Source organism: Diplotaxodon limnothrissa, linkage group LG14 (genome assembly GCF_057381915.1).
Source record: "Diplotaxodon limnothrissa isolate DT_005_m linkage group LG14, D_limnothrissa_male_GT1.1, whole genome shotgun sequence".
NCBI lineage: Eukaryota > Metazoa > Chordata > Actinopteri > Cichliformes > Cichlidae > Diplotaxodon > Diplotaxodon limnothrissa.
This window is the reverse complement of record NC_140609.1, coordinates 27,160,238-27,303,396: the sequence shown is the minus strand read 5'-3', so window position 1 is coordinate 27,303,396 and position 143,159 is coordinate 27,160,238. Positions and strand designations below refer to the sequence as shown.

The following is a 143,159-nucleotide window of genomic DNA, read 5'->3' as shown; positions in this document are numbered from 1 at the left end:
CCAGACGTTTTTAAAGGTTTAGGCATGCTGAGGGAGCCTTATCATATTGAGATAGAGCAAGGAGCTGTACCAATAGCCCTATCTGCCCCAAGACGCGTTCCTCTTCCCCTCAGAGATGCAGTGAGAAATGAGCTGCACAGAATGGAAGAAATGGGTGTTATCTCCAAAGTCACTGAGCCTACAGAGTGGTGTTCTGGCATGGTAGTGGTCCCCAGACCAGCAGGAAAGCCCCCCAGAATATGTGTGGACCTCACACCCTGAACACAGTAGTCAAAAGAGAAAGACACATCCTCCCAGCAGTAGATCAAACACTAGCGATGATGAAAGATGCTAAAGTGTTCACAAAGCTGGTGCCAAAGTGGCCTGACCTACAGGCTTTTCGCAAAAAGGATGAGGAGGGGAGGCGTGAGCAGGCAAAACACTACAACCGCAGACATAGAGTCAGACCACTTCCGGAACTATCGTCAGGACAGAAAGTGTGGATTACCACTGAAGGAACTACCGGAGCAGTAGTTGGACCTGCCAGTGCTCCCAGATCCTATGTGGTAGAGACAGACAGGGGTTTTCTGAGGAGAAATAGGAGCCACCTCAGACCAACAGGGACTATTACCAGATCTGGTCGAGTGGTGAGACCTCCTGAAAGACTGGATGTGTAATTCTCTGAAGTTATCCATTCATGCCCTATTCAAAGATGGGTTAAGCTGTTAGAGATGTTTACAATGTGTTTTGTTTAAATGTAAGTGAACAAATGAGGGATGTGTATAATTTTCACGTTTCATGATGTTCCCCATTTCTGTTCTAGTGAGCTGTTTGAGACGTTATGAAGTATGTCTTTAGCTAAAAGGATGAGGTGTAGCGGTAGACTACTGTTCCCATAAGGCTGTGTGTGGGGGGAGCTTCCGGGTTACGAGTAAAGTTGGAACACATCACCCGAACACGCTGCGTCCAGTGTCATCATTTATACGATACCTGTTATTAACCTCTGTCTCTCTTCCACAGCATGTCTTTTATCCTTTCTTCCTTCTCTCACCCCAACCGGTCGCAGCAGATGGCTGCCCCTCCCTGAGCCTGGTTCTGCTGGAGGTTTATTCCTGTTAAAAGGGAGTTTTTCCTTCCCACTGTCGCCAAAGAGCTTGCTCATAGGGGGTCATATGATTGTTGGGTTGTTCTCTGTATCTATGAAGCGCCTTGAGGCGACTTTTGTTTTGATTTGGCGCTATATAAATAAAATTGAATTGAAATTGAATTGGCTGCACGGAGGCAGACAGGAAGAGACTGCAGAGGGTGGTAAACACAGCACAAAAACTCATCAGCTGCCCCCTGCCCTCCTTGTCTGTCGTCTACAACTCCCATTGTCTTAGTAGGGCCAGAAACATTTTAAAGGACACTACCCACCTCGGCTACCATCTTTTCAACCTAATGCCCTCTGGCAGGTGCTATAGATCCATAACGGCCAGAACAAACAGACTCAGGGATAGCTTCTTCCTCAAAGCCATTACCATATTCAACTCAAACTTGAACAAAAGCAATCTGCACTGAAATATCATCAATTCTCTGCCTGTCTGTCTCTGTGTCAGCACTGTACTGTGTATTTATATTTATAGTAAGTGTATAGTTAAATTATTGTATAGTTTTTATAATGTGCTATAAGCACGTGTGCACTTGTATAGAGCTGTTTCCAATTTCGTTATACCATGTATAATGACAATAAAGGCTTTCAATTCAATTCAATTTAAGTCCCAACTCAAAACTCACTTGTTCAAAATAGCTTATCCCACATAACCTCTCCACTCTGCTATTTTAAATTTGTTTTATGTCTTATGCTTTTATGATTGTGTAAACTGCTTGCTTTTATGTTGCTTTTATTATTCTACCATGTACAGTGTTCTTGAATGTTCTGAAAGGCGCTTTCAAATAAAATGTATTATTATTATTATTATTATTATTATTATTAAATCACAGTAGATGTCTTTCTCAAAGTGCTGTAACTAAGTTTCAGAATTTAATCCACCCACTGTTATCATCTTCAATGCCCTGTACCAACACAGAGAAGAGCAGCTACCTGAATGCTACGCCAACAGAGGCCGATTATCTTGTTAATAATTTTACCTCCTCACTATGTAAAACAGCCTTATTTTTCACTGTAGTTCCTGAATCAGAAGTACTTGACTCCCTGGTATAATTCTCAAACACATAGCTTAAAGCAGTAAGCTGAAGAGGAAATGGCATTTCACAAATTTAGAAGATCAAGAGAAACCTGAAGATTCGATAGACTTTGCAGAACATTTGTGCACAAAGAGAGGATTAAGCCATTATGCTTGTTGTCTTTCAGAAAAAAATCCTGTAAGGGAACAAGGATGTCTACTGGTCTGTGATATCACGTAGTAGGGATAGTTGGAGGATGAGCCACCAGGTAAGTTATAGAGGTGAGTATCTAATGAATATTAAGGGAGACGACCAGCTATTGCAAGGAACAAGAATCCAATTCTTGCAGCCAAAGGAGGAATGAGCACTGGGAAAATGGGTAGAGAGGACATTAGTAGACATGGAAGCAGGAGAAAAAGAAACAACTAAACTGAGCCTGTTTACCACTCTTGAGAGGAAGATAATCTGAAAGAGACTGGATGGAACAGCTATTCCCTTTATATTGGAGATGATGAAGTTGAGGAGACACAGGTGATCCAGTCAGAGAGTGGAAAAGCTCCGAGCTCAACCCAAAGGGGTTGGAAAGACCTGCTCAACATTTCCTGGCTCAGAGAGCTAGAATTACAAATAGAAATAAGTCCAAATATCAGGCCTCTTCATTCACCTCTTCTTCCGAGCCTTGCCAACTCCCCGATGCTGGCCACGAAGAAGTACAACTTACTGGAAGAATAAGCAGATTACATTCTCCTGGTTGCTAGGAGCTTCAGCATCCAGACGATAGTTCCTGACTCACCGGCGGCATCTCCCTTGCCCCCATCGATTCTTCTGGGGGCCTCTGACTCATCGATGGTGTCTGGGATTGCTGCATGGCGGCACCGCAGAAAAGGGTAGTTTTATGCCATCAGTTTTTTCTGTTTTCATGACATCCGGTGGAACTATGTAGTTGCCGTTAGCTCCGTGACTATAATAGGGGAAGATTTTCTTTGTGCTCCCCTACTACTGGTTGATGTTGCTAACAGATATTTGATTGATGCTGAGTCATTTTCTTCACTACCCTGTTTTACGTGGGGTACCAAGCCCATAGTACATGCTAATTTTGTTGCTTTGGGAAACGTTTTTAATGTTTGCTTTCTGAGTTTCCCTCACTAACTGTCCCTACTTTCTCAAACACTGTGATTCAGTAATTGCACATGTACGCGCCACCTTGACCCCACTAAACTGTCTGTCGCTCGGGAGGAGTTTGCGACTATGGAGCACCTGGTCATTGTGGAGCATTTGAATAGTCCCTGGACTTCCCCATTACACAAGGTACACAAATCTGATGGTTTGGGCACCACGGAAAAGATCTAAATAACGTCACGGAAAACAATCGTTATCCCATTTCCCACATTCAGGATTATTCCACCCATCTCGCGGTGACCCTGATTTTTTTCTATGATTGATTTAGTACAGGGATATCAGGTATCAGGATCTTGTGCACGTTGAGGATTTTGGCCTTTTTGAGTTTCTGCGCATGCCCTTCGGCATGAAGGGTGCAGCCCAAACCTTCCAGCGTTTGATTGACTTGGTATTGCGCGGGCTGTCCTTCATTTTGAATATCTAGATTATATCCTGGTGGCCAGTAGCTTGGAGAAATAGTACATGTCCCACCTGCTTCAGGTTTTTCAGTGTTTGGCAGCACATGGCCTGATCATTAACCCGTCTAAACCCGTTTGGTTTACCAGTTCCACCGAGACTAAAGTTGGAGTCATAGCTGGACTGGCCATCGGGCAAACCGGGCCGCTGGTAATTTTTTGTTTATATGGGCCGATGGATTTTATTTTTTTTTTTAGGAAGGGTATATATAATGAAAGGTGTTGTATTGGCCAGTTGGTCATGATCGACTCTGGGCTGGACCAATTACAGCCGAGGAGGCCGGATGCACCCTCCCCCTTGTTTAGCAATCACGTGATTTTCGCGCATTGCATGCCGGGAACTCGTGGCAAAACAATCCATGTACCGCATCAAATGCAAGCATTTGCAGCAACGCAAAACGTTCATTCTCCAGTTCCAATACCTTCTTGTTTTTTCTTTGCCGCACAAAAAAGTAATGTACAAAACAAAAGGAGAACAATGCCGGTCCGTACAAAGACAGACTCGACGAAAAGACAAAGAAAAGATACGAGGAAAAAATCAAAGGAGTGAAAGGGTCAGATCCTTACGAGCACACATGTGTGCTCGTAAGGATCTGCAGAGGGACAAAAGACGTTAGCGTGCTGCCCAACTTTCACCACGCTCAGATTTATAATTATACGGTTCTTGGAGTGAGTGCATACACTCGTGAAGTTTAGTAACTTCAGGTCACTGCAACAAGCCCAGGTACAGTTTACCGACGGATGGGTGCAGGACCTTGAAATGCACCGTGTAGAATGAAAGACCATCGTACGAACAAAGGTAAGTTTACCAGTCTCACAAATCGTCGTCATAAATACACATTCGTTAACAGTTTATTAATATAACCTTTGAGCTCAACGGTAATTAATTAGTAGTGGAAATAATTTCTGGTAGCATTACAGAAATGTAGCAGTGACAATAATATTGTATGTTGTAATCGCACTGGACAATTAGTGATACAAAACAACTGTTTTATCCTGTGAGTAAAAGTATATGTTTTTGTCAATGTACCATAATAACAGAAGCGAAACGCAATATTGTGTCAGGGCAATTCACTATTTATGCACAATAAACAAAGGAGCATAGCGCGACAATTTCTGTTCAGCGCCAGACTTGCTTGTAACCTAGATCACCAATTATGTTAAGAAAAATGACGTATTAACTACTACAAAACTCTGACCTTTGTGGGAATGCTTGGAGCAGACTAACCTGTGAGCTGGAGTGTTCTGAGACGTTATATTTGGTATATCCAGACCATCCGTCGGCTCTTACTTCGGAAACATGGCTTAAAAAATTTCTCTTCAACGACGTAATCCGATTAAAAAAACGATCACTTTACCCGTCGGCTTCCCGTGGCTGTCATGCGACCGGCTATTAAAGTTAATAATACAGCAGCTTCTTGCCATTTTTTTGTGTTTCTTTTTATCGCTGTGTAACTGAGTTCAATTGAAAGCCTGCGTGCGCTAGTACCTCTTGCCACAAGTTCCCAGAATCCTTTGCGGTTTTACCCCTGAATGACGTCACATTTATCCTGGTGGGCCGGTCTCTAGTCAAAATGCCCAGGCCGATTTTTTGTCCCAGTCCAGCCTTGGTTGGAGTAAAATATTGGGATCTCTTGTGTCATCCTTACATACCTCCACAACATGAACATTTCAGATGATTTTATTTAAAATTACTATGACATTTATATAAAGAAATTATTTGCACAACATTTATTTATGTGTTCTTTTCAACATTCCTGAAATTATTCATAATTTACTATATAGGTATTAAATCTAGATGGTACAAAGCACTATGCCATTGCCAGTAATGGGCCACTACATTACATATAAATGCAAACACACTGCCAAACAGCAGTTATCTTTAAAGTTATTTGCAACTACACATGTGGTGAAAAGTGGAGAGAAAGAAAAAAAACTTAGGAAACCCCCCCCCCCCCCCCCCCCCCCCCCAAAAAAAAAAATAATAATAATTTACTGTCTAGTCACCTGCAGATTTTTAAAAAAAGAAGATAGAGAAGTGAACTCCCATCCTCACTTCCTAATTACCTGGAGGCACCCTAAAGACCGGCCCCTCTCAAAAGTTAGGACAAATCAGTTGGTAACTAGATAAGACAAGGAGACCAAACATTGAGGGACAAATTATCATTTTCTCCTAAGATAGCAGCAACTCTTTCATGAGAAATAACTTTAGACAATTCCCCTTACCACAAATTAACAGTGGGACGTTTATCCTTGACCCAGTTAATTAGAATACATTTCCAAGCCAGCAACAATATTTTATCTAATACTTTGCGCTGCAAATAAGTTCATAAAGATTCTTTTGAAAGTAAACCAAGAAGAAAATATCCAGAGTCCCTTTAGATCTAATTCTTAAAAATATTGCTCAATTCTTGAGATATGGAACTCAAAAATCTTTTGATTAGTTTACATTTCCAGAAGTAATGAAAGAGGGTACCAGTTTGTTTTGGACATTTGGTACAAAAAGGGGAAACATGAGGTGTAATCTTATGCAAAACATTAGGAGCTATATATAGGTAGGGTTAAATTTTGTATTGGGTTTCACAAATGGTTGCAAGAAAAAGTAGATCTAGCTATCTTAATGGCTCCTTTCCAATCCTCCTCAGAGGATTATTAACATGATTATTAAAATCTCTCTCCCATTTATGAATAGCACTCAGTGTACTGCATGGAAAAGATGATTCAAAGGAATTTACTGTCTCTTACCTATGATGTTGTTATAGAGTGAAAAGGAGGCAAGAGTTGTTTTTTTTTCTTAAATTGTTTTGCATGTGTGTGCGTGTCAATGATTAGATAGACAAAATTTTAATATATTTACTCACATACATCCATTTCTTTCAGCAGCATAGAACATATCTTGCAGTGTACTGTAATCCATGCATCCATTTGCTTCCGCTTATCCTTTTCAGGGTCGCGGAGGGTGCTGGAGCCTATCACAGCTGTAATAGGGCAAGAGGCGGGGTACACCCTGGACAGGTCGCCAGTCTGTCGCAGGGCTAACACACAGAGACAGACAACCGTTTGTGCTCACATTCACTCGCGCATTCACAACTATGGGCAATTTGGATTAATCAATTAACTTATCCCTACAAGCTGCATGTCTTTGGACAGTGGGAGGAAGCCGGAGTACCCAGAGGGAACCCATGCAAACAAGGGGAGAACATACAAACCCCACACAGAAAGACCCCGGTCTGATGGAGGACCTTCTTGCTATGCGGCATCAGTACTAACCAACATGCCACCGTGCTGCACAAGTTAATTATAAATCCCTTATCAGTCAAAAATTAGATATAAGTATGTATTTTTCCAAAACTCTGTTATTTAATGTGTCACAGAATTTTAACTCATTCACTGCCATTGACGTCTATAGCCGTCAATTGCAGTGAATGAGTCAATGGGTTTAACTCATTCACTGCCAATGGCTGGCAGTGAATGAGTTAAGTGACTCGTAATGTCTACTAATGTAATAATACATGGTGTAAACACAAAAATAGCAAAATAATTTAATTGGTTAATGTTTTTGGTTTTTTTTTTTGTTTTTTTTAGTTTATAATTTTTCCCATAACATGTTTCTTGGTATTTTTTTCTGGCTTAAGAAATATTATGTAACACTTGGGTGCAAAAATGCTACTTAATAAGCCAAAAGCTGAAGACAAAATTGCAAATATTTCTACAGCTACAGTGAACTTTCCAGGAGAGCTGATGTATGCTGGGATGAAGGTAATCCACACAGCACAGAATATCAGCAGGCTGAATGTGATCAATTTGGCTTCATTGAAATTATCAGGAAGTTTTCTTGCCATAAATGCAAGGATCAAACAAATGATTGCAAGGACACCTATGTATCCCAAAACTGCATAAAAAGAAGCCTGAGAACCTGTATTACATTCAAGAACAATAATCTTATTGCTGTATGTGAACAACATATGTGGGTAAGGTGGGTTTAAACTCAGCCACAACACACATATTACTATTTGAATCAAAGTGCAGGAGCAAATGATGATTCTTTGTTGTGTGTGACCAAACTTTCCAGCAATGTTGTTACCAGGAAATGTGGCTTTGAAGGCTGTGACAACAACAATGGTTTTTCCCAAGACACAGGAAATGCAAAGGGCAAATGTCACACCAAAAGCGGTGTGGCGCAGCATGCATGTCCAGACTGTTGGCCGACCAAGGAAAGTGAGAGGACAGAGAAAACACAGAAAAAGAGAGAATAATAAGAGAGAGCTCAGCTCAAAGTTGCTGGCTTTTATCACAGGAGTTTCTCTGTAGTTGATAAAAACCACCATTGTGGCCAAGGAGAGAGAGGCCCCTAACAGGGATACAAGTGTTAGAGCTATTCCCATGGGCTCATGATATTTCAGAAACTCAATAGTTCTAGGAATGCAATCATCTTTTCTCTCATTGGACCAGTATTCCTTTGGACAAGGTGTGCAGTCTGCTGCACCTGTTGAGGATAAACAGAAAGGGTAAGTGATGTATGTAGATAACATTTTAATAGAATATACAATTGTACTTGGAATAGTAATAAATTAAAATTACTTTTAATAAAATCATATCATGCAGTAAGTCAATATTTTAAATATTAGTTATATGTAGACACTAAACAAGCATGTTAAATTGTACACTTTTAACTTAATATGGGACATGCACTCTTGTTATTGATCCCTTGTCTACCTGTTGAGTTGGCTATAGTTCCATCAGCACAGGGTACACAGTCAAAACAACATATAGGTTTTCCCCGAATTTGAGCTTTTCTGGTTCCAACTGGGCAAACATTAGAACACACCGATGTGGGGACCTGTGACAAAAGAAATATTTAAATATTGTAGCTGTAAATGATTATGTGTTAACAAGAGAATACTAAAGGATGAGATACTAAAAGTGTACTGCATGTAAAATAGAGAGACATCATGATTACTGTTTTCCCTGTCCTCCACACTATCTTTTCCTCCTCGATGCTGAGCTTGTAATCACCATTTGCAGCAAATGTCAAATGACCAAGTGTCACATGTTGCACTTTTCCATTTATCAACTGCCAGTTAATGACATCATAAGAAGCAGGAGGATCGCCATTCTCATCAAAAAACACCTCATCACCAAACTGATTTGTGAAATTCACCCTTTGTAATTTTTTACTGACCTAGAGAGGAAAAGATAATGCATTAGATACATATAAATATTCAATTATTGGTTTTGTTTAAACAATTTCAACGATTGTAGCTTTCAGGTGCACTATTTCTCACCTCCTTGGGTTGAATATCTGTCAGGTTTAAACATCGCTTTACTGTTTGTGCTCCAACTGGTTGGCAAAATACCAGCTGATGCAGAGCATGTGCAATAGCATAAACCGCTTTATAGACATTATAGGTCACTCTGAGCTCTGTGACATTGAAGAAATCATTCTCGGAATTCATTAATGTTTCATTGCCTGTACATCTTTTCGTTGTGTCCTCAGTAGCTGCATGTACCCCTGGCAAAACAGGTGTGCAGCCCACGATAATCTCCCAGAAATCCTTCACGAAAGGTGCATTTGGATCTGTATAAGGACTAATACTTGTAAGAAAGTGATTAAGCTTAGGAATAGCCATCTTCTGCATTACAAATCCCACTGTTCCACCAAAGGATCTATACATTTCAGGCGTGGATGGTCGAGATGATGTTATCCAAGCCACACAAGAAATCCATTGAATTCCTGTAATGTTCTGGTTCACAATCTCTTGCATCAAAGGATAAAAATCACCATCAACAGAAAAAGCTAAAATTACTTTGACAGACGACTGTTTAATTATTTCCACAACTTCTAGAAATTCATCTCTTGTGTACGTGCGTAGAACTGATGCAACAAAAGCAACACAAACCCCAAACTTTTCAACCTCCTCCTTAAAAGCAAGAATTCCATTACGTCCATAATCATTGTCTGACTGTATGGCTCCAATCCACTGCCATCCAAAATGTTTGACCAGTGCAGCCAAAGCTTTTGCCTGGAAATAGTCGCTGGGGATTGTTCTAAAAAATGTAGGATATTTAGTTCTGTCACTCAGACAAGCACACGTTGAGAAGTAGCTGATCTATAAAAGAGAATAGAACACAGAAAGAGTGTACATGCAATGTTACATCATACAATGCCATAAAACCAATATCACTTAGCATCATAAAATAAAAAACTTTATCTCTTACTATTGGCATATGAAAGGGTCCAAGAATTCCAGCCACAGCTATTGACTGAGATGACCCAGACTCTGCAATAAGGGCAGATATAGCTGGAGGGCAATGAGAAGATACATCTACCTCCTCTGCTCCACTAGCCAGTGTTAGTGCAGCACGTAGAGCATTTGTAGGAGATGCGCATGAGTTAAGGATCCTATAGCCAAGAGATATGTTTGGAAGGAGAGCAGGATCATTGTTGATTTCTTCAATGGCAAATAACATTGCCTGTGTCCATCGATAAATTCGCAGGTCAAATCTAAGGACATTTTAGTGATTGATCAAAGTAACCCAGCTATTGCTTCACATGTATATAAAGTACAATGTCAAGAATTAAAACACAAATAAACATACATGCATGACATATGAAAAAGCCATTTGTGTTAAATCATACCCTTCACACTGCACTTTAGGCGGCTCCTTATCAAATGTAGAGGTGCTGAGTATCTGTTTGATCAAGATTGGGAAGATTCCTCCGATCATTATGTCACCTTCCTTAAACAAACTTGGCATATCAAACCTGCCAAAAAGTTCACAGCCAGATACTGTGTTCGTGCTGAGAACACACAGAAATAGGAGGATACCTCTTTGCATGTTTGCACTGCATTGCCATATAGGCATGAGAGCACAGTTCTTATAACAACAGTATTACATGTAGCCAATGTGCTATAATTTCCCAAAGGGCTCAGTGATCTTAGATTGGCAAACTTGGAATCAGGAAATTAATGCTCTACACGTATTGTTAAATGTCAGTAAACTATCTTGTATCGAAAAGTGTCTAAAACTACTTTTGCAATGCACATTAATCATAAAGAAATTTGAAAGAGACTTTAGAAAACTCTTTAGCTAGATAATGTATAAGTTATCCATAGTCTTTCAGTTTTGAAGATCACAGACAGGGTAAATACAATTATTGCCCCTATAAGTACACTGTAAGAAATGTACATAAAAATTACAGTTAATAACTGTAAAATAGCAATGGTAAATTACCATTAAATCAAAAAGAGTAATTGACTGTAATATGGAAATTACATTTCTGTAAATTGAAAAATTGTGATTTGCTTTTATTTTTACACTGCTGATATGTTGAAAATATATTAATGTACTGTAATATGGCACATTGTCTTTGAAAACAACAGGGAAAATCTGTAACATTATTTACAATTAATCACCCTACAATTTACATAATAAGATTGAATGACAATCTTTCCTGATTTTTTCATTTGAATTTACGATTTACAACTGTATATTAATTACCTAAAACATACCGTACTTTTAATTTTAACAAAATGTCAAAACATTGCTTGAATTATTGTGAAAATTACAGTGAAATGTTTTTAATATTAACAAGCTCAGGCTCAGTATATGTTAACAGTACATACAAAAAATTACTAATAATAAAAAAATATGTATTTTTTTTTAAGTTCTAGAGTCTCACCAAGTATAACACAGCTATTTATAATGAAACATAAATATTTTGTGGTATAGGGAGGTTTAAATCATGGATTTACCACTGTTCAGTCTGTGTTCAATCTGTTTGAGTGTGATACCACCTGCTGAAATTAAAATTAATTGATCAAAATGAAATTCAAAAAATAATGAAATAATGTTACTAAATTGGTGTAGTTTGCAAGGTCAAGAGCAGTCAACGAATGTATTATAAAAGCTGTAACAATCAGTTTCCTTAAAGTCCATGCACGTTTGGGAGACAATGCATCACGTGTCTAAACCGTCACCTATACACACACATATATATATATATACGTCCACGGCCGGCACCTGCTAAGCCATCAGCTGGACTTCATTGTCAGGAGCCTCGCAGAGTAATCTGGGTCCAAAACTCCATTTACTTTAGGTCCCAAAGTCAAACAAGCACTGCATCATCACTGAGAGTTAAAAACAGTCTAAATTCGTTCATCTGTAATAAAATGATCAGCGTTGCTGCTTTACCAGGTGTAACAATTAAGTTTAACGTCCAGGCATCCAAGAAAACAGAATTTATTAAATTTAACGGAGTTAAAGTTAGCAGGAAGTTAGCTCGCTAGTTTCCACCTAAACATGATAAACCATCTTCTGACTGAGAGATTTCTGAAAAAATTTAAACGCACAGCTCTGCTATCACTTCCAACATAAATGAAGACAGAAAACTAAACAGCAGTGACGTTTGTAGGGTTACTGAAGTGGGACTAGCTGGTATAGAATGAGCACTCCTTCAGTGGGAGACTGTGGCACCCACGGTGTGGGACGGAGAGATTTCGCAGGTCTTTCCTCCCCACTGCTGTCAGACTCCACAATAAAGACTTTAACTGATCAAACACACACATCCACACATGTGCAATAACACTAAGTGCAATACTTTTCTGGCATCGTTGTATTTTTACTCAGCTGTATATTGCATTTGTATTCTATTTTTATCTTATTGTATATTTTATTCTATTTTATTCTAATGTATATAGTATTTTATTTTATTCTATTCTGTACAGTTGTGTACTGTATTTATCCTTATTGTATTCTAATTTTTGCTTCATAACTTTTGTACTGTCCACTTCCTGCTGTGACAAAACAAATTTCCCACGTGTGGGACTAATAAAGGTTATCTTTTCTTATCTTATCTTATTATCGCTAGTGACACAGCTATATTAGCAAAACATAAACACAGTGAAGCTGTAGGATGAATGCTAACTTTTTTCCACTCGATAAAAGTTAATGTGAGGGTTCCCCATGGTTAGGGACTAATGCTATCGCATGGCAGGATGCTGTAAACAGACCAAACTTCAGTCAGGTGAACAACTGAGATAATCCATCCACAATATGAGGTTGGCTAAAGTTTGACTTATCTAACTGTTTTGTTTCGCTTAATGCGCCTTATAATCCAGTGCGCCTTATGTATGAAAACAGACCCGTTCATCGACAGTGCGTCTTAGATAAGATAACCTTTATTAGTTCCACATGTGGGAAATTTGTTTTGTTACAGCAGAAATTGGACAGTGCGAAGTTATATAGCAAAAATTAGAGAACACTCGAATACAGAATAAGAATAAGATACTGTACACAACTGTACAGAATAGAATAGAATAAAATAAAATACTATATGCAATAAAATAAAATAATACATACAATAGGATAAAAATAGAATACAAACGCTATATTGTTGAAATCTCCCAATTCTTTGAATCTTTGGGCTGAAGGAGGGACAATACTCGGTGTATAAATGCTCAATCAACAATCATTTATTTCCATACAATTCAACAATAAGAGCATTACAACGTCCGGACGGGAGAGATGCTACCAGAGGGTCAGGCACATGTCTCAAAATGGTGACGGGTTGCTCAGCTTTTTATAGTCTCTAGTGGCCCCCAGCTAGTCGTAAAAGCCAAAACATCACATTTTTTCTCTGTTACAGCGCCTAAGTTATGACCTCGGCAGTTGTTTCTCTGCTTTCTGTAAGGTGGGGGTGTGGAATGTGGTCTATCTATCTCCCCTGTCAAGTCAAGTCAAGTCAAGTCAACTTTATTTGTCAATTCTGCCACATGTACAGGACATACACAGAATAGAAATTGCGTTACTCTCAAACCCTAGTGATTAGAAAAATGCAAATAAAATAATTAAAAAGTAAAAATTTAAATAAATTTAAATAAATACAATACAATTTTACGTATAACAAAAAAAAGCTATGCAATATACATATACAATATTCAAGTAAGAAGGCATAGTGGTGCAAAATAGGCAAATAGTGCAAATGGGGATTTAGTAGTGTACGGTAAGAGATAGTGTAACAACAAAGGCTTATGAGGTCCAATGCTTAAGCAGTCCAATGCTCCACAAAGTGACTGGAGCAGGCCAGTGAGTGCGTCAGAGAGTGAGTGTGTGTGTGTGTGTGACAGAGTTCAGTGAGACCGTGGTGGAGAAGAGGGGAGAGGGGGGCAGAATCGGGAGGGAGTTTAGCTTCCTGACAGCCTGATGGATGAAGCTGTCCTTCAGTCTGCTGGTCCTGGCCTGGAGACTCCGCAGTCTCCTCCCTGACGGCAGCAGCTTGAAGAAGCTTTGCATTGGGTGCGTGGGATCAGCCGCTATGCAAAGGGCTTTTTTAGTGAGACGGGTGCTGTAAATGTCCTGGAGGGAGGGGAGAGAGACACCAATGATCCTCTCTGCAGCTCTCACTATGCGTTGGAGGGTTCTATGGCAGGACGCATTGCAGGCTCCAAACCACACAGTGATGCAGCTCGACAGGATGCTCTCGATGGTGCCTCTGTAGAAAGTGTACATGATGGGGGCTGGTGCTCCTGCTCTTCTTAGTTTGCGGAGAAAGAAGAGACGCTGCTGTGATTTCTTGGCCAGTGCTGTGGTGTTGTACGTCCAGGAGAGATCCTCTGTGATGTGCACACCCAAGAACTTGGTGCTGCTCACTCTCTCCACAGACGCTCCGTCAATGGTCAGAGGAGCATGTCTTTAGACACAGAGTCTCCTGCTTACAACCTTCTCTTCATGATTCAACACTTAAGCATGTCAAGAAAACAGTGTAACACATTCCCAGCAGATCAAGGATACAGAGTGATGCACATTTATCTAATGAACTAATATGTGAATATGTTCTGTTAACTCAAAAGTATAATGAGAACTAAACTACATACAGCTCACACACTCTATATTAAAGGGTATAATGTGATCTACAGCAGTATTCTAATTCAACTACTTTGATTACATATATAAGGTAACATATAATAACAGAATAATCTAATAATTCCCCCTTTTGATCTCTGAAAGAGATCACTTACAACATGCACTCCAGGGTCGCAAGGTCCAAGTTTTCTTGATCCTGAGGCCCTCTGTCCCCCTTTAACGGGTGGACCATATGTGGGATGACCTCTGTGTTCACGCAGTTCAGATGCAAGCAAAGTTAGATTTACAACCATAACAGCAGTTACAGATGACTCTCCCATCACTCCCCAGTTCTCCCACAGCTTTATTTTGGTGCTCCAGTTTTCCACTCCCATTTTAATGCCCCCTTATACCTTTCAAATGTACTTAGACTAGAACCTCTGTCTAAGGAGCTTTTAACCTTTATTTTTATTGCTGCAGCTACCAGTGTCTTCCAGTTTGGGTGATTCTCAGCTTCTTTCTTCGACCTCCGGGGTTAGACCACCCTTTAGTCATTGCACAGTTCTGGGGATTATTCTGCCCCGATTTCAAACAAGGATCTGTGTGTTTTGGGTTCACCGGCGTGTCCCCCTTTTTGCCAAGAGCCTCTCGAACCTCGTTGGTCTGGTGTTCCTGGTTTTCGCCAACCCCTTCATGGTTATTGCTGTGTTTGTGGGATCCATCTTCTCCAGGAGCCCAAACGTCATGACACTTGACCCCAGTTGCTGTCTCGGCAGTCCCTACATCTGTCCCTGCTGTGAAGGGTCCTCACATCTCCGGGTCCCCGTCTGGTGTCTGTTCCTTTCTCTGCAAGAGACAGAAAACCAAAACACCTCTCTCCCTAGCCTTGATAATCTAATATTGTTATCCATTGTTCTTTTAATGATTCAAATTTGGTTTAAAATATTATGTTCAGGACCTATTCTAATCATAATCTATGTGTGTGTAAAAGAAATCAAAAATTAGTGAACCCTTTCTAAGTCTAACACATTATAAGCTTAAGTTTTACCATAGCTAATTTATTAAACACAAAAATAAACTCATAGAAATTTTCATATCACCATTGTTTGATGTTCAAACTCAACTCCCCCTTTTTGACACACTCCCATGTGTCAATTCATTGGAGCTAGACAATTAAAAGAGAAGGTTGGTGACATCATATCTCAGAAAGTATCAGAAATTCTTCTCTCGAGTACCGTTGCTCCAGCCTTGTCATCCCTGAGGATCTTCGATCCCGAAAATGTCCCTTCTCCTCATGTAATAAAGTCTGTCATCCTTCCATGCCCTGGTAACTGGTCCATCCAGAGCTGTAACATTTTGAAATGTACATACAACAAGCCAAACCACACCTTGGTCACACCAACCCTTTTCTGCCCTGAAGATGTCCAACACCATCTTAGTCTGGACCAGGGTTGTAATAGTTTTGCAATTTTCATCAGTTTTAATCAGTTTTTTACCAATTGTTTGCTAGTTTAGTTTAGTTTTTATTTTCTGAAAATCCTTAGTTTCAATTTAGTTTTATTTGTGTTTTGCAAAAATTAAGTGTAACAAAATCCCAGTTCCATCATATCAGTCATGCTCTTCTGGTTATCCTTGGGTGTTGAGACTAATAACTATTAACTCTTGCCGCACCGTGTGGTCCTAATTTTGGTTCAAGTGAATTGATAACCTTTTGAAGGCGATTGTTTCACACCTTTATTTAGATGTCCCAGTCCTGTTATCTCGGGATACAGCACGCTGCCTTATCTGGGGTTAGCTGTTTTCTGGGGATGCGGGTTGAGTGGGTGAGCTCTTCAAGGAGGGGGAGTGTGCTCCCCCTGATGAGGTCTTCTAGGTAAGCTAGGTTAGCCTTCTTGTGTGAGCTTTTCAAGTGCACTTTAAGGTTAGTGGGACTTTTAGTTTTATAAATGTCCCTCATGTCCCCCTGATGACCCAGTATTTCATTTTTGCACACTGTAGTACACATTTTAGTTTTTGCTTGTAGCTCGCATACTCTACTTGCCACTCCTCTAATTCCTGATGTTTCTTAGAGAGGGCAACAGTACCTTTAAAATTATATCACATGTGTGGGGGTGTGGCCTTGCCAATTGTTTTGCCCACCTTTTCAAAATGGCTGGCGTGCCCACAAGCACATTTCATGGAAAAAGAAAGGTAAGCTTGATATTTACATTTGAAATGTTTTGTTAAACTCAGATTTTTATTTTATTCTTTTTGCAAGTACCCCTCCTCGGTGGCGAGAAACTGTTGGTGTGGTCAAGTGGGTGCTCTAGAAACAAACGCTCAGGACAGAACAGTTATCAGTCATGTACTTCCTACAAATTTTGCATATGTTTTATTCCATATTGATCCTCTGAGTGTAATGGTACATTTTAATTTGAATTTATCCAAACTAAACACAATATTTTCTTTATTTACTTTGCTCTTGTTCTTTTTCAGTACCACATCCTATCAAATGTCCCTGTCAATTATATTCTACATCTAATAACTTACTATTTCAAGTGAGAACCTAACTCATGTGGACCAATGTTTATTATTGCATATCTCTATTCTGAATGTGGCCAGTCATTCATAGGTATTGTTCAATTTTGGCGATTTTCCTCTATAAAATTTAATTGACTTTTTACAGTGGCCTGCTGTGGTTAATAGTAACATATTCCAGTCATGAGTGGTATCAAAAGTCTTCTCCACTGTAGCATTTGGCATTCCCAATAATATAACATGATACCTTAATCAAAACACAGTTAATATAGCACAGTTTTCTTGATGCAAACATCAGTAACTCAAAATCAGCAACCACAGTGTTAAGTCTGCAGTTCATACTTATGTGAAGCTAGAGTCTCCTCCTCCAGTCTCTCTTATCCTCCTGCTCCTGAAAAAACAAAACAAAACAAAGCGAAGCATCCACCCTTCTCTTGTCGGCTGGGTGAATTGTTTATGAATTGTTTATTGGCATTTACTAATCCTAAAGTGGGTGCAGTCATTGTCTCAGTATCAAGTCAGTCAAAACTTTTAGTCGTCAGTCCATCACAGTCCATTCGCATGCATACCTCCATACACATTCATACCAGATGTTGCTGATAATGGAGTCTCCCGCGCAACCTATTCGAGCCTCCATCACCAGCAAGATGACGTCATCATTTTAAAGGAAAACAATTCCTTGTTGTTTTTTGGGCCGGATTGACTCGGTGCAATCCTTTTAGATCAGTGTTCCCTATAAGTGAATTTCTCCCAAGCCAGTTACAATCATGGAGAAGCACACTTTGCAACTGTTTACAGTAATAATATTTTATAGCGCTTTAAATTTCAATCTTTCAGGCCTTGTTTAAAGAGCTGATTGTTAAATCATGAACTCACAAAATATCAACATATCACCACCGGTGGATCACACCTCTCAGATGTTTTTTCTCCAGTGCACTGTAACAAAAACGAAAACAGACATAACCAACAAAATACTACTAAAATAACACAAACTAGGGCCCGTTGCAGACATGTCCAAGCATAAAACTATCCCTCTCTCGCTTACGAGAAAGAACACAAGCCAAAGCTCACTGATAAAATCAAGCTAGCGCTAAACAAAACCAAACAATCAACCAGAAATTCACAGGAACATTTTGCTTCCTGCCGGGACAATATTGTGTGGGAATGAGAACCTCAGGTGCCGTAACACCTTTTGTTCCTCCTTGAATTAAAACTCAATCACAGAAAATGCCGTACTCCGACCTAAAACTTACACTATTAATTCATCATTTTCACTCTGTGCCACTGTTCCTCATCAGGGCTGTGTGAAGCACAGCAAAGAATTCAGTCAAGGCCTTGAGCCATAAACAGACATCACGCACAGACATTGTTTTCATAACCAAACCGTTTTAGAGCTTATTCCTAAAATCTACATAAATGCCCTCTGGGTGACATATAACACATTCTAAGTATTTAATGGTAATCAATGGCTCCTCATAAAAATTATGCATTGGGATGTTTGTGTGCAGCATTTTGCATATCAGCATAAGCAAAGCATTCTTCATTGCATCAGCGTGTATGTGTGTGTGCGTGTGGATCACTCTTCATTGCACAAGCGTGTGCATGTGTATGTGTGTGCATCACTTCTCAGTGAATCAACATTCCCGTGTGTGTGTGTGTGTGTGTGTGTGTGTGTGTGTGTGTGTGTGTGTGTGTGTGTGTGTGTGTGTGTGTCATTTCTCACTCACTCAACGAGTGCACGTGTTCATGTGTGTATTTCACTTCATTCTGAATCTGTGTGTTTGGAGACGTGTGTGTGTGTGTGTGTGTGTGTGTGTGTGTGTGTGTGTGTGTGTGTGTGTGTGTGTGTGTGTGTGTGTTCATCACTTTCCTGTTCTGGTGTTCTGGGTAAACCACGGCCTGAAGCATGCCCTGGGGTCCTGCCCCCCCTCCTTTTCAGTTTGTTTGCGACCATTGCTGCTGCTGCTGCTCAAAATTCAGTCCGTCCTGGTTCTGACCCCAATTGGGGCAGTCCTTTCTCCAGGGTCGATGTTCACCACAGGTGAAACCTGCATCTTCTTCTGTGTTTTTGTCCATTCTGAGGTGCCTTCTGACCTCAGTTACTCCTCCTGTCTCGGTCACGCCCTTTTTCGCCACCCGATCATCCGTGTTGGTCCATCACTGTCCTGCACAGTGTGAATGCAAAGTTATCAAGGTCAGCATTCTTTCGCTCGGCCTTACTTTTCATTCGGGCTTGGCGGGCGTCTCGTCACAGCTCTGTCAGCTGACGCAGTCTGGGAATTTTTCCCCCGTGTAGTGAAACGGGCCTTAGGTTTAGTGCTCTCCGTCTCGGCTGCATGAGATCACATTCCTGCAGGTCTGTTGACATTCTCAGGTCGTTGTTGTGGGTCCAGCTGTTGCAGCATTTGGTCAGTGTCACGTATGGGGGAGAGCAGGAGTCCAGTCAGCCTCGGCTTTCAGGGCCGGCAAAGCAGCCTGTAATTAAATATGTATAGAAAAAACAAAAACAAAACAAAACAAAAACAAACAAAAAACAAAAACAAACGAACAGGAAAATGTTGTTGTGTTGGCTGTGTTATTCAGAGGGGAGACAATGGGGCCAGGCCCTGTGTCAGCCTTCTCTCCCCCTTTTTTTGTTTTTTGTCTCCCGATATAATCAACTCCTAACCCACCAAGTTGACAGGACAACACCGGTATATGTTAAAATTCTTAAGATCATGTTTAAAAACCCAAAAAAGGAATTTTCTTTCATTCAGTAATCACTTTTATTAATCAATCAACAGAAAACATGTCACAATTTGACTCTTTTTACCACTAAATTTGTTGCGTCTTGCCTGGTTGGTTAGACCAGTGTTCCTTTTTTTTTTTTTAGTTAAATTGTTGTCCTGCAACCCAGAGGGTTTCTTTGTCAGTAATGTATAGACTTCATCATTTAAGTATGTTAATTTTTCTTTAACCTTGCTGGAAAATCTTCACGTGTTCATGAGTGTAAGCTGTTTCTTCATTGCGTGTATGTGCATTTGTATAAAAGCAGGTTAATTTTATCTTTTCTCAAACTAGGCGTTACCTTAAAAGGAGCCTTTCTCTCAGATTTCTCTGCTTGTGTGTGTTTTTGTTTCACCTTTTTGTTGTGATGCTCCGGACGCCTTCCCAACCTCCACAAGTCCGTTGGCCCCAATTTTATGTGTTAAAACTTCTCTTAATTTCTCCTCTAATTCTCTCCTCGCTGCTGTCTTTTTCACAGCTGCTGATTCGTGCTGGGTGTGGTTCCCATTACCTATAATTTTGCTTCGGCCGCTGTGCTTGTGGGGGCAGTTGGTCCAGGTCCGCAGCTTCCTGTATTAACACACTAAGAGATTTATTTAATTTCATTTTCATCACTGTTAAACAGATAAGCAGGCAACCCGCCTACCTTGACAGCGTAAACTGTACGCCAGTCTCCCAACACATTCCTCTCTGTACTCCTCCATAATTCTCCACTGCACACCTCTTACTATCTCTCCTTTTTATTTTTATTACACCACAGAGTAATACACCCAATTATGCCCGTCTATCTCCATGTGGCTCCAAATTCCCTCTTTATTTTAATTTCACACTCGTCAGGGGACAGGCACACAACAATTTCAACCACTGAAACGAGGAATTCAACCTTTTTATATTTCTTTACTAATCTAGACTCAACGTTTGTTCGCAAAATGTGTCTTGTTCTAGTCCGGAAATAAATGTGAACCCGTGATTACACGGCCGTTCCAGTGTTATTTCCGTGGCTATGCGGGGGCCCTCACCTCCCCAAGTCACCACCTCGGCACCCGGACGACGCCGGTCCTGGCCACGCGTCCACGGACAGGAGGGTCGCCACTCCTAGGGCAAATGTTCCACAGGTACACTAGGCATCAACCTTTGATCCTAAAATGTGTATTTGCTCTAATGTCCTCCTAATCAAACACATCAACCGTCACTGTCACTGTGTTCACGCTTCACACTTCACACAAAAAACACACTCAGAGCGCGCCTCACTCACACTCTCACTCAGTGCGCGCTTTACCCACAAGACAGCACCCAGAGCGCGCTTCGCAGCTTCACACACACACTCTCACCCACAGCGCGCCTTCACACTCACACACAACACTTTTCCTCAGCGGGAATTTTACACAGAAACCTCTGAGCTCAACTATTAGATCTTCTTAAAGCACACTGCACCATAGACCAAAATACCCCTTTCTCTGCGCTTATGACCGCCACCACGGGGCAAATTCGCATCATAAAAGTGATGCTTGCATCCCCGAAGTTATACCTGACATCATAAACCAGGTGTTGCTATGTACTTAAATTTTACTTTGTATTATGACCGCAGCCCTTTATACTCGACTGACGCCACAAACCACCGTCAAAACCTCTATCCAATGTACTAAAACTAGCACCAACCACTACTGCACTTCACGGCCGCACCACCGGAACACGCCGTATCATAAACCAAACCTACGGACGTGTTTCGCTCTCGCGTTGCCAGCGTCCAACTGCACCGTGAAGCCAGCATCTGCTTTTCCTTAAATCAACTTCTATTTCATAGCCGGCAAAAGCCAGGACGTCACTGACACCATAAACAAAATAAACAAACCTCGACTTCAATGTACTGGACTAATGGCCGCGTCTTCAGAATAAATTCTAATGTATTATTGCTACAGAAGCCAGTATTAGACAAAATTAAATGTGGAAGGTAAAGTGGCTGCAACTAGTCCAACGTAGTATGTTATTAGTATCTCGGTAGAAGCAGATTACTGCAACTAGTCCAACGTAGTATGTTATTAGTATCTCGGTAGAAGCAGATTACTGCAACTAGTCCAACGTAGTATGTTATTAGTATCTCGGTAGAAGCAGTTTACTGCAACTAGTCCAACGTAGTATGTTATTAGTATCTCGGTAGAAGCAGTTTATTTAACACACTGGAATTCAGCCTCAACTTATGTTGTTAGTATCTTGCGCCAAAAACCAGACACCGACAAATTTACTGTGAAAATACATGTGACTCAGCGAACAGATTAATTTGGAAAGCCCAATATGCACATTTGGTATTTATAATACAACAGGCTGTGCTTACCTTTTTATTTTTGGACCGGTCCTCTGTTCACCTCGCCTCACGATCTCACCAAAGGTCAAATCTGCACCTCCTCAGCACACCAAAGATCTGGGTCACACGGCACCAAGTTGTTGAAATCTCCCAATTCTTTGAATCTTTGGGCTGAAGGAGGGACAATACTCGGTGTATAAATGCTCAATCAACAATCATTTATTTCCATACAATTCAACAATAAGAGCATTACAACGTCCGGACGGGAGAGATGCTACCAGAGGGTCAGGCACATGTCTCAAAATGGTGACGGGTTGCTCAGCTTTTTATAGTCTCTAGTGGCCCCCAGCTAGTCGTAAAAGCCAAAACATCACATTTTTTCTCTGTTACAGCGCCTAAGTTATGACCTCGGCAGTTGTTTCTCTGCTTTCTGTAAGGTGGGGGTGTGGAATGTGGTCTATCTATCTCCCCTGTCTTTAGACACAGAGTCTCCTGCTTACAACCTTCTCTTCATGATTCAACACTTAAGCATGTCAAGAAAACAGTGTAACACATTCCCAGCAGATCAAGGATACAGAGTGATGCACATTTATCTAATGAACTAATATGTGAATATGTTCTGTTAACTCAAAAGTATAATGAGAACTAAACTACATACAGCTCACACACTCTATATTAAAGGGTATAATGTGATCTACAGCAGTATTCTAATTCAACTACTTTGATTACATATATAAGGTAACATATAATAACAGAATAATCTAATAATATATAACTGAGTAAAAAATACAACTTATAAAAAGATTGTTGTTACGGTTTGGAAGAGAACTCAAGCGCAGGACTCCGGTTCTGATGCTCACAAGAAGGGTTTATTTACAAGTCACCAGGTGTATATACAAGAATGTGCGGGGGGTGTTATATACAGCTGAGTGGGGGGAGAAGGGGTCTCCAGGGAAGTCCAAGGGAAAGCACGCGTTCTTCAGAATATCCACTCACACAATCACAGGCTCACACTCCAACACTGCCACACGGGAATCACACGGGGAAAAATCCAGGAAGCTCTGTAGACAGGGAGACAGGGTTAAGAACGACGCACAGAGGAAAACACTCTTAACTAAACTTGCTGTAGCTTGACTTCACTAACGCGTGGTAGACAACGATCCAGCGACGAACAGCAGGTGGGCGGTAGAATGGGAGAGTCCCGAGTTGCGTCTTCGGAGGCGGCAAATTGGCGTGAGAGGGCGTCTGGCTTGACATTACGGGAACCGGGTCTGTAAGTGATCGTAAACTGGAATCTAGTAAAAAACAGGGCCCACCTGGCTTGCCTGGCGTTGAGGCGTTTTGCCGATCGAATGTACTCCAGGTTCATGTGATTGGTCCAGACCACAAATGGCTGGGCAGTGCCCTCTAGCCAATGGCGCCACTCCTCCAGGGCTAGCTTGATGGCTAGTAGCTCTCGATCTCCCACATCATAGTTGCTCTCTGCAGAGGTGAGACGGCGTGAAAAGTAGGCACAGGGATGCAGCTTACCTCCTTGCTGCTGGGAAAGCACCGCCCCCACTCCAGCGTCCGAGGCGTCCACCTCCACAATGTCGAGATCGGGTTGGACGAGAATGGGCGCCGAGGCAAAGCGGTCCTTCAGATGGGCAAATGCTCATTGAGCCAGCTCATCCCAGCAGAAGGGAACCTTGGGAGAAGTAAGATGGGTCAGAGGCAGGGCCAGTTTACTGTAGTTGCGAACGAAGCGCCGATAAAAGTTTGCGAACCCCAGAAAGCTTTGAAGCTGTCTACGGTCGGAAGGGGTCGGCCAGGCGACAACGGCTTGAACCTTTGCAGGATCAGTCTTGAGGTTACCCCGATCGATGACGTGGCCCAGGAAGGAAACAGTTGAGACATGAAACTCACACTTCTCCCCTTTAACAAAGAGACGATTTTCGAGGAGACGCTGAAGGACTTGCCTGACATGGCGTTTGTGGTCGGCGACAGATCGGGAGAAGATGAGGATGTCATCCAAGTAAATGAAAACGAAATGGTCGATGAAATCTCGGAGCACGTCATTCACGAGAGCCTGAAACACAGCTGGAGCATTGGTGAGACGGCATCACAAGATATTCGAAATGGCCCAGGTGAGTATTGAAAGCCGTCTTCCACTCGTCTCCCTCCCTAATCCTCACCAGATGGTAGGCGTTGCGCAGGTCCAACTTTGTGAAGATGGTGGCACCCTGGAGAAGCTTGAACGCGGAACTCTGCTGAGTTCCGCGTTCTTGGTGACAAAAGAGAAACCAGTGGCAACAGGTGAGGACGAGGGGCGAATGAGACCAGCGGCAAGTGACTCATTGATGTAGTTTTCCATGCTTTCCCACTCCGGTCGAGACAGGCTATACAACCTACTGGTCGGGAGCGGCGCGCCTGGGAGGAGGCCAATCCCACAATCGTACGGCCGGTGAGGGGGAAGGGAGCGTGCCTTATCTTTACAAAACACTTGCGCCAGGTCGTGATAAACAGACGGTATGGAGGACAGATCAGGCGGTTCTGAAATAGTTTTATTGGGTGGTAGGCTCATGGCGGGGGTGGCGGCCTTTAAACAGGACATGTGACACTCCTCCCCCCACCCCGAAATACTTTCTTTCCTCCAATTAATCACAGGGTTATGTTGACATAGCCAGGGATAGCCCAAGACTAGTGGTGTGAGTGGGGCTTTAAAGACGTACAACTGTATGGTTTCAACATGATTGCCAGAAAGAGACAGGGAAATCGGTTCTGTGACATGAGTAATGTCTGGAAGACACTGGCCACTAAGGGCTGTGACTTGGAGTGAATGAAACAGAGGCTCCGTGCTAAGACCTAATTTTAGCGCCAGCGAGGCATCAATAAAATTCTGTTCTGCCCCGGAATCGATCAGAGCGTCGAGAGAATGAGTCTTGAGACGAACCGTTAGCTTAGCCGCAATCATGAGACGAGGAGGAGACTGAGAACAGGTGACCTCGCCCACCCGTACACTCCTCGCTACTGGCGGGCGCTGTCTTTTGGCCGCGCCTGGCAATCCATGGCAATATGGCCCTTGCGGCCACAATAAAAGCACTCACCGGCTCTCCCGCGACGATACCGCTCCTCGGGCGACAGTCTGGAGCGGCCCAGTTGCATGGGCTGTTCACTTTCTTCCATGCTGTCCGACGAGTGACTGCCGCTAGATGCGCCCCCACCTGACGTCTCCATGCGCCCCGGGGGCCTCTGGGAAATGTAGTTTCCGGTTCCCCGACGCGCCCGTAGGTGCTCATCCAGCTTCACACATAGTGTAATCACATCAGACAGGGTCTTAGGAACATCTCTCATCATCAGCTCTCTCTTTAACTCATCACAAATATTATTCAAGAGAGTACTTATCAATGCCGACTGCCCCCAGCCAGTTTCTTCGGCCAAGGTCCAGATTTCGACCGAAAAATCCGCCATACTCTGCCTCCCCTGCTTCAAATTTAACAGTCTGTGGGCAGCCGCCTCCGCTCCGGTGCCTCTTTCAAAAACACTTTTAAATTTGGTGAGGAAGTCCTCGTAAGAAATGTCTGGGGCTGTTCTTAAAACAGCTTGCACCCAGTTTAATGCCGGCCCACGTAACAATTGAACCATAAAGGCGATTTTGGCCCCATCTGTCTCATATGTTCTTCGTAACTGATGGAATTGTAGGGTGATCTGAGTCAAAAATCCACCACATTTATCGAACTCACCCGAGAAAGGCTCCGGCGCTGGTAACGATCGCTCTGGAGGTTCAGTGGAAGCCGGCGTGGGGGAGACAGGCAGAGCGGCTGCAGATGGATTTGGAGCCGATAGCTGAGGAGGAACAGACGGAGGGGGTGAGGTTGGGCTTACTGACGGTAGACGTTGAGCGAGGGCTTGAGTGAGTGCGGCCAGTTGTTGATTTATGTGCTGAAGCATGTGTTCGTGGCGTTCCAGAATTGCCTCCGGGGTGAGGACGGGTTGCTGGGTGGGATTTGAGTCCGCTGAGTCCATGATGGCTGGATCGTTATTGTTACGGTTTGGAGGAGGACTCAAGCGCAGGACTCCGGTTCTGATGCTCACAAGAAGGGTTTATTTACAAGTCACCAGGTGTATATACAAGAATGTGCGGGGGGTGTTATATACAGCTGAGTGGGGGGAGAAGGGGTCTCCAGGGAAGTCCAAGGGAAAGCACGCGTTCTTCAGAATATCCACTCACACGATCACAGGCTCACACTCCGACACTGCCACACGGGAATCACACGGGGAAAAATCCAGGAAGCTCTGTAGACAGGGAGACAGGGTTAAGAACGACGCACAGAGGAAAACACTCTTAACTAAACTTGCTGTAGCTTGACTTCACTAACGCGTGGTAGACAACGATCCAGCGACGAACAGCAGTCACCTCCTGGCTTAAATGCTGCTCCCCTTAATGAGACCCAGGTGTCTCATCTCCCGAGGGGCGTGGGCCGAGGGCGTGAACCCACAGTGAGTTCCGCCCCGGCGAGAGAGAAGAGGAAGAGAGGGAGAGAAACAGAGGGCTGATCAGCGTGCAGCTGATCCGCCTGGCCGTGACAATTGTTGCACTTCGTCTTATTGCACATGTGTGGATGTGTGTGTTTGATCAGTTGAAGTCTTTGTTGTGAAGTCTGTCAACAGTGGGGAGGAAAGACCTGCGAAATCTCTCCATCCCACATCGTGGGTGCCACAGCCTGCCACTGAAGGAGCTGCTCAGTGGTGTCAGAGTCTCCTGCATGGGGTGGGAGATGTTGTCCAACAGGGATGACAGCTTAGCCACCATTCTCCTGTCACTCACCACCTCCACTGAGTCCAAAGGGCATCCCAGAACAGAGCTGTTCAGTCTCTACCTGTCCCCGGCAGAGATGTTGCCACCCCAGCAGACCACACCATAAAAGATGGCTGAGACCACCACAGAGTCATAGACGGTCTTCAGAATTGGGCCCTAAACTTCAAAAGACCTGAGTCTCCACAGCAGGTACCAGCTCCTTGGTTTTATTAGTGTTGATCTTGAGGTAGTTCTGCTGGCACCCGTCCACAAAGCCTTGGGGTCAGTTCTCTGTACTCCTTGTCGTCCCCATCAGTGATGAGGCCGACTATTGCAGATTCATCAGAGAACTTCTGCAGGAAGCACTGGGTGGAGTTGTGGGAGAAACGGAGCTAGAACCGTTCCCTGTGGGAGCCCCGTACTGCAGACGACCCTGTCCGACACACAGCCCTGAGTTCTCACATACTGTGGTCGGTTGGTGAGGTAGTCCAAAATCCAGGTAGTGAGGTAGTGGTCCACTCCTGTGTTTTCCAGCTTGTCCTTCAGGACCGTGGGCAGAATGGTGTTGAAGGCACTGGAGAAATCAAAGAACATGATTCTCACAGTGCTTCCAGCGGTCTCCAGGTGAGAGGGAGAACAATGTAGAAGGTGAATGACGGCGTCATCCGCTCCGATGCCAGGCTGGTAGGCAAACTGAAGTGGGTCCAGTGATGAGCTCACCAGGCGCCAAAGCTGAGCCAGGACCAGCCGCTCCAGGGTCTTCATCAGGTGGGATGTCAGAGCCACCGACCTATAGCTGTTGAGGTCCTTGGGGCGTGAAGTCTTTGGCCCTGGTACAACACAGGAGGTTTTCCAGAGCTGTGGGACTCTCCCCAGCCTCAGGCTCAGATTGAAGATGTGCTCCATCACTCCACACACTTGGTCTGCGCAGGAGCTGACAACCCTTGAGCTGATGCCATCTGGACCCGCTGCCTTCTTGCCTTTAATCCTCCTCAGTTCCCTCCTAACCTGTGTGGTTGAGAGGACAGGCTGTAGCCTTGTGTTGAGTGTGTATTGGATGCTGTTGTTGGGGGTGGGGAGGAGTGAGCAGGGTGAGTAGAGGAGGTGTGAAGTGTCTGAGGTGTCAGAGGTGAAATAGCAGCAGTGGGTGTGGGTGAGTCTGCAGCCGATGTTGAAGACTGCCTCATGGATGAATCAAATCTGTTGAAGAAATGATTCAGTTCATTTGCCCACCTCACATCCCTCCCAGGCAGAGAGTTCTGAAGTTTGTGGCCCGAGATGGTTCTGAGGCCTCTCCAGATTTCGCCAATGTTGTTTTGCTGAAGCTGGTTCTCCATCTTCTGCCTGTAGCTGTCCTTCCCATTCTTTATACAGTGGGGCAAAAAAGTATTTAGTCAGCCACCGATTGTGCAAGTTCCCCCACTTAAAATGATGACAGAGGTCAGTAATTTGCACCAGAGGTACACTTCAACTGTGAGAGACAGAATGTGAAAAAAAATCCATGAATTCACATGGTAGGATTTGTAAAGAATTTATTCGTAAATTAGGGTGGAAAATAAGTATTTGGTCACCTCAAACAAGGAAAGTCTCTGGCTCTCACAGACCTGTAACGTCTTCTGTAAGAAGCTTTTCTGTCCCCCACTCGTTACCTGTATGAATGGCACCTGTTTGAACTCATCATCTGTATAAAAGACACCTGTCCACAGCCTCAAACAGTCAGACTCCAAACTCCGCCATGGCCAAGACCAAAGAGCTTTCGAAGGACACCAGGAAAAGTATTGTAGACCTGCACCAGACTGGGAAGAGTGAATCTACAATAGGCAAGCAGCTTGGTGTGAAAAAATCAACTGTGGGAGCAATCATCAGAAAATGGAAGACATGCAAGACCACTGATAATCTCCCTCGATCTGGGGCTCCACGCAAGATCTCATCCCGTGGGGTCAAAATGATCATGAGAACGGTGAGCAAAGATCCCAGAACCACACGGGGGGACCTGGTGAATGACCTGCAGAGAGCTGGGACCAAAGTAACAAAGGTCACCATCAGTAACACACTACAACGGCAGGGAATCAAATCCCGCAGTGCCAGACGTGTTCTGCTGCTTAAGCCAGTGCATGTCCAGGCCCGTCTGAAGTTTGCCAGAGAGCACATGGATGATACAGCAGAGGATTGGGAGAATGTCATGTGGTCAGATGAAACCAAAGTAGAACTTTTTGGTATAAACTCAACTCGTCGTGTTTGGAGGAAGAAGAATACTGAGTTGCATCCCAAGAACACCATACCTACTGTGAAGCATGGGGGTGGAAACATCATGCTATGGGGCTGTTTTTCTGCCAAGGGGACAGGACAGAATGAATGGGGCCATGTATCGTGAGATTTTGAGCCAAAACCACCTTCCATCAGTGAGAACTTTGAAGATGAAACGAGGCTGGGTCTTCCAACATGACAATGATCCAAAACACACCGCCCGGGCAACAAAGGAGTGGCTCCGTAAGACGCATTTGAAAGTCCTGAAGTGGCCTAGCCAGTCTCCAGACCTCAACCCCATAGAAAATCTGTGGCGGGAGTTGAAAGTCCGTGTTGCTCGGTGACAGCCCCAAAACATCACTGCTCTCGAGAAGATCTGCATGGAGGAATGGGCCAAAATACCAGCTACTGTGTGTGCAAACCTGGTAAAGACCTATAGTAAACGTTTGACCTCTGTTATTGCCAACAAAGGTTATGTTACAAAGTATTGAGTTGTATTTTTGTTATTGACCAAATACTTATTTTCCACCCTACTTTACGAATGACTTTACAAATCCTACCATGCGGATTCATGGATTTATTTTTCACATTCTGTCTCTCACAGTTGAAGTGTACCTCTGGTGCAAATTACTGACCTCTGTCATCATTTTAGGTGGGGGAACTTGCACAATCGGTGGCTGGCTAAATACTTTTTTGCCCCACTGTAAGTACTCTCAGCTCTCTCTGCACCCTTTTCAACTGCTCTTTGTCTCTGGATTTGAAGGCCCTCTTCTTCTGCTTGAGGACGACTTTAATTTCTGTGGTAATCCATGATTTGTTATTAGAGAAACACCGCACAGTCCTGGTAGGTATGGTATTATCCACACAGAAGTTAATATAGTCCGTAATGCATGTCACAAGGCTGTCGATGTCCTCTCCGTGGTCGTCACAGTTCACCTCCCACACAGTAGACTCAAAACAATCTTTAAGAGCCTCCTCGCTCTCCTCCGACCATCTCTGCACTGTGCGCATGGCTGGTGGCTCCCTGCGCACTAAGGGCTCATACACATGGACAAGGTGCACCAGGGTGTGATCAGATCTGCCCAGGGGAGGTAGAGGTGGAGTAGTCGAACGCAGATTCACTGAGCGCTTAACACAGACAGCATCGTCAGAAGGAAAGTTGATAAAATAAAAATTTTGTATTGTTCATACATATGCGCACCGAACCGAAAGCACTGTATCGAACGGTTCAATATCGATACGAATATCGTTGCACCCCTAATATATATATATATATATATATATATATATATATATATATATATATATATATATATATATATATATGTGTGTGTGGCTGGACAAAGCTGGACTGAAAGACAGCACAGAGGCACTAATCATGGCAGCACAAGAACAAGCTCTGAGCACAAGATCCATAGAGGCTGGGGTCTATCACACCAGACAAGACCCCAGGTGCAGGCTGTGTAAAGATGCCCCAGAGACAATCCAGGACATAACAGCAGGGTGCAAGATGCTAGCAGGCAAGGCATACATGGAACGCCATAACCAAGTGGCCGGCATAGTGTACAGGAACATCTGTGCCGAGTATAACCTGGAAGTCCCGAGGTCAAAATGGGAGATGCCCCCAAGGGTGGTGGAGAATGACCGAGCTAAGATCCTGTGGGACTTCCAGATACAGACGGACAAAATGGTGGTGGCTAACCAACCGGACATAGTGGTGGAAGACAAACAGAAGAAGACGGCCGTAGTGATCGATGTAGCGGTTCCGAATGACAGCAATATCAGGAAGAAGGAACACGAGAAGCTGGAGAAATACCAAGGGCTCAGAGAAGAGCTCGAGAGGATGTGGAGGGTGAAGGTAACGGTGGTCCCCGTGGTAATCGGAGCACTAGGTGCGGTGACCCGCAAGCTAGGCGAGTGGCTCCAGCAGATCCCGGGAACAACATCGGAGATCTCTGTCCAGAAGAGCGCAGTCCTGGGAACAGCTAAGATACTGCGCAGGACCCTCAAGCTCCCAGGCCTCTGGTAGAGGACCCGAGCTTGAGGGATAAACCGCCCGCAGGGGCGTGCTGGGTGTTTTTTTTTTTTTTGTGTATATATATATATATATGTATGTATATATATGTATAGGGAACTGTGAAATTACATAAAAGATGAACAAATACAAAAGAGTCGAATGGGTTGTGGATGGGATCTTTAAATGGGGCAGATTATGTTACAGCTGAGGAGCTGAAAGAGTTAAATCCCATCAAATGTTTAAAACCACTTGAAAAATGGCAAAAACTCATGCAATTTCTTGAAAACAACACTTAAACTGAAACATGTTGTTTTACAGCTTATTAAAAGCTTAGGACCATACCTCCAAAAAAAACCACACCCACCCCCCCAAAACAGAAAGTTCCAAACAAGAACTCAGTAATGAGTAACTCCACTGTTATTGTTTTCACTTAATAAAATGTGTTGCAGCATGCTTGATGCAAGCATTTTCATGAGGTGAGTGGGAACATTTCTCCAAGTGGTGAAGACGGCCGCACGGCGGGCATCTACTGTCTGGAACGGTTGTCCATTTTAGAGAACTTCCCTTGCCATCCATCCCCAAAGGGTCTCAAATGGATTTAGATTAGGGAACACGCAGGATGGTCCTAAAGAGTGATGGTATTCTCCTGGATGAAGTCCCTTGTCCTGCGGGCATTGTGTACTGTAGCGTTGTCCTGTTGAAAAAGCCTGTCGTTCCTACACAGACAAGGGCCCTCAGTCATGAGGGATGCTCTCTGCACCATCTGGACATAGACAGTGGCTTTTTGATGCCCCTGCACCTCCTGAAGCTCCATTGTTCCACTGAAGGAAAAATCACCCCAGACCATTATTGTACCGCGACCACTGTGCCGTGTCAAAAACATGTCAGGTGGGATCTGCTTGGCATGCCAGTAATATTGGGAACCATCACGACCATGAAGGTTACATTTTTTCTCATCAGAGAATAAAACTTTCTTCCACCCTTTAAGGTCCTATGTTTGATGCTGTCTTGTAAAGCTCAAATGGTCAGTTCTGTGGTGTTTAAGGAGACTAGGCCTTTGAAGACATTTCTTGTTTTTGAAGCCCTTCAGTCTCAGATACCAGCTGATGTTTATGGGGCTCCAATCGGCACCCCTTTTGATCAGGACTGTATAATAACTAAGAATTCAATTGCACAATTTTTATGGATCAATTTACAACAATCCTACAAATTATTCATAGTTCACCATGTGGGCTACTTTATCATGATATCCAGATGACACATTACTAAAGTCACTTCATCCTTTCCAAAAATGGCCCACATTTACAATTTTACATGGACCAGTTGATGGTCAAAGTAAATTTTTGAGCAAATAAATAACATAGAGAGAGTTTTTGAGGTTTTCTTTTACTTATATTTCAGTTTCTGCCTAAACCTATTTTGCTGTTCAGAAGCTCAAAGAGCATCCACTTGGGTTTATTTATTTAGGAAAAAAAGAGGAAGGTGTGTAATTAGGGAAATTTTATTCAACCGCCAACTAGAAGTCGCACAATATTTGCAGCAGGGCTTTAATGAATATTTACTTATACAAAAGTAAATGTAATTTCATTTCATTTCAGGGAAAAACAACCTCTAAAAACAACAACAACAAAAAAAAAAAAAAAACGCTTTAGCTCCATGGTGTTTAAATTACCACAGTTTTTCACTTTTCAAGGTCACAGACAGGGGATATACAATTATTGATAGTATAAGTGGAGTAATCTTGCTTTAAATTATGATTTATTCTTTTTCCATCTGATTTTTCAAAGTTACATTGCATTACATTTTTAATGTTGTACACAAAAGCCTATTTCTCTCCATCACAAGCTATCTATTTATCTATCTATTTATATACATCCATACATGTGTTTGTGGAGGGGGGTGTATGTCTATATTACATGAAAAACAGCACGATAAGATAAGATGAGACTTTATTGATCCGATGGCGGGGAAATTTGTGCGTTATGGTGGGGACTATGAAGAATGCATTGCAATGTCTGAGCTCTCAATCAATCTTTCTTCTCTTTAAAACTGGCCATGATCTAGATGTGTCTAAAATATCCCCAATGTATATATTTAACGAAAGGCCGTATATACAACATATATGTTACATATATTGCTACATTGATAGTGTTACTAAGTTACAGGACATTGAAATACTTATAGCTGTACTAGTGAAATATAGCTTATGTAAATCAAAACATAAATGGCAACATCACTGACCCTTTTTTCACCACTGACCCAGCTGTGGTTCCATTTTTTTTAGAGGTGCTTTTAAATGAAGTAACTTTGCTACTGTTTGTGCTAGAGACAAAATTGAAATGATTTCATTAAAAAAAGAAAACAAGCTTTTTAATAAAAAACATATGTGGTGTTTCGTGTTAGTACAAAGCATACACAAGGTATTGTTGTCCAAACACAGACAACAAAATTAGCTCTGCCTAGATTTTACCATGTGTGCTTTACATTAAAATGACTTGTTAACCACTTATGCTATCAAGTCATCCATCCACTCGCTTCCACTTATCCTTTTCAGGGTCGCGGGGGGTGCTGGAGCCTATCCCAGCTGTCATAGGGCGAGAGGCAAGGTACACTCCTGCATTCACAACTAGTGGCTATTTAGATTTTCCAATTAACCTATCCCCACAAAGTGCATGTCTTTGGACTGTGGGAGGAAGCCGGTGCACCTGGGGAGAACCCACGGGGAGAACATGCAACTCCACACAGAAACACCCTGTCCTGATGGTAGAATTGAAGGATCATCTTGCTATGAGGCAACAATGATAAACACAATGCCACCGTGCTCTGAATTATTTTGTAATTTTACACCCAAAATTAGAAGACAACTCCAGGCGGCCTGTAGGATACTTGGTTTATAAAGGTTTAACATAGAACAATATCATGTTTCTTTACTTTATAATTTTTCCCATAAGCCATTTCTTGGTATTTTTTTCTGGCTTAAGAAATATTATGTAACACTTGGGTGCAAAAATACAAATTAATAAGCCAAATGCTGAAGACAAAATTGCAAATATTTCCACAGCTACAGTGAACTTTCCAGGTGAACTGGTGTATGCTGGGATGAAGGTAATCCACACAGCACAGAATATCAGCAGGCTGAATGTGATCAATTTGGCTTCATTGAAATTATCAGGAAGTTTTCTTGCCATAAATGCCAGGATCAAACAAATGATTGCAAGGATCCCTATGTATCCCAACACTGCATAAAAAGCAAACTCAGAGCCTGTGTTACATTCCAGAACAATCATCCTATTGCTGTATGTGAACAACGTATGTGGGTAAGGTGGGCTTAAAGTCAGCCACAACACACATGTTATTAGTTGAATCAAAGTGCAGGAGCAAACAATGATTCTTTGTTGTGCGTGACCAAACTGTCCAGTAATTTTATTGCCAGGAAATGTGGCTTTGAAGGCTGTGACAACAACAATGGTTTTTCCCAAGACACAGGAAATGCAAAGGGCAAATGTCACACCAAAAGTGGTGTGGCGCAGCATGCATGTCCAGACTGTTGGCATACCAATGAAAGTGAGAGGACAGAGAAAACACAGAAAAAGAGAAAACAATAAGAAAGAGCTCAGCTCAAAGTTGCTGGCTTTTATCACAGGAGTTTCTCTGTAGTTAATAAAAACCACCATTGTCGCCAAGGAGAGAGAGGCCCCTAACAGGGATACAAGTGTTAGAGCTATTCCCATGGGCTCATGATATTTCAGGAACTCAATAGTTCTAGGAATGCAATCATCTTTTCTCTCATTGGACCAGTATTCCTTTGGACAAGGTGTGCAGTCTGCTGCACCTGTTGATGATAAACAGAAAGGGTGAATAATGAATTGAGAGACCGTGTTAGTCAAAGATTTAACTTCCTTGACAGAAAAAGCAGTGAAATTAATTAGAAATCAAGATGATGCCCTACCACATTAATATTTTAAATATTACTTATTTGTATACACTAAATATGTGATATTATACTGAGTATGCTCGATTTGATAAGACATATACACTTCATATATTGGTCTACTTGTCTACCTGTTGAGTTGGCTATAGTTCCATCAGCACAGGATACACAGTGAAAACAACAAATTGGTTTTCCATTAATCTGAGCTTTTCTGGTACCAGATGGGCAAATATTAGAACACAGTGATGTGGGGACCTGTGGCAAAAGAAATGTTTAAGTATTGTAGCAATGATAAATAAGTGTTGAAATGATCTTACTGCCACAATTCAAATAAAGTTGAGATACTAAAAGTGTACTGCATGGGAAAAAAAGAGACATCAGAATTACTGTTTTTCCTGTCCTCCACACGATCTTCTCCTCCTGGACATTGAGTTTGTAATTGCCGTTTGCAGCAGATGCAAAATGACCAAGTGTCACATGTTGCACTTTTCCATTTATCAACTGCCAGTTAATGATATCATAAGAAGCAGGAGGATCGCCATTCTCATCAAAAAACACCTCATCCCCAAACTGATTTGTGAAATTCACCCTTTGTAAGCTTTTACTGACCTAGAAAGGAAAGGATTATTTATCAGCTTTTTATGAGCTTCTTCTTCAGTCAGAAGAATTGTAACTTTCAATTGCACCATTTCTCACATCCTTGGGCTGAATTTCTGAAAGATTCAAACATCGCTTTATTGTTTGTGCTCCAACTGGTTGGCAAAATACCAGCTGATGCAGAGCATGTGCAATAGCATAAACTGCTTTATAGACATTATAGGTCACTCTGAGCTCTGTGACATTGAAGAAAACATGCTCGGAATTCATTAATGTTTCATTGCCTGTACATCTTTTGGTTGTGTCATCAGTACTTGTGCGTGCTCCTGGTAAAACGGGCATGCAACCCACGATAATCTCCCAGAAATCCTTCACGAAAGGTGCATGTGGATCTGTATAAGGACTAATACTTGTAAGAAAGTGTTTGAAATTTGGAATAGCCATCTTCTGCACAACAAATCCGAGGGCGCCACCAAAAGCTGTGTATATTTCAGGTGTGGATGGTCGAGATGCTGTTATCCAGGCCTCACTTGCGATCCACTGAATTCCTGTAATGTTCTGGTTCACAATTTCTTTCATCAAAGGATAAAAGTCACCTTCAGGTACAAAAGCCAAAATTACTTTGACAGTTGACTGTTTTATTATTTCCACAACTTTCAAAAATCTGTCTTTAGTGTATGTACGTAGAATTGTACCCACAAAAGCAATGCAAATCCCAAATTTTTCAACCTCCTCTTTAAAAGCAAGAATTCCATTACGTCCATAATCATTGTCTGACTGTATGGCTCCAATCCACTGCCATCCAAAATGTTTGACCAGTGCAGCCAAAGCTTTTGCCTGGAAATAGTCGCTGGGGATTGTTCTAAAAAATGTAGGATATTTAGTTCTGTCACTCAGACAAGCACACGTTGAGAAGTAGCTGATCTATAAAAGAGAAAAGAACACTGAAACAGTGTGCATGCAACAATACATCATACAATGCCAAAATATCACATATATCACATGGCAGAAAACATACAGTTTTATCTCTTTTACTATTTGCACGCAGCATCATAAAACATATAATTGTATCTTATTGTCTAGTTATCTCTTACTATTGGCATATGAAATGGTCCAAGAATTCCAGCCACAGCTATTGACTGAGATGACCCAGATTCTGCTATGAGAGCAGATATAGCTGGAGGGCAATGAGAAGATACATCTACCTCCTCTACTCCACTAGCCAGTGTTAGTGCAGCACGTAAAGCATTTGTTGGAGATGCACAAGAGTTAAGGATCCTATAGCCAAGAGATATGTTTGGAAGCAGAGCAGGATCGTTGTTGATTTCTTCAATGGCAAATATCATTGCCTGTGTCCATCGAAAAACTCTCAGGTCAAACCTAAAGACATTTCAGTGATTGATACAAGTCATAAAGTAACCAAGCTTTTGCTTTACATGTATGTACACTACAATCTCAAGAATTAAAACACAAATAAACATACATGCATGACAAATGAACAAAAAAGTTTGTGTTAAATCATACCCTTCACACTGCACTTTAGGCAGCTCCTTATCAAATGTAGAAGTGCTGAGTATTTCTTTGATCAAAATTGGGAAGATTCCTCCGATCATTATGTCACCTTCCTTAAAAAAACTTGGCACATCAAACCTGCCAAACGGTTCACAGCCAGATACTGTGTTCATGGTGAGGATACAGAGGAATAAGATGATACCTGTTTTCATGTTTGTGCTCTATTATCATATATGCATGAGAGCACAGTTCTTATAACGACAGTATTAGATATAGTCAGACATTCTCTCATTTCCCAAAGGGCACAGTGATTTCAGATTGGTAAGCTTGAAACAACAAGGAAAATAATTGCTCTACTCATTATATATTTTCAAATGTCAGTAATCTATTTTGTCTGTTGTCAGTAAAAATTCACATTTCTTCTATACAGACTTCCACATATAACCTGTAGATGACCAAGAGTTTGATGTCAAGAGTTTTGTGTTTAGGACTACAGTATACATTTGAGGTTGGTGAGAATAATATATGTTGTGTCTCCTCAAGAAAGTGACAGTCATTTCTTCCACAACAGTTTATTGTGGAAGCTATTGATGTGAAATGCCTGCAAAGCACAGCACTGGCTTTTCAGTAATTAAGATATTAATTGCTGCATAACACTGCATGCATGATTAAACTAATTATGCATATTCATTACTTTAAAAACAGGCCTGCTAAAATTATTATATAGTATCCTGAATTTTTTTAACAAGATGATCATGTTGATGACTGTAGCCACGCATGTCATTCCATTGCAAGAATGTCTGCATTTGTTTATATTCTTGACTGTGTGATACAACACTTTTCATTTCTACACTCTTGTTGTTTGTGTTGGGTGCTGAAAAAACTTTGAAAAAACTCATTTCTAATTTTAATTTTTACAGTACGACACATGGCTGTGTTGTGCGGCCTTACTTGTTCGTTAGATCTACCCTTCTTTAGAAAATTTTGACCACTTTTAGAGACATTTCTCATCACGATACATTAATAGGGATGGGAATTGATTAGAATTTAATGATTCTGATTACATTATTGATATAATTTGTCGGCTGGATTCCTTACCAATTCTCTTATTGATTCTCATTGGCTTTGCTTTGAGACTCAATTAAAAGGGTTTTTAATGACATCCTTCTGGCATGTGATTCTGGTAACCATGTTGTTCTTGTCTTGCTTGACCTAACTGCTGCCTTTGACACCGTAGACCACAATATTCTAATTTCTCGATTACATGATGTAGTGGGTATTGGTGGCACTGCACTTAATTGGTTTAGGTCTTATTTGTCAGATAGAACTTTCTCTGTCAGCCTTCTCGGTTACGAATCGTCTTCTGCTCCTCTGTCATGCGGCGTCCCACAGGGCTCAATTTTAGGGCCACTGCTCTTTTCACTGTATCTACTGCCTCTGGGTTCTATCCTTAGAAGGCATGGGATCTCATTTCATTGTTATGCCAATGACTGCCAAATTTATTTGCCACTAAAACACAAGGATGGCATCTCCATAAAACCTCTCTTGACATGTCTAGATGACATTAAAGCTTGGTTGGCTTTAAACTTTTTAAATTTTAATGAAAAGAAAACAGACGTGTTGGTGTCTGGACCCAGTGGTCCCTGTGAGTCCTCCTCTGTTGTTTTAGGATCCCTGGAATTCTATTTTAAATCTGTTGTTACTGACCTTGGTTTTAAGTTGGACAGTGATTTTAAATTGGTGAAGTCCAGAGCAGTGGTGAAGTCCAGTTTTTATCATTTAAGGCGACTGGCAAGAGTAAAATCTTTTCTTTTGAGGCAGCACCTTGAAACACTGATCCATGCTTTTATTTCTTCCCGCCTGGACTACTGTAACTCACTTTATGTGGGGGTCAGTCAGTCATTGCTCTCACGTCTGCAGCTGGTTCAAAATGCAGCTGCACGACTCCTAACAGGAACTCGAAAAAGAGAGCATATAACCCACGTGCTAGCCTCTCTGCACTGGCTGCCTGTGTCTTTTAGAGTCAATTTTAAAATTCTTATGTTTGTTTTTAAATGCCTTCACAGTCTTGCCCCGCCTTACCTCTCTGAGCTTCTTCATCCCCACATACCCTGTCGGTCTCTCAGGTCAGCTGACCAGCTGCTCCTGGAGGTACCGAGATCCAGGAGGAAGCTCAGAGGGGACAGGGCCTTCTCTATTGTGGCTCCAAAATTATGGAATAATTTGCCCATGCATGTTAGAGAGGCCCCTTCACTGTCCACTTTTAAATCACGTCTTAAAACCCACTTTTATTCCTTGGCTTTTAACCTCAGTGAGAGTTAGTTTTCTCTTTTAATTGAAGTAGTTATTTAATTAATGATTTCACTCTTCTTTTATTTGTTTTTTATTTATATCTCATGTAATTTTATTTTACAGTTCCAATGTACAGCATTTTGTGTCAGCTGTGGTTGTTTTAAAGTGCTTTATAAATAAAGTTGATGATGATGATGATGATGATTGTTGTTAATAATAAATTAATTAAAGCAACAAAACAACCTGAAGAGCCGGTTGGGAGCCGAAAGAGCCGGCTCTTTTTAGTGAGCCGAGCTGAAAGAGCCGGTTCTCTAAAAAGAGCCGGAAATCCCATCACTACAGTGGATGCATATGTTTGAGTGTAACCCCCATTTGGAACATGCTTTGTCCTGTATAGTGTTTATAGAGAGTTTTGTATTATATACGTTGTAAGTTGGGGCCTTTAGTCTTTTTGCAGGTCCCATCAAGAAGATGGCTAATGAAGAAGAATCTAATATGATGGCATGGCCATGTCAGTGCTCTGTCATTCTCCTTTTCAGACTCTCATTCGTGCAACCCACCCCCTTCCCATCTCCACCTCAACTGAGTCATTCAGAGCTCCATCAAGTCTACATCTTTACCATCACCAGTGTTCAAACTCCAGAAGATCATGCCCTATATCCTATTGCTGCTAGGATTCTGTTCTGTTAAACCCCAAGATGTGTCAAAGCTGCAGATTCTAAATGAGTGCTTAGAATCCATCAAAGGTTGGATGGCTGACAACTTCCTCCAACTTAATGAAGAAAAGACTGAAGTCCTTGTATGTGGTCCTGACAGACATGTACCTATGATAATGAATGCTCTTGGTCCTCTTTCAACATTTGTGAAATCATCTATCGGGAACCTAGGGGTAATTTGTGACTCTGCTCTTACTTTGGATGTTCACTCAAATCTCTGGTTTGGTCTTGCTTCTATCATTTAAGAAACATTTCTAAATTAAGTCCTATTGTATGGACATTGTTATTGCATATTCATTCATTTCAGTTTGTACTAGTTTGGACTACTGTAACTCATTGTTCACTTGTCTAAGCAAGGGCTCCCTGGAGCGTCTGCAAAGTGTCCAAAATGCTGCAGAAAGGCTTCTGACCAAAACATCTAAGTACTCTCATGTGACACTGTTGCTACTACAGCTCCATTGGCTCCCCGTTGAATTCAGAGTGCATTTTAAGATTCTGGTTCTGAGCTTTAAAGCTCTTCATGGACAATCACCAGCCTACATTACTAAACTTTTACAGCCCTATGTCCCTAGGAGGTCCCTGAGATCATGTGATCAGTGCCTACTTGTTATTCAGCATACAAGGCTGAGAACCAAGGGAGATAGAGCTATTGCCACTGTAGCCTCCAGACTGTGGAACTCTCTTCGTCTGAGTTTAAGATCTGTGGACTCATTTAAAAACAACTAAAAACGCATCTTTTTAGAATTGCATTTTGTTAACTTTTGTCTATTTCTGTTTTATACTCTGTCATCCCGTTGTGGAGCACTTTGTGATCGTTTTATCTAGAAAGGTGCTTTAAAAATAACATTTTACTTTACTTACTTTAATTTACTTCTACCACGATGGGTCATCTGAGTCTAATCACCCAATTCAATTAATTTCAATAAACTTCAATTCAGTTCAATTTTATTTACTGTATTTTCCGCACTATAAGGCGCACTTAAAATCCTTTAATTTTTTTCAAAAATTGACAGTGCGCCTTATAATCCGGTGCGCCTTATGTATGAATTCTGGTTGTGCTTACTGATCTCGAACTGATTTTTTGTGGTACATGGCGCTCAAAAATATGTCAAAAAATGTTTTAGTACGACTTTGGTAAGCTACGAACCACACCGCTTGATGGATTGTCGGAGCATTACGTCTACCGTAGTCAAGAGCCTCGCGGAGTAATCTGGGTCCAAAACTCCATCCACTTCAGGCCCAAAGTCAAACGTACACTGCAGTATCACTGAGAGTTAAAAACTCTAAATTCTTTCATCTTTGATAAAATGATGAACGTTGCTGCTTTGCCAGGTGTAACAATTGAGTTTAACATCCAGGCATCAATGAAAACAGAATTTATTAAATTTCAGTTAGAAGTTAGCTCGCTAGCTTCAACCTAAACATGATATACTATGTTCACATTTCTTCTATACAGACTTCCACATATAACCTGTAGATGACCAAGAGTTTGATGTCAAGAGTTTTGTGTTTAGGACTACAGTATACATTTGAGGTTGGTGAGAATAATATATGTTGTGTCTCCTCAAGAAAGTGACAGTCATTTCTTCCACAACAGTTTATTGTGGAAGCTATTGATGTGAAATGCCTGCAAAGCACAGCACTGGCTTTTCAGTAATTAAGATATTAATTGCTGCATAACACTGCATGCATGATTAAACTAATTATGCATATTCATTACTTTAAAAACAGGCCTGCTAAAATTATTATATAGTATCCTGAATTTTTTTAACAAGATGATCATGTTGATGACTGTAGCCACGCATGTCATTCCATTGCAAGAATGTCTGCATTTGTTTATATTCTTGACTGTGTGATACAACACTTTTCATTTCTACACTCTTGTTGTTTGTGTTGGGTGCTGAAAAAACTTTGAAAAAACTCATTTCTAATTTTAATTTTTACAGTACGACACATGGCTGTGTTGTGCGGCCTTACTTGTTCGTTAGATCTACCCTTCTTTAGAAAATTTTGACCACTTTTAGAGACATTTCTCATCACGATACATTAATAGGGATGGGAATTGATTAGAATTTAATGATTCTGATTACATTATTGATATAATTTGTCGGCTGGATTCCTTACCAATTCTCTTATTGATTCTCATTGGCTTTGCTTTGAGACTCAATTAAAAGGGTTTTTAATGACATCCTTCTGGCATGTGATTCTGGTAACCATGTTGTTCTTGTCTTGCTTGACCTAACTGCTGCCTTTGACACCGTAGACCACAATATTCTAATTTCTCGATTACATGATGTAGTGGGTATTGGTGGCACTGCACTTAATTGGTTTAGGTCTTATTTGTCAGATAGAACTTTCTCTGTCAGCCTTCTCGGTTACGAATCGTCTTCTGCTCCTCTGTCATGCGGCGTCCCACAGGGCTCAATTTTAGGGCCACTGCTCTTTTCACTGTATCTACTGCCTCTGGGTTCTATCCTTAGAAGGCATGGGATCTCATTTCATTGTTATGCCAATGACTGCCAAATTTATTTGCCACTAAAACACAAGGATGGCATCTCCATAAAACCTCTCTTGACATGTCTAGATGACATTAAAGCTTGGTTGGCTTTAAACTTTTTAAATTTTAATGAAAAGAAAACAGACGTGTTGGTGTCTGGACCCAGTGGTCCCTGTGAGTCCTCCTCTGTTGTTTTAGGATCCCTGGAATTCTATTTTAAATCTGTTGTTACTGACCTTGGTTTTAAGTTGGACAGTGATTTTAAATTGGTGAAGTCCAGAGCAGTGGTGAAGTCCAGTTTTTATCATTTAAGGCGACTGGCAAGAGTAAAATCTTTTCTTTTGAGGCAGCACCTTGAAACACTGATCCATGCTTTTATTTCTTCCCGCCTGGACTACTGTAACTCACTTTATGTGGGGGTCAGTCAGTCATTGCTCTCACGTCTGCAGCTGGTTCAAAATGCAGCTGCACGACTCCTAACAGGAACTCGAAAAAGAGAGCATATAACCCACGTGCTAGCCTCTCTGCACTGGCTGCCTGTGTCTTTTAGAGTCAATTTTAAAATTCTTATGTTTGTTTTTAAATGCCTTCACAGTCTTGCCCCGCCTTACCTCTCTGAGCTTCTTCATCCCCACATACCCTGTCGGTCTCTCAGGTCAGCTGACCAGCTGCTCCTGGAGGTACCGAGATCCAGGAGGAAGCTCAGAGGGGACAGGGCCTTCTCTATTGTGGCTCCAAAATTATGGAATAATTTGCCCATGCATGTTAGAGAGGCCCCTTCACTGTCCACTTTTAAATCACGTCTTAAAACCCACTTTTATTCCTTGGCTTTTAACCTCAGTGAGAGTTAGTTTTCTCTTTTAATTGAAGTAGTTATTTAATTAATGATTTCACTCTTCTTTTATTTGTTTTTTATTTATATCTCATGTAATTTTATTTTACAGTTCCAATGTACAGCATTTTGTGTCAGCTGTGGTTGTTTTAAAGTGCTTTATAAATAAAGTTGATGATGATGATGATGATTGTTGTTAATAATAAATTAATTAAAGCAACAAAACAACCTGAAGAGCCGGTTGGGAGCCGAAAGAGCCGGCTCTTTTTAGTGAGCCGAGCTGAAAGAGCCGGTTCTCTAAAAAGAGCCGGAAATCCCATCACTACAGTGGATGCATATGTTTGAGTGTAACCCCCATTTGGAACATGCTTTGTCCTGTATAGTGTTTATAGAGAGTTTTGTATTATATACGTTGTAAGTTGGGGCCTTTAGTCTTTTTGCAGGTCCCATCAAGAAGATGGCTAATGAAGAAGAATCTAATATGATGGCATGGCCATGTCAGTGCTCTGTCATTCTCCTTTTCAGACTCTCATTCGTGCAACCCACCCCCTTCCCATCTCCACCTCAACTGAGTCATTCAGAGCTCCATCAAGTCTACATCTTTACCATCACCAGTGTTCAAACTCCAGAAGATCATGCCCTATATCCTATTGCTGCTAGGATTCTGTTCTGTTAAACCCCAAGATGTGTCAAAGCTGCAGATTCTAAATGAGTGCTTAGAATCCATCAAAGGTTGGATGGCTGACAACTTCCTCCAACTTAATGAAGAAAAGACTGAAGTCCTTGTATGTGGTCCTGACAGACATGTACCTATGATAATGAATGCTCTTGGTCCTCTTTCAACATTTGTGAAATCATCTATCGGGAACCTAGGGGTAATTTGTGACTCTGCTCTTACTTTGGATGTTCACTCAAATCTCTGGTTTGGTCTTGCTTCTATCATTTAAGAAACATTTCTAAATTAAGTCCTATTGTATGGACATTGTTATTGCATATTCATTCATTTCAGTTTGTACTAGTTTGGACTACTGTAACTCATTGTTCACTTGTCTAAGCAAGGGCTCCCTGGAGCGTCTGCAAAGTGTCCAAAATGCTGCAGAAAGGCTTCTGACCAAAACATCTAAGTACTCTCATGTGACACTGTTGCTACTACAGCTCCATTGGCTCCCCGTTGAATTCAGAGTGCATTTTAAGATTCTGGTTCTGAGCTTTAAAGCTCTTCATGGACAATCACCAGCCTACATTACTAAACTTTTACAGCCCTATGTCCCTAGGAGGTCCCTGAGATCATGTGATCAGTGCCTACTTGTTATTCAGCATACAAGGCTGAGAACCAAGGGAGATAGAGCTATTGCCACTGTAGCCTCCAGACTGTGGAACTCTCTTCGTCTGAGTTTAAGATCTGTGGACTCATTTAAAAACAACTAAAAACGCATCTTTTTAGAATTGCATTTTGTTAACTTTTGTCTATTTCTGTTTTATACTCTGTCATCCCGTTGTGGAGCACTTTGTGATCGTTTTATCTAGAAAGGTGCTTTAAAAATAACATTTTACTTTACTTACTTTAATTTACTTCTACCACGATGGGTCATCTGAGTCTAATCACCCAATTCAATTAATTTCAATAAACTTCAATTCAGTTCAATTTTATTTACTGTATTTTCCGCACTATAAGGCGCACTTAAAATCCTTTAATTTTTTTCAAAAATTGACAGTGCGCCTTATAATCCGGTGCGCCTTATGTATGAATTCTGGTTGTGCTTACTGATCTCGAACTGATTTTTTGTGGTACATGGCGCTCAAAAATATGTCAAAAAATGTTTTAGTACGACTTTGGTAAGCTACGAACCACACCGCTTGATGGATTGTCGGAGCATTACGTCTACCGTAGTCAAGAGCCTCGCGGAGTAATCTGGGTCCAAAACTCCATCCACTTCAGGCCCAAAGTCAAACGTACACTGCAGTATCACTGAGAGTTAAAAACTCTAAATTCTTTCATCTTTGATAAAATGATGAACGTTGCTGCTTTGCCAGGTGTAACAATTGAGTTTAACATCCAGGCATCAATGAAAACAGAATTTATTAAATTTCAGTTAGAAGTTAGCTCGCTAGCTTCAACCTAAACATGATATACTATGTTCTGACTGAGAGATTAGAAGGTACAGCTCTGCTATCACTTCCAACATAAATGAAGACAGAAAACTAAACAGCAATGACATTTGTAGGGTTACTGAAGTTGGACTAGCTGGTATATAATGATGTGCTATGTGATCGCTTGCGACACAGCTATGTTAGCATAACATAAACACAGTGAAGCTGGAGGATGAATGCTAGCTTTTTTTCCACTTGATAAAAGTTAATGTGAGTGTTCCAGATGGTGAGGGACAAATGCAATCGCATGGCAGGATGATGTAAACGGACCAAACTTCAGTCACGAGAACAACTGTGATAATCCATCCACAATATGAGGTTAGTCATTAATATACTGCAAAAACATGGGAATACAGCAGCTGCGAGAGAATTCAAATCAATGGTACAGAAGTGGAGGAAGCAATAAGAATGAGTCAAGTAAAATTTGATTGAGCTGACTGTTTTGTTTTGCTTAATGCGCCTTATAATCCGTGCACGTTATGTATGAAAACAGACCCGTTCATCGACAGTGCACCTTATGGTCCGAAAAATACGTTTTACAGTACCAAATCATAACAACACCTCAAGGTAGACCCTACAATAATACATGTTCAGTTCTTCCAAATGATCTCTGCCTGTTAAAATAGTTAGATCTGCCTGTAATTGCACTGAACCTCAAACAAATTCTATGAATCTAATTGAATAAAGCTTTTTCCTATTCTTTCTGTCATTCTGAATTTAGCTGTAGGTCCTCCATTAATAGTAGCTCTATAGGCAGCTGGAAAATTTTTAAATGGGCATTTTCTAAGTAAAAATGAGAACAGCCACTGGAAGAGTAAAACAGAAAAGTCATTAAAGTTCCTTCTGCCAGCCATCATTATTTAAACTGTGTAAACATCCAACTGAAGCTCCCTAAATGTTGTGTGAAAATAAAATGTAAATAGATTGACACTGTATACAGGTATGCAAATAATTACTCACATCCATTTCTTTCTGCAGCATATTTAATGTTTTGCAGTGTACTGTAATTTTGTACATAAAGTATTTACAATATTAAGTGGCTCAATATCTATTATTGAAATATACATATATTTCAAAGGCAGCATGATGGCATGGTGGTTAGCACTGTTTGACACCAATGTCTGGCTGGGACCTTTCTGTGTGGAGTTCGCATGTTCTCCCCGTGTTTACATGGGTTCTGTCCACGTACTTTGGCTTCTGCCCACAGTCCAAAGACCACATGCAGCCACGTGCCTATGTGTTAGCCTTCCAAAAGACTGGCAGTCTGTCCAGGGTGTACCCCTCCTCTTGCCCCATTGGCATAATTTTGTGCTGAACATTGGGGAGGTCAAGATCTCTGTCTGAATAAATAAATAAATAAATCTGGGTAAATTCCCAGATGATTCAACATGCAACTATTTTGCTGGTGATACCTGAAATGAGTAAAGAAAATCAACAGCCTATTTATGCAAAACGATACATAACTTTATTGGGGGGGGGTTACATTGGTTGGGTCCGATTATTGGGGGGGGGTCGTAACCCCCTAACCCACCTGGAAATTATCCCCCTGGCTTGCCCTATGATGGCTGGGATAAGCTCCAGCGCCCATACAACTTGCATTTAGAAACATAAAACTGGTGTTTTAAAATTGAGGAATTATATATTTTTTTACTTAATACTTTTTCCTATAACATGTTTCTTGGTATTTTTTTCTGGCTTAAGAATTATTATGTAACACTTGGGTGCAAAAGTACAAATTAATAAGCCAAAAGCTGAAGACAAAATTGCAAATATTTCTACAGCTACAGTGAACTTTCCAGGAGAGCTGATGTATGCTGGGATGAAGGTAATCCACACAGCACAGAATATCAGCAGGCTGAATGTGATCAATTTGGCTTCATTGAAATTATCAGGAAGTTTTCTTGCCATAAATGCCAGGATCAAACAAATGATTGCAAGGATCCCTATGTATCCCAACACTGCATAAAAAGCAAACTCAGAGCCTGTGTTACATTCCAGAGCAATCATTCTATTGCTGTATGTAAACAACTTATGTGGGTAAGGTGGGCTTAAAGTCAGCCACAACACACATATTACTATTTGAATCAAAGTGCAGGAGCAAACAATAATTCTTTGTTGTGCGTGACCAAACTTTCCAGCAACTTTGTTGCCAGGAAATGTGGCTTTGAAGGCTGTGACAACAACAATGGTTTTTCCCAAGACACAGGAAATGCAAAGAGCAAATGTCACACCAAAAGCGGTGTGACGCAGCATGCATGTCCAGACTGTTGGTTGACCAAGAAAAGTGAGAGGACAGAGAAAACACAGAAAAAGAGAAAACAATAAGAAAGAGCTCAGCTCAAAGTTGCTGGCTTTTATCACAGGAGTTTCTCTGTAGTTGATAAAAACCACCATTGTCGCCAAGGAGAGAGAGGCCCCTAACAGGGATACAAGTGTTAGAGCTATTCCCATAGGCTCATGATATTTCAGGAACTCAATTGTTCTAGGAATGCAATCATCTTTTCTCTCATTGGACCAGTATTCCTTTGGACAAGGTGTGCAGTCTGCTGCACCTGTTGAGAATAAATAGAAAGGCTGTGTTGTGTATCTAGATGTGCATATATTTTTTTAAACCTGAAACATAAACAAACACTGAGTACATCACACTATGTCTTTTGTTTCCTTCTTTTTGGCAGGATGAGTGGGACTGGGGGGCGGTATAGTATACCTGTTGAGTTGGCTATAGTTCCCTCAGCACAGGGAACACAGTCAAAACAACATATAGGTTTTCCCTTAATTTGAGCTTTCCTGGTTCCTGCTGGACAACCATTAGAACACACCGATGTGGGGACCTGTGGCAAAAGACATGTCACATTAACATTCAGGAGAACATACAGTTGTCAAATTCAATACTGCAATGGAAAATTACAGTATAATTACCATTTTTCCTGTCCTCCACACTACTTTCTCCTCTTCAATGCTGAGCTTGTAATCACCATTTGCAGCAGATGTAAAATTACCAAGTGTCACATGTTGCACTTTTCCATTTGTCAACTGCCAGTTAATAATTTCATAAGAAGCAGGAGGATCGCCATTCTCATCAAAAAACACCTTATCTCCAAACTGATTTATGAAATTCACTTTTTGCAAGCTATTACTGACCTGAAAAAACAGAGTGATTATTCATTAGATTTTTATAAGTTTATAAATGACTAATTATTATTATTATTATTATTAATTATTATTATAATTTATCTAATAATTCAGAAAAATTTCAGTTGATTATTTCTCACCTCCTTGGGCTGAATTTCTGAAAGATTCAAACATGGATTTACTGTTTTTGCTCCAACTGGTTGGCAAAATACCAGCTGATGCAGAGCATGTGCAATAGCATAAACTGCTTTATAGACATTATAGGTCACTCTGAGCTCTGTGACATTGAAGAAAACATGCTCAGAATTCATTAATGTTTCATTGCCTGTACATCTTTTGGTTGTGTCCTCAGTATCTGCATGTACCCCTGGCAAAACAGGTGTGCAGCCCACCATTATCTGCCAGAACTCCTTCACGAAAGGTGCATGTGGATCTTTATAAGGACTATTACTTGTAAGAAAGTGTTTAAGTTTAGGAATAGCCATCTTCTGCATTACAAATCCCAGGGCGCCACCAAAAGCTGTGTATATTTCAGGTGTGGAGGGCTGAGGTGCTGTTATCCAAGCCTCACTACCAAGCCACTGGATCCCTGTAATGTTTTGTTTTACTACTTCCTTCATCAAAGGAGAAAAGTCACCCTCAGGAGCAAAAGCTAGAATTACTTTGACAGTTGACTGTTTAATCATTTCTACAGCGTCTAGAATTTTATCCCTTGTATATGTACGTAGAACTGACCCAACAAAAGCAATGCAAACCCCAAGCTTTTCAACCTCCTGCTTAAAAGCAAGAATTGCATTACGTCCATAATCATTATCTGACTGTATGGCTCCAATCCACTGCCATCCAAAATGTTTGACCAGTGCAGCCAATGCCTTTGCCTGGAAGTAGTCGCTGGGGATTGTTCTAAAAAATGTAGGATATTTAGTTCTGTCACTCAGACAAGCACACGTTGAGAAGTAACTTATCTGTAGTGGAAGAAAAAAGCAACACCAACAAAATGTGATGAAAATATTCTAAGAAATTGCCTAATAAAGCATAACAAAGCCTTAACATCGCTTAATAAACAACTTTATCTCTTACTATTGGCACTTGAAATGGTCCAAGAGTTCCAGCGACAGCTAAGGACTGAGATGATCCTGCCTCTGCTATGACTGAAGATATTGTTGGAGAACAAGCAGTAGCTTTTATCCCCTGTGGTCTGCTAACTAGTGTTAGTGCAGCACGTAAAGTGTTAGTAGGAGATGAGCATGAGTTAAGGATCCTATAACCAAGAGATATATTTGGAAGGAAAGCAGGATCATTGTTTATTTCTGCAACAGCAAACATCATCGCCTGTGTCCATCGAAAAGCTCGTAGGTCAAACCTAAAATGTGTCATTACAAAAAATCACAATTATAGAATTGCTGCTGAACAATTCTATGTAACATAACATTAAAGATGCAAGCGTAAAGAAGCATGTATGGAGAAGTCTAATGTATCAAGACTTACACTGCACAATTCACTCCAGGAGGCTCACTCTCAAAAGTATAAGTGCTGCTGACCTCTTTGTTAAAAACTGGAAAAATCCCACCGATCATTATGTCACCCTGCTCAAACAAACTTGGCATGTTAAATTTGCCAAGCAGCTCACAGCCAGAAACTATGCTCAAGTACTGTATGGAAAGAAAAACAAAAACAGTTCTCTGCATGTTTACACTGCACTTCTAAAATCAAATGAGGATAGAGCTTTTATAATGAGCTGGACAAAGGCAAATATCCCAAGGCAGCAATCTGAGCACAACAAGAAAAGGTGACTGCTCAAAAGAAGGTTCACATATCCAGTGCTGCATGTAACGTAACAGACATGTCCACATGTAATCAATTCCCTACAGATAAAGCAGTTTATTCAACACACTGATAATTCAAAGAGTGTCAAATGCAAATAATGTACTGAATAGTAACTAAGTATCTATTCAATTTTATTCAGTTTCATTTATACAGTGCTAAATCACAACAACAGTCACCTCATGGCACTTTGTATTATAAGGTAGACCCTACAATAATAATTGTAGGGTCTATTGTAGGGATATCTGCAATGTCTTAAACTGAAGCAATTTCCCCACGGGGATTAATAAAGTATACATTATATTACCTGAACATCTCAGATCATCATTTTACATGAAACTGGGATTATCTGAGGTTAAAGTTATTAATAATTGTTTCAATTTTGCAGGTTGTGCTTAACAAAGGATAGACTATGTCTTCACCAATGTTCCCTCTAAGCTGTGCGCGTGCGCAATTGCGCACTGCTGGCATGGTCTCTGCTCACAGAAAATCTGTGTTGCGCACAGAAAAAAATCTAACCTGAATTGAAATTAAAATTAATACTTTAACAATTCTGTTTTGCAGTGTTAGTCAGTGAGTGACTGGCTGCTCCCGTATGGGATTAGAACGATGCCCCCCAATCCCATAGTCCAGCCAATAATGCGATTCACATTCGTATATACGCAGCTAATCAATGTCGTTGACAGGCTATGACAGCGCCCTTACGTGCCGACACCAGTGTTTTAGCTAGCAAACTGTCGTGGCTGATGTGGAGTGAAGCCACGTTAATGACAACGTGTACAACCATTGGAGATGTGAGCAGGACAGACGGAACAATTGACGGAAAAAGTGTGGACTTTGTACCAGTTTTTAAATTGTGTTGATAGGCCACGTAAAACCAGAGTTGTGATAAAAATATATGCAATGTTTGGTTTTCTTCCTGAATACTATCATTGTTTATATTTACTGCGGGAAGAAATGGTAAAAACTGCGTTTTATAAGGAAAACGCTCAAAAGCACTCTCTGCCTGTGAGCAAAGACAAAACTAAAAACCCCACCCATTCCTATTCGTCGAAAAAAGTACCATGTCGACCAATCAAAAAATGATATGGCAACATGGCATTTAGTTGTTTAGGAAGGGGGGAAGTTTTAGGAGTGACGGCGGTGTTTTGAGATGTGAGAGATTTTCGACGTTTAGCGTAAATCTTGTGTAGTTAGTGTGTAGTGTAGTCAATAGTTTTGCTGTGTGTGTCAGAACAATGAGGCCATTGCTGAATGTTACAGGTTTTACAGGAGTGATACATCTCCTGTTGTCAGGCCTGCAGGTATCAGGCTGTTGTTCTCCTTTATCTCATAGTGGACAGAAATTATTTTTTGGAGTGGCACAAATAATTTATGTGGCATCAAATTTAATGCAGAACAGCTGATTGTTCTGTAAATAGTTTGAAATGTTTATTTAAAAAAACGCCTTGGCTGCATTTTTAGGTAAACAGCTGCAAAAAACTTTGTTGTTTGCATAACTCAGTTACTCTTTTAAAGAAGTAACCATATAATTAATTGCCCAGCACTGGTCATTATATACTGTATTTTGCAGACAGAGAGTTACAGGACTCTCTCCCAGACCACAGACTCATACTCATAATACAAGTCAGAGCTTTATTAAAAAAGAAAGAAAGAAAGAAAGAAAGAAAGAAATTTGTGTTTTCAAAATTGGAGTTCAAGTTGTTTTTACTTCCAATAGTGTTAACATACTACACAGGTCATGAACAAGATTTTCTTTTTTAATTTTCATTGTAAGTGGGATAAAGCAGTTAATTAAAAGTAGTCTAACATAAATGTAAATGCTGTAATTTGATTATCTTAATAAACCATGGATGGAGTCGATGCTGGCGTGACCACAGTGCTCTCGTCTAATGTTGCTCACAGTGGTCCAAGGGACCGCTTAGGGAGTTTGTGTGTTCGCTCCGACACATGAAAAATTAGACGGAACATTGGTCTTTACTAAAACAAAGTAAAGTTTTTAGGAATTTAACTATTTTTATTGCTTTGAAAATATAGCCAAATTATTTATATAGCCAAATCGCAACAACAATTCTACTAAATACATACAAAAAGCATGTCACGCCTTCAATATGAAATGCAATTCAAAATCTCACTAAGCAGTGCTAGCTCTATTTGCCTGAAAATGTGAAGGGAGCAGTTAAAATCCCAACCTGATTTAGATGTAGCTAATTTTAGTAACATAGTATAAGACGTCTGTGCTGAGTATGGCCTAGAGTCCCGAGGTCAGAATGGGAGACAATCCCAAGGGTGGTTGAGAATGACCGAACTAAGTTCGTGTGGGACTTCCAGATACAGACAGATAAGATGGTGGTGACTAACCAACCGGATGTTGTAGTGGTAGACAAGCAGAAGAAGACGGCCGTAGTGCTAGACATAGCGATACCGAACAACATCCGAGATCTCTGTCCAGAAGAGTTCAGTCCTAGGAACAGCTAAGATACTGTGCAGGACCCTCAAGCTCCCAGGCCTCTGGCAGAGGACCTGAGCTTAAAGGAGAGACTGCCCACAGGGGCGAGAGTGGAATATGTATAATATATATATTATGATACTTCATAACTTCGTAAAGTAATATATATAATATAATTAATTACTTTTCAAGTAACACTAGTACGCCCCAGAACTGCACAAGGGGGTAATTCTGCCCTGCAATAATGGCATTTTTAAGTAAGATTTGACAAAACAAGTAGAATTTTTAGGCAGTTTATTTGTTTTTAAAGATGATTTAGATATTTTCTTTGCAGGCTGTAAAGTTAAAATACAGAAGAATGTGCCAATAAACAAAGGGTAACAAATAGCTAAAGAAAACAAACCGCTAAACCATCTAAATTATTACATTCTCACTGAAAAAGAACATAATGAAAAAAAAGAAAGAACATTGGAAAAAGCTTCTCTGGTAAATGGTAAATGGCCTGTATTTGTATAGTGCTTTAGTTATTCCCTAAGGACCCCAAAGCGCTTTACACTATATTCAGTCATTCACCCATTCACACACACATTCACACACTCTGTGTGAAAATGTATCAAAGAAGGTTTGAAACATATTACAAATGAAGCTTGTGTCAAATATATGTAGTAGTTAAGTTCAAATTTTATATTCCTTTACTCAACAGCCTCCCGGATAAACAGAAAAGAGGAAAAAAACCTTTAATCTATGTTTTCAGTTTATTCAGCATCTCACAGCTAAAAAAATTAAAACAGACTACACAGATACAGTAAAATTATTTCTATGATTCATACACCAGGACCAAATAAATTACAAATTACATCGTTCTTAGTGGTATTTTTCCCATCAAATGCTTTTTAGAATTTTGTTCTGGCCTAAATATGATTATATAACATTTTGGAACAAAAATGCACACCAACAAACCAAAACTTGATGCCAGAATGGCAAATATTTCCACAGCTACAGTGAATTTCCCTGGAGAGCTGACATATGCAGGGATAAATGTGATCCATACTGCACAGAATATCAGCATACTGAAAGTGATCAGTTTGGCCTCATTAAAGCTATCTGGCAGTTTTCTAGCAAGAAAAGCAAGTATAAAACACAAGATAGCAAGAAGTCCAATATAACCCAGGACAGCCCAGAATCCAACAGCTGAACCCAGAGCACACTCTAAGATGATCTTTTCTTTATAGTAGTCAATGTTCATGTTTGGGAATGGGGGGTTTATTGTTAGCCAAAGTATACATATCATAACCTGAATCAGAGTAAATATCAGAACAGTGAGCCTCTGTTGTACAGGCCCAAACCACTTCATGACATTACTGCTTGGAAGTGTAGCTCTGAAGGCCATTAAAACCACTATTGTTTTCCCCAGAACGCAAGAGATACAGAGAACGAAGGTAATGCCAAATGCTGTGTGTCGTAGCATGCAGGACCACTCGGAGGGACGCCCGATGAACGTCAGAGAACACAGGAAACACAGTTTCAGTGAGAATAACAGCAGGAAGCTCAGCTCAGAGTTGTTTGCTCTTACAACAGGAGTCTCTTTATGAGTCAAAAATATTACTGATATCATTAGTGCTAAAAACACACCAATACAACTAAATGCAGTTAAAAGTGCCCCCATGATCTCTTTGTAGGAAAGGTATTCAGTAGGTTTTGGAAGACACTTGTCTCTGTTTTCATTTGGCCAAAATTCAGGTGGACAGAGCAAACAGTCAGGAGAATCTGTGACAGATGTAAATGACAGAAAATATAAGTATAGTATATCCAAGATATATAATCAATTGAAACATTCGGTGGTTCAAATATTTAAATGTTTTTGATATATATTCATTCAGGACACTAGAACTGATTTTAAATAGGTATCCTTACTCACTTGTCTGATTACTAATTGTTCCCTCGGGGCATTTAAAGCAGTCAAAGCAGCAAACAGGCTTATTCTTGTTTATAGCCTTTCGAGTCCCTGGCAGACATGGTTCTCTGCAGACAGACCTGGGAACCTGATTCGGCAAAATTCAACATGTTAAAACTCAATACTGAAACACAAAATATGTTTTCTTAATAACATTAAAATGTTTCTAAAACTGCTGTGAAGAAAAGATTATTTTTAAATCTATGAAATGTCCATAGTGTTGAGGGAAATTACCTCACTACTGTTTCCTCCCCAAACTATGATGACATCTTCTTTTAGTCTGAATCTTTCCTCCTTTGGAAAAGAGGCATCATATTGACCAATAATACTAATTTCAGCAGAGCCGTCCTCTTTCATCTGCCAGTTTACTAAGTCATAGAGGGCAACTGATTGCCCATATTCATCAAATAAAACCCTGACCCCATTCTTAGTTGTGAAGTTCACATACTTAATGTGTTCGAGCACCTACAGAAAGACAATTAGCACATTTTGTCATATATAAAATCATTAAATAGTCAGAATTTAACAGAAAACAAACAGAAAACAACAATAAATTTAATGATTAGAGACAAAGATCAAATAATTTCGATATATTAGGACTTACCAACTTAGGTTGAACCTCATTTTTGTTCACACAAAGCTTCCCTGTTGTAGGATTTGAGCCATTCTGACATTGCAGTAGAGTGTGTAGGGCATATGCTACTGAATACACCGCTTTATATACATTATTCTCTTCCCTGAAATATGCCACATCTGTGTAATCATTTGAGACTGTTCGCAGGTCCTCTGCACCAGTACACATAGTAGAAGTGTTTGATGGAGAGTAGCTGCAGTCAAAGAATTCCTCCCAGAAAGCTTTAATTAATGCACTCTGTGGCTCATCAGAAGGCTTCAAACCAAGTAAGAATTCTCCAAGACCTGGTATGGATGCCTGAGGGAGCGCAAAGCCCATTGCCCCATGTAAAATGTGCTTTCTGTCAGCAGAAGCCAGGTCTGGTTGCATTATCTATGACTCTGTGCCAATCCACTGCTTTCCAGTAATTTTATAAGTTTCAATTTCTGACAGGAATGATTTGGCATAAGACAAGGACATAAACAAGAGGACCACATTTGATGAGGACTCCAGTAGTGTGTCTAGAATAACACTGAAAAGTTTTTTGCTTGTTTGTGAGTAGGGCAGACTGTATTCAATACATATGCCTTCTTTCTTTGCTTCCTTAACAAAGTCAGCTGTACCATCCTCTGAGTACATGCCTATTGAATAAATAACTCCCACCCAGTGCCAGTCAAAATATTTCATAAGCTGTGCTAGACCACTGATTTGGTAGCGGTCACTTGGCACCGTTCTGAAGAAGGTGGGGTAAAGTCTTCTGTCACTTAAGCAAGCACAGGTTGAAAGGTGACTCACCTTCAAAAAAAAAAAAGCAAACACAACAATCCTTTTTATGTTTTAAAGATAGACAAACTCAATAAACAGTATTCAAAAGTTATCCCTCCCAGTCACTTCTGCTCACCTGTGGAACTGATAGTGAACTTAATATGAGGTTTATGTCTCCACTTACTCCTGATGAAGAATGGCCAACTAGAGCCTGGACCTGATCACTGCAGCTTTTTGAATTCTCTCCACTTATAGCCTCTACAGCTGCCCGTATTAGGTTTTCACTCCCGCAGCCATTATACACCCTATAACTCAGACTCACTCCAGGAAGCAGTATAGCATCTCTATTGATCTCCTCCACAGTAAAAATCATTGTCCTGGCAAATTTCAGTTCCCTGTCATTCCGTCTGTAAAGAAAGGGTCAACTGTTGATGCTATACACATAAAAAAAATATTTCACATTATCATAATGCACTATATCAGAAAGACATGAAGTATTCTACTAGCATAACATACAGCTGTTATTTATTTATTTTAATCATATTCACTTACTTTGTGCAGTATGTGTATGGAAGTGCTTGGTAGTTATTATCTATAAGTGTCCTTGTACTAGACATAGAGAAAAGTCCTCCTATAATTAAATCACCTTCTTTAGAAAACTCCATGAATCCTGTCTGTCCAATCAGTCTGCATGTATTGTTGTCAGACTTTATCCTTGCCAGCAGAGTGAATAAAATCAAAGTGATCATACTCATCATGAGCTGCCCTCCCCTTCACTGAAGTAGTTGTGTGCTCGGAGCTGACCTTTATAGTTTTTCTTCAATCATCAGAGAAATGTCTCCATCGATTGTGAGCACTTTCCCCATTCTCAAAAGATTATTTTGTTATTTTGCATCACTGAAACTACTTCTATCTCTACTTCTGCTATTTGACTTGTAAAAGACAAGCAATTAAAATGTTCTTTGAGAATCTAAACAATACTTCATGGTATATTGGTTTAATATTAACTCTATATTATGTGTGATATTCTGAAGTACATTTGATTATGTAATCTAATCAGTATTTCATTTTTAACTGGCCAGATATTCTATCTGTTTATTATTGTTTCTGGCATCAAATTGTGCTTTTTTCTTATCTGATGATGGTGCTTTGTTTATATACAAACAACAATATTTGTATTCATGTGAAAAAAAATGGAATTGTGTTTAAAAAAACATAAAAGCAATACTTCTTGGACCAATATTAATGGGACGTGCTCTACGCACTCTTCTGAGTAATGTTTCTTTCCACAAGGAGCAAACAGGCAAAAAAAAAAGAACAGGAAAATGGCGTACAAGAGGACACAGATGGATGCTTTTATTATACATCTTTGATCTGCATTAATACAAATGTTCATTTTGTTTTCACATTTCATATGACAGCTGTAGTGGAGAGAGATGGATGCTTGAAAATGACCTTCATATTAACCTATTGATCTTGACAATTAAGAGATACTTTGTTGGAATCCTAGAATTCTGGTGGCAGGTGACCAGTTGCACATGAAAAAGGACACTCAAGAAACTGACTTTTGTTAGGATGGATTGTCGCAAACTTGAAAGGGAAACTAACACACAGCACAAAGTAGCTAATAGTTCTATCTGCCTTAACACACCCCAGGATCTCAGTGCTGATCCATCAGTTCCCTCAATAAGTAGGTCTTTTGACATGTGTTTCATGTTATTATTGAGGAGAAAAATACTAAAGGTCAGCCAGATGAGCAACACAGCAACAAGTTGGGCATTTAATCGATAGCGTGTTGAAAAAAACAATTTCATGACAGGATGAGCTGCCTTGAAGATAATTAATACATGAAAAGTTCTCCCCACTACACAGGTCAAGCATGCAAGTATTATACACCACTGAGATGGCTGGTAGATGTTGACTGATGCAGAAAAGTTGCAGTTATGATGCAGGCTGTCTCTGTTTGATGACATTTCTATTCTTGTCATGTGCATTGCAAACAGCAACAGAGCTGCCTGAAAAATTTTGCCCACCCATTTACTGGAATCTGTTGGCTGCACAATTTTGCCCATGTAAACAGTAACTCTGACGCCATCTGTATGAAAAGAAAGTTACGCTTTTTTATACAACTGTTCAGGCACGGTATTAAAGAACTTGTGTATTTATTTGTTTATTACCTGCTGGTGTTAGAAACACTTCTTTTGGGTAGTGTGTTGAATAGACCTTGGATGACATCTGCTGATGAAATAAAAAAAATAATCTGTTATTGGATCGTCATCATAGACAAAACAAATGGAGATGGACAAAACGAAAATCTCAAAACACACAATTTGACATATTAATTGCACACATATCTTATTGCAGCTAATCTTGACATAAGCTCTTCAGTTTTTCAAAGGATTCTTGGCTCATTTTGTTGTCAGCAACATTAAAATATTAACACACTGTGGAATTTGGGGTCTTTATATACAGGAACGAGAATGAGTTTGCCCTTAAAGTACACATTACAGATGCATATACAATCCATTTTTTTTCTGGTGGTACACCAGGACAAGAGTAATAATGTGGGTTCAATGTGCCAGAGATCTCAGAAGAACAGATGGGCTGGTATTTCTGTAATTTAAATGTATCCTTTAATGATTAGAATATATCTGGATGAAGGCTAATTACAGATAATACATAGGATTACAATTTGTATTGAATTGGCATGAGCAAAAATGTTTCAGTGCTCTAAATTCACATCTCATTTTTTATACAGTAGGATTCATTTTATTTTTCTATCATAAATCCGGCAGTTACCTGTGTCAGGTGGGGAACACAGTTGGTCTTGGACAGCAAATATACCAAGAACTGTAGAATTCTACATTTATGTACATGCTTGCTTCCCTTATCTTCATTCACAGTGTACTTATATTCTTGAAGCAGGTGTACACACCCATTGGAGACCATGCAGTTCAAAGGCAGATCCACAAAAACTGTATAGTCTGTTTTGATCCTCTCTTGTGTGAAAATATTATTAGAGCCAACAGTAATTTCAGAAGTCCTAAAAAAATGAGAAAAGAATTATAAACATTTTTAAATAGCATTTTAGAAGTCTTCATGAATTCATTACACTTATTTACAGTCAAATTGCTTGAATTTCCATTTATTCATTATTTGTAGGCACATAAAAATGACTTAATTTCATTTAAATAAGATGGAAGGATAAAATTATGGTAAACCATTTTTAAATATGAAATGCAAAACTAAAAAAAGTATCATAACACAGCACTGAGCCTGTTACTTTGCCTATAATTACAGTAATATACTAATGACTTGAAATTGTAACATATTTGAAATCAAAACATATTATCATTTATGGTATTTAGACTCCCAAATTTCTGGGAAAACCACACCGGCTAACCATGTACACACAGATCACCAGTCAGGTTGTAATTTACTCACCTGTAACATGTCTGTATTAGTTTTGTGCTGTCATTGTCATGAATGGCAACATTTTTACACAATGCTGCAAAGGCCTTTGTTTCTTCATAATGCTCATGCAGGTCCAGGTTGCGCCATGTCTCACATGACAACACCCAAATGAACAGTGTTAGGAAAACAAATGTGACTGTTGTCATCTCAGAGCCTTGCCTTTGGCATGCATGCTTCTTAGAGGGACGTGTTTTATAGCTTCTTCTCTGTAGCAAAAAAAAAGTGTAGCCAAAACAATGGGCCACTCTCATTGGTACATGGAATAACTGTTGTTGCTGTTGTAATCTTTTTTTTTTTTAATTAGGAATATCAGCTATAACACATGTGTCCGGTTTCCTAAAAATGTTTACTAAAAAATGTCTTCGACTGTTTACTGAGACCAACACAATAAGGGCCTGTAAGTTTTTACAGCTGTTCCTGTAAATCAGCTCTTATATCCATCCACTTTCTTCATTGCTCACTCAGTTTGGAGTGACAGGAATTTTGGATCTATCACAGCTGTAATAGGGTGAAAGGCAGAGGACACCCTCAGTTGTTTGCCAGTCTATGGCAGGGCTAACACAAAGAGACAGACAGCTATTCACACTCACATCTATGTCAAATACAGGAGTCTTTAGACAATTTGAGGAAGTTGGAACACCCAGAAAGAAACCTCACAAGCCCAGGAAAACTATGCAAACTCCACACAGAAAGACATCAGCCAGTCAGTATACTGAAACCCAGGACCTTCACCACTGGACAACAACAACAATAATAATAATAATAATAATAATAATAATAATAATAATAATAATGATAATAATAATGATAATAATGATGATGATGATGATAACCAAAATAATAATAACAATTTTATTAATATATATAATTTGTTTGTTAATAGAGTAGAATATGTTGAAGTTCTTTTATTAGGAATGTGTTCTAGGAAACACAGTTGCTAAAATCATTATTAAATATGCTTACAGATTAGTCATTAATGATTATTAGCTTATATAAAATATTGTCTATAAATTAATAATGACAAAAAATAGGTTTGATTTTTAGCAAGAGTATCAATTACTCCTTAAGAGTGTTGTCTTGAAGGCCATTAAATCAATTATTGTTTTCAATAAAGAATATAAATGTGATTCGAATTTTTGTGTATGGCACCATGCAGGAAGCTCAGCAGAGGTCTCGGTCACTACTTGATCAGGCCTATTAATGATGTTAAATAGATCGACGGGAGCTCTGCACAAAAAAAAAGTAGTTTCTGCCTTCAAGAATGCAAGTCTCTATATTTATTAGTATTTTCTCACAATTAGCTAGTAATCAGTCTGACAGTTGAAAATCCCCACCAAGCCAACCTATTTTTAGAAAGAGACAAAATTTACTGATAAATTAATATGCTAATAAGGAAAAAGACAAAGCATATTATAGATATAGCAAAGGCCAAAATTTAATTTGGAATGTTCTTAATGTTTGTTGTGCACAAGAATGTTGTCATAAAAGCAATCTTCAACAGTCCCTGGAATGGAGGGCAACCATGGCTGTAAAGTAAATGGTAAAATGGTAAATGGCCTGTATTTGTATAGCGCTTTACTAGTCCCTAAGGACCCCAAAGCGCTTTACACGTTCAGTCATTCACCCATTCACACACTGGTGATGGCAAGCTACACAGCCACCCTGGCGCACTGACAGAGGCAAGGTTGCCGGACACTGGCGCCACCGGGCCCTCTGACCACCACCAGTAGGCAACGGGTGAAGTGTCTTGCCCAAGGACACAACGACTGAGACTGTCCAAGCCGGGGCTCGAACCGGCAACCTTCCGATTACAAGGCGAACTCCCAACTCTTGAGCCACGATTGCTCAAGAAGTAACACAGGAACAGTGTGCATGACAATATGGAAGAGTTATATGTACTTTAAACTGTGCTTAAATATTTGCTTCATGTTACTATGGTGGATGTGGAAGTTCTGCGCATATATGAAATTTTGACTGAAGTACGGTGTACATTTTAGGACATCGTCAGGTCTCAAGAAAAAAGTTGTCAGGTATCAGACAAAAAGTTGTCAGATCTCAGTTCTCAAAAAAAATTGTCAGGTATCAGACAAAAAATTGTCAGGTCTCATTTCTCAAAAAAAAAAAAAGTTGTCAGGTATCAGACAAAAAATTGTCAGGTCTCAGTTCTCAAAAAAAATTGTCAGGTATCAGACAAAAAATTGTCAGGTCTCAGTTCTCAAAAAAAAAATTGTCAGGTATCAGAAAAAAAATTGTCAGGTCTCATTTCTCAAAAAAAAAAAAGTTGTCAGGTATCAGACAAAAAATTGTCAGGTCTCAGTTCTCAAAAAAAAAACTTGTCAGGTATCAGAAAAAAAATTGTCAGGTCTCAGTTCTCAAAAAAAAAAATTGTCAGGTATCAGAAAAAAAATTGTCAGGTCTCAGTTCTCAAAAAAAAAAAACTTGTCAGGTATCAGAAAAAAAATTGTCAGGTCTCAGTTCTCAAAAAAAAAATTGTCAGGTCTCAGTTCTCAAAAAAAAAAGTTGTCAGGTATCAGAACACAAGGTACCAGAGAGAAAATCTTCCTGCAGGTGGCGGTGTTGTCATGTCCCACCCGAATTGATTTCCAAATACGTCATCAACGTGTGACAGTGGGAGAGCGTAAGGTCATTGACCTCACCGGAGTTTTACCGCAGTTCAGGCTCCTAACGACATAAGGTAAGTTTAAATTTTGTTCATATTTTTGCTACAGTTGTGTTATATTAAGTTGCGGTTATGTTGTGAAAGTTACATATCAGAGAAGGAAAGCTAGTTTTGTACGAAACCAAATCAGTACTATTTTTGTCTGGCTAATTCATTCTAGCTAGCGATAGTGGTGAAACGTGATTTTTTTTGTTTTTTATTCGGAGATGTTTCTGTTTTATTAGGAGACTGTCTCACCCCAACATCGTCAGACTCATGGCAGTTGCCCGCACTGAGTCCTGCTTTTTGTTGGCAGCTGAATACATTCATGGCGCAACCCTGCAGCAAGTGCTTCACACAGACAGCTGCTACTCTAATAGTCTGTGTTGTTGAAGGATTCAGCACTTCTTATGTTTTTTTTAATCCATTTTTAGACAGCGATGAGATCGGCTACACACTCAGAAGCCCAGAGTTACTGTTAATATCAAAAATATAATGCTGTCCTTTGAGATTTTAACATTTAAGACTGTGAGTGTAATGGATCTAAAACTGTTTAAATCTCTACAGCCTGGTAACATGGAAACTTTAAAAACAGCAGCAGAAGGTTTCAGTAGTGTAGTCTAATTTGTTCCTTTCATTTAATAATAATCCATATTATGTATAACAGCTACATTCACCCTGGAGAGAAACTAGTGAGGGAGACCATCAGGACCAAGCTGGGTTTCCTGGGTCCAGAGGTTTGGAGAAACTTCTTCCCTTTCTTTCATCACAGCTGTCCTGTGCCAGAAGTTCTGTTGACCCACTGAAAGAGGCATCATTTAAGAAACACCAGGAACACTGAAGCTCATCGCATTGATCAAACAGGACTCATGATCTTCACCAGCAGCTCCCTCACAGGGAAATCTTCAGCACTCCTCCGTAGGCCTGCCCCAGGAGATGGATAAACCCAGCATTTCATGAACACTGTGATGGAGACCTTTGGTTTGTGTAATGTTATAAATACTCGGATACTCCCCAGAGGCTCCGGACTTTTACACAAAGGTATTATATTCAGTCCTGTAGAAAGTTATATATTTAAAAAGATATGATCCTCTCTGGTTACTCTGGTATGAATAACTCTGAATCACTTTATGGTAAATAACACACTATCTGCAAAAAACTGTGAAAACTGTGACCTTTGACCTTCATCAGGTTTTATTTAATTGTGTTAGAGAAACTCAAATGTGCTCTTTATACAGCTGAGTACATCAAGTGTTTAAAACGGAAGCTGTGCAGGTCTGAGATAAAAACTGAGGTCCTGTTAATGCTGATATATAGTGACACAGTTACATGGGTGATTAATCCTTTTGTTTTTTTGTCTTTAACTTTATCAATAAAACAGCTGCAGCTTTCACTACAGCACATGTGGTACTTTAACCTTTGTATTGTTTTCATCAGTTCATTTTGCAGTTAACATGTGAACATGTTGGATGATCTGTCTGCTGTCACTGGGTGGTGCTGAGGTCTGAATCTGAGGGCAGCTCCTGTAATCACAAAGAGAACAGAACCATCAAACTCAAATATAAATTTTATCCCTCAAAATTGAAATAAAGCTGATTCTTCTGTCCTCACACACTCAGGATCTGAAGTTGTTCTCTTACATTTTTTTCAGTATTACAGTACACTACAGTACTTTAATCCATAGTTCCTGATTAATGAAGAGCTACAAGGTACAAGCTTCTTTTTTTTTTACGTTATTGTCTTTACAGATGTGGCAAGAGACTGAAAACATGCTGTTGTTTGCACATATTTAATAATCAGCTCTGCACAGGAGCTGAAGCAGGATGCAGCCTGTTGCTTTTACAGTATAATACTTGTAATAAAAGTACAGTAACAGTAATTAGTGACTGAGTAGCCCGGAGCGTTTCTCTTGATTTCTTTAGTCGGTGTAAATTCATTCACCTGCACAGATTAGCTAAACGAACCCTGACAGCCGAGTCCTCATCTTAGCTAGCTAGGTCTCAGGACCGAGCTAAGGACGGTAGTTACGGATTAGCTGACAAACACGTTTAACTTACCGAAAAAGTGCAGCAGGGCCTTGGGTCCTTCTGTCGGGTAGTCCAGTTTACTGAAGAACACCTCAGGCTGTCAGGTTAAAACACTCGGTCGTGTTTTCGTAGCGTAAACGCTGGCCCTCCTCTCAAAGCCTACGTTCTATCTGCTATTCCCGAACAGAGATACGCAAGTTTCTCCGTGACTGCAGCTGCCAGTCAAAGCTGTTATGATGACGTTTCACCCCAATTTAACATCACCGCGGTAGGAATTAGAATCAAACTTATGGGAGAGGAGACCCCTTGAACATCAATAAGCGTGATGAGAACTATTGATAACAAAAGAAAGAACCTTTGGAAAAAAATTATCTGAGGAGAATAAATTAATTTTAGTCTGACCCCAGTCCCATCCGCTAACGTGGGGGAGGCGGGGTTTATGACGTATATACTGCAGCCAGACACCAGGGGGCGATAGAGACGTTTTGGCTTCATTTTTGGGGAGCTGTCGTGTTGTCCATCTTTTATACATTCATTGGGTGGGACATGACAACACCGCCACCTGCAGGAAGATTTTCTCTCTGTATGGTACCTTGTGTTGTGATTAGAGATGGCACGATACCACTTTTTTATGTCCGATACCGATATCATAAATTTGGATATCTGCCGATACCGATATGAATCCGTTATAGTGTTTTTTAATCAACAAAACTGTTTTTTAAATATCTTGCTGCATTTTGTATAAGTTCATACTCAAGTTTAAAACAACAACTACACTAAAGCTATTCTGTTATACCTGTATGCAAAAAAAAATATTTCATAGTTCAGCAATACTGATCAATCTAATAAACTTAAACCTACACCATACTGTCACGGTCCTGGGTCTCCTGACCCAGCGTTTTTAGTTCTTTGTGATTTTCGTATTATTGTACTTGTGTGATTTATTCCATGGCTTCTAGTTTTGATCCCTTGCCCTTCATGTCTCCCTGTGTGCCCCTCTGTGTATCTGTGAGCCCTCGTCTCTCCTTATGTTTTATTCCATGCTTCCCCTGCCCATCATGTCTAAGTTCTCCCCGTGCTCTCTCTTCCCCCCTGTGTGCCCTCTATGTATTTATGAGCCCTCGTCCCCTTTCGTGTTTATTCCGTGTCTCCCCTGCCTGTTACGTTGGTGTTCTACTCGTGCTCTCTCTCCTCCTGTCTGAACCTCTGTGCTCCTTGTTTCACCTCTCCCGTCAGTGTTCAGTTCACCCCGCCCTGTCTCGTTATGGCTATCAGTGTCACCTGTGTTCCCCGTGTGTTCCCACTCCCCTCGTTAACCCTCTGTGTATTTCTGTCTGCGTCTCCCTCTGTTCAGCGTGACGTCGTCCCTCATGTTGTGTGGATCTCCCTGTGTCTCTTCGCGTATGTTAGTTTACTTTTCCCAGTTTAGTTTTGTATTTCCTATGTTCTGCCACTCCAGCATTAAAGCTGTGATTTTGAGTTCATCTCCGTGTCTGTGAGTTTTGCGTTTGGGTCCTCCTCCTGCCTGCCGCACGGCGATTCATGACACATCCTCCCTATTCTGGTATTTTAAAGAGTACTTAGCATAAATATTAAGCAACCTAACTAATAGGGTTCCAACTCCCAGCAACAACAAAAATAAATAAATAAAAAATAGGGAACCACCCCTCACGCTCCACCTCATGATGCTTAATCGACGTAATCAACCTTAATTTGATGCAGTGTGAAAAAAAATGCACAGAAATCAATTATTTTTCAAGAAATATTAAATAGATTCAACATCTTTCTTCAACAAAATTGCAGACTGCACAGATGGTACCTTCCCAAAGGAAAAAGTACTATAGCTTACTAGGGTATATATATTAGACTTAATAGTTACTATATACAGTAATTGACTTCTATTCATTTTACATCAAATTAAAACTTTGGGTGTCAGATAATTATTTATTAAAAGCTAGACATTTTAAATGAGAATAAGAAAGAAAAGTATGTCTTTGTGCCCCCTTTTCCCTGTTAATGCCCTATCAGCCCCCCTGGCTAAACTTTGCTAGATCCGCCCCTGCACAGTTACCAGCGTCAGCTACGTAGAAAAAGATCCTCGAGTAGAAAGTAATATTAAATACATTCTAACAACAGCTGATCAAGCTTAAACGTGCTGCTGTTGTTCAGCCGCTGGTTTCCTCTTTCTGGTGCAAAGTGGGCCAAAAGCAAACTAGAGACACGGACTAGCGACAGAAAAGCCGATCAGCTGATCGTTAAGCAGTTTCATGATTGAAGTAGCAGCAAGAAGAGGCAGTCGCTCCATATATCGTTTGTTAAGCTTAACGCAGGAATGCTTTACAAACATTCAGAGATGGACTTACACACTTGCTTTACTTCTCTCGGGATAACTTTGTCGGAGATGAAATGCCGGGTTGCTAGCGAAGCTCCAAATGCTATCCAGACCACCGACAGGTCCCGCATGCCACAGCCGCTCTATCACGTGATGCATACTGCTCCGACGTGCTAACGTTCTGAGGTGAGTTACGGCGTGTTGCAAGTTTTGTGAGGTGCTTTCGTGATATTTAATGGATCGGATTACATTTTTTATTTTTCTCCGATATCCGATCCAGTAATTTAGGTCAGTATCGGACCGATACCGATACGTAATATCGGATCGGTCCATCTCTAGTTGTGATACCTGACAACTTTTTTCTTGAGAACTGAGACCTGACAATTTTTTGTCTGATACCTGACAATTTTTTTTTTGAGAACTGAGACCTGACAATTTTTTTTTTGAGAACTGAGACCTGACAATTTTTTTTTGAGAACTGACCACTTTTTTTTTTTGAGAACTGAGACCTGACAATTTTTTTTCTGATACCTGACAATTTTTTTTCTGATACCTGACAATTTTTTTTTTTGAGAACTGAGACCTGACAATTGTTTTTTCTTGAGAACTGAGACCTGAAAATTTTTTGTCTGATACCTGACAACTTTTTTTTTTTGAGAACTGAGACCTGACAATTTTTTGTCTGATACCTGACAACTTTTTTTTGAGAACTGAGACCTGACAATTTTTTGTCTGATACCTGACAATTTTTTTTTTGAGAACTGAGACCTGACAATTTTTTGTCTGATACCTGACAACTTTTTTCTTGAGACCTGACGATGTCCTAAAATGTACACCGTACTGAAGACCCCAAAATTTAAAGTGACATTTTAATTTAAAGAGACACCTGCTGCTTAAAAATGCATGATCTGCACGATCCTTGAACGTATGTGAGTTAAATGTATGCGTTCATGCCTTGCAACTAAATCTCCATCTTTGGAGATCAAAAATGTCTGCAAAAATATAAAGAAATAAAGAGATTCCGAGGGCCCTTTGGTAAAATTATCATGGGACTGAGTTTGTTTCAAAGGAATATAGAAACTACTGCCCATTCTAGGGTTGTGACCGAAAAGTGGTAAAAGAATTTAGAGGGACTGAAATTTGTTACTGTGCAATCCCATGTAATCAACTCAAGAAACTCAAGAAAATACTTTTGTATTTTTATAATTTGATTGAATGGGATTGCAACAGGTTATCATTGTAGTTTAAAAGTTATTTTTATTTATTTATTTTAACTTAGTAACTAAGAAACCTCTGTTCACACAGGCCCTGTTGGTATTAGATTATCCTTAAAAAAAATACCCATGAAAATTGCCAAATACAATTCCACTGTCCCATATTTTGCAGCAATTATTATATTTACCAGTTGGATAACGTTTCGTAACTTTGGAATTAGCATAAGCTGTCATTTATTTTACTCTTTTAGTAAATAGATTGTTTAGTTTGTATTCTTTTGGTGTAAAGGCACTGCAAGATGTCAAATGCAGCTGTTACTATTGTATGTATGTGTGTGTGTACTGTACTACAAACTGACTATAGTACATTTGTCAGTGAATTCAAAATGTATGGTATAATATTATAAAATCTTTTGATTTAAGCTCTTAAAGACACAAACTTATTCCCAGCACAAAGACAGAACTCTCTTATTAATCAAAAGCTTTTTCATTATACCTATGTTAATATTGTACAATGCAATAAAAACTTTCAAACTTGAAAAAGAGTTTGAAATAAAATTTAATTAAATTACTTATGGATCAAGGAACAGCACAGTTCAGTAGCACTGAGATAATACCTTAAATAAACAAACAGAGGAAAGAAAGGAGGCAAGAGAGCAAGAGATCAAAACAAAGACTTAATTTAATAAACATGTAACAGTTACATGTTGTGACACAGATGTTAACTAAATTAGACCTTATTATTTTCTGCTTGATGGAATATGCCACCTGTTGCTCTTGTTGTTGTGTTAAAGGATGAAGCAATCTGTTTCTGTTTTTAATCCCATGCGGCTCCTTTATTGGACTCTGGTGCAGCTGTCCCATTGGAATAAATCTATTGGGTAATAAAGTCATGCCTGAAACAGATGTGCACTTATTTGCCTTCCTCAGTTTTTCTTGTTTGTTGTTTTTTTTTTTGTATGTGCAATCTTTTATTTTATATTGCATCATTGTTCATTTGAACTTCAGCATAGAAGTTTGGTCATTACTGAACCCCATTAACGAAAACAATTCCTAATAAAAACGTTCTCGAAAGTTGATAGCAACATAAATCTTAAACAATTCCTATTAACATTTTTTATGAACTAAGTATGGGTAGCCATTATCAGTTTTACTAGTAGAGAGAGTATTAGATTAGCATTATGTTAGATTTTTAAGTTAAATTATTTTCAAGGTTTAACAAGTATGAATGAATGCACATATTTGTGAAGTAAGGCATATAACAATCGATATCCAGCCCATCAAAAAACTTAATGTTTCAACTAGAAAAATTTGCATTTCCTGCGAAAATGCAGTGTGGATGCTTAAAGCTGAAGCTGCATGCAAAAAGTAGCTGAAAAAGCTGAAAAGTTGCAGAAATTGTAAAAACTTTGCAGAAGCAAAGGAACTTTGCTAAAATGTAATAACTTAGCAGAACTGCAATATCTTAGAGGAAACATACTACTTGGCAGAAATACAATAGCATAGCGGAACTTAGCAGAAATATTGTAACTTACCAGAAACATGATAACTTCTCAAAAATACAAGAATTTAGGAGAAATAGTATAAGATAACAGAAAGAATATATTTAGCCAAAAATACTTAAACATTACAGAAACACTATGATTTAGAAAAATAGTACAACATAGCAGAAATATTGTGATTTACCAGAGACACTGTGATGAACTATGAATATTGTAATTTTAAATTAAGACTATGTTTTAGCACAAATATTATAAAAAGCAGAAATACTATAATTTAGCAGAAATACTATATTAAGCACAAATCCTAAAAAAAGCAGAAATAGTATGATTAAGCATAAATACTACATTTAGCAGAAATACTATATTAAGCACAAATCTTATAAAAAGCAGAAATACTATATTAAGCACAAATCCTATAAAAGCAGAAATAGTATATTAAGCACAAATCTTATAAAATAGCAGAAATAGTATGATTTAGCACAAATCTTATAAAATAGCAGAAATAGTATGATTTAGCACAATAGTAATAAGTTAAACAGAAAAATTGGAAAAGCAAAATGGACAGCTGAAAAAATGCTGAACATGCTGAGGGTCCCTCAAATATACTTGTTAAATGACAAAAATCTGCAAAAAAATGTATGACAGCCACACAATTACAAATATGTACACATGAGGAAACACACATGCACAAAGAGACACACACACAAGATCCAATTCAGTCAACCAGTCTAAATATATTGAATTTGAATCTTACAATGAGATCATCCCATTAAAAGGCTTTCTCTCTCTCTCTCTCTCTCTGTCACACACACACACACACACACACACACACACACACACACACACACAAACACACAGAGGGAGAGAGCTGCTGAATTTGAATCCACCAATCAGAGTGGCTGTGTACTTTTTCCCGCCAAAACAGGTGCTTCTGTTTACACACGCAGCACAGAGAGGCACAGGATTATTGCAGTCTATTTCTCATAGTGACGACTCCCCTCAAACAAATGACCATAATTTCCTAACTGTAGGGGCTAGAGCGGTCATTCTTACACCGTTTTGTTCAGAAGTGATTGGGGAATCTTCAAGTGTTGACAATTTATCATTAAAATATGAATTTTTAGAGATATATGACATGGATGACTTATTGACTTAGAAGCCACGAATTCCCCAATATGCAAATTTGAATGGCTGAGGCCACATATATGATTGGCTGGCTGGGAAGCCGTGCAGGCCCTGATTTGTGGATTTGAATTCCTCAGCCCTGATATGATTGGCTGGCTTAGAAGCCATGAAGGCCCCAATATGCAAATTTGAATGCCTCAGGACACATATATGATTGGCTGGGAAGCCGTGCAGGCCCTGATTTGAAAATTTGAATGTCTCAGTCCTCACAGAGGATTGGCTGCCTGGGGACCTGGCAGAAATATATAGAAATACTATGATTAAGCATAAATACTACATTTAGTAGAAATAATATGTTTTAGCACAAATACTATAAAAAGCAGAAATACTATAATTTAGCAGAAATACTATATTAAGCACAAATCCTATAAAAAGCAGAAATACTATATTAGGTACAAATCCTATAAAAAGCAGAAATACTATATTAGGCACAAATCCTATAAAAAGCAGAAATACTATATTAAGCACAAATCCTATAAAAAGCAGAAATACTATAATTTAGCAGAAATACTATGTTAGGCACAAATCCTATAAAACGAATAAATACTATAATTTAGCAGAAATACTATATTAGGCACAAATCTTATGAAAAGCAGAAATAGTATGATTTAGCAGAAATACTGTATTTAGCACAAGTACCGACAAGTACCAGAAATACTATGATTTAGCAGAATAGTAATAACTTACAAAATTACAAATATGGAGGCATATTGAAACACAAATGCACAGAGGGACACACAAACACAGGCTCTAATCCAGTCAACCAGTCTAACTATATTCAATTTAAATCCTACAATGACATGCTGCCAAATAAGGGCAGGGTCCTCTCTCTCCCACTAAACAAACACACACACACACACACACACACACACATAAACACAGGGAGAGAGAAGTAAGTTTCTAGGTCAGCCTGGGAGCTGCTGAATTTGAATCCACCAATCAGAGAGCCTGTGCACTTTTTCCCTCCAAAACAGGTGCTTCTGTTTACACACGCAGCACAGAGAGGCACAGGATTTTTGCAGTCTATTTCTCATAATGACGACTCACCTCAAACAAATGACCATAATTTCCTAACCGTAGAGGCTAGAACGGTCATTCTTACACCGTTTTGTTCAGAAGTGATGGGGGAATCTTCAAGTGTTGACAATTTATCATTAAAATATGAATTATTAAAGATATTTGACTTGTAATGCACCATAACTGAGTAGAGCGAAGCAAAAACTGCCTTGACTTGCCCTCAAACAACGCTTTGTAACTCTAAATCTATTTGGAGTATCGATATCATTCTTTCACCGTAAGAGACAGCAGGCTTTGGTGAACAATCATGGAAATTTTCAGGTCTCTGTGGAAATCCAACAAAAGAGATATATGACATGGATGACTTGTTGACTTAGAAGCCACGAATTCCCCAATATGCAAATTTGAATGCCTCAGACCACATATATGATTGGCTGGCTGGGAAGCCGTGCAGGCCCTGATTTGTGGATTTGAATTCCTCAGCCCTCAGATATGATTGGCTGGCTTAGAAGCCACGAATTCCCCAATATGCAAATTTGAATGGCTGAGGCCACATATATGATTGGCTGGCTGGGAAGCCGTGCAGGCCCTGATTTGTGGATTTGAATTCCTCAGCCCTCAGATATGATTGGCTGGCTTAGAAGCCATGAAGGCCCCAATATGCAAATTTGAATGCCTCAGGACACATATATGATTGGCTGGGAAACCGTGCAGGCCCTGATTTGAAAATTTGAATGTCTCAGTCCTTACAGAGGATTGGCTGCCTGGGGACCTGGCAGAAATATATAGAAATACTATGATTAAGCATAAATACTACATTTAGTAGAAATACTATGTTTTAGCACAAATCCTATAAAAAGCAGAAATGCTATAATTTAGCAGAAATACTATATTAAGCACAAATCCTATAAAAAGCAGAAATACTATATTAGGCACAAATAGTATAAAAAGCAGAAATACTGTAATTTAGCAGAAATACTATGTTAGGCACAAATCCTATAAAAAGAATAAATACTATAATTTAGCAGAAATACTATATTAGGCACAAATCTTATGAAAAGCAGAAATAGTATGATTTAGCAGAAATACTGTATTTAGCACAAGTACCGAAAAGTACCAGAAATACTATGATTTAGCAGAATAGTAATAACTTACAAAATTACAAATATGGAGGCATATTGAAACACAAATGCACAGAGGGACACACAAACACAGGCTCTAATCTAGTCAACCAGTCTAACTATATTCAATTTAAATCCTACAATGACATGCTGCCAAATAAGGGCAGGGTCCTCTCTCTCCCACTAAACACACACACACACACACACACACAGAGGGAGAGAGCTGCCGAATTTAAATCCACCAATCAGAGTGGCTGTTTACGTTTTCCCGCCAAAACAGGTGCATCCTTTTTACACACGCAGCACAGAGAGGCACAGGATTATTGCAGTCTATTTCTCATAGTGACGACTCCCCTCAAACAAATGACCATAATTTCCTAACTGTAGGGGCTAGAGCCGTCATTCTTACACCGTTTTGTTCAGAAGAGATGGGGGAATCTTCAAGTGTTGACAATTTATCATTAAAATATGAATTTTTAGAGATATATGACATGGATGACTTATTGACTTAGAAGCCACGAATTCCCCAATATGCAAATTTGAATGGCTGAGGCCACATATATGATTGGCTGGCTGGGAAGCCGTGCAGGCCCTGATTTGTGGATTTGAATTCCTCAGCCCTGATATGATTGGCTGGCTTAGAAGCCATGAAGGCCCCAATATGCAAATTTGAATGGCTGAGGCCACATATATGATTGGCTGGCTGGGAAGCCGTGCAGGCCCTGATTTGAAAATTTGAATGTCTCAGTCCTCACAGAGGATTGGCTGCCTGGGGACCTGTCACAAATATATAGAAATACTATGATTAAGCATAAATACTACATTTAGTAGAAATACTATGTTTTAGCACAAATCCTATAAAAAGCAGAAATACTATAATTTAGCAGAAATACTATATTAAGCACAAATCCTATAAAAAGCAGAAATACTATATTAGGTACAAATCCTATAAAAAGCAGAAATACTATATTAGGCACAAATCCTATAAAAAGCAGAAATACTATATTAGGCACAAATAGTATAAAAAGCAGAAATACTATAATTTAGCAGAAATACTATGTTAGGCACAAATCCTATAAAACGAATAAATACTATAATTTAGCAGAAATACTATATTAGGCACAAATCTTATGAAAAGCAGAAATAGTATGATTTAGCAGAAATACTGTATTTAGCACAAGTACCGAAAAGTACCAGAAATACTATGATTTAGCAGAATAGTAATAACTTACAAAATTACAAATATGGAGGCATATTGAAACACAAATGCACAGAGGGACACACAAACACAGGCTCTAATCTAGTCAACCAGTCTAACTATATTCAATTTAAATCCTACAATGACATGCTGCCAAATAAGGGCAGGGTCCTCTCTCTCCCACTAAACACACACACACACACACACACACACACACACACAGAGGGAGAGAGCTGCCGAATTTAAATCCACCAATCAGAGTGGCTGTTTACGTTTTCCCGCCAACACAGGTGCATCCTTTTTACACACGCAGCACAGAGAGGCACAGGATTATTGCAGTCTATTTCTCATAGTGACGACTCCCCTCAAACAAATGACCATAATTTCCTAACCGTAGGGGCTAGAGCTGTCATTCTTACACCGTTTTGTTCAGATAAGATGGGGGAATCTTCCAGTGTTAACAATTTATCATTAAAATATGAATTATTAAAGATATTTGACTTGTAATGCACCATAACTGAGTAGAGCGAAGCAAAAACTGCCTTGACTTGCCCTCAAACAACGCTTTGTAACTCTAAATCTATTTGGAGTATCGATATCATTCTTTCACCGTAAGAGACAGCAGGCTTTGGTGAACAATCATGGAAATTTTCAGGTCTCTGTGGAAATCCAACAAAAAGTTATGACGAGAGAAAAAAGTGCTTCATTTCCACAGTTTGAAATCTGAAGAAATCTGAGCGAAGGACGAATTTCCTACCCTCAAACAAGTCCAACTCATTTCAGAACGGTAATAGGTGAGAAAGAAATTCTTGAATTGTGAGCGTCAGGAGTGTCTGAAGATATACCGGGACAAGCCTCATGTCTTCAAGTCGCTTCGTTAAGGAGATATGACGATTCGAATATGCCTCTCATTACAGAAATCCAGCGATGATTTTGAACAAGCTCTCCATTGACTTTATATGGAGAGTTTTCTGACCTTGTGTTGGTCTGAGGAGATTTGCGAAAGTTCTATGAATACCACAACAATGATAGTGACATTTCCTGAAAGCCAGCAAAAATACCTACGTTTTGATGTATAATTTGTGGAAGTTGAGTGAAAATTGAGCAAGTAGCAAACAGAAGAGAAGACTGCAAAACCTTCAGTGACACACTGGAAGCCAAGAGCATAGCAACCATAACAACGCATGTATTTTGTGAAAAATCACAATTTTGCAACTCAAAACTTTAAGAGGCATAAAAGTAAAACAGTAAAAGATTTGAAAAAGCTGAATCATACATGAATAGCCCAATAATTTGTGAACATTTTAAAGTTTGAATGGTTGTTCTAGGCGAAAGTATGAGGAAGTAGTTAAGTTTCAAAAACAAGCAAATTTTAGCAGAATTTTGGAAGTTTCCCATTCATTTCAATGGGACAAATTAAAGGAAAAAAGTGGAATATTTTAAAAAGTATAATAGTTAAAAATACCAAAAGTCATAGCCGGAAAGAGCAAAAATAGCAGAATAGTTTAAAATTTGAACGGTGAAAATTGGCTGAAAATTGTGGAAGTACTTAAGTGCCAAAAAGTGTACGGTAGTGATGTGCGATACCACTGATTTTCTTTCCGATCCGATACCAAGTAATATTCAGGGTGGTATCGGCGATACTGATCCGATACCGATACTTTGTACAAAAACTTATTTTATTTATTGTATCTCAAATTATAGCGTCATAATGATTACAGGACATCAGATTATTTGTTCTTATCACTTAATAATGCAGGGTTCTTCATATAGAAATAAAAAAAATGAAGTTGTGCTATTTGAACACCTTGCCTGCCTGCAGCACTAAAGGACTCTGTGAGAGACGTCTGTCTCGCCCTAGCAGCACCTGACTCTCTCCTCCTCTTCAGTTCACCTCAACATACGCTCGTCATATTCTGTGATATGATTTACTCTGAGGTGTTTGACAAGGTTAGTGATGTTGCCACAACCATACATGCCAGCCCTCCCGATTTTTCCGAGAGAATACCGAATTTCAGTGCCCTCCCGAAAATCTCCCAGAGCCACCATTCTCCCAAATTTCGACCGATTTTCTAGGACAACAAAATTGAAAAATCATATTGCAGAATTCATAGCGGGCCCAGCCAATTCCAGTTTCCAACACTGGCAGCAGCAACTTAGTTTTAATATTACTCTTATTTCTCTTTTTGGGTCGCAAAAAAACTTTTAACATATTTTCAGGTGAGAATGTAGCTGTGTGAACTTCAAATATCTGAGCCGACTGATCGTCTTCAACCCCCCCCCCCTTTCCCTATTCGGGTTAAACATGATATATAAGTCACTTTGATAACTTAAAAATGTTATTGTTTGGCTTTTTCAGTGTTTTATTTGTTCGTGAGTAAATCGGTTTGGCTGAGATTAAAGTTATTAGATTTGATTAAATTAAATTTGACTTTATTAATCCTTCGGAAGGGTTCCTCCGTGGTTTTCACACAGCTGAATAAACGTCAAACAGAAAATGGTTAAACATAAGTGTGAGACGGTCGAGAGTTTACGTCAGTTCCCGGTTATATTTTAGATGGCAAGGAGCAGACGGCTGAGTTTCACTCCACCGAGGGAGCTCGTGACGTACTACCCGGCTTTCTTTAGACCGCGAAGGCCGGGTCCTCCTCTGAATTTGGACACTCCCGCTGTTTCCGGGCCGGCCAATAATAACGGTGACATTTAACGTATTTTATCCGATAAATAAACCCTGTAAAATGTATTCCCCCCCCCAACAGCCCTTTTGAATGTCTCCCTAGTATGGCCACAACACCTCACTCTTGGAGCACTTTTTTTGCCACATGTATTGCAAACCACGTCTCAGCTGTGTGTGGAGGTAAAATACGTCCGCACATGACTTCAATTACGCTCAGCCATTGTTGCGAGTGCGCACGCCAAGGGGCTGCGAGACATTTATACAGCCGTATTTCGCACATGACTATGAAAGGCGGAAGAGAAAGTAGTTCCTTTGAATGTAGACAATCCGAATGTTATAGTTTCTTTCCACTGTGTTGCTGTTAATGATAAACTACAAATTTACCCTAAATTACTAAAATATCGATATTTTAATGTGAGAATCGATTCTAGAACATAAATGATTGGTATCGGAGGAATCGATATTTCAGGATCGATCCGCACATCACTAGTGTACGGAAGCAACTAGAATAAAGTATAAAGATTAAAGAGAAACAGGAACTCAATAGTGTGGATGCTTAAGCATCCACACAATAAAGAGAAACAGGAACTCAATAGTGTGGATGCTTAAAGCATCCACACAATTAGGTACTGTTCAATCTAAATGAGCAGTATAACATGGGCCTAAACAAGGAATGGGGAAAGAGAAGGCAGATGCCAGCAAAAGTTCAGATAGAGGTACACCACTCAATGTTGTGTGAAGGTGAAGCACATGATTTATATTTGAGGGAATTAGGGGTACTTTATTCAATATATTTTGTTATGTCACATAAAATGTGGAGATGGGATTAAATAAGTTTGCACTTTTTCTCGCTCCTTTTTGATATGTAACTGAATCAGAACGGTGAAGCAATATTGAAATCTATTACCTTTATTTTGTATAGCATTTTTTTCTCTTCTTTACTTTGCTAAATGAACTTTGTATATTGTTTAGATGATCGAAATAAATTAAAAACAAACAAATAGAATTAAGTGTAAGTTTAATACAAAATGTGTATTTCGCAACATTATGGTTGGACTAATCATCACAAATGTAACTCTACTGTCTTTCACTTGCCAGACTGGTCACAACATATGACATTTATTCACATCAACAATCATTATAGGAAGATTGTGTAGTGTCAACCCAGCCCTGGAATTTAAACTCTTAATGTTGTATATCATAATTTGATGTCTTTCCCATTATGTGTTTCTTAGTATTTTGTTCTGGCCTAAACAGGATTATATAACATTTTGGTATAAAAATGCAGAAAAGTAGTCCAAAGCTGGAAGCCAAAATAGCAAATATTTCTACAGCCACAATAAACTTTCCCGGTGAGCTGATATAGGCGGGGATAAATGTGATCCAAACTGCACAGAATATCAGCATGCTAAAGGTTATAAATTTTGCTTCATTAAAATTATCAGGCAGCTTTCGAGCCAAAAATGCAATTGCAAAACATGATATAGCCAGAAATCCTATATATCCTAGAACAGCGCAGAACCCTACAGCTGTGCCTGTATCACACTCTAAAATGATTCTGTCCTTATACAGTAGTAAATTCCTAAAAGGAAAAGGTGGGTTTATTGTTAACCAAAGTATGCATATCAAAACCTGTATAAAAGTAAAGACCAGAACAGTGAGTCTCTGCTGTAGAGGGCCAAACCATTTCATCACATTTGTCCCTGGAAGTGTAGCTCTGAAGGCCATTAAAACTACTATTGTTTTACCAAGAACACAAGAGATGCAGAGGACAAAGGTGATGCCAAATGCTGTGTGTCGCAGCATGCAGGACAATTTGGTTGGCCGTCCGATGAAGGTCAGAGAGCACAGGAAACACAGAGTTAAGGAGAAGAGCAGCAAGAAGCTCAGCTCAGAGTTGTTTGCCCTTACTACTGGGGTTTCTCTGTGACAGTAGAAGACTAATGTCGTAACCATAGTTAGAAAAACTCCCAGCAATGAAAATAACACTAACACCAACCCTAGAATTTCATCATATGCCAGGAATTCTACTTCTTTGGGGATGCAGGCGTCTCGTTGTTTGTTTGACCAGTACTCTGGTGGGCATTTCGCACAGTGTATTGAATCTGCAAAATTAAAAATAAAGTAGGGAATTATCAAACAAACAACCTTTATTTGTCACATACACAATCATACAGAGTACAACATGTAGTGAAATGCTTGTGTCCGAGCTACGGTCAGACTACAGACATAGCCGCGCCATTCCAGCATGGATGGTCTAGCCAGGACCCTTACTGGATAGTGGGTGGGAATTGAACTTGCAATTCCCACTCCAAAGGTGTGTAGTCTTACCAATACAGTATCCAGCTGCTTAATTTTCTTTGTTTCTTTTGCTATTTATTCACCTGTCACATTACTGATCTCTCCTTCTGGGCAGGGTATGCAGTCATAACAGCAGACTGGCTTTCCTTTCTGAAGGACCTTATGTGTTCCAGGGAGACACATCTCACTGCACACTGACACAGGCACCTCCTACAGGCATAAAAACAATCATATTCATTTTGTACTATCTCTATAGTTAAATAAGAATTTAAAAAACATAAAAGTTAATATTTATATGAAGATTTCAAACTTCAGTTTCTATGTTACCTCAGTCAACCCATTGCCCCAGACAACTGGGATGTTGTTCATGACAAATTGATTTCTCTCTGGAAGAGACGCATCAAAAATGCCAATGGTTCTTCCCTCCATTGTTCCTCGAATTGTAAACTGTAAATTAACAAGTTCATATCTTGCTGGGGTGTCACCATTTTTGTTAAAATACACCCTTTCCCCTTTTTTTGTTGTAAAATTTACAGTGTTAAGATACTGTAAGACCTAAAAATGAAATTCCATAGAAATTAAATTAAGCATTTCAACTCTTATCATATTGTCAGAATGAACTGACAGTCACTCACTTGCCATGGTTTAATGTGTTTGGGGTCAATGCAGCTCTCATTAGAAAAGGACAGTTGATCATTATCACATTTGATCAGCATGTCGAGAGCATGAGCCACTGCGTAAACTGACTTGTAGACATTATCAGTAAATCTGAGCTCAGACACATCAGTGAACTGTGATTCAATGTTTTGCAAGCTCTCATGGCCACTACATGGCTGTTTTTGAGTGTTCACAGTTCTATTGAGAGAGCAGTTAAACACTTCTTCCCAGAATTCCCTAACAAACTGACTATCGGGGAACTGTGAGGGGTAGAGCTGCTTTAGATACTCCTCTAGCCCTGAGATCTTAGCTTTAGGGCTGGTGAAGCCTAATGAGCCCACCAGGATTTTGTGTCCCTCACTGTCAGTCAGAGAGTGATCTGTGATCCATGCATCACTGCCAATCCACTGGAGTCCTGTAATGCTATGCGTGTACAGCTCAGTAGCCAGCAATTTAATTTCTCTGTGAGACATAAAAGCCATAATAACTTTGGAAGTGGACTGCTTAATGATTTCTATTATTCTCTGTAGTCTGTTTGGTGGATCTGATGATGAAAATGCTTCAGAATACTCAATACACACTCCATATTCTTTTGCAGCTTGGATAAATGCTGCTATGCCATTGAAGCCATATTCATTATCCACAGCTAACGCCCCAACCCAGGACCATCCAAAGTGCTTGACAAGCTTGGCAAGAGCTCTGCTCTGGTAGTAGTCACTGGGAATAGTTCTGAAAAAGGTAGGGTACTCTTTCCTGTTGCTCAGACAGGCACAGGTGGCAAAATGGCTGATCTGCATTGAAATATACAAATATCTGAATAGCATTGGCAGAGCAAACATTAAATATTGCCATTTTAGGCTTATGCATTACATGTAGCTATAATTTTACTCTTCCAATTTTGCAAGAGAACTGTAGAGGTGCAAAAGTGCAATATGAAAAGCGAAATTATACTTCAATGACTTGTTTTCTTTGACTTACCACAGGTATCTGAAACCTTCCAACAACCTGTGCAAATGCAATAGTTGGGCTTGATCCAGAATGTCCCAAGATTGCTTGCACCGTCTCAGTGCAGGTGTCCTCACGGAGTTGTCTATTTAACCCACTCAGCAGTGTCAGTGCTGCTCTCAGTATGTCCATGGTTCCACAGTTATCATAAATCTTATAGCCAAGTTTAATATTAGACAGCATGTGGGGATTTTTGTTGATTTCATTTATGGCAAAGATCATTGTTTGAGCAAATTGAAATTCTCTAAAATTAAAGCTGTAATTATTAATAAAAGTAACAAAAACTTTATGTTAAAGGTTCCAATGCAGAACAAAATACACACAAGCATAAACTATTTCAAATGAAATGTAAATTTAACACATTTCTCGTATAAAGTAGGATATAGGATAAATAATACATACTTTTTGCATTTTCGAAATTCTGGCATTGTCTGGAATGTGTTAGTTACAGAATCCTGGCCTGTGCGAAATGAAAAAATGCCTCCAATAATAAGATCCCCATCCTGGGTTAGTTCAGGTGGTTGTGCCAAGCCTTGCAGCTGACATGCAGAATTTCCTTTCTCCAGTAATAGAATGAAGAGTAGCAGTCTCAATAATACCATATCTCTGCTGTTGCCTGAACATTACCCCAATCAGCTTTACAGTTCATACTGGAGCTTTATACACTTTTTAAGTTGTCATGGCTCAATGTAGCCTCTAGAGACATATGCACACCTTAGGCAAAAGATGTTTTGATCACAGTTTTATTAGCATTATAGTATATTGTATAATTCATATGGCATACAATATAAGGCTAATATATTTATATGATCTAATCACAGTTGTTTTCAACGATATACTGCATTCATGCTATGACTGGACAGGTATTTCAGTAACTTCAGAGAACCATCTATTCAGTTTGGTTAACAATTATGTAGAAATGTTACAAATACAAAGAAAACATTGTTTTCATTTTTTAAAATAAATGGGTTGCCTTCTTCCCCATCATGTTCTTCTTAGTATTCTTTTCTGGTTTCAGTAAGATGATATAACATTTGGGCATGAAAATGCAAATCAGTAGACCAAAACTGGAAGCAAGTATAGCAAATACTTCTACAGCAACACTGAACTTTCCTGGAGAGCTGACATATGCCGGGATAAATGTAATCCATACTGCACAGAAAATCAGCATGCTGAAAGTAATGAACTTGGCTTCATTGAAATTATCGGGTAGTTTCCGAGCCAGAAAAGCAAAAATGAAACATAAGACAGACAAAAGTCCAATGTAGCCAAGAACAGCCCAATACCCTACAGCTGAGCCAAGAGCACATTCTAAAATAATTTTGTCCTTAAATGTTTTAAAATTCTTAAATGGAAACGGAGGACAAATTGTTAACCAGACAATGCATATGATAACTTGTACAAGAGTGAATACAAGAACACAGAGCCTTTGTTGTGTCTGCCCAAACCATTTCATCATATTACTACCAGGAAGTTTAGCTCTGAAGGCCATTAAAACCACTATTGTTTTTCCCAAAACACAAGAGATACAGAGGACAAAGGTGATGCCAAACGCTGTGTGCCGTAGCATGCAGGACCATTCAGAGGGCTGACCGATGAAGGTCAGAGAACACAGGAAGCACAGAGTTAAGGAGAAGAGCAGCAGGAAGCTCAATTCAGAGTTGTTTGCTCTCACAATAGGAGTTTTTCTGTGTTTGAAGAAAATTAACACCACACCAGCAGTTGTGCATGTTCCAAATACAGATGCTGCAGTGAGCAGTGCTCCCATAATTTCTTCATATGATAGAAACACTGCTTCCTTCTTTATACACGCATCTCTTCTCTCATTTGACCAATATTCAGGGAGACATCTCACACAGGTGACAGAATCTGCCAAAAAAATATCAACATATTACAAATCACCCCGACACTCATCTCCAACCACTGCATACAGGCTCTTCACTCTTCTTCACCTCTCTTCTGCACCGTCTTTTGCTTTGGAAAGTTGATCCCAGGTATTTCAATTCATCTGCCTTCACTATCTCTACTCCTTGAATTTTCATTTTTACACCCATCCCTCTTTCATTTACTCGCTTCCACTGGCTTTCATTCCTCATCTCTCCAGTGTACACCTCTACTTCTCTAGACATAGGCACCATACAATAACTTTGCTTAATTATTAAATAAATTCAAAACAGTTCCAGTCTTACATGACAGATAGTCCTGAAAGTAAAACCCAAACAGTAAAGCAAGAACTTAACATAACCAAGCAATGATAAAATCTTTGTTTTGAGGCACAGTGAGCAAAAGAAATACAAAAGTGTACACTGAATATAACACTTGTAACATAACCTGTAATGTTGCTGATATCACCTTCTGCACATCTTATACAGTCATAGCAGCAAACAGGCCTTCCTTTCTGGAGAACCTTGCGTGTTCCTGGAGGACATTTCTCACTACAAACTGACACAGGAACCTGCACGAACAAAGGCATTATGAGAAAAACATGTATAATATTGCCCTTACAGCCATGTTAATGAAATGTATTTAATACTAGAGCCAATAGATGTTTATATCTCCTGTGCCAAACTATTTTGTTAAAATTGAATTTGTAATTATTGTAATTAATTAGACTGATACCTTACCTGCTTTGAGTTTCTTGCCCAAATTAAAGACTTGTTTTGCAGATATAGCTGTTTTTCTGCAGCTAATGATATATCATAAAGACCAACTGTGACAAACTCCACAATACCATTTTCTCTTGGCTGCCAGTTTATAATTTCATATTTTGCGGCTGGGTCTCCATTCTCATTAAAGTAAACCTCCTCTCCTTCCTTTGTTTTGAAGTAAATGTTTTTTATGTGCTGTAAAATCTATGAAACAACATTAATTTATTTAATTACCTGAGAAAAACTTTGCAAACTAACTGGCTATAGGACATGGATAATTAATTATTTTTTCAAACTGTGAAAACATTTTTTTTTTATCAGTGATTGTTATTGTGTAATGTGATAACGTATAATTGAAATTATTAAAAAGCTCACCGTGAATGGGTCTAGCTGCACAGTTTTGTTACATGTTTTATTACAGCTGAGGATGTTGTGAAGTGCATGTGCCACTGCATACACTCCTTTGTAGACATTGTTAAAGATAGGCATGAGAGACATGTCAGTGTAGCTGTTTTGAACTCCAGTCACATCTTCATGTCCAGTACACTCTCTCTGAATGTCTGATGATGATATTGACTGCCTAAACCTACAGTTAAATAATGCCTCCCAGAACTCAATAAACAATTCATTATTAGATGAATTGAGTGGCTTCAGATTAAGCATGAACTCTCTCAGGCCACTGACATGTGCTTTTGGAATGGAAAGGCCTATGGCACCATTCAGTATGTGATGTATATCCAGTGCTGCTATTTCAGAATCAACTATCCATCCCTCACTACCTACCCACTGGTATTCAGTCAAATTGTGCTGGGACATCCCATACATTAGCACATCCATATCCATGTGTGACAGAAAGGCAACAATCACCTTGGAGGTTGAAGACTTTATAATGTCAATTATCTTTTGTATTTTGTCTGCTGGATCTGTCCTGAAAAAAGATACAGAATACTCCAGACAGATGCCCAGCTGCTGTGCAGTTTCTGTGAATGTAGCCATGCCATTATTTCCATAATCATCATTGGTTCGAATAGCTCCAACCCAAGTCCATCCAAAATGCTTGACCAAATGGGCCAGGGCTCTGCTCTGGTAGTAGTCACTGGGTATTGTTCTGAGGAAGGATGGGTACTTGGTTTTGTCACTGAGACAAGCACATGTGGCAAAGTGGCTGATCTAATAGAGGAAAAGTCCAAAATATAACATTCACACTTGCATTTTTTGCCACAAACGGTGAAGAAATTAAGTAGAAAAAAAAGTCAAACATTGACAGTTGAATGTGCATGGTTGCAAATATTTTTATTAGCTATTCTACCTACCATTGATATATAAAATGGTCCAAGGACAGTAGCCATTGCCATGCAAGGGGAGGAAGATGTCTCTCCAATTATGGCCTGCACTTGTGAAGGTCTGGTACATGGTCTTTCAGATTGCCCAGCAACAATTTCATTACCATTGGTCAGCGTCAGTGCAACTTTTACACTTCTTGCCATGGAGCCACAAGCATCATAGATTTTGTAGCCTAGAGAGACTCCTGGCAGTAGGTCTGTACTATTATTAATCTCCTCAATGGCAAAAAGCATAGCCTGAGCAAACTGGAAGCCTCTGAAACTCAAACTTGATTCAATTTGAAATATGGAATTAAAACCAAATTATCTTTAAACCAGAAACAGTGGTATTACAAAAGCAAGTACACTGTAAAAAATCAAACTTGCAGTTGTTGAGCTTACAGTCATTTCTTTCACAATTCAACAATAAAAGTTCAGTTGGCCCATAAACTCAAATACATTAAGGGTTTCAACTAATCATTTAACGTTTTGGAGCAAAAGTTGGTCTCAGATGAAATTTATTGCTGGCAAAATGAATGAATTCAAGTTTTACATGAGTTGAAGCTGTTGGCGCCTTTCTGTGCCTGAGTACGCATGCGCATCTCATATTTTTGGATGCTACGGGGTCTACTTTGCGCTTTTGCAAGGACTGAAAGCCACCTGCCCGTCTGCCTTAATGAGAACGTAAGGCTAGGAGCTGGATAGATCGTTCATCTCAAGTTTCTAAAGGCAAGTAATGTTTCTTTTATTATATCAGACAGTATATGTTTGAACAGTCTCAATTTGTCTGTTAGAAATATCACAACTGAAGTTCTTCGTATTTTTCCGAAACTTAGCATAGCATTACTTTCTTGGCTAAGAAGCCTTGTGGCTTATGGGTATGTGTTTACTATATCATTTAAGATTCCATGTCACAAACCAATGAAAATCCGACAAACTTCGCTACTAAAGAGGCGCGCTCATATCTGACAAGCCTCCGCGACACCCCCTATGCGTATTTCATGAAGTGCAGTCTGTGGCCGCCATACCACCGAACGAAACAAAATAGGCTGGCTCACTCATGACCAACGGCAGCAACCCCCCGCCGCTATTTAAATAAAATAAAATAAAATAAAGTTCGGGGGCGCCTGCTGCCATGTTGTTTAATTTGTTCGAATCACATCTAGCCAATAAAATGTGTGCTTTAGTTTCTGTGTGAACGGGGTGGTGGAGTCCTCATGGCCAGCGAGCTCCACTAAATGAAATATGAGATGTGACAATATAGTTTATATCGATATAGTCTACATTATCATTATACTCGTGGAGCCGCAAGTTTGCCTCTCTTTCGTCCACTTTTGTCTCTACGCTGTGTTACTCCGCCTCTCTCCTTCACTGAACACAACTCCCCCTCCCCCATCGCTTCACCTGCAGGCAACGACAAGATGGACACGGCAGCTATCAAAGAGGAGCTGGTCGGTAAAAAGAAAACATTTGAAGATGACTATTTTAGTGCTGTCAGCGTAAAGTTAATGCCATAACTGCATTAACGGGGCAAATCTCCGTTAACTAGTTACCGCGGATCACCCCGTGCGTGGGGCTGGGTGGCGTTAGTGAACTAACCGGGCTAACGCGTTGACGCACGGCCTAAAATCCTTTCATCTCAAAAATCGACAGTCTGCCTTATGTATGAATTCTTGTTGTGCTTACTGACCTCGAACCAATTTTATGTGGTACACAGCTTAAAAAAATATGTCAAAAAATGTTTTGGTACGACTTTGGTAAGCTATGAAGCTGCACTGCTTGATGGATTGTTGGAGCATTACGGCTACCGAGGAGCCTCGCAGAGTGATACGTACTCTGCTTCAACGTAATATTACCATATTATGTGTGTAAGGACCATAAATGGCACCTGTAAGAGACACGGTTACAAAGAGAATTTCAAACTCCAGGCTGTCAGTTGCGCAGTAGAACTTGGAAACAGAGCAGCTGCAAAATCTGTCTTTGTTATTATGCTCAGCATCTTTTAGTTTACATTTTGATCGCACAATTGTGAGCTTTTTGTTATGCACAAAACAACACTGTTTTGGTTTATTTATGGAGCACCATTAATAAATGCACTGATAATTTAAACAGATGCTTCAGGAGTTTTATCCCACTCATACTCTCAATCCAATGTTTGTCATTCTAAGTTGTAAAACCAATCAGACAAAATTATCCTTGGCTTACATAATACATCCCAGTATACTGTTGGTGCATTCCATGTAGAATACAATTTGTTAATAATAAATTAAATAAATTAAACATTTGATGTAATGTATGTTTTGTAAATTATTTGTTTTACTGTGTTTCACATGGCATTTTACAAGGCAGAATCAGCTCACTTTAGTGAGCCAAAAAAATTCTTAAGTAATGTCAGGAAGCTGGTATTTTATTTTAAAACTAATTGCTATTTTTATTTATTTAGAGAATTAAAAGCCAACTCCAGACCACTGCTTGTCCTGATTTATGAGGGACTGATGAGGAGTTGGTAAGGAGAGGAATCAGAACAGGAGTGCCTGCCCCCCGCCCCAAACACATTATCAGGTAATGTAACTTTGGTAATTTGAGATTAATTCAGGTTTCTTTTGAATTGTTGACACTGTCCTCTCCTCTCTTCTCATTATAGCTTTTGTATGCAGTGCCAGTTCTGCTCTTTTGTCTGTTCAAGCCAAGAAGTACTCTTAAGACATCACCAGCTACGACATAGAAGAGGATTTCATTTGCCCTGTGTTTACAGTGACTGCGTCTGTTCGTTCAGGACACGAGGGGCATTGAAGTCTCACCTCAGCAGATCACACAACAGGGCTAAGAAAAGGCAGGAGATCTCAACATTTTTTTGTGATTTTTGTGAATTTAAGGAAAACTGCTCACAGCATACATTTATTTCACATATTTTAAGGCACTTAAAAAAAATCAGACTGTATCCTGTCCTTTCCAAAAATGTGACTATGCTACCAACAATTTAACAACCTTTACGTCACACACAAGCAGAGAGCACAAAAACTCAAAAGATATAAAAAACTGTATTAGACTGATTTCTCATGCAAATGCATGTCCTAGTGAAAGTAGCTCCCCTGATAAATCCTTAAATACCTCTCAGGAGCCAGAGACATTACCAAGTGGTTCAGGTGTAGCATCAAGTGATAAAGAGGACAATGAGTTTGTAGATTACCAATGTCTTGAACATAAAATAGCTAGACTTTTTCTATGCATGCAAACATTGTTACATGTTTCTAAAAGTGCTTTGCAGAGAATTATTGAGGAAATTAGTGACATTTTAAAATTTTCTCAGGTTCATTCATTTCAAAGAATCAAACAGGTGCTTGCTTAACAGAACATTGAGGCAGATGATGATGTAATTAAAAATATAAATGATGCACTTTTCAAAACCAACCCATTAATTATCTCAACAGAACCAAAAGGTGAAGAAGAGGGATAAGAACATGGCACTCATCACCCAAAAGATGGACATCACATTCTCTCTCAGGAGGAAAGAAGTTGTGGAGATGCAGCCCTTGGTCAAGGAAATGCAGCTCAGATGGCCAGCTCTCTTCTTGAAAGAACAGGTAAGATAATCTCTTAAATATTTAAAGGAAAACTTCCGTTTTTTTCTTCTTCCCTTTTTCCCCAGTGTGGTCTTATTTCTAAAATTGAAAACGTTCATTTATTCACCCAGAAAAATTTCAAGGCATTTGGAGTTGTTAGAAAGAAATTTTAATCCCAATGTTACGAGTCAGTCGTTTTGCAAGAGAGAGCTGAGCCACGGTTATGGGGAAAGGATTCACTGAGACAACTAAGAAATGCCTGAATTAAGCCAAAAACCACTCTGGAGGGTTTTTAATCTAAGGAAATAACATTAAAATGTGTTTAAAAGCTCCAAAAAGTTGATTTTACATGATATAGGACCTTTACAATTCCTTCTGAACAACTCCAAATGCCTCGAAACTTGTCTGGGTGAGTAAATGAACGTGAGCTCCATTTCTTGTGCCCTTGAGAAGCATCTGTTTGTGTCACTCCAATATCTTGTAGAAAAGGTTGAAGGCTACCGTTGAGCTAACAATGCAGAACAATAAAATATAAAAAAATACTTGGCTCTAAAAATATGAACTCTATTGAAGTGAAATCTATTTACTTGTCAACTTGCTGTGTATAATAACGGATTGCTTTTATTTCGCTCTTCTCTGGGCACCCAAAGCGCTTTATAATTCCACTACTCACTCACTCACTCTCACATTCACACATCGGTGCAGGGAAACCACAGTTGTAGCCACAGCTGCCCTGGGGTAGACTGACAGAAGTGACGCTGCCATATCGCGCCACTGGCCCCTCTGGCCAACACCAGTAAGCGGTGGGGTAAAGGGTCTTGCCCAAGGACACAACGACCAGGACAGAGAGAGCTGGGGATAGAACCAGCATCCTTCCGGTTACAGATGAGCTTCCCAACCCCCTGAACCACGGTCGCCGCAATGACTTGTCTTCACTGGGCATCTAGAATCTTTTGGTGCTGACCCTTAGCGGGCAACAGCCATGAAACTCACAGAACAGGATTGAGAAAGTCACTTACGTGTTATGAAAGTATACAAATTTGACCACAGGATGTTATTCTTACTTCATTTCTACATAACTATAAAATTAATGGAATTTTTTCAATGAATTTAAAATACAATTTATTGATTTATTTCTTTTCTGCAATACATCCTGTAACAATTGAAACCATTATTTTGTCTTATCAACATTTGATTAGGTATTCTATAGACTTACTGTAAAATCTGCCGATCAGATTTTTCTTGTTTTTTGTTTTTTTTTAATACGTCAGTTATAATTTGTACCACCACTACCACTAAAAGAAAAAAAAAAATCCAATCAAGGCCTGACCAATAGATCAACCGAGACTAACTAAATGTTTTGAAATTAAGCTCTTTTAACCAAATTTGAAAACAATGTGATTTTTATATAATGTACCTTTAAAAGTTTTCTTCTATATTTTTTTTGTTGCTTTGTAGATTTGTGCGGAATTCTCACGCATTACCACCAAGGATCTCATGGGGACCTTCATGACTGCCCTCGACACTTACTCACTTCGGCTGATTAAGCTGTATCGAATTAGAAAAGCTGCTTTCCGCAATGACATGGATTCCCTGTTGCAGAAGTTTGATGAACAGGTAATATATAAAAATGTATTTGTGTCTGGTTTATGAGGAACCTGAAGTTCCCACTGTAACGAAAGATACTTTATTAAATATTTACTAAATTGATGTAAAAATTGTTAGTTTTCAAAAAGTGTGTCCTGAATGGGATTACAAGCTAACAAGCAGCGCTGTTTGGCAGATTGCAGGTAATGACAGACAGTTCAACTCTCATCCCACTCATGGCACTTTTTGTTATAAATGTTGTAATAAGTGTGCTACATTTGTTGCACATCAAAATTACTTAAAAAATAAATAAATAAAAAAAACTGACAAAAACATGACCAATTATCTGTAATAACTCATTTCAACATCTTATTTCTTAAGGCTGTATTTTGAGCAACAACACTTAATGTGTTTTAAAAACAAAATGGTAGGTTTATAAATGAGACTGAGTCTTATTTGATTTCCTTGTTTTAGGTCTCAAACATAGTCCAGCATCGACGAACCATCAGTTTGGAAGGGTTACCGATATTTGTTCGCGACGACGAGACCAAACTCTTCTTAACATGTCTGGTGAGTATGCAAATCTACTCAATCTTCAGTTTTGGTTTTCAGAGACTTATATGTACTGTTGTTTTTTATTTTGCATAGGATACAGATCCAGTTGAGAGGGCAACCCGAGGTGTTACGGTGGGCATCCTCACTGTTCTGGAGGACTACGTGGGACCCAACTCGCAGTCCACAGTGGTCAACACTGCCATTGTTTTGGAAGAGGACATTATTCTTGATGATCTGCCAGACCTTCCCACTGCCTTTGCCTACTTGTTTGGCCTACTTTATGGGCTCAACATGGAGTTTCCCAAAGAACTCAAGTACACATTTGAAGCTGTGCAACACATTTTTATGGAGTTGACATCTACCTGTTCCCAGAGGATAAGAAGCTTCAAAACCAAGCTCTTAACCAAAGTCTAACCTATTTGACAACATGTTCAACTCAAATGCAACTTGTGTAAAACAGAATGGCAATTTGTTTTGATTTACTGTTTTTGGGTTTCGTGGCAAGTTGCTCTGAAAAAAGTTAATTTCTGTCTTTAAGAAAACGGTAAGGTGCAGAAAGTTCTGAATCAATGTCTTCTGTTCTAACTTTACTTAATGTAGCTTGCATGGCTGATTGCAGATTTCATGTATAACATGTTATTATAAAATGTTGAAAGGTTTTATTCTAACTTGAGCTGTTTTAAAAAATTTTATAATCTGGTTTTAGGTACATTTGTATTAGTTTTATAACAAATGTGGCGCGATACTGAACTTCACAGGAAATTGGAGTGTTGATACCATTACTATTAAAAGACAAGTGGTGGAAAAATTTGTTTGAAAGTTGTTAGCTGTATGGAAACCAGGAAGTTGTTCACATCCTGCCATCTGATGTTTTGAATCTGTTTGTTAGTGACTATCTATCAAGATAGGTTTGATATTCTGTCTGACAACACCACCTTTAAAATTGGATGAGTAACATTTGTTACAAAAATTTGACTTTTTTTGTGTTTTTGGAAGGACTTTATTTGTGGCTGAATGTTGTCAGTATGTTAAAAATGGCTGATCTCAAAAGTCAACATTGTCAGTGGTGCAGTTGTGTTTGAACACAAAGTTATTTGAAAATCAACTGTGTAAACATTCATTGGTACAACAGGGAGCACCTCATGAAAACTATGAAAGATACTTTTTCTAAACTTTAGGAAATTGATTGGCAAAACAAAAAAAATATGTTGTGTAAACTTTAGGAAATACGTTGCCAAAACTAAAACTAATACCTTGTGTAAACTTTAGGAAATACGTTGCCGAAACTAAAACTAATACCTTGTGTAAACTTTAGGAAATACGTTGCCGAAACTAAAACTAATACCTTGTGTAAACTTTAGGAAATACGTTGCAAAAACAATAAAATATGAGTTGAGAAAAAGGACAATTATTAATTTTGTCAACACAAAAACATTAGCTAAAGCAACTTATCACCTAAACTTGAAATTATAAGTTATCCATCAGAACCTAAAAACGTAAATGCAGTCGGTTGCCTTGAGTTTTTAAGTTTTAGCAACGTTTTTTTTTTTACAGTGTATGTATTATCTCAATACTCAGTATTTCACATACCTGGTACATTGCAGTGGCAGTGGTTTATGCAAGTAGGTGTCCATTCTGTCTTTCCAACTGCTGTGAAATGAGAAGATCCCCCCTAATATAATATTACCATCCTGAGATAGTTGGGGGTTTTCAGGATCCCCCATTTGCCTGCATACTTGTTCATCAGCCTGAGAGAAAGACACCACCAATAACACTTGTAAAATTGCCCAACCCTGCTGTGGCCAGCTATGCGTTGATGTCATGCTGTCAGTGAGAAATAAAACACTGGATTGCATCACATGTGCCTTTAGATACATTTGAATCTTAAACTGGTATTTATGCATTTTTGGAGTAACATGAGAAATAATGGAGTAGTGATGACTCATTTCTGTCAACCTATAGGTGGAGGAAGAAGAGAGACATACCCAAATGAAAAAAATAGTACGTTTTTCTTATCTAATCTGCTTTGCTTTGTCCTTCCTTTTTATTTTTATTTTTTTATTTCACCAACTCCTGGGGAAATTTTAGTATATTCACTATTATATACAAGGTTAGTTTATAATTGACAACAATCAGAAATTGAACAGTGAAATTTTATTTTTTACATAGATTTTTTAGATTATAGACATACAATTAATATCAGAAAATATATTTTCAATCAAATATTAAAACGTTAACTGTTAAATTTATTTAACCATAATGGAAATTAAGATTAGAGTCAGTAAAATTTCACCATAGTCATACAGTCAATTTTCAAAAAAAAATCTAAAGCATTCGTTCTAAAATTTTGAACTTCTGGCTCATTTTGAAATCTGATATTTATTGCAACTCACACAAGCCCCAAATCATGACTTTAATTACAACATTTACATGAGATAAAGTGTTTTTGGAGGGGGGATTAGTTTTTCATGTAAGGTCACGTAGGTTTGGGTTCTTTTTTACCTTAATAAATGAAATCATTGTTTACATTTTATATATTTTTTTAAACCCAGAGGTGTGAAGAATATGTAAAAAAAGAAAAATCAAGATGGGGTCATATTTTTTTTAAGCCACTCAACAAATCACAAATTTGCCTCAAGAGTCTTTGAAGGTCCTGAGTTGGGATAATTTTTATGAAAAATCCCAGAAAGGTGATTCTGTTCATCTTTACGCAATGTTATAATTGGGAGAAACATTTGAACACTCATCCTGACTCTCATCCTGACTCCCCCAGTCCCCATTGCTTGCTAGTTCCCCAACTTTATGAACAGTACATTTACATGACAATTAACACCATCACATAACAATGATCCACATGATCAGTTTCATGATTGGTGATAAGTAATGTCCCTTATTCATAGCTACCATAGGGTTGGGAATGGCTGCAATCACAGCATTGTAAAACAGTGAAAGATTTAATATTAGGCCTTCTCCTTGGTTCAGAGATGGATATTTCCGTTTTACATAAATTAACTCCTTAACTCCTCACTCAAATTCATCTCTAGGATATACACATCTTCATCATTAAAAGAGTGACTACTGGCAAATAGGCTAAAGTAGACTGCACAGTCCTGGCTTGATGAAGAACCTCTTCTGTTTTGTGTTATTTGTTTAGCCAGAATTTGTCTACTGTCTTTAATGTCTAATTCACACCCATCCTCTCACACAAAATTGCTTAGTTTGGACCTTAGGAACTAAACACTGGAGTGTGCCATTGTTTTGTGGGATTTTTCTTGCTTGGTGGCCCTAGCAGATGATTTCATTTGTAGGCTTTTGGGTTTAATCCCACTCTGTCTGCATCTGACCATGAATATCAGCTGTTTCCTATAGGCTCTCTTCTTATGTGCTGTGTGTTCATACTCAAGTAACTGGTTTAGGCAGGCCTTTGATGATACATACTGAGCAATCAAGCCCAATAATTATTTCCCAGTTTGCTGAAATCAGTACACATTGCCATTATGACTTATGCACATGTAAATATCAACGGCCAGAAAAATTATCATATGACTCATTATTTTGCAATATCCCCCAAGGCAACTGTAGCGCAATTGTGCTGTTTATATAGTATTACCAAAATGAAACACAACAAATTTCAAATTAATGGGGTGCCTTCTTTCCCATCATGTTCTTCTTTGTATTCTTCTCTGGTTTCAGTAAAATTATATAACATTTTGGAATGAAAATGCAAAATAGCAGTCCAAAACTGGAAGCAAGTATAGCAAATATTTCTACAGCAACACTAAACTTCCCAGGGGAGCTGACATATGCTGGGATAAATGTAATCCATACTGCACAGAATATCAGCATGCTAAAAGTAATAAACTTGGCTTCGTTGAAATTATCGGGTAGTTTCCGAGCCAGAAAAGCAAAAATGAAACATAAAATGGCCAAGATTCCTATATATCCAAGCACAGCCCAGTACCCTACAGCTGATCCCAGAGCACACTCTAAGATGATTTTATCTTTGAATTCCTTAAAATTCTTAAATGGAAATGGAGGAGAACTTGTTAACCAAATGATACAAATGACAACTTGTATAAGAGTGAATCCCAAAACACACAGCCTTTGTTGTGTGTGTCCAAACAATTTCATATTGCTATCTGGACGTGTAGCTCTGAAGGCCATTAAAACAAGTATTGTTTTTCCCAAAACACAAGAGATACAGAGGACAAAGGTGATGCCAAATGCTACATGTCGGAGCATGCAGGACCATTCAGAGGGCTGACCAATGAAGGTCAGAGAACACAGGAAGCACAGAATTAAGGAGAAGAGCAGCAGGAAGCTCAGTTCAGAGTTGTTTGCCCTGACAATAGGAGTTTTTCTGTGTTTGAAGAAAATTTGCGCCACACCAGCAGTTGTGCATGTTCCAAATACAGATGCTGCAGTGAGCAGTGCTCCCATAATTTCTTCATATGATAGATACACTGCTTCCTTCTTTATACAAGCATCTCTTCTCTCATTTGACCAATATTCAGGGAGACATCTCACACAGGTGACAGAATCTGCCAAAAAATAAAATGAAATTTATATATATATATATATATATATATATATATATATATATATTTATAGCTCGACCTGAATAACAGATAATTGATGGACAGTGCCACAAAGATATCACAACAGTATGACAACTACATGATCATTCAACAGTACTATGATTCAGTCATAATTTAGTTTGGTTAACTATTAAATAAACTCATAAGAATACCATTGAGCACATGACGAATGTTCTTGAAAGCATTATGTCAGGACATTAATGTTGATTAAAATTTCTATCGATATGCAAATTATTAAGGTTATGTCTGGTTGCATATACTTTTAATTTAATTACTTATATTTAATCAAGAAGAAAAACAAAGATTTAACATGGCCAAATGTCAAACCATGACATTTATGTTTTGTGGCAAAGCTAGTAACAAAAATGCAAAAGATTACATTAAATATTATAGTAAACCTGTAATGTTGCTGATCTCTCCTTCTGCACATCTTATACAGTCATAGCAACAAACAGGCCTTCCTTTCTGGAGAACTTTACGTGTTCCTGGAGGACATTTTTCACTGCAAACTGACACAGGAACCTGCATGAACAGAAGCATTATGAGAAAAAAAATTATTATTTTTTTTTCTTAATTTGTTTTTTTTTTGTTTTTTGTTTTTTGTTTTTTTAAGTTCAGCACCGAAAAACGCCGAGCGTCAGAAGTTTGGGTCGAATCACGGGGGAGGAAATATTTGAAGTTTTTCACGAGGTCCTGGTGTGGGCGGGTGTGACGGTCTCCTCCAGGTGAAGGGAAAAAAACAAAAAACAAAAAGGAAGAAGAAGAAAAGATGACCCATGCCGTCATGGATAGTGCAGCAACAACTGTATGTATAATATTGCCCTTGCAACCATAAATTGTTAATTTTGATGAATTATGGAACATTAAAGCTCATATAGGTTTTGCTGTGATTAAATAATTTGCAGTGCCTCAATAATGCCATACTTTTTATTAATAAGGGTTATGAAGTTATATAGTATAGTATTAAGTGGACACAGCCCTGAAAAATAAAGGCATTAGACCATGTGTCCTTGGGGAGTAGAAAGCTGTAGACTCGCTCACGCTTGCCTGGCAAAATGTAGATAAGAGGGGACCATCTCTAGTGGAAAGTTACTGAGACACTGTTGTTTAGACTAGAATGAGAGAGCTTCTGTAATAAACCTGTTAGGGGCACACCACCATTTTGAGATCCACGGCAACGTGTCATGCAGGACGCATCTCCCATCTAGAAGTAATAAAGTGTTAAATGGTCTACTGAGCAGTGTTTTGTCTTCCATTGGATGCCTCTGAGGAATCGAAAGAACTCGGTGAAGTGTTGATATTTACAGTTTAAAAGCCTTGTGCCAAATTATTTTATTAAAATGGAATTACTGATTATTAAAATTAGTTACACTGATACCTTACCTGCTTTGAGTTTCTTGCCCAAATTAAAGACTTGTTTTGCAGATGCAGCTGTTTTTCTGGAGCTAAAGATGCATCATAAAGACCAACTGTTACAAATTCCACAACGCCATTTTCTCTTGGCTGCCAGTTTATAATTTCATATTTTGCTGCTGGATCTCCATTCTCATCAAAGTAAACCTCCTCTCCTTCTTTTGTTTTGAAGTAAATGTTTTTTATGTGCTGTAAAATCTATAAAAAGGCATTAATTTATTTAATTACCCATCAGTAATTTGGCAAAAAGATGAGATGTAACTGGCAAAAGAACAAAAAATATCAATTTAATGTACTTTAAAAATATATATAAAAACTTTTTTTTTTTATTGATTGTTATTGTGTAATGTTAAAACTATACTTTAAGTTATTAAAAAGCTCACCGTGAATGGGTCTAGCGGAACAGCTTTGTTACATGTTTTATTACATTTGAGGATATTGTGAAGTGCATGGGCCACAGTATACACTCCTTTATAGACGTTGTTAAAGACAGGCATGAGAGACATATCAGTGTAGCTGTTTTGTACTCCTGTCAGGTCTTCATCTCCAGTACACTCTCTTTGAATGTTTGCTGATGATGCTGACTGCCTAAATTTACAGTTAAATAATGCCTCCCAGAACTCAGTAAACAGTCCATTATTAGATGAATTGAGTGGCTTCACATCCAGCATGAACTCTCTCAGGCCGCTGATATGTGCTTTTGGAATAGAAAGGCCTATGGCACCATCCAGTATGTGATGTATATCCATTGCAGCTATTTGAGAATCAACTATCCAGCCCTCGCTACCTACCCACTGGTATTCAGTCAAATTATGCTGGGATAATACATGTATTAGCACATCCATATCCATGTGTGACATAAAGGCAACAATCACCTTGGAAGTTGAAGTTTTGACAATGTCAATTATCTCTTGTATTTTGTCTGATGGATCTGTCCTGAAAAAAGATACAGAATACTCCAGACAGATGCCCAGCTGCTGTGCAGTTTCTGTGAATGTAGCCATGCCATTATTTCCATAATCATCATTATTTCTAATAGCTCCAACCCAAGTCCATCCAAAATACTTGACCAAATGGGCCAGGGCTCTGCTCTGGTAGTAGTCACTGGGTATTGTTCTGAGGAAGGATGGGTACTTGGTTTTGTCACTGAGACAAGCACATGTGGCAAAGTGGCTGATCTAAAAGAAAAAGTCCTAAGTAGAACATTCACACTTGCATTTTTTGCCACAAATATTTATTATTAGCTATCTCACCCACCATTGGTATATAAAATGGTCCAAGGACAGTAGCTATTGCCATGCAAGGAGAGGAAGATGTCTCTCCAATTATGGCCTGCACTTGTGAAGGTCTGGTACATGCCGTCTTGGATAGTGCAGCAACAACTGTATTATCGGTAGTCAATGCCAATGCAACTTTTACACTTCTTGCAATGGAGCCACATTCATCATAGATTTTGTAGCCTAGAGAGACTCCTGGCAGTAGGTCTGTACTATTATTAATCTCCTCAATGGCAAAAAGCATAGCCTGAGCAAACTGGAAGCCTCTGAAATTCAAACTTGATTCAATTTGAAATATGGAATTAAAACCAAATTATCTTTAAACCAGAAACAGTGGAATGACAAAAGCATATACGATTATCTTAATACTCAGTATTTCACATACCTGGTACATTGCAGTGGCAGTGGTTTATGCAAGTAGGTGTCCATTCTGTCTTTCCAACTGCTGTAAAATGAGAAGATCCCCCCTAATATAATATTACCATCCTGAGATAGTTGGGGGTTTTCAGGATCCCCCATTTGCCTGCATACTTGTTCATCAGCCTGAGAGAAAGACACCACCAATAACACTTGTAAAATTGCCCAACCCTGCTGTGGCCAGCTATGCGTTGATGTCATGCTGTCAGTGAGAAATAAAACACTGGATTGCATCACATGTGCCTTTAGATACATTTGAATCTTAAACTGGTATTTATGCATTTTTGGAGTAACATGAGAAATAATGGAGTAGTGATGACTCATTTCTGTCAACCTATAGGTGGAGGAAGAAGAGAGACATACCCAAATGAAAAAAATAGTACGTTTTTCTTATCTAATCTGCTTTGCTTTGTCCTTCCTTTTTATTTTTATTTTTTTATTTCACCAACTCCTGGGGAAATTTTAGTATATTCACTATTATATACAAGGTTAGTTTATAATTGACAACAATCAGAAATTGAACAGTGAAATTTTATTTTTTACATAGATTTTTTAGATTATAGACATACAATTAATATCAGAAAATATATTTTCAATCAAATATTAAAACGTTAACTGTTAAATTTACTTAACCATAATGGAAATTAAGATTAGAGTCAGTAAAATTTCACCATAGTCATACAGTCAATTTTCAAAAAAAAATCTAAAGCATTCGTTCTAAAATTTTGAACTTCTGGCTCATTTTGAAATCTGATATTTATTGCAACTCACACAAGCCCCGAATCATGACTTTAATTACAACATTTACATGAGATAAAGTGTTTTTGGAGGGGGGATTAGTTTTTCATGTAAGGTCACGTAGGTTTGGGTTCTTTTTTACCTTAATAAATGAAATCATTGTTTACATTTTATATATTTTTTTAAACCCAGAAGAGAGACATACCCAAATGAAAAAAAGCAAACAAAAAAGGGTTTTCATTTGTAGCCTGCTTTGCAAACCTCTAAAATATATACATAGTTTATCTCACTGAAACATCATGTTGTCTTGGACATTTGTTTTTAAACATGTATTTAAACATAGATTTGTAACAGTAGAAAACGGTGAAAGCCAAATGAAGGTTAATGTATGAAAAGATACGAATACTGGATTTCAGGAAAGCAAACTGATTTTGTTAGGAATTGATGGTTTATTTCCTGAGTCAGTCGATTTAGACCTCCATTAGCATTCCTTTGAATTTATTACAAAGAAGTACAAAACTGTCCTTTCTTTCATTTCATTTTGTATTTTCAAACTCCTGAAGGCATTCTTACATATGTAATTTAACCTCCTAAGTCCCGAACTCTTCCATGGCATGCATTTCTAATTTCTCTTTGATATTTGGGCTGATTGGGACCCGATGAATGTAAAACCAAGATTCACCAGATTTTTTTTTTTTACCCGATTTTTGTTTCTAAGAAAAATGAGAGCCACATATGAAGACATTTGTTTTAAATTTTGATAAAACAGAGGCAGTATAATGTCCTCGTAAGTGGATATCAGGCCCTTGTGGAGCTAAACTTAGTATTTTGGTCTAGACAACCCAAAATGTGATGTCCACATATGTGGACGCCAGGTCATAGGAGGTTAAAACACAAATATTAAATTGCACTGGGTTATTTTACATTTCAAATTTCCAATGAAAATGATAAAATATATTTGCAAACGTCGAAATGAAAGTAAACGTGGAGTTATTGGAATTTCATTGCACTCATACTGTCTTGGAGTTTTGTATTTTTTTTTAACCTTTTTGGGGATATTTCTCTGTTGGTTTCTTTATGTTTATGTTCTTTGGTCTTTTCCTCATAGTTTTTTGGGTTTCATTCATGATTATATTTTGTATGTACTTAGTTGCTTATTTCAACACCTACAATTAAATTGTAGGTGCTCCACACCAACTGTGCCAGATTAAAATATAAATATTAGACAGGAGAAATATATACAATCAATAAATACAACCAAGAGGGATATATACAAAATAAGAGAAATATATACAAGAAAAAGGCACACATTGGAGAACAAAATGGTTGCAAATTGCTCAGAGGTAATGCAAACAAGACACTTAGTCTGAATAGGGTTGGTGTAGGAGTGGCCTGAGCAGAGATGGGCAGTAACGCATTACTTGTGACGCGTTACTGTAATCCGATTACTTTTTTTCAAGTAACGAGTATAGTAAGGGATTGCTGTTGCAAAAACGGTAATTAGATTACCGTTACTTTCCCGTAAGCACGCTGCGTTACTGCGTTACTACGTTACTGCGTTACTACGTTACTGCGTTACTACGTTACTAAAACCGTGATTTTTTTGCGAGAATGTCTCATGACAGTGACATAAGCGAGTGCGATGTTTGTGACAAAAGCTGTGTGCAGATCAACAATGGATAATATATCAAGTGCGGGAGAGAGTATGAGCGTACAGCGTTTAAAGCGTGGAAGTACCGACCTTATTTTGAATTTGATTCCATAAAAAGTGACAAAAACATTAGTGTCTGTTGTGCATGACACGTTGCCGTGGATCTCAAAATGGTGGTGTGCCCCTAACAGGTTTATTACAGAAGCTCTCTCATTCTAGTCTAAACAACAGTGTCTCAGTAACTTTCCACTAGAGATGGTCCCTCTGGTGAATCTTGGTTTTACATTCATCGGGTCCCAATCAGCCCAAATATCAAAGAGAAATTAGAAATGCATGCCATGGAAGAGTTCGGGACTTAAGAGGTTAAATTACATATCTAAGAATGCCTTCAGGAGTTTGAAAATACAAAATGAAATGAAAGAAAGGACAGTTTTGTACTTCTTTGTAATAAATTCAAAGGAATGCTAATGGAGGTCTAAATCGACTGACTCAGGAAATAAACCATCAATTCCTAACAAAATCAGTTTGCTTTCCTGAAATCCAGTATTCGTATCTTTTCCTGTGCAAGAATATTCAAAATTGCCTCATATTTTTTTAAATGCCTCTCTGTGCAAAATGGGTTTACAAACATGAACAACTTCCTGAGAGGAAAAATTAAAAAAAATTAAAGGTTTGTTGCAAAAAACCCCACATTTGATCCTCACATCTTTTCAGTGACTGGTGTGAGCCTGCCTGTTGCTGCAGATCTTCTCAAACCTGGGTTGCAGTTTTGAGACAGCCACTCTGAGTTCATTTTCAATGTCCAGCTTTGATCTGTACTTCGTCTTGATTGAAGCCACAGCAGAAAAGCCTACCTCGCATAAGTAGGATGTGGCAAAAGGAAGAAGTATTGCCAGGGCTCTCTTTGTCCACTCCAATCCAAAATGCAGCCAGGGTCTTTGAATTAAACTGCAGCCTCTTAATTGAATCAGAGGTAAGATCAATGAACTGTTCCTCCTCAGATGTGTGTCAGCAGGGGGTGTTGCACTGAAGGGGTCACGGATCCAGTCATTCTTTGGAATCTTGCACCAGGAAATATCTCTGGAAATGTTTCTGAAGGGCAGACATGTGTTCTTTTATGCATGGGATCACTGTATTCTGCAGCTTGTTGTCTTCAATGAATGATTTCAAATTCTCAAACAAGTCCACGTTTCCATCTTTCACTCGCTGCTTCCACATTTCAAGTTTTCTGACAAATGATGTGACTTTATCTGTCAGATGTGGGAGGTGAGTGTTTGTGCCCTGCATCTGCAAATTTAGTTCATTGAGTTTCAGGAACATGTCACTGAGGTATGCCAGTTTCATGAGAAAGTTGTTACAGTTAAATTTGTTGGTAAGATCACTGCCCTCTTCCTTCAAAAAGATGCGGATCTCATCTCGCAGTTCAAAGACCCTGGATAGCATCTTCCCACGTGACAGCCATCGGGACTTGCTGTGATACAAAACGGCTGTGTGGTCGGAGCCCATTTCTTCACACAGTGCCGAAAAAATCCGGGCTTTCACAGGTCGTGTTTTGATGTAGTTGACTGTGGTGATGACATCAGTACGGTGTACATTTTAGGACATCGTCAGGTATCAGACAAAAAATTGTCAGGTGTCAGTTGTCAAAAAAAAAATTGTCAGGTATCAGAAAAAAAATTGACAGGTGTCAGTTGTCAAAAAAAAAATTGTCAGGTATCAGAAAAAAAATTGTCAGGTATCAGAAAAAAAATTGTCAGGTGTCAGTTGTCAAAAAAAAAAAAAGTCAGGTATCAGACAAAAAATTGTCAGGTGTCAGAAAAAAAGTTGTCAGGTGTCAGAAAAAAATTTGTCAGGTGTCAGAAAAAAATTTGTCAGGTGTCAGAAAAAAAGTTGTCAGGTGTCAGAAAAAAAATTGTCAGGTGTCAGAAAAAAAGTTGTCAGGTGTCAGAAAAAAAATTGTCAGGTGTCAGAAAAAAAGTTGTCAGGTGTCAGAACACAAGGTACCAGAGAGAAAATCTTCCTGCAGGTGGCGCTGTTGTCATGTCCCACCCGAATTGATTTCCAAATACGTCATCAACGTGTGACCGTGGGAGAGCGTAAGGTCATTGACCTCACCGGAGTTTTACCGTGTGTTACGTTTCGGTGTTGTCAGTGTTTTGTTTTTGCGTGACTGTCATGTGTTTCCTGTTTTACTTTGAAGGTCTGTTGTTATCTTAGTGTGTTCAGTTTACGTTTCCTTGTCTCGTCAGGTCTAATTTGCCCCAGCTGTGTTTCCCTCCTGTGGTCCATTCCCTGATTGCTCCTTCTATGTATTTAAGCCCTGTGTGTCAGTTGGTCATGGTCGCGATCTCCCCCGTGTTGTAAATAGTTTGGTGTTTTGATGTAAATAAATAGTCTGTTGTAAATAGCTGTGAATGGGTTTGTTAATATTTTCGTTTGAGACACCTTCGTTTTGGGATTTTGGTGGAAAGCTTTAGTTTGTTTCTCGTGTGTTTTTTTTTCTTATTTTTATTTCCATACGTTGCACGCCGGTTGCCTAGGCCGGGGTGTAACATATGGGGGCTCGTCCGGGATTGCCTTCGCTGGGGGGGTCCGAGGACCGCCCCAGCCTTTGTCGTCTGCTGGAGGGTCAGTGGGACCGCTCCAGCCTCCACCAGCCTTCATCCGCTTTTGATCAAACATTTCACTTGGGGTTACATGTTTGATTTTTGGGTGGGGGGGAAATGTTACGTTTCGGTGTTGTTAGTGGTTGTTTTTGGTGTGTTTTTTTTTCTTATTTTTATTTTCATACGTTGCACGCCGGTTGCCTAGGCCGGGGTGTAACATATGGGGGCTCGTCCGGGATTGCCTTCGCTGGGGGGGTCCGAGGACCGCCCCAGCCTTTGTCGTCTGCTGGAGGGTCAGTGGGACCGCTCCAGCCTTCATCAGCTTCGTCCGTCTTCGCTGGAGGGTCCGTTGGAGGGACCGCTTCAGCCTTCGTCCGCCTTCGCTGGAGGGTCCGAGGCACCGCTTCAGCCTTCGTCCGCCTTCGCTGGAGGGTCCGACGCACCGCTTCAGCCTTCGTTTGTCTTCGCTGGAGGGTCCGTGGGACCGCTCCAGCCTTCGTCTGCCTTCACTGGAGGGTCCGAGGCACCGCTCCAGCCTTCGTCTGCCTTCGCTGGAGGGTCCGAGGGACCGCTCCAGCCTTCGTCGTTTGCTGGGGGTTCATGGGACCGCTCCAGCCTCCACCAGCCTTCATCCGCTTTTGATCAAACATTTCACTTGGGGTTACATGTTTGATTTTTGGGTGGGGGGAAATGTTACGTTTCGGTGTTGTCAGTGTTTTGTTTTTGCGTGACTGTCATGTGTTTCCTGTTTTACTTTGAAGGTCTGTTGTTATCTTAGTGTGTTCAGTTTACGTTTCCTTGTCTCGTCAGGTCTAATTTGCCCCAGCTGTGTTTCCCTCCTGTGGTCCATTCCCTGATTGCTCCTTCTATGTATTTAAGCCCTGTGTGTCAGTTGGTCATGGTCGCGATCTCCCCCGTGTTGTAAATAGTTTGGTGTTTTGATGTAAATAAATAGTCTGTTGTAAATAGCTGTGAATGGGTTTGTTAATATTTTCGTTTGAGACACCTTCGTTTTGGGATTTTGGTGGAGAGCTTTAGTTTGTTTCTCGTGTGTTTTTTTTTCTTATTTTTATTTTCATACGTTGCACGCCGGTTGCCTAGGCCGGGGTGTAACACGTGGTTCAGGCTCCTAACGACACAAGGTAAGTTTAACTTTTTCTCCCTTTTGTTCATATTTTTGCCACAGTTGTGTTATATTAAGTTGCAGTTATGTTGTGAAAGTTACATATCAGAGACGGAAAGCCAGTTTTGTACGAAACCAAATCAGTACTATTTTTGTCTGGCTAATTCATTCTAGCTAGCGACAGTGGTGAAACGTGATTCAAATTTAAACTGTTCAGTAATTGTTTTGTATACATTTCAGCAAATGGACAAGCTGAAAGCTCACGAGCAGCCTGCATCCTTTCTGTCGCTCTTTTTCTTTATTTCTCTTTTCTATATTGCTACTGTCGGGATATGTTTTGATCCCGATATGTTTTTTTCTGTTGTTGTTTTTAGACTTTGCTGCAATATGTCATCTGACGATGATGAAAGGAGTATCCGACTCTGGCTGGTTCACATGACTGTACCAAAAATACTTTTTTTTTTTTAAATTAAAAAAAGAGCATTAAAAATAAATGACTAAAGTACAACTTATTTATTAACTACTGTTCACCTCTTTCATATCAAAGAAGTGTATTTTTTGCTACACATGTTTTATTTGTGGGCACTGAATAGACGATGCTTTTAGTGTAATTGCCACATAAAAAGATTTAGTACTTTACTGGTTAATTACTTATGTTCAGTGTAAGACGTGGGTGATCAATTAGACTGTTGTTGTTACACTTAACCTTTCAAGATATGATGATAATAACATTGTTCAACAAAGGCTTAAAACAAAAGGAAATCAGCTGTGCACTGAATTCATATGGGCATAAAATAAGGTAAGTCTGCATTTCAACAGTTTCCGTGACAACTCTCTAAAATGACAAAACATGCAGTTTGCATTTAATATAATGTAAGTCTGTGTTGTCTTTTAACAGTGAGAGGCATCTGAGACGAGTTTTAAAACTTCTAGGGTTGAAGCGAAGATGCCCCCAACGACCTTTTACTGAAATCCACAAAGCTGTGGAGGTAAGCGTTAAAACATCAGTGCAAAAAATATATATTTTCCTGAAGTCTGTGTCATGAGCTATTGTAGAAACAATAAATGTTATTTTCTGTAGTGATTTAAAAAAAAAACATTCAATTGTCTGTTTGTTTGTTTTTTAGAGTGAGATGAAACAGTGGTCTCCTGAACAAGGAATCAGGGCAATGGTAAAGCGGGTAAGGGATGTCAGAGGAGTGCGGCCTTGTTACAGGTTGGTTAAATAGTGTGTATATAATCAAGTATTCTCTTGTTTTACTGTTGAGCTCAGAGTAAAATCTATTGTTACTGTAGAGACGATGTTGCTAATATAATGAGGTATATGGATGCAAGTGGTCTTCAGAGGAGATCTCCTGGAAAGAAGAAAATTCCCCGTCGGAATTACATCAGCCGTGGTCCAAATGACACATGGCACATTGATGGTATTTATTTTATCTTTTCAATTAACCTTCCAAACATGTTTTGATGGTACTTCTGTTGAAACAAATTGTAATTATTATTTGTTGTTTCATATAGGCAATGATAAACTGAAGTTCTTTGGAATGTGGATACATTTGGGGATTGATGGGTAGGTTTGAATATGGCATTCGCTACTTAATTTATTATATTCAGTTATAGTACAAAGTTGCTTCAAGATAAGGATGTGCGGTAAACTGAGGTGTTATCTCTCCTGAGTAGTCTAGGGCAGGGATGGGTAAGTCCAGGCCTCGAGGGCCGGTGTCCTGCAGGTTTTAGATGTGTCCTTGATCCACAGCTGATTCAAATGGCTAAATTACCCTCACAACATGTTTTGTAGTTCTCCAGAGGCCTGGTAATGAACTAATCATTTTATTCAAGTGTGTTTACCCAGGGTGATATCTAAAACATGCAGGACACTGGCCCTCGAGGTCTGGATTTGGCCAAGCCTGGTCTAAGGGACCAAGATAAAGTATGAATAGTGAAGGAGGATTCAAGATGGCGGTTTTTAAAAGGCTTATTTCCTGCTAGTCTTAAAGTTCCATTTCAGACTGGCAGTTAATTTCAGGGAGGGCCAAGATCAACACAACAAACAAAACATCCCTGATATAAAGTAAACAGAATTTAACTCCAAAGAAAATAAAATGTACAATTTACGATAACCTACCTAACCAACACATAAACAGGAGAATACAAGGGATTACAAAACAAAAGGCAGCTCTCCCCTCGCGTCAGTCTGAACACAGTCAAGAGTCACATTCAATTCCAAAGGCATGTAAGCCTACACAACTATGGCAGTCAAAATGGCCGGAGGAACCAGATACAACGCCTAGACATAATACAATGGAAAACCAGCATACTCTTGGGGAATGTAACAAAAACCAAACATAGTGCCAAAACATGATTAAATCATATGTACAAGTGGCCACTTTTCTGTTTCTTTCTTTTCAGATTTTCCAGGAAGGTTCTATGGCTAAAGGTGGGCACATCCAACCGCAAGCAAAACTTTGTGGCCAGATACTTCTTTGAGGCTGTTCAAGAACAGGGTGGTATGCAATATACTAAAAAATGGGGGGTTAAAAAAGATTACATTTTGTTAATAAATTTATTTTTTCATCATTCACTAATTATCTTCAGTTTGTGTCTTTAGGCTGTCCTCAAATGATTCGGGGGGACAGAGGAAAGGAGAACCTTGTTGTGGGTCAAATGCAGATGGCATTTCACATGCGAGATCTTGGGAATCAGGCATGGAGGTGCTTCAGAATGGGGACATCAGTGCACAACCAGGTATGTCTTTAAGCTGGTAAATGACTATTTCTAAAGTAACAACCTGACAACAAAACTGATAATGTCATGTTTCTGTTGTTTAGAGAGCTGAATGTTTCAACAGTATTTTAAAGCAGACATGGATTAAGAAATGGCTGACAACATTTGAGGTAAAGCAAATCTTTCACCTGTAAAACCTATTAACAAAGACTAGCCATCCAAATTTCGTTAAACATACGATGGATTAGTTTATCTGAAAACACAAGGCCAGAATCTGTGTTTATGTACATCTGTACCTTTTCACTAATGAAATTCTCACCTTCACAACTTATGTCTTTTTCAAAACAACATGCGTAGGCCATGATGGAGTCTGGGATCCTTGAACTGGACAATCCTGTGCACATGTAAGTCAATATTTTTAGACATGAAAAATAATCAAGCAGCAGTATGAAAGTATGTGGTCTAGGAATGCCTTTGTTTTTTGAGTACTGATTAAAATTTAGCTTTTACTTATTCTACCTCAAAGAAGCAGATGAACATATGAATTTTTTAATTCTCCTTTTTCATAGCAACTGCTTGCAGTACTCACACTTGCCACTGCTTCAAAGAGACTTAAAAACGGAGCAAACAGTTTGGAACACCCATGACATCCGCAAGCAACGCAATGCACCTGGTCCATTTGGGAAACCCGACCTTCTGTTTACCTCACCACCTCCTGGTATGTCATTTGAAAGCCTGTGGGGTTTTATTTTTTTGTTTGTTTTTTAACTTTCATTAGTTTACTTTTACTTTGATATAGCACTCTTCACAGGATAAAAACCACAAAGTGGCTTCACAATAATATAAAACAGATAAACATAAAACAGCACAATCGAACATACAGAATAAATGCAATCAAGGAAACGTAATGATGGAGGCAGAGCATTCCATGACCTGGGAGCCACCGCTTTGGAAGATCTATTGCCTCTGGTCTTCTGGTGGGACTACTAACAGCCATTGATTAGATGATCACAGGCTGGGAGAGGGAGCGTGGGGTTCTATAAGATCAGAAATTAAGGCAGGAGCTTCACGATTCGGAGCATTGAAAGTCATTACTAAAATTTTAAAATGAATTTTCTAAAATATACTGGAAGCCAGTGTAATGAGCGTAAAACTGTTATAATGTGCTTTCTCTTTTGTGTCTTCCGAAGAAGCCTACTTGTAGTACAATAAGAGATTTCTGAATTTCTACTGTCAATACTAAAATGGCTTCATATTGACACCTTTAACTAAAAATTTATCTAAATGTTTGAGTGATATTTCCATCTTTAAGTTTCTGTAATAACATCTGTAAACACTGACTGCTTCTTATACAGGTTCTAGAACAGCTTTGTCATTATTCATTTATTTTTAACATTCAAAGTGAACATCTTTTCAATATTGTCTTTCATTCGCAGGATATGGCAATGTGCTGCACATTGTTGACCCAGACCTTTTAGACTATGCCAAGCAATTAATCTGTGAGAGGGAAGAGCCTTCACTGGTAGCAAACCAGGAATTCAGAGACATGTGCCAGAACATTTTAGAAAACAGCCAGTTTCCCTGCACACCTGATGGTTGCCTTGCTGCATACCTCATGCTAGTCCAAGAGCTCACAACTGCCATGAACAGAAATGCAGTTCCTACACTTTCTACGTTTGCCGAGGCAAATGACATATACATCTTTCTGAAGAGAGAGAGGATGGAAGGTGCACCAGTAAACATTTCCAATGACCAATAAAATCATACAACAGTGTTTGTTAACATTTATTTATCCTTGTTTAAAATCAACAGGTAATTTGAAAACTGTCTGACCAACAAAATGTACAATAAAATGTTGAAATACAATTGACAAGGTGCCATCTTTCATAATGATTCAGTGTTTCATTTACCACAACTTTTGTTAACAATAATGTAGAACATAATTCACATTGAAAGACTTTTGAACTGCAGACTGTAGCAACATTACCACTTGTAGCCATATCGGCTCGTAAGATCAAGGCCTGATTTGAGAAACTTAACAACATCAGATGCGGAAGGCCTTGAGTCTGGGTCATAGCTCACCAAACCACCAAGAAAACTGTTTTTGTCACTGAGATGTGATAGGGCATGTGGTGGGGTTTTGGTGGCCATTAGTGCAGCCAGTTCTCTTTGTTTTTTAACCATCCACGGAGCGGAACCCGTCAGGATCTCCAGATATGTGGCTCCGAGGGACCACATGTCTGTCTGGAACGAGGCCTCTTCAAACTTCAGTATGCATTCAGGGGCCATGTAAAGATATGTGCCACCAGCTGGACCAGTAGCCTGGGCAGTGAACTTACTCCCTTGACGAAGCATCACAGTGTCTCTTATGTTTGCCATGCCCCAGTCTGTCAGGACTGCCTTCTTAGAAGGGTGGTGAACCTATAAGGTATACATATGAGAACTTACCAGGTTGTCTAAAATTTCACAAATGTTATCAAAAATGTCATTCCAAAGACCACAGCTCATAATTGGGGGAAAAAAAAAAAACCCTCAAAGCTTTTAGCACCCAGATCACCCAATCACTGCAGATTTATTCTGAGATTGTTTATTATACCCAACATTAAAATTAACAGATTGGTTAATGATCCAACCCGGTTTTATAGTCCTGTGCATTTTTAAATCCCCATTCCACTTAAGCAAGTGGTACAGACTAATAAAATAATAGAAACTTTCAGTTTGTAAAGCCTAAACTTACAACATGTTTGGGAATTTTGTAGGTGTGCAAGAACCAACATATTAAAGAAAAATTGGACTATTAAAGAAACAATGTAAGGCTTCTTACTTAAAAATCCTTTATATGAATATGCCAGAAAAGTTTCTCATTGTTCAAATGTAGTGTTTAATAGACTGAAGAGAATAAAGTTAAATAAATAATATACTATTTTTATTTTGATCTTCAAAAACAAAGTGGAGAAAAAGAAAAATACAATATGGCTTACCATGACATTTGCTGGCTTTATATCCTGGTGAATGATTCTCTGTGCATGGATGTACTCTACTGCCATGGATAAGTCCAGTGATATGAAACCGGCATCATCCCCTTCAAGCTATCAAGACAATATATAATATTAATAAAACAATGCGTAGCCAGGTGTGACAATCTAACATGTCAGTCTTTTTATATGTTGTACACAAAGATGGTTTCAAGTACATATTTAAACAAATGCCAGCAATAAAAAGTTCTTTTTTAATATGAGGGTATTAAGATTATTCACATCTACCTAAATGTATTAAACATAAAATTATGAGTATTGGTACCTTCACCAAGCAGCTGTCTGTGTGAAGCACTTGCTGCAGGGTTGCGCCATGAATGTATTCAGCTGCCAACAAAAAGCAGGACTCAGTGCGGGCAACTGCCATGAGTCTGACGATGTTGGGGTTAGACAGTCTCCTAATAAAACAGAAACATGTCCGAATAAAAAAAACAAAATAGAGGCATATTATGTTACAGCTTGAGGAAGAATCGATTTTGACAATGAAAAAAAAAAAAGTGTGTCAAAGTTCTTACAGTGAAACATTTATCTCATGATGAATGTCGCTGTCCTCCATCCCTTGTTGGCCACACATGATCCTTTTAACAGCTGCTGGAGTACCATGAAAAGAACCTCTATTTTCTTTGCAGTTAAAAAAATTAACTTGCAAACATTACCAAAAAATTTAATAAAGTGTTGGATTACCATTTTCAAGGTCTTTTTTAAGCTGCTCGTAAGCTTTCAGCTTGTCCATTTGCTGAAATGTATACAAAACAATTACTGAACAGTTTAAATTTGAATCACGTTTCACCACTGTCGCTAGCTAGAATGAATTAGCCAGACAAAAATAGTACTGATTTGGTTTCGTACAAAACTGGCTTTCCGTCTCTGATATGTAACTTTCACAACATAACTGCAACTTAATATAGCACAACTGTGGCAAAAATATGAACAAAAGGGAGAAAAAGTTAAACTTACCTTGTGTCGTTAGGAGCCTGAACCACGGTAAAACTCCGGTGAGGTCAATGACCTTACGCTCTCCCACGGTCACACGTTGATGACGTATTTGGAAATCAATTCGGGTGGGACATGACAACAGCGCCACCTGCAGGAAGATTTTCTCTCTGGTACCTTGTGTTCTGATACCTGACAATTTTTTTTTTGACAACTGACACCTGACAATTTTTTTTCTGACACCTGACAACTTTTTTGTCTGACACCTGACAATTTTTTTTCTGACACCTGACAACTTTTTTGTCTGACACCTGACAATTTTTTTTCTGATACCTGACATTTTTTTTTCTGACACCTGACAATTTTTTTTCTGACACCTGACAATTTTTTTTCTGATACCTGACTTTTTTTTTTTTTTGACAACTGACACCTGACAATTTTTTGTCTGATACCTGACAATTTTTTTTGACAACTGACACCTGACAATTTTTTTTCTGATACCTGACAATTTTTTTTTTGACAACTGACAATTTTTTTTTTGACAACTGACACCTGACAATTTTTTGTCTGATACCTGACGATGTCCTAAAATGTACACCGTACATCAGTCATTACGTTACTCAGCTCAGGTCTGAGCTGTTTAGACGCCAGTGCTTCGCGGTGTATCATACAGTGCGTCCACTGCACATTGGGGGAGACGCGCTTGATGAGTGCTTGCAGCGCTTGCAGTGCAAATCCCCACACAGTCCTCCCATTTCAGCTCGACCTCGTTTAAGTAAGAGTCTATGATTTTAAACAGTTCTTCTGCAGTGGCTCTGGTAGGAACTTGTTTGCAGAAAAGTAATTCCTCCCTCATCCATCAATAAATCTGACATACACAGCAAAATCTCCAGTGTTAAATTAACACTAGAGAGTGTCTATATGGGTCCACACCTCTGAGTGTTAAATACAACACTGTTGAGTGTTAAATTAACACTTTTGACAGTGTTATATGTTTAAAAGTAACCTAGTCAGTTTTGAAGATTAACAATGGCTAACACTGAGTAGTGTTGATTTTCTAACACTGGAATATTTCTAACATTTTGAATTATTTTCCAGTGTTAGAAAATCAGCACTGCTCAGTGTTAGCCATTGTTAATCTTCAAAACTGACTAGGTTATGAAAACAACTTAGGACTTTTGCCTACCATATGTATAGATACTTTTGCTCATAAAATTGTCATGTTATGGGCATAAAAAGTTCTTAAACACAGGTTTAACCATTTTAGCACACACCTTGGAGATGGTCCCCATAATTTTTCTTCCAGCCCTCCACCTTTGCTTCTAAAGATCTCCATCATGCATGGAGTGTACAAGTCTAGCTCAAAAAAGAATGTAGATAGCAGCGGTACTGTCGATATGGGCAGGAATTCCTTGTCAATCTGAAAAACAGATTAATAATAACAACAACAATACTACTACTACTACTACTAATAATAATAATAATAATAATTATAATATTAATAATATGTCAAACATATGAAACTAACCTGATATTGTTGAGGAGGTATAAGAATCTCAGAACACGGGAATGTGGCTTTATTTTTCAACGTATTTCTGGGGAGAGAAATTATTTAATTAAAATAAAATTATTACTCTTGATGAATTTGTGTTAATATCTACATACTGTGAAATGTGAAGACTGTTAGTCAGCCTTAATGCAGAGAGCAGAGAAACTATGACCCGAACAATGATCCACCTAAATCATTCTGAATTCAAAAACTAATTGAAGATATTACAAAAAACAGAAAATACACATGCAATTATTGTGACAGATTTTCTCTTTCTCCTTGTTATTAATTCCGCAAAACACTGGTATAGTTGAATTCAACCCTTCATCTATCCAGTTAATGCGGTTGTTCCCTTACTAAACTCCACTGACAAAAACAGCAATTTTAAGTACAGCATCATAAAAATCACCAAAACTACTTCAGTCAGTCTTACCACTGCTACCAACAATCACCAACTCCGGTTAAGGAGAAAGTAACCCTTCATTCAAGGAGTTATATGCGAAGACATTACTCTACGCGGCTTTCCCGCCGACATGACACTCTTCAAAGTTAGCTAACTCCAGAGAAAAAACAGTGCTAACCATGCAGATAACCATGAAACACACCTCATTCAAAGTCAACAGACACAAAAACCGAACTTACCAAAATAGCCTCATCAGTTTTTGCTCTGTTGCAACAATTAGCCACTCCGGTTAAGTTGGAAAGAAAATTCAAATTCACGACTTACATGTGAAAAGTGTTTGGCTCCACACACTCCCTGATATATAAAGCTCCTCTAAGTTACCACTTAGAGGTAAAACATTTAACCAATAGTATTTATCTCTCACACTCCTAACCTAAATAAATATATAAAGAGATATGTGAATAACTTACCTTACTGTCAAGTATACCAAAGGAGTAACTCCACATGCGCTCGTCAACTCTCAACGGACTCTTCCGCATCCGGTGGGCGTAGAGCATGCGCAATGCATGACGCTATCTGAGTCGTTGGTTTGATGGACCTCATTCTCATTGGATTGCCATGAATGAATTTAACTCATCAGAATTTTCTTTGACTCATATTCAACAAAAAAGAATGAATCATTTAATACCCATAAAAATGATTTCTTCATGTAATGTAAACATATTACTGCTTTGCTAATCAAACACATGCCCTAGTTGATTTTTTTGAGTGTGGTTTAAATCTTATCTCTCAGACAGACCGTTCTCCGTTGCTATAGGGGAACACACCTTGGCCTCTGCCCCAATTTACAGTGGTGTGCCTCAGGGGTCTGTGCTCGGTCCAGTTATTTTCTCCTTGTACATGCTGCCGTTGGGATTAATAAAAAAAAAAAAAAATATATATATATATATATATATATAACATCTCCTTCCACTGTTATGCCATTGATATCCAAATTTATTCGCCTTTAATTAATTCTGATGTCTCTGCTTCTTTGCAACCTCTGTTCAGCTGTCTTCATGAGGTACGTCCTCTTAGGTCCTCTTGCTAGCCATCTCTTGCTCACTGTAAGAAACCTCAGAGTGTTCCTGATTAGCTCTTTTAATCTAGAGAACCAGGTCTCCACAGTGGTAAAAAGCAGCTTTTACCAGTTGCGCCAGATATCTCAAGCAAAACCATTCCTTCCTTTAAAGGACCTTGAAAAGCTTATCCACGCATTTATCACGTCCAGACTGGACTACTGTAACTCCCTCTGCTTGGGCCTCCAACACTCTTCTCTTTACCAATTAGTTCAAAATGTAGCTGCATGTCTCTTAACAGATACTAGAACCTATGATCACATCTCTCCAGTTTTAGCCAACTTACATTGGCTCCCTGTTAAATATCATATAGATTTTAAAATTATTTTGTTTACTTTTAAAATTCTAAACAATTTAGCGCCCAGCTAACTATCCAAACTCCTGTATTTGTACAATCCCAATAGAACACTAAGATCTTCCAATCAGATGCTCCTAACGCAACTGAGGTCTTGTCTGAAGTCCAGAGGTGACCGGGCCTTTGCTACCGTAGCACCTAGACTCTGGAATAACCTCCCTGCTCATATTCGTACCTCCAAGTCTATCCAGTTTTTTTTAATTGCATCTGAAAACTTATCTCTTTACTTTGGCTTTTGATTCAAACTAGCAGACTATTATCTGGCTTGTTGTGTTGTCACCTATATTGTTTTTTGCCCTGTTCTTTCTTAACTGTTTTGTTTTAATTGTCTCATTCTATTGCTCTGTCTGACTGTGAAGCACTTTGGTTTTTAATATGTGCTACTATAGAAATAAATTTTGATTGATTGATTGATTGATTGACCTGAATAGAATTAGTAGGTCGTTAGCAAGAGTATAGGACTTTACTCCCTGCGAAAGTGGCCACCCATAACTCTACCCAATTAAATTTAAGTAAATGTAAGTGTTTGTAAAAATGTACTTTTATTGAACCATGTTCATTCACTCATGAGCTGCTGTAAAATGAATCAAATGGTTGAATTGCCACCTCAGCATGCAGTCAAGTTCTATAGTCTTGCTAATGACCTACTAATTGTTTTCAGGTGTGTTGCAACAGGGACTCATGGAAAATTCTCAGGACAGCGGCCCTCAAGCACCGGAGTTCGAGACACCAGTCTACACTGTGCACTAAAGCATTAAAAAAACATGTCACTCAACACACAACACTGCGTGCCATGGGTAGTACTTCAGTTAGCCAAACCTAAAATAATACTTGATAATAATTTAAGCCTAAGACAAGATATTTTCATGTATTTTCATTTTCAATGAAATCTTAACTTCTGCACTCTGACGGCTACAAATTATTAGCTTAATTAGGTTGATTAGATTAAACCAAATCAAAAACTGTAGACCTCACTTTTAGAATCAGTGATCTATGATATTATTGATTTCATTTGTTTTACTTCAGGAGACACCACTTCAAGGCATGCTTTAACACTAAGCAATGCTAAATACATTTTAGAAAAAAATCTAAATTAAAGCATTTACTGTCAGATGTGAAGAAATGATTAGTTGAGTGACTGACAGGGGATTTCTAAGAATCGCCCCACAGTTCTTCAGCTAAGACACCTGAGTTAGAAAACACAAACACTCCAGTCGTCTTTACTCGCAAGGGCAGTCACAGAGCGCTCGTCCTTGCAGGAGGGCACTCGCACTCTGTCACTGTCTGCGTTCTTTATTTATACAAGCTGGTCACATGTGTGTACAACGATAACAAAGTTATTCCAAGAACTCAGAGCTGAGGTTCCCCTTTTCTAAGTCTGTATGTTCTTAGAAAAGAGGAAGCTGTTAGTTGCTAAATAAGTTTATCACACAAGAGTTCATGTGAAAAGTCACGTAGACATGTGGATTGCTTAGTGATCAATAAAAAAAACGTACAATTTTCTTCTGACAGTGACTTTATTTAATTACAGTTATTTAAGCTATTTATTATTATTCATTGTTATGCAAAGTCCTGCCATGCAAGTGTAATGCAAATATACTTTTTATATAGCATGCCAAAAAAACATTTTTTATATTTCTCAAAATAAATGTGGTGACTTCTTCCCCATCATGTTCTTCTTGGTATTCTTTTCTGGTTTCAGTAAGATGATATAACATTTGGGTATAAAGATGCAAATTAGCAGTCCAAAACTAGATGCAAGTATTGCAAATATTTCTACAGCAACACTGAATTTCCCAGGGGAGCTGACATATGCTGGGATAAATGTAATCCATACTGCACAGAATATTAGCATGCTGAAAGTGATCAATTTGGCTTCATTAAAATTATCAGGCAGTTTCCGAGCTAGAAATGCAAAAATGAAACACAAAATGGCCAGTATTCCAATGTATCCTATCACAGCCCAATACCCTACAGCTGAGCCAAGGGCACACTCTAAGATGATTTTATCTTTGAATTCCTTAAAATTCTGAGATGGGAAAGGAGGTGAAGTTGTTAACCAAATGATGCATATGATAACTTGTATCAGAGTGAAACCCAGAACACAGAGTCTTTGCTGTACATGTCCAAACCACTTTTTAACATTAATACCTGGACCTGTAGCCCTGAAGGCCATTAACACAACCATTGTTTTTCCCAGAAGACAAGAGATACAGAGGACAAAGGTGATGCCAAATGCTGTGTGTCGCAGCATACAAGACCAGTCAGATGGCTTACCAATGAAGGTCAGAGAACACAGGAAGCACAGAATTAACGAGAAGAGCAGCAGGAAACTCAGCTCAGAATTGTTTGCTCTGACAATGGAAGTTTTCCTATATTTGAAGAAAATGAGTATCACACTAGCAGTCATGCATGTCCCAAATAAAGATGCTGCAGTGAGCAGTGCTCCCATAATTTCTTCATATGACAAAAACACTGCTTCCTTCTTTATACAGGCATCTCGTCTTTCATTTGACCAAAACTCAGGGAGACATCTCACACAGGTGGCAGAATCTGAAAATTTTATATTGAAGCAGATTTTACAGTTGTTGAGTAAAGTTATTTCTGTAACTGCTCCAAGGAAGAAATGTGTATACAAAGATTTCTGAAGACATGCACGTGCTTTCTCTCTTACAAGCAGTATTTACTGTGAAAAAGGTTTGACATTCAAGCTGATGGTAAAAGGCATACTGCACTGATCACAACAGCAAAATTTTGGCATCAAGAAACCAGTCCCGAACTGGCCTTTCTGCAGGCCATAACTTTCAATATTTTTAAAGAATTTGGCACATAATTAAAATAAAAACTTGACAAGACCCACTCTGATGAGCAGCTAGAATCCTGTATCAGACAAGAATAGGACAATATTCTTCTTTCAGACATTTACACAGAAAAATGAGCAAACAAACAACGACAACAGCAAAAACAAAAACAAAAAAAAACTGGAAATAATAATCAAAATATTGCTTTATGAGATGTGCAAATAAATGCATTCTGCTTTTCTGTATATTTTAGGCCGGGGTGGCCAGGGTGCGGCTCTTTGCCTGGTTTAATGCAGCTCTTACATACATATCAAAGTTTGTGTTTGTGTTTTGAAGTTTTTTAAGTGTGCCTATGCCAAGAGGCACACTTATTACTATTCGTCGGATTTATTATTCTTATTATTATTTTCCTACAGTTTTGACACAAGGGTTACATATGTTATATCATTTTGTGCGGCTGGGTCTGGACTAGTATGCTATGACTTTTGGTGCTTATGACTTTTATAGTTTTTTAAATATTTAGATTTTAGTGCAAATTTTGGCCCATTTGTAGGCCCATGAGAAAGATTCAACTTTTGGCCCCCTAGAAACAGATTTCAAACTTAATTTGTGGTGTGTTGGCTCTCTCTAGTGGTATGTCGGGAGTGGTATGGCCTGTCTACCCGTATTTGGATTACCGTAATGACGACAATATCAATGGCGCGCACAGCGTCGCTGCTTTCAGGAACCATTTGAATTTTTAAGGTTGCGCGAACCATTGAATAGTTACGGTAACCGCAAGGGTGTATGCTTGGTGGAACACTCCATATCCCACAATTCATAGCACACCTCTACCGACTCAAACAATGTTTGTCAAAACATATTAGGAACAGTGCTCTTACGATATTGCTGCTAGCACGGCTAGCTAGCTAGCATGGCTAGCGTCTCTTCGCTAAAAAGCACCCGGGCTTGGCTTACAGTGAGGCGGCTGACACTCGTTTCACCACCCGATCACTCGCCAAGAGACTGTTTCTCAGCTGGACTTACAGTATTTTTCGTTTATATGGGCCGATAATTCATTTATTCATTTTAGTAACGGTATAAACAGTGAAAGGTGGTTGTCCAGATGCTGGTCGATGTGGGAAAAATAACTGAGTTTTTGGTGGTGGCTAACGCAGAGCTCCAACAAAGGGCAGCTAGCCCTGACAGAAAGGACATGCGGGAAAAGAGACATGCGAGGCGACCGCCGATCGACCGGTGGTGGCTAACGCGGAGCTCAATCATGAATAAGGGAAACCAAAGGCAGGAGCGTGAGGTGAACTGAATTTCAGGTAAGAAGTTATGAACTGCACTCTATCTGGGTCAGATATAAACCGAGTTTAGGTGTAGTTTATTTTTGTTGTGCTGACAGTTACAATAACTCGTACTGCGTGCTAGCTAGCACGACGGAGTTTCTATACAGCTGTGTGCGTGCTAAGTTACTGATGTTGAACTTTATGACAACCTTTCCTGTCATTCTCTCGCCTGTTGAAACTTCAATCATGAAACTGATCAATGATCGGCTTTTCTCTCGTTTGTTTATTGCGCTAAACAACAGCAGCTGCACGTTTAAGCTTGATCAGCTGTTGTTAGAATTCATTTGATTTTAGTTTCTAGTATCAGCTGATGTTTGCTGGAGCCACAGCTGTAAAAAAGGGCTGGTCGAAACCAGGAGATGTCCTTACTGAATCATCAGAGCTGAACTGGTGATGGAGAAACAGGTTTACAGGTACCTTTTAGGTGACATGAATGAGTTGAAGGGAAGTTATGAACTGTTTCTGAGAGACAAATAACACCAAGCTCCTTTTTTTGTGTAGCTGACAGCTGGTAACTGTGCAGGGGCGGATCTAGCAAAGCTTTTGGCAGGGGGCCAGGTAGGGCATTAACAGGGAAAGGGGGACACAAAGATATACTTTTCTTTCTTGCTCTCATATAAAATATTTAGCTTTTATTAAATAGTTATCTGAATCTTACAACCAACGTTTGTATAATAATACACAAGATTGGCTGTAGACCATTGTTAATCATTCAGAACACTGTGTAAAAATAACAAAAAACAAAAAGTGAATGCAAAAGTGCATAAATATTTATTTTACGTGTTTGATGTGTGTGGCAGGCCGTGGTCTACAGTGCCGCTGCAGGGGAGGTGGACCCACCTCAGCGGCATCTGCAATCACGCCTCTCAGGCGTAAAGTCTGTGCTCTCTCGACTGTTTTTTTTTTTTGGTGTGTGTCGGGCTGTGAGTTGAAAAGCTACAGCCGGCTGTTTGGGTACACCAACCATGTGTGAAAAGTGGTCCATAACGTAATGCTTCAAAGCGTGTTCATGCAAACATTGTCGGGTCTGCCGTGGTACAATGGGACTTCTGCTCATTAACCTCTGTGCACAGCGTCTGCAAATCGGGGCTGTACGAAGTCACCTCATCTTTACACAAAACTGTAAGCTGTCATCTGTGAGGCGCGAGTGGTGTTTTTTTTTTACCATAGTTCATGGTGGAGAATGGCTGCTCTGCTGAGTTTTGCTCTCTGTAGCCGTATGAATGGCAAACTACACTGATTATCGGCGGCATAGGCACACTTTAAATTTCTTCTGAAATTTTCGCTTTCTAGTTTGTTGTTATTGGTTTTTTAAAATGTGCGCATTCGCTTTGCTTGAGTTCAATATGGTATTTTCATCGAATGCGCATGTGTGTGAGATGAAAATACCGCAAAGTTTTCCAGTAGGGGCAAGTTCACTCTCAAAATGGCAGGGAAAAAATGCACAGCTAAACAAAAATATGCTGGATTGGAACATTGCACGGGCTAAAAAGCCATACAATGAAGGGGAGTTTGTTAAAAAAAATGCCTCAGTGACGTTGTCTAAGGAGCTTGGAAAGAAAAGTGTCTGGACTTCTTTAAGTTGCTTGAAGACCTTTCACCTCTCATCCGAGAAGCTTCTGCAGTTCTTCAAGAAGGTTCAAGAAGCTTCTCGGATGAGAGGTGAAACGTCTTCAAGCAACTTAAAGAAGTCCAGATGCTTTTCTTTCCAAGCTCCTTAGACTACAACGACCTGGATGACTGAGAACCTTCACAGACTCAGTGACGTTGTTGAAATCTTTTCTCCTGAAAACGACAAAAGTAAAACGCATGGTATCGTCGGACGTCCAACTGTCCCGCCACACTGTTAACACAGAATATCAGACATTAACACAGCTATTGAATTACAGTTGCACTCTGACCTTCAAGCATGTGAGTATTTTAGTGTCGCATTGGATGAGAGTTGTGATATACAAGACAAGACTCAGTTGGCAATATTTGCACGGTCTGTGTCAAACGATTGTGTGATCAAAGAAGAACTCCTTGATATTGTGCCATTAAAAGAGAGAACCCATAGATGTGAAAGAAACCATGATGGCTGCATTTGAAAAATCGAATCTGCCTATAACGAAACTAACTGCAATAACCACAGATGGAGCACCAGCCATGATGGGATCTGTGAACGTGCTCATGGGGTTGTGCAAGCTGACCAAACATTTCCTGAGTTTTGGAAGCAACTCGTGTCTAAATCATTGAATTTAGATAACGTCATGAAGCCTTTGATGGAAATCGCCAACTACATCCGCACACATGCGCTTAACCATAGCGAAATTCAACAATGTCATCGCTGAGCTGGACCAAGGGCTTCCAGGTGACCTGCCACTCCACTGCACTGTGAGGTAGCTGTCAAAAGGCCAGGTACTCTCTCACTTCTTTGAGCTTTTGGAATCCCTGAAACTGTTTATGGAAGAGAAGGACAAGGACTATCCCGAGCTCTCAGACATCAAGTGTATTATGGATCTGGCATTTTTGGTCGACAAGCTGTGTCACTTGGATAGACTGAACCTGACCCTGCAGGGTAAGTTAGAAAATGCTGCCTGACCTAGTGGAAAGTGTGTTTGCGTTTGTCAACAAACTGAAGCTGTTAAAGGCACATATTCAAAAGGTAGATTTATCGCATTTTCCCACTCTGCTAAAAGCCAGCGGTTAAGTCGCCAGCACCACCCTGAGTAAGGAAAGAGACAGATATGCAGTGCTGGTTGAAAACTTGCACAAAAGCTTTGTGACCCTGTTCCATGATCTACAATTGAAAAGGCCACAGATTGCATTCATTGTCGACCCATTTAATGCAGAGACAGACTGTTTGAAAGTCCCGCTGGTCACAGATGAAGCTGCGGCTGAGTTGGAGATGATCGATCTTTATAAGGAGGACCAATTGAAACCTGCTTTAAGGGAAGGGACCCTTGAGTTCTGGAAAGGTGTGCCAATGGAAAAATACCGCAATGTCAAACGGGCTGCGCTTAAGATACTGTCAATGTTTGGTTCAACATACGTCTGCAAGTCTGTGTTTTCTACCCTAAAACATGTGAAATCAAAGCATCGATCTGTTCTGACTGACACTCATTGCTTCGAGTGGTAACAACGGAATACAAGCCAGATTTGAAGAGGATTGTTCAAGGCAAGGAATGCCAGAAGTCCCACAAAACAACATGCATTGTAAAAGAAAAATGCTATTGTAGATTATTATATTTTTGTTTGTGGACTTAGAGTTTGTGTGTGAGAGACAGTGCACACAATATTCATTGTTGAAAATGACTGGCCTGTGGTTTTAGTACTGTAGGAGTCCATTCCTGTCATTATCATGTTGGTGTGTGACATTTACAATAAATCTGGCTGAGCAGAGGTGTGTGTGTGAGTGTGTGTGAGAGAGAGAGGGAGGAAGGGATGGGTGATGTTCATGTGTGCCCATGTGTATGATGTGGCTCTTTGCGGTAACACAATAAAAAAAAGAGTGGCTCTTGGTCTCTGACTGGTTGGCCACCCCTGCTTTAGACAATGTTTTGGATTTATAAATTTTGTAGGAAACAATTCATCAAAATTATTAAATAATTCTTCAGAGGAATTAGTCCATATTTTTGGATGGCATGTGAAATTTTTGCTATGTGCGAAACTTAAAAAAAAAAGAGATCTAACCTGTAACATTGCTGATTTCTCCCTCTGCACATTGTATACAGTCATAGCAGCAAACAGGCCTTCCTTTCTGGAGAACCTTGCGTGTTCCTGGCGGACATTTCTCGCTGCAAACTGACACAGGGACCTGCATGAATAATTACATAAAACTTTATATAAAATATGAAAAACACTGCATGGTGTCATCTTTCCAACATGTAGCAATAAGCAAAAAACATAGCGTGAAACTATATAAAAATATGTATAAAATATGTACAGTTATAATATAATTTTTGAATATTTTATAGCTTACCAGCTTTGAGTTTCTTGCCCAAATTAAAGACTTGTTTTGGAAATTTAGCTTTTTTTCTGGAGCTAATGATATATCATAAAGACCAACTGTCACAAACTCCACAACGCCGTTTTCTTTTGGCTGCCAGTTTATAATTTCATACTTTGCTGCTGGATCTCCATTCTCATCAAAGTAAACCTCATCCCCTTCCTTAGTTGTGAAGTGACTCTTTCGTATGTGTTGTAAAATCTAAGAAATATGTCATAACTCAGTATATTGCATGACTGAGATCTTGCACACCCATTGACTTGCGAATATAAGACATTAGCTCTTTTCTTAAAATCATTTTTCTTTCTAATTGAACTTAATGTGTTAACAATAGTATTAGTTGGTTTTAAGCTCACCGTGAATGGATCTAGCTGGACTTTGTTGCTACATGCTTTATTACAGCTGACAATGTTGTGAAGGGCATGGGCCACAGCATACACTCCTTTATAGACATTGTTAAAGATAGGCATGAGAGACATATCAGTGAAGCTGTTTTGAACTCCGTTCAGATCTTCATGTCCAGTACACTCTCTCTGAATGTTTGCTGATGACGTTGACTGCTTAAACTTACAGTTAAATAATGTCTCCCAGAACTCAGTAAATAGTTCATTGTTAGATGAATTGAGTGACTTCACATCCAGTATGAACTCTCTCAGGCCAGTGACATGTGCTTTGGGAATGGAAAGGCCTATGGCACCATTCAGTATGTGATGTATATCCATTTTTGCTGTTTGCGAATCAAATATCCAAGACTCACTGCTACCCACTGATACCCAGACAAGTTATGGTATGAAAACTCATGTATCAGAACATCCATCTCCTTGTGTGACAGAAAGGCAATGATCACCTTGGAGGTTGAAGCCTTTATAGTGCGAATTATTTCTCTTATTTTGTCAGATGGATCTGTTCTAAAAAAAGATACAGAATACTCCAGAAAGATGCCCAGGCGCTGTGCAGTTTCTGTAAATGTGGCCATGCCATTATTTCCATAATCATTATTAGTTCTGATAGCTCCAACCCAAGTCCATCCAAAATGCTTGACCAAATGGGCCAGGGCTCTGCTCTGGTAGTAGTCACTGGGTATTGTTCTGAGGAAGGATGGGTACTTGGTTTTGTCACTGAGACAAGCACATGTGGCAAAGTGGCTGATCTAGAATTAAACATAAAGAACTTATATTTGAAAAAGACACAGAATGAGAGAAGATTAAGATGTTAAAAATAAGACAAACACTTAATTAAATTTGCTCAGAGGAGTTGGGAAAATGATTTAGTTACATTATTTCATTTTATAAAATATCAGTTCTACTCACTACTGGTACATAAAATGGTCCAATAACAGTGGCTATTGCTATGGTTGGAGAGGAAGAGGTCTCTCCCATTATGGCCTGTACGTGTGCAGGTCTGGTACATGATGCCTTGGAGGGTACAGACACAATTTCATTACCATTAGCCAAAGCCAGTGTAAGTCCTACACTTCGGGCAACATTGCCACAAGTATTAAAGATTTTATAGCCCAGAGTGACTCCCGGCAGTAGGTCTGTACTGTTATTAATCTCCTCAATGGCAAAAAGCATAGCTTGGGCAAACTGCAAATCTCTGAAATTTAAACTTAATTGAGACAATTATTAATAATTCATAAAATAGAGAGAAAAAGTATTTCAAACAAAACCATTTAATGTCAATGATTTATATAACTGAAACCAAACATACATAATACAAAATATTTATCAAGTTTTATTTGTATCAAATGACTTCTAGGAGATTCCTTTAATCTAAATGCATTTCGTTGATGAGACTTACCTGGTGCATTGAAGTGGCAGTGGTTTGTGCGTGTAGGTATCCTTTCTGTCTTTCCAGCTGGTGTGAAACGAAAACATACCCCCCAATATAATATCCCCATCCTTACATAGCAGTGGGTTCCCAGGATCTCCTCTCTGCCTGCACACTGGCTCCTCAGCATGAGAGACAGATGCCACTAACAGCAGTTGCAGCAGTGCCCATCCCTGCTCTGGCCATACCTGTGTTGATGTCATTTTTCAGCTAAATCAATTAGTGGCACTGAAAATGAAATTTACAGTGGTATTTATACCTTTTGGTGAAACATAAGAAATGATAGAAGAGTGGCAGTTCATTCTCAGTAGACCTACAAGGTTGGGCAAAAGGAGGGACATGCCCTAATTTTCAATTTAATGTAGGTTAAAGTGTGTAAAATAAATAGATAAATAAGATAAGATAAGAACTTTATTTATCCCGAGGGAAATTATTTTGTCATACACATGCTCAATGCAGCAAGAGAGACAGAGGAACAGTAATAAGATATACAATATGTACAATAGAATACAAGTAAATACATACATATACAATACAATAAATACATACATACACTTTAGCCATGCCCATTTAAATATGAAGTCACAGTGTAAAATAGAACTCCCTACAAATACATATGCTTTGCAAATTATTTTTCCCATGGGAAATTTGCAGTGATTTCTTCTTCTATGGCAATAAAGGTCATATATTTACCATAAATTCTAGACTACAGAGTGCACCTGATTAAAAGCCACATGCTCTAATTTTAGAAAGGAAATCTATTTTGTACTTATCGGTAACACACAAGTTATGTTGCTTATGTTTTTTTACTGAACAGTGAATGAACAACATTCCAATATTTTCTAACGACCGGTAAAAATATATACCGTATACATACGACAGCCTACCAGGAAAAGTAATTAATCGCCTTCTTCGTCTTCCTCCTGAGCACTAAAACCATCAAAGTCGTCTTCTTCAGTGTCCAAATTGAACAGCCTTAGGCTCTCGCCATACACTTCAGTCTCTTTGTTGTCGCTCTCACTTGAGCACAGGTGGTGCTCTTCATCACGCAGCAGTCCAGCCTTTTGAAATCTGTTGGTGATGGTGGATGTTTTGACACAGCTCCACACATTTAGGATCCATTGGCAGACTTTAGTTAAAGATGCTCTTTGCATGCGGCCTGTTTTGGTAAATGATTTCTCGCCGCTTGTCATCCAAGCCTCCCACTCAAGGCGCAGTGCCACTTTAAATGCCTGGTTCACGCTGATGTCCAGTAGGGCTGCCACGATTTGTCGACTAGTCACGATTACGTCGACTATCAAAATCGTCGACGACTGATTTAATAGTCGACGCGTCGTTTGAAGCTTTGTAAGATCCCAAAAGACCCAGGAATAAGTAGCAGGATTTAAGAGTGTAATAACGGACTGAAACAGAAGATGGCAGCACTGCATGTACAAGGATGCCAGCTGCCGTTAAACCCCGAAGAAGAAGAAGAAGAAGCAGCTTTGTCCCAGAATTCATAGCGCGGCCCAGCTTAGTTTCCAACAATGGCGGTAGCTAGTTAGTTTTAATATTACTCTTATTATTCTTTCTGGGTCACAAAATAAACGTTTAACATATTTTCAGGCGAGAATGTAGCTGTGTAAACCTCAAATATCGGCTCAGTTTATCAGGACACCACATATTTTCAAAAGCGCTCCGACGTTTTCGGAGACATCTGTTACCCACTAGCTCGATAGCTAGCCGGGGGCTAGGTCACTAGCGCTGTGAGAACACCGGACTCCCGGCAAATTGTTTTCAAACCCACCGCCGTCTTTCGCTACTCAGGTTAAATATATATGAGTCACTTAGATAAATTAAAAATGTTGTTGTTTGGCTTTTTTTTTCAGTATTTTAGTTGTTCCTGAGTAAATCGGTTTGTCTGAGATTAAAGTTATAGTTTTTACACAGCTGAATAAACGTCAAGCAGACAGCTGATCATCAGAAGTGTGAGATGCTGGAGAATTTACTCCGGTGTCCTGTTATATTTTAGATAGCAAGGAGTTTATTAAACTCCACCGAGACAATCTGCTAATTTCATTAAAATTGAATAAACTATCATCTTGTCTTTATTTTTAGTTAGCACCTTAAAAGCTTAAAGCTGTAAGCTAATGATAGTTATATAAGAGTAGATGCTGCTGGTGCAATAAGCTGTAGTTTTACGTCCAGTGGATGATGATCTGATTAGTCGACTAATCGCATAAATAATCGGTGACTAGTCGACTATCAAAATAATCGTTTGTGGCAGCCCTAATGTCCAGTGACTTCAAATACTTAGTGCTGCCCCAAGGAATCACAGCTGGAATTGAGTTTGTACTCTTGTTAGCAGTTTTTGCTGAATCTGTTATATGGGCCGTCATACTGTCCATAACAGCAATGCTTTTTTTCTGTGAAAAAATCCCCCAGCCGCTAAAAAATCACCGTCGGTGGAAGCTTTAGCCTGGATGCTGTGTAGCTCAGAACACAAGTAAAATGCGTTCTCTCATGGTCACTTGTTTTCTGTGTGATGGACAAGTCACCTTTTTTATTAACAATCTGAGTGAGAGGCAGGTCAAACATCAAATGTATTTCATCCACATTTATAATATCATCTGGCTCGATGGAGTTTTCCACTATCTTTGTTTGAGTGACTGTGCAGAAGTTAGCGAGTTTTTCCTCGTAGTTGGGAGGGAGCTGCTGACACAAAATTGTGCCCTGATGAGCAGGTCTTTTCATCTCACAAATCTAAATCACTGCAATGGTCCACTTCTAAAATCTTCAATTTTCATTTCGGTGGCGATTGCTTTAGCCTTCAGTCTGATCTGCACGGTGGAAACACCGCAGCCCCCTTCTCTCTGAGTGTTAATCCAGTTTTCAAGAAAGTTTTCAAGTTCGGGCCATCTGTTATGATTACCTCTGAAAGCTTTTGTCATCTTTTTGCATTGACTCAGTTTTTCACACTGGCATCTCCACTGTCTCATCATCAATTCATTTATGCCAAGATTACATGCAGCGGGTTGTTTTCCTTCTTCAACCGCCAGATTGATTGCCTTTAACTTTAATGCATACATAATGTTAAAATTTGGGCTGCATCATATGCTTTTCTTCGAGTGTTTTCCATGTTGATGAGGATGATTTACAATAATTTAATTGTGAAAGTATGCTAATGTATCACACAATTTCATTGGACCTCTGTGAACTACTTATCAACTTTATTGGTCTACTGTTACAAGGCAAAATGTTTTTGGTAGCATTGAAAAAAAATGCATTAGCTGCACCTTAGTATAGGCCGCAGTGTTCAAAATCTGGGAAAAAAGTAACGGCTTATAGTCTGGAATTTACGGTACTTTCTTAGTAATTCAATATCTTATTAAATACGTGGATGCACTGAAAATTTTATTTATATTTTTTTGTACAGTATTGTGGGCTACTCTTAGAGCTTTACACAATATATCACAGTCACCATTCATGTTGAGATTCACATCTGTGCATCACTGATGTGAATGACAGTTGGTGAATCTACCGGTGCTCTGAACGGATAATTGGAGGTGAGCTTCCCTTCCTCCAAGACATCTACAGGAAGCGGTGCCTGAGGAAAGCGGGAAGGATCATCAAGGACTCCAGTCACCCCAGCCATAAACTGTTCAGACTACTTCCATCAGGAAGGAGGTTCTGCAGCATCCGGTCCCGTACCAGCAGACTGAGAGACAGCTTTTTCCACCAGGCCATCAGACTGCTGAACACTTCATAGACACCTCACCTTCACTACTGGAACTTCAACATTATGCCACTTGTTTTGCACATGTCCAACTACCAACTTCTGTATATTTTATATATTTTATTTTATTGTTTACTCTATTTAATTTGTAAAATATGTAACACACACACACGTAGAAAAACATATTTAGTATACACATCCAGTAATGCATACACTCTTATATTGTACATATATTTATTACTGTCAGATTTAGCCATTTTTATATTTTGCTTGTTTTATGTTATTGTATTTTGCACAACTCTGTTGCTTGTGAAGCTCGCACACAAGAATTTCACCCGCATGTGCTGTACCAGTGTGCCTGCACATGTGATGTGACAATAAAAGTGATTTGATTTGATTTGGGTAGACTGATGCTATTCTTTCTCATTTAACATCAGCAGCAATGTACCGGTGGCTGTACCAGTAACACAGCATAGAAGAAGGTAACAGTTAATAGTCTTTACAGCTTTGAAGCAACAATGGCGCCTGTGTTTGGCTTTGCCGCCGCTGCTACAGCTCGTTGGAGGCGACAGTGTAGTTTTTCACTGTCGTCGCTTGTCGTTTGCAATATACTTTTCGCTCTTTTGTATTCTGACTTTGCTTCTGCTGCTTTAATTTATGATCGGGATACACTGTTAAACATCAAAGATTCAATGGAGATCTACTGTGACAGCTGGGACAGCTACAGAAAAACTTTTCCTCCTCCTCTGGTGTGTTCCTCACCTGAGTGCGTGCTACTGTGCACAACCCGCGGCATTTCCACCCTCAAGAGACGAAAAAGGGGAACGAAGGCCAGCATCCAGGTGAAACGGAGAAGGTACCGGAGGCTAGCTGCTTGGCTGTGGGGTGCCTGCGACCAGTTCCTCTCCTGTTGTTTGCTGGGGATGATACGCCGCCGCCTGGGACCCGAGCCCCATGGCTCGAAAGCAGTTTGCTCACTCTGTGTCCGTCATCCATTTTCCGTTTTGCTGGTGACAGCTACGTCTGCTCATCGATCAAGGTTTTTCCCAACTCTGGAGTCGCTGCCCTGCCCGGCAGGTCCATAGGTTTGCACATACGGTGGCCCCTAGAGACAAAGCACGTACAAACTCCAAAACACTTGCAAACTCCAAAACACTTGCAAACTCCAAAACACTTGCAAACTCCAAAACACTTGCAAACTCCAAAACACATGCAAACTCCAAAACACTTGCAAACTCCAAAACACATGCAAATTCCAAAACACAACGGAAGTGCTCCAGGACGCTAGGGGCAGTGTGTAGCTTTTGTTACCTAGTAACTACACAAGCCAGGAAGTACCAATGACCGGATTTGGGCTGCATCCCAATTCAGGGTCTGCAGCCTTAAAGGCCGCATTTTAAGGCCGATTACGTCACAGCGACACGACGAAGGCTGTCCCAATTCAAAGGCTGCTCGAAATGCGGCCCTCAAATGCGTCCTTAATTTCCCTGAATTTTAAGGATGGGTCAGTGTAGCCTTCATGGCCCAACATATCCCAGATTTCATAGTGCAGCGGTGGTGTGGATAATTTTGCCGAAAAAAAAGCGGAGCCTCCGAAGAGTAAACTTTCAGAAGTAAGTACTGAATATTATGTCACTTATTTATGCGCAAATGTTTTTATAATGAAAAACATTAAAACATTACTGTTGGCCACATGTCGGGAAAGTTATGTGACATTAGCGATGTTTGTACTAACTTGGTTTTAAAGCCTTTACTTCAAAATATATGCCGTTCAATAGTTGAACTTACAGAGATTGTGATGATTTTATGGATAATTAAAGTCAGTCATATATCCACAAACACAACAAGCTGAAAGTCAGTGATGCTGCTCGGTTTGCAGTCCTGAAAATCACGGCACAAGCAGGATTCACTGCACTGTTAATGTTTGCTATGTTATATTGCTGCCTCTGTTCTGTGGTGTCGAACCAAACGGACTTTAACGTGTGTTTGAACGAGCTGACGGTTCACTCGTTAAGCTGAAAGAAAGATGCTTTAATCACAGGAGTCACACATGTGTCCACTGTACCATCTGGGAACTCTTCTTGTTTCGTAATAACACAAACATTAAATCCTCCTTCTTTTGTGCTGTTTTGTAGCAGTGTATACACCTGAGACTGTCACCTGTCTGTCTGTCCTGCACTCTCTCTCTTTTTCTTTCTCTCTGATTGTCTAATAAAAGTATGAACATGTATTTATAAGTTACACTTGTGTTTGAACCCTGCAGCTTATCACAGATTTGATTTCCATGTGTGACAACTGCAAGTGTCCAGAGTGAGGACAGACTGAGGGACCCACTGCTGCACATCATCTGGGAGGCTTTGCACCCCTGATGATCTACCAGGACAAACTCAGCAGTGTGTGAGGAAGAGGAGGAGGAAGAGCCAGCAGCAGCTGACAGATGGAGAGAATAGACAGACTGTTCCTTGTTTTTGAAGGACTGCTAGGAAAGTTTAACATAACTAATTGTCTGTCCTGAATCAGTCTTATTAGGTAATGTTCAAATAATTGTATCATTCCAGTGTTTTCAGTGTGGGAGAAAGTACTCAGGGCCTTCAAGTTCAAAGGCCTATGAAAGGCAGCAACAAGTTTAATATTCAGAAACCTAAAGTATGTATCAGCAGCAGAATGGAGCTAAAAAAAATGTTTGTTTCAGTTCTATGAAGCTTTGAGTATTTTGGATTAGTAGCACTGCTGTGTTTGTTGCATCATATTGCTGTAATTGTTTATATGCTTTATATATTCTGAGGTAAGTTGATCTATAGTGTTACATCATATTCTATAAGGATGTTATGTGTTTGTATACTTTCTGCCCAGTTTGACCCATTTAGCAGAAGTCAGCCTGTTTAAGGCTCTGATATTTATTCTGTATGACTTAAAGCAGTTATGACATGGTCTGATTTTCTCACCCAATAAAGGAATATTCAATATATCAGTCTACTCTTCATTTTATCAGAAACAGTTATCACAGCTTGTACATTTTCTTTTAGGACATGGTGGAGGACTTGCTGCTGTTTACCAGGACAGACTCATATGCAAACTGATGACCTCGGACTTCTTTTCTTCATTTGAGTCGTAGATGATGAAGGTCGGTTCTTTGAAAACCTTTTACTGTATTTTAATCTATCGACCTCCTGGACCTGCTGGGGTCTTTCTAACTGAATTTAACGACCTTCTGACATCGATCATTAAACTGGAGAAAGTTGTAATATTGGGAGACTTAAACCTTCATATTGATGACGCTTCCTGTAACACTGCTGCTGTGCTCATCACTATCACTGAGTCTTTTAACTTTAAGCAGCATGTTTTTTTACAAAGGGCCACACTTTTGATCTTGTTTTCTCCCTGAGTATAAATATACATGATGTATGTGTGGAAGATGTCCATGTGAGTGACCATAGTTGTATATTCTTTAATTTGTCATTTTACGTGGATCCTTCCCCTCCTAAATTGATGATCCAAAGGCGGATTTTAAACGAGGATGCTGCTAGAAGGTTTTCTGGCATGTTTGTCCCTCGCATGGCTCAAAATCATATGGATTCACTTATTTTGTCTTTTAACAATCAATGTAAATCTATTTTAGATAAGGTGGCACCTCTGAAACGAAATGTCCATTCATCCATTCGCTTCCGCTTATCCTTTTCAGGGTCGCGGGGGGCGCTGGAGCCTATCCCAGCTGTCATAGGGCGAGAGGCGGGGTACACCCTGGACAGGTCGCCAGTCTGTCGCAGGGCCAACACACAGGGACAGACAACCATTCGCACTCACATTCATTCGCACATTTACACCTAGTGGCAATTTGGATTATCCAATTAACCTATCCCCACAAGCTGCATGTCTTTGGACGGTGGGAGGAAGCCGGAGTACCCGGAGGGAACCCACGCAAACACGGGGAGAACATGCAAACTCCACACAGAAAGACCCCGGCCTGATGGTGGAATTGAACTCAGGACCTTCTTGCTGTGCGGCAACAGTCAGTCATCCTGGACTATAACTATTCATTTTCTGGTATAATTACTCCTAGCTCTCGTTCCCATTTCAGTGTTATATATATGGTTGTATTGCCTTTTCTGTCCGACAGTTGTAGATAGGATTCTATACTTTTTTAATTGTATGTTTCAACTCTGTATCTTTCAATTCTAATGAGTCAGTTTATATCCAGGTTGACCTTATGTTCAGTGATGGCGAGTAACGGAATACATGTACCAGCGTTACATATTTAAAATACAAAATATGAGTAACTGAATTCTGCTACAAATACCGTTTAGCCCTTTAAAACTGGTCAGAGCGGGCACGCTCCATTTTGCATGAGGCTACATTCCTTAGGTTTATGCCTGTAACACTCTGTGTTGGAGTCAAATTGCTAAATGTTGTCATTATGTTACTTAAATTTGTAAGTCTTGGTTCAAACTGTAGGATCAAAGACATTCCTTTGTTTCTGACTCCCTCCCCAGCCAGTCTGTTGGTGGGGGAGGCTATAGTGTTTTATTATAGGGACATCCTATGTGAGGGTTCTGTTTTCTTGTTTAGTAAGCTTCCTGCCTTTATGACCCTTTTGTGGGCCCCCAAACACAAACATGCGCCTACACACACACATACAGATGCTCGCACATACATGCACACACACAGTACCTTATCTTTTAGAACCATAGGGTTTTTTTTACAATGGGTGGTGCTTGTGTGTACTCTAACTGTTTTCAATAAAAGGCGGCAAGGAAGGCTGTTTATTTGAAGTTGGCTAGGAGACAGGTGAGGAGCGTTCAGCTCCAAGAGCCTGGTTCCGACCAGCCTCCCTTGCTAGCAAGTAAAATCGATCGATCGCTGATTGCCTTGCATCCTTGTCGTTAACGGGAATAAGTTTCTAAACCAGCGGGGCCTGTGGAAGCGCAGACCCAACACTCTGCTTATTGCCTTCATATTAAATTATGTTTTGAATAATAATTTTAAAAAACATTTCTTCATGTCATTATGCAGGCCGCAAGTAGTGGTGACATGGGCCGTGAGATTGAGACCCAGGCATTAGAGCCTCTTAATGTGTGTTTTGTTTGGGTTTCCACCAGCGTGGAATTAACAAAAATAGAGGCATAGCATAGCATATGAAACAGGAAAAGACTGCCATGTAATCCATTTATTTCAACAAAGTGACTGTATTCTGAAGACCAACTTTTTAACCCTTTAAGACTGCCTTAAGTCTGCCGGAGCTTATCTTTATATTTTTATGTACTGCAGGAATAATGAAATTAAATATCATGGCATGGAGAGGAATCTTAGCAAAGAAGCTCTACAGAAGGTTGGAGCTTGTCTGTTCAACCCCAAGCTGGTAGGGGGAGCTCTTTATTAAACACTTGCCTATGCTACAATGTGCTTCAAGGGTCAATAACAGCATAACAGAACTCACTTATGGTACTGCATTCTTTCTATAAAACAATAATTGTCAGTGACTTTGTACCGTAGTACAAACACAATATTAAAGATAACAGTTAAAAGTAACGTAACCATAAACAATAAAATGAGAACATCTAAACAGCAGCACATGTCCCAAGCCTTGATGGGAGAGAACGAGCTGCTCCCCCAACACGCCACAATATTATCATGCAAATTTGCAAAAAAAACAGCATGTGCATCAAAATAAACTATTTCCGGCAGTGCAATTTGAGTTCTTAGCATCCCAGAAACTATTCAGAAAAGCATAAAGTCAAACATGACTTTAAACACCAGTATAGGTTTATGAGGCCCTGAAGGTAAAAAACTACATTTTTCGCAAAAATGCTGTCACTTCTGGTTTCAGGCAGGGAATGGCGGACATGCGATAGTTCATTCTGACGTCTATTGCAACGTAGGAAGTTTTATGAACAGCTGATCAGATCGGCAAAGCGTTTTTCTGGAATATTATGTTTTTGTTGCTGCAAGTGTTTTTTATCCAGTTTTTGCAAAGCTATATGTGTAACGTCATCCCCGAGCTGCTGCTTTGTGAGTTGTTGTTCTGCGCTCACAGACGACACAGACAGCGCGCAGTAGCACACCTGATGATGTTTAAAAGATGCCAAAGCGCAACTGCAGCTTTTGAGACTAACTGTAAAAGAAATTTCCCTCGTACCGTCCCGGTACTGGTAATTTTTTTTTTTTTTATACAGATGAGGCCTTATTTCTGTACCATTATTTTATTCCAGAGGTTTTTAAATTTTTTGCCCTTGTTGACTTGTAAAAGCCTATATGACATTTTTTGCTTCACCATTCATTAACCGCACAGAGAAGGCGTCGTTTAAATGTGTTAAAATTTTCTTTAAGCAAACAGTATTGCCTCGGACTTCCAGTGTTAAAGTTCTTCCTGACTTTTTGGAAATCAAAATATGGTCACCCTAAAGTAAGCTATTAAGAATCGACTGTACACTGTGTTCGGGTTTTCCTCCAAAATAATAATTTCCGTTGGAGCAGCCTTTCAACTCCTCTCTCTGTCTCTCACTAGCAAAGTTGACCCAGACAAAGTAAAGCTAGTTTTCAGCTACGAGCCTGACACGGAACCCAGCTTATTAGCCAGAGGTCCCTTTACTACGGTTCAGAGCCGCGGACTTGTTTTATATACGTGTGAAATTGTTTTCTATACAAGATCGCTGCAAAAAGTGCAGCCTTATCTAATGTCCACCCTACTGTTACTCATTTTATATTAAGATTTAGAAATCTAGTTGGTATTGGTATTGCGACTAACCTTCAGTAATAGCAATAAATCACACAGTAATGGTACAGTCATGTAGTTGTAAAAAGCATGATAATATATTAAGTAATCCAAAGTTTTCAGAACGTTTCTCTCATTGAGTAACGTAACGTAACGGAATACATTACAAAATACATTGTGAGGCATGTATTCCGTAATCTGTAGTGGAATGTATTTTAAAAGTAACCTTCCCAACACTGCGTATGTTTTACTTCTTATGTCATTTTTACTCCTTTGTTCAAATCTCTGGTTAGAGAACCGGGGGTAAAGCGCCTGTCATAAGCTATCCACTAAGTTATCTCAAGGTCTTCCTCCAGTTTATATTTGTGTACTATATTAAACCACATCTTTAGTGTGAACTTGGTGACACTACCCATTTGGTCGATTACACTCATTGCTCCCTCTCGGTCTCTAATGAGATTTTGAATTTCCCTTCCCTGTATATATTGTTCTAGAGTGTTCCATTTGGATACAAAGTCTCTGTCACACCAACAAATTATAGGTCTAATTTGTTTTGCATGAAAATATTCTTCATTCTTGATCTATGACCATTCTATAGATATCTAGAGATGATTTTATCCCATAATCTATATTGTTTTCTGGGATTGTTGTTTTAAATCACTGCCTATTGAGATAGGCAGTGATTTAAATAAGTAGAGAAGCTGGGAAAAAATACTTATTTTTATAGTCTCTATTCTTGAACCAATATCTAATGAAAGAAGGTTCCACCCTTCCACGTCACTCCTTATCTTTGTCTATTTTAGTGAATGGACAAAGAAATAAGGAATGAACACTGGGCTGTGAGTTCAGTTCTTTGATCATTAATATGCAAATTGTCATGACCACTCATCAACAATTACTGATCACTTGGATTCGTTAATGATCTGGTTCATATCTATACAGTGGTCCCTCGTTTATCGCGGGATAAAAATAACCTGTGATAGTTGAAATCCGCGAAGTAGCCAACTTAATTTTTTTTATTATTATAGATGTTTTAAGGCTTTAAAACCCCTCATTACACACTTTTCTCAGACAGGCATGACCAATTTCACACTTTTCTCTCATTTAAACACTCTCAAAGTTCCAACCTTCGTAGAAAAATAAGTCCAGTATTATAGAAAGAAACCAATGGCACCCGCAGGTGCCTTTGACGGTGCACGATTTGTTGACATTGTTGTGTTTGTTGGAGAGAAAACTTGTCCAAATTGTCCATTGCTATTTTCTTCTTGGTTAAAATTTTTATCTTTCTTTTACTCTTGAGTTACTACTTTGTATTTTTCCTCTGCCCATTTAGTTTGACCTCCAGATAAACTGCACAGCGATCTTATACACCTGCTTCTTGAATTTCACATTTCTTTACCCATAGTTCCTTCTTATGTGTAAAAAAACAAATAGTCAATTTTTGTGTAGCTGTTATTGGTCCCTGAGTAGTGTATAGTCCCTCTTTTAGGGGTGTACTGCCCTCCAGATGTGAACTATCCCAAATTCTTTGTCTTAATTGTTTTTGTAATGAGGTTAGTATTTTTCTTCTTATTTGTTGTGTCCAGTTTACTGTCTAAAACTATATTAAAGTTGTCACCACATATTAATATCCCTTCCATTTCCAGACTTATGGTATCAAAAAAGGTTTAAAGAAATGTTTTCCACTGTTGGGCTATGCATATACAGTACATGAATCACTGTGGCCATTTCATCTTCTAGTCTTCCTTTCACAAGGACAAATCTCCCTTCTTTTTCCTTAATTTTTTAATGCACTCATTTTGCTTAAAAGACAGAAGGTGAAAGTGGGAAGTGCATCCTTGTTTTGTTAACATAAGACTTATTGCCGCTACTACGGGCACTATAGCAGTTTTTTTAAGAGCAGGGCTCCATGGAGTAAGTTTGCCTTAATAACTTTGTGTCACTGACAATGGGCCAATCTACTTAGCCCAATCTACTTGAATGGAGGAGCCACAGTGTCTGCTGGCCGGGGGTGGGCTAACAACTTGAATCTGTCTTTTAACAGATTTGACAATGGCCCACTTATCACCTCTCCCACCCCCCAGGTTCCATTAACCCCCCCCCCCCCCCCCGCCTCCAGTTGCCCCCCCCCCCCCCTCCGGGTGCAATGCCATTGTCACCTGAGCTCTCCTCTCACCACAACCCTGCTTCACCCCTATCCACACATCTACCCACAACAAAGCCAGCCCCCCCCCCCTCCAGCTCAGCCTCACATCTACTTCACAGCTGATCAGGTGAAAAATCAGCTCAAGAGGACGAAGGCAAGGAAGGCTGCAGATCCGGATGGAATCTGCTCCAGACTGCTCAGGGACTGTGCAGACCAGCTCTGTCAGGTGGCCCTGTACATCCTCAAACTGAGCCTGAGCCTGGAGAGAGTTCCTGAACTGTGGAAGACTTCCTGTGTGGTTCCGGTGCCAAAAATCGCACACCTCAAGTAGTCCAACCACTTCAGGCCTGTTGCCTTGACTTCTCATCTGATGAAGACTATGGAATGGCTCATCCTGCACCACCTTCGGCCACTGGTGGGCTCAGTGATGGATCCCCTGCAGTTCGCCTACCGTTCTGGAATTGGGGTGGATGACGCTGTCATCTACCTGGTACACCGATCCCTCTCTCATCTAGAGCAGGCGGGGAGCACTGTGACGATCATGTTTTTTGACTTCTCCAGTGCTTTCAACACCATTCAACCTGCACTACTGAGAGGGAAGCTGGAGAGAGCCGGAGTAGGCAAACAGCTGACTGCATGGACCATCGACTACCTTACCAACAGACCACAGTATGTGAGGCTCCATGACTGTGCGTCCGAGGTGGCAATCTGCAGCACAGGAGCACCACAGGGCACGGTTCTCTCACCTTTCCTGTTCAGCCTTTACACTTCAGACTTCTGTTATAATTCGGATGATTGCCATCTACAGACGTTCTCAGATGATACAGCCATCATTGGATGCGTATCAGACGGGAATGATCAGGAATACAGGGGGGTCATCAGTGACTTTGTTGGCTGGTGTGAGACCAATGTACTCCAAAACAACGCCGGCAAGACAAAGGAGATGATCATAGACTTCAGGAGGAAGTCACCCACTACTACACCGGTGAACATCCAAGGGAAAGACATTGAGATAGTGGACTCTTATAAGTACCTGGGTGTTCACCTCAACAATAAACTGGACTGGACTACAAATACAGACATCCTGTATAAGAAGGGCCAGAGTCGACTCCACCTGCTGAGGAGACTGAGGTCCTTCGGAGTCTGCAGGACTCTGTTAACCCTTTAAAACCGGTGAGAGCGGGCACGCTCCGTTTTGTGCAACTACATTTAAATACTTGTAGAACTGCAACCACATAAGCTAGCGCAATAATTTTTTTGCATATGAAACCGGAGGAGTTGTACTTACATCTTATGCCATCAGCTTGTCCTAGGTAACGGTTTCCTTCCACATATGGCTTTGCAAAAACTGCATAAAAAGCACTTGCAGCAACCAAAACATAATATTCCAGAAACACGCTTTGCCGATCCGATCAGCTGTTCATAACACTTCCTACGTTACAATAGACATCAGCGTGAACTATCGCGTGTCCGCCATGACCTGCCCGAAACCGGAAGTGATGTCATTTTCGCGGAAATGTAGTTTTTTTTTTTTTACCATCAGGGCTTCATGAGCCTATACTGGTGTTTTTAAAAGATATGTTTGACTTTATGACTTTCTGTGTCGTTTCTGAGATGCTTAGAACTAAAATTGCACTGCTGGAAATAGATTATTTTGATGCATATGCTGCTTTTTTGAACAAAAAAGCAGCATATGCTATTTTGTATATTTTTTTTATGCACCAAAAAAAATATAGTGCAAATTTGCACTATAATATTTATTTTCGTTTTTCCTGTTTTGCTGTTTTTCAAAAATAAAACTATGAAGACACTCAAAATAAATTTTCTGTGGTGGGAAATTATTTTGTGCAACTTTTTTGTATTTACAGTTTTGAGGGATAAGCCTCTTAAATTTGTCTAACTAGAAATATATGTTTAAAAAAAACAAAAACGATTTTCAATTTTTTTGTAGTTTATTGCACTTTCTTGCAATTTTTGTAATTTCTATGCACTTAATGCCGACATATTATTAAAATTTGGGCTATAATGGTTGTATTGCAACTTGAAATGCTCCCAAAAATGGCACTACAGCATGTAAAAATATAATATAAGCTCTGGCGGACTTGGTAGGTCGTAAAGGGTTAAGGACATTCTATGACACTGTGGTAGCATCTGCCCTTTTCTATGCAGTGGCCTGCTGGGGGAGTGGATGCACGGACAGGGAAAGGAGCAGGATTGACAAACTGGTGTGGAGGTCTAGCTCCGTGCTGTTATGTCCCCTGGAGTCTGTGGAGGTGGTTGGCGAGAGGAGGATGTTAGTTAGTTAGCTGACATCCATCAGGAACAACCCACATCACCCACTGCATGAGTATATGAGTGGGCTGAGCAGCTCTTTTAGTCAGAGACTGAAACACCCTCGCTGCAGGAAGGAGCGCTTTCGCAGATCTTTCTTGTTTGAATAAGTAATTAAAATGCATCAAAAAGGAGAAGTAGTTTCTATAAAGACAGTATCAATTGGAGTGTATCCTGCTGACAGCTTCTTTCTATTCTGACAGGATGGTGACAAACTAATTATGTACAAATGATCAAATTAAAATCCCATTTTACCACATTCATTTTTCAGAGTGAATTTGGTGCCTTCTTCCCCATCATGTGTTTCTTTGTATTCTTCTCAGGTTTCATTAAGATTATATAACATTTGGGTATGAAGATGCAAATTAGCAGTCCAAAACTGGAAGCAAGTATAGCAAAAATTTCTACAGCAACACTGAACTTCCCAGGGGAGCTGACATATGCTGGGACAAATGTAATCCATACTGCACAGAATATCAGCATGCTGAAAGTGATAAATTTGGCTTCGTTGAAATTATCGGGTAGCTTTCGAGCTAAAAATGCAAAAATAAAACATAAAATAGCCAGAAGTCCTATATAACCAAGCACAGCCCAAAAGCCCACAACTGAGCCGAGGGCACACTCCAATGTGATCTTGTCTTTGATTTCCTTAAAATTCTTAAATGGAAAAGGAGGAGAAGTTGTTAGCCAGATGATACATATGTTAATTTGTATAAGAGTAAATGCTGTAACACAGAGTCTCTGCTGTGTCTGCCCAAACCATTTTTTAACATTACTACCTGGACGTGTAGCTCTGAAGGCCATTAAAACAACCATAGTTTTTCCCAGAAGACAAGAGATACAGAGGACAAAGGTGATGCCAAATGCTACATGTCGGAGCATACAGGACCAATCAGAGGGCTGACCAATGAAGGTCAGAGAACACAGAAAACACAGAATTAAGGAGAAGAGCAGCAGGAAGCTCAGTTCAGAGTTGTTTGCCCTGACAATAGGAGTTTTCCTATACTTGAAGAAAATAAGTATCACACCAATCGTCATGTGGGCCCCAAATATAGATGCTGCAGTCAGCAGTGCTCCCATAATTTCTTCATATGATAGAAACACTGCTTCCTTCTTTATACAAGCATCTCTTCTCTCATTTGACCAAAACTCAGGGAGACATCTCACACAGGTGACTGAATCTGGAAATTAATATTAAAACAGACGTTACTTTTACCCAGTACAGTTGTGTATGCCTCTGCCATGATATATTCTACTGGTGCTTTAGAATTAGAAGTTGAAAAACAACATTATTATTGAATGACTGCTACACTGTTTTGTGATTAAATGACGATTGACACAGCATTCATCAGAGATTGTGAATGTAGTATACTTTCCCCTAGAATTTTAAAGGAATATGCATATAATTTTAAAAAAAATCATGAGCATACACAGGCAGAAAGATACATAATTCTCCTGTTAGAAAATCAAACATGTCCCTTTTATCCTAACGATATCTATATCTATATATCTATATCTATCTATTTATATGTATATGTATATGCATGTGTATATATATATATATATATATATATATATATATGTGTACATATATATATATATATATATATATATATGTACATATATATATATATATATATGCCTCCAAAGCAGCTGGATAGCGTAGTGGTTAGACTACACGCCTTTGGAACAGAGGATCGCAAGTTCGATTCCTGCCTGGGGCGTCTGTATCCAGTAAGGGTCCTAAGGCTAGACCCCCTATGCTAAGCAAGCCTACCGCAGACATGAGCGAGACAGATAAATATGAAGGCATGCCGGCTCGGACGTCGCCCGGATCAACAAGGTCCGCGTCAGGTGTTGAGGAACCAGGGCACCCTGACGAAAAGTGGGCTACTGGAACAAGAAGGCATCGGTGGGCAAGGGACGAAAACAGGGCGTTGTTGGAATGCTACTACGCAAGTAACCCCGGCGGAAGGGGCTACATGAATAGGATGAGGGACCTATGGATTCTTCGATACCCAACATCCACAATGACGGCGAAACAACTAGTAGCTCAGTGTTCCAACATTCGAAAGAAGGGACTGCTCTCACAGCTAGAGATTGACGAGGTACAACACAAATGCTACGGCAAGGAGGAGTCAGGACGCCAGGTCAGGGGGGAGATATCATCACCCCCACCCGAGATTGGGTACATAGCCCCAAGTGCGATAGGAGAAGGATCGTTGAGTGCGAGAGGAACTGACCTGAAAAATAGGATCATGGCCAAGCTTGAAACCTGGATCCCCCGTAGCCGGTTACCAAGATTACGTGAAGTGCCCTCAGAAGGTCTGCTAGATGATGTTAATGCAGCACTACGGGCAATACCTACAACCACGATTACCGACACTAACAAGCTGATCTACAATACGGCATCAGTGAGATGCTTGGCTACAAGTTGAACAGCCACAAGGGGCAGTACCCTCCATGGAGAAGGAGGCTAGAGGGCAAGATCAAAGTAGCACGGAGGGAGGTTAGCCAACTAACGGAGTTGCAGAAAGGTGCGACAAATAAGGTGCCTAAGAAATACAGCAAGCTGTCCATACCTGAGGCCTTGGAAACTGCCAAGCAAAGACTCACAGCCTTGGCCAGCCGCTTGAGGAGGTACACCAGAGAGATAGAAGGCAGGAGAATAAACCAGCTGTTCTCCACAGAACCAGCAAAGGTGTACTCTCAGTGGCAAGGGAACAATAAGAGAACAGCACCACCAAGGCTGGAGACGGAGCAATACTGGAAGAGCATATGGGAGAAGGATGCAACCCATAACGGCAATGCTCAGTGGCTAGTGGATCTGAGGGCAGACCACAGCGACCTCCCTGAACAGGGTCCAGTAACCATCACAGTGGCAGATATCCAAGAAAGGGTCTCCAGTATGAAGAGTTGGACAGCACCAGGGCCCGACATGGTTCACGCCTACTGGCTGAAGAAGCTGACTGCACTCCACGAGCGTCTGGCAGCACAAATGAACCAGCTGCTAGTTAACGAGAGACACCCGGAATGGCTAACTGAAGGCCGGACGGTCCTGATCCCCAAGGACCCCAAGAAGGGACCGGTCCCCTCCAACTACCGACCAATAACCTGCCTCAGTACTACATGGAAGCTCCTGTCAGGCATCATATCGGCTAAGATGAACAGGCACATGGGTCAATACATGAGCGGGACACAGAAAGGAATTGGCAAGAATACCAGAGGCGCAAAACACCAGCTACTGGTAGACAGAACAATCAGCCGAGACTGCAAGACCAGACTGACCAACCTGTGCACTGCCTGGATTGATTACAAGAAGGCCTATGACTCAATGCCCCACAGCTGGATACTGGAATGCCTAGAATTGTACAAGATCAATGGGACCCTAAGAGCCTTCATCAGGAACTCAATGGGGATGTGGCGTACAACACTAGAGGCCAACTCCAAGCCCATAGCACAAGTTACCATCAAGTGCGGGATCTACCAAGGAGATGCTCTGTCCCCACTGCTGTTCTGCATAGGCCTGAACCCCCTCAGTGAGATCATTAACAAGACTGGCTACGGATACCGACTACGGAACGGAGCAGTTGTCAGCCACCTCCTGTACATGGATGACATCAAGCTGTATGCCAAGAGTGAACGAGACATCGATTCACTGATCCACACTACCAGGCTATACAGCAATGACATTGGAATGTCGTTCGGACTGGAGAAGTGTAGTCGGATGGTAACAAAGAGAGGGAAGGTAGTCAGAACTGAGGGGATTGAACTACCAGAAGGCAACATTGCAGACATAGAGGACA

General features: G+C 39.6%; 11 protein-coding genes and 2 pseudogenes across 13 annotated transcripts in view; 2 read left to right on the top strand and 11 right to left on the bottom strand.

Annotated features, from left to right (window-relative positions):
- Positions 1-7,360: 7,360 nt before the first annotated feature.
- LOC146618999 (extracellular calcium-sensing receptor-like) lies at positions 7,361-10,508 on the bottom strand. Its single transcript, XM_085370149.1, has 6 exons — positions 10,420-10,508; positions 9,999-10,284; positions 9,317-9,889; positions 8,839-8,961; positions 8,496-8,619; positions 7,361-8,259 (listed from the first exon to the last, which is right to left on the bottom strand). The coding sequence occupies exons 1-6, from the start codon at positions 10,506-10,508 to the stop codon at positions 7,361-7,363; spliced, it is 2,094 nt and encodes a 697-aa protein (XP_085226275.1).
- A 23,669-nt stretch (positions 10,509-34,177) lies between these two features.
- On the bottom strand, positions 34,178-37,391 carry LOC146618998 (extracellular calcium-sensing receptor-like). Its single transcript, XM_085370912.1, has 6 exons — positions 37,303-37,391; positions 36,873-37,158; positions 36,130-36,702; positions 35,668-35,790; positions 35,313-35,436; positions 34,178-35,076 (listed from the first exon to the last, which is right to left on the bottom strand). Exons 1-6 carry the CDS (start codon positions 37,389-37,391, stop codon positions 34,178-34,180), a joined length of 2,094 nt encoding a protein of 697 aa, XP_085227038.1.
- Positions 37,392-47,425: 10,034 nt separating this feature from the next.
- Positions 47,426-50,526, bottom strand: LOC146618997 (extracellular calcium-sensing receptor-like). Its single transcript, XM_085370881.1, has 6 exons — positions 50,399-50,526; positions 49,991-50,273; positions 49,051-49,875; positions 48,698-48,919; positions 48,486-48,609; positions 47,426-48,330 (listed from the first exon to the last, which is right to left on the bottom strand). Exons 1-6 carry the CDS (start codon positions 50,515-50,517, stop codon positions 47,426-47,428), a joined length of 2,478 nt encoding a protein of 825 aa, XP_085227007.1. The 5' UTR covers positions 50,518-50,526.
- Positions 50,527-54,036: 3,510 nt separating this feature from the next.
- On the bottom strand, positions 54,037-57,273 carry LOC146618996 (extracellular calcium-sensing receptor-like; annotated as a pseudogene).
- A 699-nt stretch (positions 57,274-57,972) lies between these two features.
- Positions 57,973-58,587, bottom strand: LOC146618995 (uncharacterized). Its single transcript, XM_085370148.1, has one exon. The coding sequence runs from the start codon at positions 58,585-58,587 to the stop codon at positions 57,973-57,975; it is 615 nt and encodes a 204-aa protein (XP_085226274.1).
- Positions 58,588-78,106: 19,519 nt separating this feature from the next.
- On the bottom strand, positions 78,107-81,423 carry LOC146618994 (extracellular calcium-sensing receptor-like). 2 transcript variants are annotated; one of them, XM_085370362.1, is made up of 6 exons: positions 81,287-81,423; positions 80,858-81,140; positions 79,858-80,670; positions 79,550-79,777; positions 79,306-79,429; positions 78,107-79,026 (listed from the first exon to the last, which is right to left on the bottom strand). In XM_085370362.1, exons 1-6 carry the CDS (start codon positions 81,310-81,312, stop codon positions 78,107-78,109), a joined length of 2,394 nt encoding a protein of 797 aa, XP_085226488.1. In that variant the 5' UTR covers positions 81,313-81,423. The 2 variants fall into 2 exon arrangements, with proteins under 2 accessions (XP_085226488.1, XP_085226487.1); XM_085370361.1 differs by having other exon boundaries at positions 79,306-79,432; positions 81,287-81,312.
- A 416-nt stretch (positions 81,424-81,839) lies between these two features.
- LOC146618992 (extracellular calcium-sensing receptor-like) lies at positions 81,840-92,340 on the bottom strand. The gene is made up of 6 exons (XM_085371707.1): positions 92,150-92,340; positions 84,846-85,143; positions 83,908-84,702; positions 83,509-83,736; positions 83,216-83,339; positions 81,840-82,753 (listed from the first exon to the last, which is right to left on the bottom strand). The coding sequence occupies exons 1-6, from the start codon at positions 92,281-92,283 to the stop codon at positions 81,840-81,842; spliced, it is 2,493 nt and encodes an 830-aa protein (XP_085227833.1). The 5' UTR covers positions 92,284-92,340.
- Positions 88,258-90,975, top strand: LOC146618993 (uncharacterized). Its single transcript, XM_085371708.1, has 4 exons — positions 88,258-88,438; positions 89,876-90,034; positions 90,479-90,574; positions 90,653-90,975. Exons 1-4 carry the CDS (start codon positions 88,316-88,318, stop codon positions 90,971-90,973), a joined length of 699 nt encoding a protein of 232 aa, XP_085227834.1. The 5' UTR covers positions 88,258-88,315; the 3' UTR covers positions 90,974-90,975.
- A 1,855-nt stretch (positions 92,341-94,195) lies between the features above and the next one.
- Positions 94,196-98,408, bottom strand: LOC146618991 (extracellular calcium-sensing receptor-like). Its single transcript, XM_085370286.1, has 6 exons — positions 98,233-98,408; positions 97,828-98,125; positions 96,954-97,748; positions 96,541-96,768; positions 95,556-95,679; positions 94,196-95,100 (listed from the first exon to the last, which is right to left on the bottom strand). Exons 1-6 carry the CDS (start codon positions 98,364-98,366, stop codon positions 94,196-94,198), a joined length of 2,484 nt encoding a protein of 827 aa, XP_085226412.1. The 5' UTR covers positions 98,367-98,408.
- A 5,972-nt stretch (positions 98,409-104,380) lies between these two features.
- On the top strand, positions 104,381-108,933 carry LOC146618990 (uncharacterized). 2 transcript variants are annotated; one of them, XM_085371128.1, is made up of 13 exons: positions 104,381-104,401; positions 104,757-104,794; positions 105,097-105,181; positions 105,281-105,371; positions 105,510-105,598; positions 105,679-105,806; positions 105,901-105,952; positions 106,792-106,889; positions 106,991-107,127; positions 107,211-107,276; positions 107,464-107,510; positions 107,676-107,824; positions 108,543-108,933. In XM_085371128.1, the coding sequence occupies exons 2-13, from the start codon at positions 104,770-104,772 to the stop codon at positions 108,863-108,865; spliced, it is 1,290 nt and encodes a 429-aa protein (XP_085227254.1). In that variant the 5' UTR covers positions 104,381-104,401; positions 104,757-104,769; the 3' UTR covers positions 108,866-108,933. The 2 variants fall into 2 exon arrangements, with proteins under 2 accessions (XP_085227254.1, XP_085227255.1); XM_085371129.1 differs by lacking the exon at positions 104,381-104,401 and adding an exon at positions 104,482-104,509.
- Positions 108,934-109,089: 156 nt separating this feature from the next.
- LOC146618989 (uncharacterized) lies at positions 109,090-110,874 on the bottom strand. Its single transcript, XM_085371647.1, has 5 exons — positions 110,826-110,874; positions 110,657-110,732; positions 110,407-110,539; positions 110,088-110,195; positions 109,090-109,527 (listed from the first exon to the last, which is right to left on the bottom strand). Exons 1-5 carry the CDS (start codon positions 110,872-110,874, stop codon positions 109,090-109,092), a joined length of 804 nt encoding a protein of 267 aa, XP_085227773.1.
- Positions 110,875-116,138: 5,264 nt separating this feature from the next.
- LOC146618988 (extracellular calcium-sensing receptor-like) lies at positions 116,139-124,613 on the bottom strand (annotated as a pseudogene).
- Positions 124,614-139,620: 15,007 nt separating this feature from the next.
- The window catches only part of LOC146618987 (extracellular calcium-sensing receptor-like), a 14,648-nt gene continuing 11,109 nt past the window's right edge, over positions 139,621-143,159 (bottom strand). Inside the window, exon 6 of the mRNA XM_085370069.1 lies at positions 139,621-140,534. Within this exon, the coding sequence (XP_085226195.1) occupies positions 139,621-140,534 (914 nt within the window). The remainder of the gene's footprint in view (positions 140,535-143,159) is intronic.

Excerpts from the sequence above, each read along its gene's own strand:
- LOC146618997 (XM_085370881.1), bottom strand. The coding sequence starts at position 50,517 with ATGCCAAGTTTGTTTGAGCAGGGTGACATAATGATCGGTGGGATTTTT. Across the intron at positions 49,876-49,990 it reads GACCATTTCAAGTGCCAATA|ATAAGTTACTTCTCAACGTG; the intron begins GTAAGAGATAAA and ends CTTCCACTACAG. Across the intron at positions 48,331-48,485 it reads AACTATAGCCAACTCAACAG|GTGCAGCAGACTGCACACCT; the intron begins GTATACTATACC and ends TATTCTCAACAG.
- LOC146618995 (XM_085370148.1), bottom strand. The coding sequence starts at position 58,587 with ATGGGCAAAATTGTGCAGCCAACAGATTCCAGTAAATGGGTGGGCAAA.
- LOC146618993 (XM_085371708.1), top strand. The coding sequence starts at position 88,316 with ATGGCACTCATCACCCAAAAGATGGACATCACATTCTCTCTCAGGAGG. Across the intron at positions 88,439-89,875 it reads CTCTCTTCTTGAAAGAACAG|ATTTGTGCGGAATTCTCACG; the intron begins GTAAGATAATCT and ends GTTGCTTTGTAG. Across the intron at positions 90,575-90,652 it reads AACTCTTCTTAACATGTCTG|GATACAGATCCAGTTGAGAG; the intron begins GTGAGTATGCAA and ends TATTTTGCATAG.
- LOC146618999 (XM_085370149.1), bottom strand. The coding sequence starts at position 10,508 with ATGATCGGAGGAATCTTCCCAATCTTGATCAAACAGATACTCAGCACC. Across the intron at positions 10,285-10,419 it reads CCTAAAGTGCAGTGTGAAGG|ATTTGACCTGCGAATTTATC; the intron begins GTATGATTTAAC and ends AAATGTCCTTAG. Across the intron at positions 8,962-9,316 it reads AGGATTTCTGGGAGATTATC|GTCAGTAAAAAATTACAAAG; the intron begins GTGGGCTGCACA and ends TTTCCTCTCTAG.
- LOC146618998 (XM_085370912.1), bottom strand. The coding sequence starts at position 37,391 with ATGATCGGAGGAATCTTCCCAATTTTGATCAAAGAAATACTCAGCACT. Across the intron at positions 35,437-35,667 it reads GGCAGTTGATAAATGGAAAA|GTCCCCACATCACTGTGTTC; the intron begins GTGCAACATGTG and ends CTTTTGCCACAG. Across the intron at positions 35,077-35,312 it reads AACTATAGCCAACTCAACAG|CAGACTGCACACCTTGTCCA; the intron begins GTAGACAAGTAG and ends CAACAGGTGCAG.
- LOC146618994 (XM_085370361.1), bottom strand. The coding sequence starts at position 81,312 with ATGCCAGAATTTCGAAAATGCAAAAA. Across the intron at positions 80,671-80,857 it reads GAAGGTTTCAGATACCTGTG|ATCAGCCATTTTGCCACCTG; the intron begins GTAAGTCAAAGA and ends ATTTCAATGCAG. Across the intron at positions 79,433-79,549 it reads GGGGCAATGGGTTGACTGAG|GAGGTGCCTGTGTCAGTGTG; the intron begins GTAACATAGAAA and ends TTATGCCTGTAG.
- LOC146618991 (XM_085370286.1), bottom strand. The coding sequence starts at position 98,366 with ATGGGGGATCCTGAAAACCCCCAACTATCTCAGGATGGTAATATTATA. Across the intron at positions 98,126-98,232 it reads CTGCCACTGCAATGTACCAG|TTTGAATTTCAGAGGCTTCC; the intron begins GTATGTGAAATA and ends AATTGAATCAAG. Across the intron at positions 95,101-95,555 it reads AGAGATCAGCAACATTACAG|ATTCTGTCACCTGTGTGAGA; the intron begins GTTTACTATAAT and ends ATTTTTTGGCAG.
- LOC146618992 (XM_085371707.1), bottom strand. The coding sequence starts at position 92,283 with ATGGGGGATCCTGAAAACCCCCAACTATCTCAGGATGGTAATATTATA. Across the intron at positions 83,340-83,508 it reads GGGCAAGAAACTCAAAGCAG|GTTCCTGTGTCAGTTTGTAG; the intron begins GTAAGGTATCAG and ends TTGTTCGTGCAG. Across the intron at positions 82,754-83,215 it reads TGATATCAGCAACATTACAG|ATTCTGTCACCTGTGTGAGA; the intron begins GTTATGTTACAA and ends TTTTTTTGGCAG.
- LOC146618989 (XM_085371647.1), bottom strand. The coding sequence starts at position 110,874 with ATGGACAAGCTGAAAGCTTACGAGCAGCTTAAAAAAGACCTTGAAAAT. Across the intron at positions 110,196-110,406 it reads CAGACAGCTGCTTGGTGAAG|CTTGAAGGGGATGATGCCGG; the intron begins GTACCAATACTC and ends TTGTCTTGATAG. Across the intron at positions 109,528-110,087 it reads TAAAGCCAGCAAATGTCATG|GTTCACCACCCTTCTAAGAA; the intron begins GTAAGCCATATT and ends TATACCTTATAG.
- LOC146618990 (XM_085371128.1), top strand. The coding sequence starts at position 104,770 with ATGTCATCTGACGATGATGAAAGGA. Across the intron at positions 105,807-105,900 it reads TGACACATGGCACATTGATG|GCAATGATAAACTGAAGTTC; the intron begins GTATTTATTTTA and ends TGTTTCATATAG. Across the intron at positions 107,511-107,675 it reads CTGGACAATCCTGTGCACAT|CAACTGCTTGCAGTACTCAC; the intron begins GTAAGTCAATAT and ends CCTTTTTCATAG.